Here is a 144,179-nt window from a genome sequence, read left to right on the forward strand (position 1 = left end):
CATGTCTACATAGATCCTCACCTCACCGGGTTGTCTGACCTCATGAATTACAGTAATGACTGAGACCCAGGAGGTGTGTGTTTCCACTTTTGCAATGATGCCTTCTTCCTCTGACTTCACAAGTTCAGTTTTCACTTTCAACACAGGGGTAAAAGTGTCTCCATGAGGTTGGGAGCAACTGGCTATACTGATTGATCAATATGTAATTTGGTGATTTATTGTTTCGGGCACTCTTCTCCTTCTTCTAGAATATTTTGAGCTTATGGGCATGCACACTGTTGTCAAAATGTATTGGTTGCAGTGGTTTGGCAATGGGGCAGCTGAGTAATGTTCCTCCACCCTTGTTGGTGACATGCAGCTTTGTAAGGGTAGACTGGTCCTCATGAGCAAGGTGTCTTTGAAATCCTCAAAGAGCAAAAGAGTCTTGTTGGGGTTAAAAACTATGAGTTGAAATACACCCCAGAATGGCTGCCCATTGATGTTTTTAAAGCATTCCACCCATCAACTTTGAGATTTCCTCAGAGTGAAGCTCAACATCCAATGGGTATGCCAAGATGTGTGTGCCTGACTCTCTATCATAGGGCCACAAACTTCTTGCCACCAACAATTTGAGTTGTCTCTTTTACAGCTGATTTTTCATTGAACAAAAAAGGGAGTCTCATTTATCTGTAGCAGTTTTATTTACATTATTTCCACATTTTTTAAACTTTGAAGTTCATCTAAAAGTTGATATTAATGAGCGCAATTATTAGGCTCAAACTATGAGTAAGCACAATTTTTGCTCAGCACTGAATATGTGAGAATTCTAGAAAGAGTAGACAATATGATTTTATATCCATTTTAGCAGTGCTACCAGGATCTAATAAATGCTTAACTTAAATTAATTTAGTTCGAAGGATTAACCCAATAGGGAAGCAAATAATTGAACATACAGAATAGACATAAGGACACATAAAATGTTAAGGTCAAAACATAATTGGTCCTATTTGCAAGGGAAATTTCTGTCACAAAAATATTTCTTTGATTGGGTTTACCAATTACAGGCGAAAGCCCATTTATGTGTCTGGAGATTTCTGTCATGAGTGTGGATTTCCAAGGGTCTGTAAATCCCACTCAAAATCAGGAAGAGTTGATGTTTAAAGGCAGGTTTAGCTTTGGAAATTTGTTAATGCCTGCAGACTCCTCTAATTCCCTTTTATACACTCAAAATTATCAGGTCTTTTTCTTTTTTACTCCAGGCTGGTGTAAATCCCCTATCAAAGGTGGGAAGGAGAATGTATTACTCCAGAAATGGTGGGGAAAGGCTTTCTCCAGAGGCCAAACAAATTCTATGTGTCTTCTGCTTTGCTTCAAACTAAGATGAAAATGATGCCAAGGAATGCAGCACTCCTAGTTTGAGTAAGGAATGTATTAAGGCACTTCCCAGATATCAAAATGAAGTACACAAAATATGAACCTGAGCATTTAACTTGAATGCAGTAAAACACGTGGACATGCTAAATTACTCACAGCAGTTAAACAATCACATGCATAAAAAGGTGCAATACATCAGCAAGGAATACATATGCAGTCAGTGAATATATATATATATATATATATATATATATATATATATATATATATATATATACATATATATATATATTTATATGTGTGCACAACGAAGCTAGATAATTAAGAATAAAAATGCATAACCGTGGGGATCACATCCTACAACCTCATCCTGGTGCCAACGTCAAGCAGTGGAACCACAGACAGCCGAGGCAGGAGAAACCTTCCCCGATGGGATTTTGTTCTGGGCAGTGCATCCAACCCCAAAGTCAGTTCCTTGTACCTCAGCGCCAAGCTTCCCCACCTTATATACCTTAAACAAACCCAAGAGGAAAGTTCTGGCAGCCTCCCCCTCCCTTCACACAAATTATAAAATCCAAGCACTGGCTGTACTCAGTCAGTGTCGAAAACACGCAACGGAACGGGCCCTGCCCCAATGCACATTCCAGAGGCAGAGGAGCAGTACCTTTCCATAAGGAAAACATTGAAACCATTCTCAGGCTGAGACTCTCTTATCATGCCTACCATCCACATCGCCCATGTTATGTTCCTGCATGGTGCAACCCGGTGCTGGTGAGAAGAAGCAAAAACACGTTCAGTGTAGAAAACAAGCTTTGTGGAAAAATACCTTCACCACCGATGTGACAGCATCTGAAGCTAAGCCAAGCTCAAAATGGAGTCAGTGGCCAAGATGGACTCAGTGGTTAAATACAGATAGCATTACACTCCACCCTTTGACCAGTGACTCTCAGAACACACTGGTCTAAAAGTAATCCTTTATGGTCTTAACATTTCAAGCTGGTTAGGTATGCATTGTATACAGCAACACAGCATTAGTATAATACAAATCACTTTGAGTACTCCACCAAAAGTAGTGCGTAATTGCACAAAATCAGGCAACCAGCTAAATAACCGGTACCACCACCCTTTATCTATATCTTGTTTGCTCCCTTCACCAACTAATGTAATGCGTCAATGTGGGACTGAATAGAGGTGGAGTGGGCTGACAAATTAAAGCAACACATATCCTCAAATTCTGAGCAGCCGTGATCATGCTTCAAGAGCAAATAGTCATTGGCAGCCCTGTTTTGCAATGCAGCTTTTCTAGTGCCTCGTATGTCTAGTAGTAACTCAGCCAAGGTGATGGATAAGTTATTATTATTCTTGATCATCAAACATAATGACGTGCTAATAACTTCAGTAGTATAAACAGCTAATCCTGGACCTCCTACTATAGAGATACTTAAGCTTACATACTCTGACTTAGATAATAACTGAATTTCAGAGTCACAGACTTCACTTAATTGAATTGCTTCTCTTGTGAGTTGGTGATGTGACACAGAGTGAAATGGAAACATCATAAGTCCTAACCACGTAAAAGCACGCTGTTCTCTGGTTATATTGACAGGAATGTATGTATAAGTGGTATTTCCACAAGAGAACAACCACCCCAACGTCAGTTTAACGTGCTTGGTGCGACTAGCTGCAGTCACAATGTGTTGACAAGCCATACTATTATTCATGTTTTTTCATGTTGTATCATTTCTATGCTGACTCAGTACTCGTTGTTACCATGGGATCTCTTGAGGCGATCCTGTTGTTGCTTCAAGGCACATTTGAGCATATTTTCCGATTTTGTAAGTGTCACAAGTGAAGTTGTAGGAAACTGGTAGTAATGTTATAAGTAATCACATGGGTTATGTTATCCAATTTTTCATCCGTTACCTCTTGGCAAAACCTGCAATACTCGTAGGGAGTAAAGTGAGTTAATACATCACTTTCTTCCACGGTTTCATCTTTATTGGAAGTATTAAAGATTTGCAGCAAAACGCTGGCAGGAGTTGGTATGGTGACCAAACATGTTGAAATAACGTTAACAGTACTTTTCATATTCGTCATGCAGAATTCCGACATGTTAAGCACGGTACGTGCCAGATGGGTCCAGATGTTGTGGTTCTAAAAATTCTGGACCCATGTAATTTACTTTGCCACAGCAGTACGATTTTAGTATCAAAAGACCGATAATGACTAGTACACTAAGCATGAGCATTTTCGCTCAATTCCAGCAGCGTTTTCACCTCGAAATCGCCATTTTCGTCCTGCACTCGTGGCTCCCATTTTATACACAGCAGCCATTTTTAAAAGTTGCCCTCACATAGGCTTATAATACAGTCAGATTTAATTCCAAGGACACGTACACCTTGATTGACTTTTCTCTGACCTGGGCAAGCTGGAACCATTGCCTCAGGCCAAACCTGTTTGGTCAGTCCCTCTCCCAGTGGCCGAATCAGATAGCATCAAGGCACACCAGGCCATAAAACCCTTATTATCGCTCACACACCCTGCCTAACTTGCTCACACCTGCACCTGCTCTTTTCTTCTTCTTACTTTACGAGGGGGAGGTGCCCGTTTTTATTGGGGGTCCACACTTATCTGATGTGAAATTCTACGCCTTGCCGGGTAATTTATTATGGGCTGGATGACATGAAATACGAGGTTTCATCATGTTACTGGTTTTTCCTTTGTAGTGAAAACATGTGAATGACCAACCAAAATGTCAAGAATGTTTGCCTGAAGCTTAAAAAACTGTATATAAGGAAACCTGATTTTGCATTGACACACAGTCTCCTGAGAACATACAAATCGTGCTGTTGTACTTCTAGGACACTTGTCAATTGGTTGCAGCCAATAAATTCGATCTTTGACTTCACCTAGAAGACTCTGAGTTTCTGTAGTCTGAATCAGGAAAGTACCCGAGGTCTTTGGGTGTACCCTGGCACCGCTGGGTTACCGGATCAGTACCGGTTCTGAAAAACCCAGTACCTCAGTTGGCGCCCAAACGTGGGGCGATACCAGCGGTACCGGTCCAAGCCTGAGGTCCGTGGGGAGCTTCGTGTGAAAATTCTGGAGGAAGGCCGCCACTTCATCGACCCCTGCATGTCGACGTGGTCCGAAAGTCTTTGTTGCGAGGTTCCCCGCTTCCCGAAGTCTATGAAGGACTGCTGCCCTGGCTATCGCCCTGATTTGGACCCTTGATTTTTGGTAGAGCGAAACGATAAGACGAGTCTTCTGGTGACGTCATTGATATTTTCAGTTAAGTATAAGTGGAGCGTCTCCCAGTCCTTAGTTGGACACTTGGTTTGGTCCTTAGTTGGACACTTGGTTTGGTCCTTAGTTGGACACTTGGTTTGGTCCTTAGTTGGACATTTGGTTTGGTATCCCTTTGGGATCACTTTGATTTGGAACTTGCAAGTACCAAAGCCGAAGGACTCGTGTATTCACGAGACTATCGTGAACGATAATCCTTTGAAGTTTGAAGCTAGACTAGTGAGCGAAGATGCCTGGTCTTAGCAGACTTGGAAATTTGTTTTGTCTTGGTTGTAAAAGGGACTCCCGGTTGGAGGACTCATGTCCGGTTCCTCCGATTGGAACTCCAACCTATGAACTATATGTGAAGCACAGAGTGGGCCCCATCACGTTTAATAAAGTATGGGTCCGCTATTCTTGGAAATAATTGAGAAAAGTTTTCTTTTTTTTCTTGTAAATATGACTTACAACTAGGATCTGCAAACGGTTCTGTAAGTAAATTGCGACGGCGCTATTTATGAAAAATGGCTAAAGCGCGCTGTATTATGTGTACTAAGTGTTTTCTGTTTATATCTGAAATGAGCTCAATGTGTGTTTGTGGGTCTTCTTGATGTTTACAGTTTGTTAAGTAAAATGTTGGTTAGTTAATATTAAGTAGAAACTTAGAAAAATCCAGAAATGAACCATGTGATGTGCTAACATAGCTATATGTTGCTCTTTAATTTATAGAATGAGCAATTGTGCACATATACAAAACTGCCGTTAAATGCTTAATAAATTAGAAAACACATTCAATAGATATAAATAGGGCCCCCCCCCAAAAAAAAAACGAAATTATCTATTTTCAATTCAGCCAGCACTTTCCCAGTTAAACATGGGTGGAATTTTGCATAACCTTCCTTTTAAATGAAAGTGGCGCGAAAATGTGACGCATTTCAAGTTAGGCTTATGCGCTTAGGCTTGTGAGTTAATGTATCCCAAATAATAGGCAAGGGATGCAGCTTGCTTTTATATGTGGAATTATCACAAAAAAAGAATAATTGGGTTTTTATTTTTTTAAAAAGAAAATTATTAATTATGGAAAAATTATTTTAAAAAAATAAGTGCCTTTCAAAATCGTTTTTTAATATTTATAAAGCTTAATACCTATACTATGACCTCCTAACATTAAAATTTAATTCAAGTTATGTTGCACCACTAAAATGACATTTGTATGTGCAATTTTCCCTTGGCGCAGGAGCAAACAAGCTCATTTCTATAAAGTATAAGTTAATATTTTCAATGGCTGACTCATGGATTGTGTAATAGACATTCTGGTAATGCATATTATGCAAGAAAATTGTAGGATATTGATTTTTTAATGCCTAAAATATCAAAGTCGATTTTGGGCAAAAGCACTGTTTAAACTGCATTTTCTTTCATTCAGAGTACTTTTTAAAGTGTCTCAGGCTTCAGTAAATGCATACATTTAGGTTTGATATATATTTGCAGGTTGTGCCTTCTTATGATTCAATGAGTCAATGTGCCAGTACAAAGGCTTGTTTTAATATCAAGGTTGAAGGTTCTAACTTCAGCTGGGCCTACTGAGACGTTCATTCATTCGAGGTTGATGAAATATGTACCATTGCATGGGATTGCAACAAGCATTTATTCTAACAACTGGTATGTGTGTTATTAAGGTTTGTGAATTATTCACATTAAATGTAGTTTAATAATCTGGAAATAGAGATAGTTTTTTTTAGCGCCTAAAAAGGAAAAAATATTTTTTTTAAATAGAGTGAATTATTGCAGGTTAGAAGGAAAATAGAAAGGCCTACTGTCTTTGACAGATTCAGAGTGGCAGAAGCTAGGAGAGCTACAGAATAAAAAAAAGGGGTTTCTTCGAAAGTCCCAACATCATGTTAAATGCTCTGCAGAACTGATACATTTGTGTCTCCGCTCTAAAAAATAAAATGATGCCTGCTAGTTGCTTTTATTTGACAGAAAACGAAGTGTTGCATTAAGTCTTAGACAGAAAATAAGATGCAGCCCTTTTCTCAAATTTTGAAGGCTACATGCCTTAATGAGAACAATTTGCTAATTAAGACTTATTTTTCACAGTGGAAATTGTAGGTGCCAAATTAATATGGAGTGTCAGTGTAACAATTTTTACTTTTAGAAAGGTAAAACTAAGGTGGCTTGATGTTGCGAAGTAACTGACAAGAGGGTAACAGTTAAGTAATGGAAATTTATTTTCATGTATTTGGTCCTATCATGAATTGTTCTTGCTGGTCCTGTATGTTAGAAGAGAAACAGTAAAGTTATATTTGACAGCAGATTTCCATTGCCTGGTGATCTACTGTCAAAAGGAGGGTAAGGATTTTAAACCTGACAAATTAAACAGGCCCAAATATTGGGTTTTGGGCTGCAGGTTTACAGTGCATAAAGTACATGACATGGTGTTGTGTGTCACCGCTTATTCACACATGCTATTGTTTTGTCTATGCTTTTTGTGCTTGATACACAGCAAGTATATCTGATGGCTTGACGTTTTGTGCGTTTTTATTATTTTTTATTTGTTTTTTGCATGTTTGTTGCTGCTTTTGATACTATTACAAGCTCCCCTGTGTTGTGAGGGGATGGTCATGACGATGCCCATCGCTACGCAACAGTTGGTTGAACTTGTTCTGGTTACTAAATTCCACAGATAATGATATTTCATGCTGTGAACATAAAAGACAACACTTCACCAGTGAATGTCTATTTGGCTATAATGGTATTGAAGGAAAATAAAAAGAGATATACAGGATCAAAGTGTGTCACCTGCAGTTAGTCACGTTACTGCCCCTTCCCTTAAAGGAACAGGCAGCCCTACATTTATGTATCCTTGATTGGACCTAAGGATGAAATTATAGATCTGTGACTCAAGGTGGCCTAATTTCTATATTACATTAGTTAATGATGTTGTGTTTCCTAAGTAGCATATGGCTTTCGTTCCTTAAAAGAAAACCAGGTTTTCATTTTTTCCTGAAGAAGGAACTGAAACATTAGCTAGGAGTACCGTATATGTTGTAGTCGCCAACGGTAGAGTTAAAATTTGTGTAACTTTGGCCTTTGTGTATCACCCGTACTCTCGGTGTTGTGTCACATGCCTGACTATCACCCAAATAATTTTTTTTTGTTCTTCCTATAGATTTTTTCTTTTGTTACTTCCCCTGACCAATGTCGCATCATGCTTAGTTATTGAGATTTTAGCTATGTCCTAGTCCCATTTCTCTTTTTCAAATTCCTTTCACCAGTCAGCCCTTTTATTATTATTGATGTATTGTTCAGGTTCACATTTCCAGACTGCAGTGATATACCAGGGACCCCCATGTTATGTATAATTCCCTTTATTATGACCAGACTGGTTTTCAAGAATTTGCCTTAGGCCTGCTTCAATGTTTTCCAGCCTGACTGTCAGGGTAGCGATAGACTGGTTAACTGACTCAATATTATAGTAAGACAAGTTTTCCATCTCAATAGGAGATATCTTATGTTTACCTTTTTGAACATGACGAATTTTCAATGTCTATTTTAATTTGGTTTTCGGTTCCCTTCTGTTCCTGCTACTTTAATTTTTGGTGGGATCAGATGTGTCCTAATCATGCAAATATCAGGACCCTCTAGTTCTTGTCTTTTTGTTTGCACATTTGACTATTAGCCTGTGTATTGCATAGTGCACCTGATGCACAGTTTTTAAAGGAAGGTTTCTACATGTCCCTGATAATCGGTATCATGTGATTTCTCTATTGAGATGTTCTAAGGTAAGGAGGAACACCTAGACTTAATCATTGAGGCAAATATGTGTTTACCCCATTAGACAATGCCACTGTGTGAGGAAATCCATTCAGATAGAATTCTCATGTAGCTATAGATGGCAGAGAATAATGGAGAGAACTGAATTAAAGATGCTAAAGACCCTGTTTTGCCCTTCTGCCTTTGTCTTTGTATTTTATGCCCATGGTGTATGGCTACTCCTTTGAAGATTGCAGACCACCTGCTTGCAGTCCCCTTGTTAAAAACCATGAACTGTTTTTTTTTACTAAATTGAAGGAAACTAACAACTGTGGCACATTTCCTACGTCACTAGATTCTGCGGGTATCAAGTCATAATAACCTGCAGGACATTGACTTAAGCCTAATTCCCATCAGTGACAGCTACAGATGAAAGATGGACGTCTTGGCCCTACAGTCTCAGCACCCAGGAAGTAGCAAAGCTGGACAGCGATCGCCAGCGCATGGTATCGTACTTGCTCCATCAGACGGCGTTGGACATCACAAAACCAAAGTTTCAGTGTAAAAGAGCTAAAGAGAAGGATTCCTGTTGTTGATGGCAGAGCTGTTTTGAGGTTTCATTTCTCTACCTGTCATGTGCTGGTAACCTCTGACAGTGTGCAATCCCTTGAGCCCCTTGGCCTGAGTTTTGGCCACACACCCCCTTTTCTTTGCTCCAACGGAAGAAGGGCAGTGCACCGGAGATTTCAAGTTTGGAAAAGGGCACTATATTGTGGTGCCCATGAAAGAGCAGCTTGAGCGTCCTCTGACACTAAATAATGAGTGTTGGAGTCTGAAAGTGCTGCTGAGCTTGAGCTATTTCCCAATTAATGGTGCTTGCCTCTGCACGAGATGATTTGTGCCCTTGATCAATGAAGAGCACATTGTTTATAGTGTCTGCCACAGAGGAGAGACACTGGTGCATTGCTTTAAGACATTGAGACTTTCGAGTGAGCTGTGGGTGTTTGCCAGGAGGGCACTCCAACTAAGCAGTATTTTCTCACGAAGAGGCCTGAATTGAGAGGCCCATGCGAAAGAAAACAACAAAAGAAAATTTGATGGACAATAGAAGCCTGCCAGAGAGGCTTTTTGAACGGACTCTGGGCATAGTTGGTTTCACAAGAGGTTTCCGTGTGATTGTATAGACTAGGTGTTAGGAGACTGATTGTTTTGCTGGCATTGTTTTAAAGTACTATTCTGTTTAGTAAAAGCAGAATAAAGTCCATTTTCTGTGGAAAGAGTACCCCCTTTTCACCCTAGAGCATTGATGAGAGTCACCACTGTTCCACCTGAACATACAAAAATTACTGAAATGCAGAGGAGCCCTAAAAATGTTACTAGATAATTTTAGGATTTGCTTTTTGGTTAGGGTTGTGAAAAATTATTATTTCATAGTGGTCACTACTTTCTCCCGTTGTCTATATGTTCTTAATAACGTGTTTTCTAGTGTCTTTTAAACATGACGTTGTCATTTATGGGTAGGATTGTTTTTCTCTACTCAATTGACTTCTGAACCCACTTCCCAACCTATGTCTTTTCCTACTATTGTTTCTTTGCACTCTTTTCACCCTTTTCCTGAACATGAGCAGGTTAGAAGATCAGAATTCGTAAGCAATTCTTTTGTACAGCTTCTGCATCAACACTAGTTAGTAGTGAACATCACTAATTGTTGGGTGTGTGATCTTATGCCACCTACTGCAGATAGAGGTATTCCTTATTTTGTCCTGCCATAAGTGGCCTTTTTTGTGCTACTTCATGTTCGAGGAGACCTGTCCAGAGAGAGTTACCAAGTACTAGAATTTTGCTCCAGCAACATCTCCATGACCTTATAAATATAGACCTGGACTCAGATTAGCATGAGAATAGGTTTATTGCCTATGTAAGGGCAAAAGGAGGGTTTGTGGTTCTAAAAAGTCTGGACCCATGTAATTTACTTTGCCACAGCAGTACGATTTTAGTATCAAAAGACCGATAATGACTAGTACACTAAGCATGAGCATTTTCGCTCAATTCCAGCAGCGTTTTCACCTCGAAATCGCCATTTTCGTCCTGCACTCGTGGCTCCCATTTTATACACAGCAGCCATTTTTAAAAGTTGCCCTCACATAGGCTTATAATACAGTCAGATTTGATTCCAAGGACACGTACACCTTGATTGACTTTTCTCTGACCTGGGCAAGCTGGAACCATTGCCTCAGGCCAAACCTGTTTGGTCAGTCCCTCTCCCAGTGGCCGAATCAGATAGCATCAAGGCACACCAGGCCATAAAACCCTTATTATCGCTCACACACCCTGCCTAACTTGCTCACACCTGCACCTGCTCTTTTCTTCTTCTTACTTTACGAGGGGGAGGTGCCCGTTTTTATTGGGGTTCCACACTTATCTGATGTGAAATTCTACGCCTTGCCGGGTAATTTATTATGGGCTGGATGACATGAAATACGAGGTTTCATCATGTTACTGGTTTTTCCTTTGTAGTGAAAACATGTGAATGACCAACCAAAATGTCAAGAATGTTTGCCTGAAGCTTAAAAAACTGTATATAAGGAAACCTGATTTTGCATTGACACACAGTCTCCTGAGAACATACAAATCGCGCTGTTGTACTTCTAGGACACTTGTCAATTGGTTGCAGCCAATAAATTCGATCTTTGACTTCACCTAGAAGACTCTGAGTTTCTGTAGTCTGAATCAGGAAAGTACCCGAGGTCTTTGGGTGTACCCTGGCACCGCTGGGTTACCGGATCAGTACCGGTTCTGAAAAACCCAGTACCTCAATGTTCTCATTTAAATGCAGTAAAGGTGTTGATCAGCGTGGTCGAACAATCACTTCGGAGCTGAGGGCTTTCGGTCCTTCCCAACCCTACTCGCACACGCCCGAAGGGGGACCAAGTAGAACAGTAAGCACAAAGATACCTCATATTATGATCTGTAAAAAGAGACAAGTATGATCATTCTCGCAAATAACATTTCTCAGCTGGTACCTGTTCCCACTTTTCTTGTCTTGGTTTCATGACTAATAAAATGTTATCCTTGCCCTTTGGTATAACGTCTGCTGGTTCGGGAGGACAATTTGGGGAGTCTACCCACACATTTGCACCAGGATATTTGTCTTTTGAGCCAAAAGCTCCCTCCCAATGCACTGTAGGAGAGGCTGGGTCGGTCTCCTTATTAATCCATACACTGAAAAAACGACAATCTGAGCAATTCTATCTCCAGGTTGTATCATCAAGTCGGTGTCTTCACTGTTCAACAGGATAACCTTAAGTTCTCCTTGGTAGTCAGCATCAATCACTTCCCAAGGCACAGAATACCTTTAAGTGCCAACTCAGATCTAGGAGTAATCAATCCGAAGTGCTCCGGGGGAATCTATATTCCCACACCTGTTTCAAAGAGTGCCATGCCTCTTGGTTTCAATCTGTACATATTCATAGCATGTAAATCAAGACCTGCAGATTCTGGTGTGGCTCAGTAAGGATCTAAGACTCCTGCTTTTATTTCCCAATACATGATGGTATTTGTTGCTACATGGGGTTGTATGTGTAACGTAGGGATTAACATTCGCATTAAAGGGGTCTCTGCATTTGTCAAAGGTCTGTTATTCAAAATTTGAAGGGCTTCATTTAAATGCTCTTTCCAGTTTCTCAAAGTTCCATCAGATAATTTTCGTAATTTGGCTTTCAGTATGCTGTTCATTATATCAATCAGTCCTGCAGCTTGTGGGTAATATTGAATATGATAAATCCACTCAATATTGTTATGTGAACAATAATCTTGCACTAATTTACATCTAAAATGTGACCCATTGTCATTCTGGAGTTGGAGTGGGATTTCGTAATACAACATTAACAAATCCAGTGTTTTGAGAGTGTGAAACTAATTGGCACATTTGCAAGGGACGGCAATCAGGTAAACAGAATAAGTGTCCACTACTGTGCAGGCCTATTGACACCTGGGACTATTCGGTAGTGGCCCAATGTAATCAATCTGCCATAACTGCCCCGCAACCTCCTTCTTCCCATCTGACCTCTGAGAGTTTGCGGGACAGATCTCCGTTGTGTGTATTGACAAATCGGACATTGAGGAATGATAGTTTGATCAAATCTAGGTGAATGTGCATTCCTCTAATCTCTGCCCACCTGTTAGTGGTCTTCTCTCCCAGGTGTCCACATTTTTAGTGCACCCACTTAACCATCCCTACCAAGTCAGAATCCTGTGTTGCCACTTCTGCCTCTGAGATTTTGGCTTTATCGCCTGCAAGGAAATTGAACCATCATTCTAGTGAGTTGGTGGCATCTACATGAAACACAGTAACAGTACTTTGCTCTAGCATTTCCCAATTTTCTTTCCACATTTCTTTGCCTCACACCTCCTTGAAGTGTATTTGCCAGTTATGTGCATGCCATGTGGGAAGCTAGGTGGCTAACCCATTGGCGGTAGACCAAGGGTCACTATAGTCACTATAAATGTACCAAGCAATTCTTGTTTCAGTGCCTGATATATAGCATACAGTTCTGCATATTGACTACTCTTCACTTCTCCTGTAGTGGATAGCAACTTCTTGGTGACTGGGTTGTATGACACTGCCTTCCAATGTCTTTTGGCCTCCACATACTTGGCTGAAACATTGGTAAACCATAGATGCTTTCTTTCCTCGGGGGATAAGGAATAAAATGGCTCACCCCACCTCACTGCTTGTGTAATATTATTTCCTAGACTTGTATATATTTTATTTATTATGTTATAGATGGTATGCTCCTCTCTCCCCTTTCCTGAGGGACACTGTGTTGTGCCAAGTTGAGATTCTAGAATGGAGATGGCAAGAAGGGAGCTGGAGTTGATGGAGAGGCTGTAGTTGAAGGTGGTCAGAGTTTCTTTAATGGAATATTCAAATAAATACATTTAACTGTTTCTAAGGATTACAGCATTTGCTCCTTTCTACATTTTGAACAAGAGATACTACAGTTCGGCAATTATCTGGCTGAACTCATGGAAGATTTATTTTCAAAAGGAAACTTCAGCACTTATTATTACAGGAAAAGGTACTGTGAATTCATTTTAACGATTATAGCTCTTCTGCTTTATGTTCCTATTCATCAGTGCTTCAATCTTTTATTTTCCCATTCAACAATTGCTATTTAATTGTTAAAATTGCATCATGCTTCCCTCGGCGTTTGCTGGTTTCCTTAGTAACGCTTATCATAGACTGAACGCCTTAGGCACTCAAACATAAACACACCACGCCCTGAATTAAAGTAAAAGTTACTCGCACTCATGCTGCTTTTCGCATGCTGCGGCTGATTTTGACATTTCTACAAGAATAATTGTACATCTTTCTTTCCCAGATGTTGTAAAACAAATTATCAACTATTTGTGGATCGTTAAACTCGCTTAGAGTTTCATTCACAATTTACTTCATTCCTAGGTAACGCGTATTACTGAAGAGCACGGAAAAAACTATCAAGGATAAACAGACTTCGTGCTAAGTGAAATCCATCATTACTCATGCTGTGCTGCTCGTCTTCATGCTGCTGATTTTAACATTTCCACAGTCTTTGTGCAACAAAGAATTTATTGGTTTTAATCGACAAAAGAGTCTTTTTCTGCATGCTTTTTAATTACATAAACATCACAAGAAGAATTATACGACACAAACAAACCAAGATTTTACTTTTTCATCATTGCGTTGCATTTTACCACAAACATCGCTTTTGAACAATTTCATGCCACTTCGGTGGAATGTTTTGGAGGAAAAGAAGTTTTCATTGTTTAAAAACCTGATCATCATATTAGATTTGTTAAAAAATAAGCAGTTTAATTGTTTTATTGTAATTTAAGTGGTTTATGTGTAGATGTTAGTTTATCTTATTATATATATAGGTATATATATATATGTATATATATATAATAAGATAAACAAACATCTACACATAAACCACCTAAATTAGAATATAATTAATATATATATATATCAAAATATATATATCAAAACAAATCCCTTTCAGGATTAGAGTGACGCATAAAATATGCAAAAAAGAATAGAGAACTCTGGGTAGTTCCCAAGTTTAGGTGGAGAGCAGCTCTAGTAAGGAGCACTCTGCAACACCACAGTATTCCAGCTTTGGATTGGTAAAATGGCTTTTGTCATTTTACAGCTCGGCAAGGTTGACACTGTGTCAAACCTATGCCTAAAGACTTTGCTGTATAAATGGCAAAAGACTTTGTCACTATCTAGCTCGGCGTGGATAGCACTGTGCTGATCCAATGCTTAAAAACTTTGCTAGATAAACAGACATTTGAGGTGAGCAAATCTAGAGTGTCTCTGGTGTTGCAGAGTGCTCCTTACTAGAGCTGCTCTCCACCTAAACTTGGGAACTACCCAGAGTTCTCTTTTCTTTTTTGCATATATATCTATATATATATATATATCTATATCTATATATATATATATATATATATATATATATAGATATATATATATATATATATTATTTTTTGGGGGTACTGAAATACATGTATTACAGAATATAAAATGCAACACATTACTCCACCCCCTTTTTTCTATCTGTTGCGGGTGATCCACCCATTCCATGGCCTAAATGGTAAAAAGTTTTTTTGACGTACATACGTGTTTGTGTTTGCAACTTGTCTTCTATAAGGAAAACTCCTGTTTTACAAAAATGTCTTGGAGCTGAGGGACAAGAAGTTTTAGAAACTTTACCATCTATTTCTTCCTTGGAAGGAGGGAAAGGTGATTTAAGTGAATTTGAAATTACTTTACTGAAATTAGATAAGCATCATGTGCCTAAAATTTTTATTATACTATATTATTTTGGTAAACATAAACAAAATGAAGATGAATCAGTTGAGGATTTTCTAACAGCATTACGTAAACTGGCTTCATTGTGCAATTTTGGAGAAAATGTTGCTGAGTGAATTTGTGATCAATTCATGCTTGAGTGCAAGAGTGATAAAGTCAGAGAAGTGCTTTAAGCTAAGAGTGACCCGACGTTAGATGAGGTATTGATGATAGCTAAACAAATGGAGCACTCGATGACTTGTATTGACGAATTGAAAAAATCAAAGAGGTAAATTAGTTTATGTGTAGGCATTTGATGTGAAATAAAAAAGTAAGAGTCAGGTAACTCCTAAGCTAAAATTGTCATGTGTTAGATGTGGCTCTTTTACTCATCTGGCCAATAACTGGGATTGTCCTGCTTTGAACATTATTTACAACAAATGTGGGATGAAGGGATATTTTGCTAAATGGTTTAAGTCTTCTGTGAAATGTAAAATAAAAATCAATGAGATTGAATGTGAAGGGGAATGTGATTTAATTCTTCAAGTAGTAAATGATGTCAACTCTGTATCCAGCATTCAATGTGAGTATCCATCTGACTTTGTGGAAGTGAATGGTGTTAATGTTTCTATGATGATTGATTCTGGTGCAAAATTGTCTCTAATTTCTGAGTTTGATTATATTAAACACTTCCAGGGAAAAGTAGTATTACATGATCCAGCTGTTACTTCTTACAGCTATGATGGAAAACCAATTGATTGAAGCGGTATTTTGAGGTTACTATTGTATTCAAAGGAAACAAGATGTTGGGTGATACTATTTTGAGTTGGCCTCATCGAAAGGTGTTGGGAAAACTTTTAAATCCTAATTCTGTACCACAAGTATATGTTAAAAAAGTTAACAGCATTGGTGATGATCTGATGAGTGAGTTTTCTGATGTTTTTAACTCAAAAGTAGGATGCATTAAGGGGTACAAGCATCATATTTGTTTAAAAGAGGGGACAAAACACAATGCTTGCAAAGTCAGAAGTATCCATTTTAGTCCACAAGGAAAAGTTAAATTAATGCTCAAAAGATTGCAATCGGAAGGTATCATTGAGGAGGTAGAAGCAGCCCAATGGATTGCTCCGATTGTAGTAGCTATGAAACGTTCTGGCGAAATTAGGCTTTGTGTTGATCTCAGGAAACTTAATAAAGCAGTAATTGAGGATACATTTCTGCTACCCAATATTACAGAAATGGTCAGCTCCTTGGGAAATGAAAAGTATTTTAGTACTTTGGATCTGAGCTCTGCATACCATCAAGTGCAAAAGTGTGATGAATCTAAGCTGTTGACTTCTATTGTAACTCCATTTGGTGTTTACAAATTCAACAGGATGCAATTTGGCATTTGTTCTGCTGCCAAGTTTTCCAAAGATTAAGGAATGAGATGCTTGGAGAAATTGAAGGGGTCAAGTTTTTTCAGGATGATGTGCTTATTTTCACAGATTCGTTAGAGAGTCATTCTTGAAAAGTTAAAGAAGTTCTCAAAATCTTTCAGTTGAGAAGTATTACACTAAAGGGGGAAAAGTGCAAATTTACAAGGTCAGAAATTACTTATTTGGACCATGTCATATCGGCTGAGGGGGTAAGACCTAGAGATGACTGAGTGAAATCCATAGTAAATCTTATCAATCCTGGGAAAAAGGAGGCGGTCCAAGCTTTTTTAAGGATGGCAGAGTTTTATGTAAGGTACGTGCCCAATTTTGCTAAGAGGTCTTCTTCGATCAGAGAGTTACTGAAAAAACAAATGGAATTTCATTGGTCAAAAGAGTGGCAGGAGGAGTTTGAGGTTATAAAGCATGCTCTGTCTTCAGCACAATTGCTCAAGAGTTTCCAACCAGGACTGCCTTGTTGTATCATAACTGGTGCTTGTGGCAAGGGTTTGGGCTGTGTTCTCAAGCAAGTGAATAATAATAGGCAAGAGATCACCATTGCTTTTGCTTCTAGGACACTGAGAGTAGCAGAAATCCAATATTCTATTGAAAAAGAAGCGTTAGCTGTTTATTGGGCCAGCAAGAAGTTCAAACAGTTTCTGTGGGGTGTACACTTTGTAGTGCAGTCTGATCACAAACCACATCAAGATGTTTTTGAGAAAAAGGATTGGATTGGATTTCATCATGAATATGCAAGTGGATAGTAGGATTGCAAGATTTTAAGTTTTTGGTGAAGTACATTCCTGGGTGTGAGAATATAACTGCAGATTGTTTATTCCGAATGCGGTGTGAATGTGGGGATGTTGGAGATGATGAGACATCATGGTGGATTGAAGATGAGGTAAAAGTATATGGTATAACAGATGGGTGTATTTCTGAAAAAGAATGGCTTGAGGAATTAAAGAATGATGGAGGTTTGGTAAAAATTTGAGATTTGGTTGTTTTTCGTAACATGACATCAGATCTGGATGGGACTATGTTATTATTCAAGAAAGTTTGGAATTAGCTTTCATTTGAGAATGGTTTAATATTGAGGGGAAGTCAATTAATTCCTCCTATGAATCTACAAGAACTTCTAATTTTTCTTGCACATTCAGGTCATCAAGGCATATGTAAAACTAGAGAAAGACTAAGGAGCACTTATTGGTGGCCTGGTATGTATTTAGTTGTGGAAAGAAAGGTCACAGACTGTGTGGAATGTAGAGTGTCTGACAAAACTTTGAAGACAAGGACCCATCCATGGTCATAAGAGATATAGCAAAATAAGTGTGGGAAGAAGTATCTTTGGATATTATGGGTCCATTAAATTGTGGCTCTGTTGTGAAGTATGTGGCAGTTTTGATGGAATCTGTGTCTCTTTGGCCAGAAGTATGTGTATCATCTAAATGTGACATCCATGACAATTGTGAATTTCTTAACTGAAGTGTTTGCGAGGGAAGGAAACCAAAAGGTTATATTGACTGACAATGGAGCTCAGCTCACATCAAAGTTAATGTGTAATTATCTCGAATCAAGGGGTATTGCACATAAAAAATGTGCTTTATATCATACTGAGATGAATTATATGGTTGAACGGTTCAACAGAACTCTAAAGGAGACAATACAATTGGCTAAACAAATGGAAGTTAGTTGATTAGAATTGGTTAAATTGAAAGTGGAAGAATACAGATATACCCCTCACACTAGCGCAGGTCAACCACCTTTTGTTGTATTTAGAAAATGGGTACCACACACAAAAGAAAGCCCACCTTGGGTTAAATTGTATGTCAAAGAGTCATATGATTGTGAGGAAAAGAAAAAAAGTGCTTTGAGGAAAGAAAAACATGTTCAAGAAAGAAGAACACATACTTATGACATTCGTAAGTCAGCCTTGAGAGTTGAGATGAAAGTGGGGGACTTGGTAAAAATACAATTACCAGGAAAGTCAATTAATGAGCATTCTCACTTTAGTAAAGTATTCAAGGTGATTAAAGTACTTAAAGGGGCTGTCAAAGTGGATGATGGCAATATCTGGAATATGAACAGAATAGTCAAACTGAATTGAGATAGTTTTTTTCCTTTTGTTATTATTGTGTTTTATTTTTTTGTTTTTTATATTTAAGGGGGGTAGAGTAGTACTGTTTAATATTATTTCCTACGATTGTATATATTTTCTTTATTATGTTATAGATGGTATGCTCCTCGCTCCCCTTTCTTGGGGGACATAGTGTTGTGCCATGTTGAGATTCTAGAATGGAGATGGGGAGAAGGGCCCTGGAGTTGATGGAGAGGCTGTACGTTGAAGGTAGTTGGAGTTTCTTTAATGTAATATCCAAATAAATACATTTAACTGTTTCTAAGGATTACCATTGTTTGATCCTTTTTACATTTTGAACAAGAGATACTAATCTTATCTCTGGTACCTCCTGCACCCTATTATCATCGTGCATGGTGGCTTCTGGCACCTGTTCATGCAAGACTGCTGACCCTGCTGTTCCCACTCGGGCCTTGTATTGTATGTAACACTTTCATTTTATTATACTGGCTTCTTATGCATGTCCTATCAGGTAAGTTTCAGGTGAACTCATCACCCACTGCATTATTGGAATCTCAGTTCTCAGAATCACATTACAACCTAGGGTCATTTGCTCAGTTTCCACTAGAGCCCAGTAACACACTAGTAACTGTTTCTCAAAGGGAGTATATCACTTTGGAGCATCTGGTAGCTTTTTGGTCCAGAAACCCGGGGCACCCTCTTTCTTCTCTGTTTTTGCCACATGCTCCAATTCGCATATTGTCTCTGAACGGTTTCATGTAACTCAACGTCTCCTTCCTCTACTGGCCATAAGTCTAAAGCCTGTTGAATTACCTCCTTTGCCAATTCAAATGCACGCTGCTGATGTTCTCCCCATTACCCATGCTTCTTTCTTGTCACTTTGTACAAAGGGGCCAAAATCTGACTCACGTGAGGGATATGGGTCTCCAAAAATCAAACAGTCCAATGAATCGCTGAGTCTTCTGCTTATTATGGGGTACGGCAAATTCTAATATTTTTTATTTTGCCTGCAGCAACATCTCCCTGTGTTCCCTGGTTCCACTTAATTCCTAGAAAGTTCACATTTTGAGAGGGTCCTTCTGTCTTATCTGGATTGATCACACACCCTTTGCTCTGCAAGAGTTCCACAACCCTGTCCAACTAAGTCTGCACCTGTTCTTGTATCTCTCCTTGTATCATCACATCATCAATATAATGAGACAATTGCACCCCTGAAATGACAGATTCTTCATCTAGGTGTTCTGCCGCCAGCTGGTGAGGGATGGTGGGGCTATGTACATACCCTTGGGGAGCCTTAACATCTTGAATTGTCTGTCACTGTGGGAGAAGCTATATTGCTCCTGGATCTCAGGGGGCAATGGTATGGAAAATAAAGCATTAGCAATTTCAATAGTTGCATACCAGGTCCCTTTATGTTTTTGTATCGTTTCAATCAAAGTGATGGTGTCGGGGACTGCAGCAGTCAGAAGGGGATCGTCATTCTATAGCACCCATCTGCTCTGCACACAGGCCACAAAGGATTTTTCCACCCAGTGGTGACTGGAGCCACCACACCTTCACTGGGGGTATCTCTAGACGACCCACTCTCGCGGCTGCCACTGAAATGTATCACTTTGATCCAAATTGATAACAACCATTATCCAAGTATAGAGTCATCCCCTTCAGAATATAAATTCCCAGTATATTCTCTAGGAGGTGCACAATCAAAACAATGTATTCTCTTTTAGGCATCCTCCCTATTTTCTTTGAACAGTAGTCTGCACTGTGGGGGTTTGCTTGCCACCCAAACCTGTGATGGTGTAGCACTGACTTGTAAACATTTTTGGATTTCAATAAATTAGAGAGGCCTCTACTCTGGTGTCCACCAAGGCCCTCACCTTTTGAACATTTCTATGTTTCCAATGAATTTAAGCATTGGGTCTCTTAGCTTTACAAGCCCATCCATGTACCAGAGCTTGGCCTGTTTCCTAATCTGATTTAAACCTGTCAACTTTTGCCCACTTCAGGTTTGGATATATTCTCTCATATCTGCGAGGAGATTCCGCTCCTTCCCTGTTTTCAGCAGTTAACCAATCGGTATCCAAATCTTCTTCCTCCTTCTCCTGTGAAGAAACATTTTTCTCCTTCTCTGTTCCTTCCTCCTGCATCTGTGACTGGCCCTGATTCACTTGGTTGTTATCCTGCTTATTTACTTTTCTGCTGCCCTCCTTTCTGTCGAGCCCTCGCTTACGGTACACCTCTCACAGTCTTTTAGAATCCATCCCATCTATCTGCTCTTTACTGACAGCATCCTTCAACAACGCCATACACATATCTCTCCTAGATACTCTGTTATTGTCTGTGGGACCCTCAGACCTTGAGGCTCTCTCAGGTTTCGTCCAGTCTCTAAGCTCTTCTAACTAGCGAACTGCCTCCAGTACATCTTTTAATGCCTGCCCTGTCTGATTAATGAGGAGAGTCATTATTACCTGTGTGTAAGCTAGGGGAGCTAACTGAATGATTTTGTTTCGTACTGAAACTATCACTGGAGCATCTAACAAATTGTGAGCCTCATCTAAAAGAATAGCAGTTTTCATACTTTCTTCTTTAATTCTTTGCATACCATCTCTCAATGTGTAACAAGGCTTATAATTTGGCGGTCAGTCTGATTCAGTACGATTACACACCACAACTGACAATTGCAACAAGTTAGTCGCTCCTTGATTCCCATAACCTCTAAACTGCTCTTGTATTATGGGGTAAGTGCTAAGAGTATAAAACTTCCTTGCATCTCCCTCATCCAGTGCCACCCCAACAGCACCATCCACGTAAGCAGTGCGTCCCCAGTTTTTTGACATAACCTGTTTGTTATGTTCTTTATCTCTTGCTGAGAATGATCTTCAAAGGAGTGCCTCTCACCCCCCCCCCCACGGGTTGTGTGTAATGCCCTGAATTTTCCATCAAAATATAGGCTGTACATGAATCACTTTCAGTTGGTCTGGCTCAAGCTGGGCCCCACCTTTTTTAACTGACTCATCACTGAAATCGGAAAAATTGGTGGCATCCCAAATATTGCCATCCCAAACTTTAGGGCCCCAATCTAGCCCTGCTTTAGCAATGGCTAAATTAACTTTCTTTTGATTGACTCTACCCCTATATTCATGGTATCTACATTGTACAATGTGAATGGCTGCTTTCTCGGCAACAGACTGATAAGTATAAACTTTATCCTGCAGTAACCTAATCTGCCAAGACAGCATGGTTACGTTATTTTTGGCTTCAACTAGCTGCCTCTCCAATTGCTGATTTTCTTATTCTAACTGAGCACATTTCTAATGCATTTTTCTGTAAGCAGATAACAGGATCCAGTCCCATCTGCCTAAAATAGATAAATCTCATCCCTGTTCTACTGCCACTTTTTGCAAGCAAAATAATGCTGTTTTTCTGTTCAGCATCAACTCCAATTCTCACTTAACCCAGCTCCACAAGACCGTTCATTCGCATGAACATCATAGGGTGATTTTTCCCACCCTGATATGTCATTTGGCACCTGGGAAACTGCCTTTGACTTTTTGGCAAACATTTTCACTTTTAAATCCTTCACTTCATATCCTGCAACTGACTATGCCAAATTGTTCTGCTTTGCTTCAAACTAAGGGGCAAGCGATGCCAAGGAATGCAGCACTCCTAGTTTGAGTAATGAATTTATTAAGGCACTTACCAGATATCAAAATAAAGTACACAAAAATATGAACAGGAACATTTATCTTGAATATAGTAAAACACACGTAAATGCTAAAGTACTCACAGCAGTTAAGCAATGACAGGCATTAAAAGATGCAATAAATCAACAATGAGTATATGCAGTGAATATATATATATGCACAGTGAAGCTAGATCACCATGGGGATCGCATTCAACAACATCATCCTTGTGCTAAAGTCAAGCTGTGGTACCCTGGATAGCTGAGTCAGGAGAAACATTCCCGTTGGGTCTTTGTTCTTGGCAGTGCGTCCACCTCTACCTCAGCGCCAAGCTTCCCCACCTTATTAACTTTAAACAAACCCAAGAGGGAGGTTCTGGCAACCTACCGCTCCCTTCGTGCAAGTTATGAAATTCAAGCACTGGCTGTATTTGATCTTCGTGGAAAACACGCAAAGGAATGGGCCCTGCCCTGATGCGCATTCCAGAGGCAGAGGAGAAGTACTTTTCCGTAATGAAAACATTGAAACCATTCCAAGGCTGAGACCATCTTATCATGTCTACCATCCACATTCCTCATGTTATGTTCCTGCACAGTGCAACCCGGTGCTGGTGAGAAGAAGCGAAAACATGTTCGGTGTAGAAAACAAGCTTTGTGGAAAAATACCTGCACCACCGATGAGACTGCATCTAAAGCTAAGCTAAGCACAAAATGGAGTCACCAGTCAAGATGGAGTAGGTGGTTAAATACAGATAGCATTACAATGTGGAGATAAAATATGCATTTACACATGAGATTGGCAAACTTTGTTGATTTTACTATTGACGGCATTGGGTCTCTTTACAACGAATTTTACACACTTTACAGCTGGAAATTCTGAACACGGATTCATGGAATCAGTTTCTATAGAATGCACATATTTTCATGTGCAAATTGTATTGCCAAATACACCCCACCTAATCAGTAATGATGGCTGATTTTGGGGGGGGTGGTGTCTTAGTGAGTTCACCCTTGAAAGTTATTATACATTTGAAAGTGTGTAAGCGTATAAGCTTGTGGATAATGAACAACAATCTGTTGGGTAATTGCCACCCTGGAAAGGCATTCAAATTTGCTCTTGTCAAGAGGGCAGCGATCATAATTTTACAAGTGACAAAGTGCATGACAAAAATATCACACTTGCTATGTCGAGTAACACTATATTGTCAAGGTAAGTATATGTGAAATTAGAAAAGTAAAATCGATACTTACTTGATGCACTGCACTGAATGCAATACTTTCTAGTCTCATATTGTTGATGTTGGAAATGTATCCTTTCTGCGGGGTCACCCTGAATTTTCTGAATGCTATTTTTGATATCTGTAGAACTCCTCCGCGAAGGGAAGAGAGCCAGACGTATCGCCCGCAGTTCCAACAGATTGATATGAAACATCTGTTCCACCGGAGACCAATGACCCTTGATCTCCAGATCCCCCAGATGAGCACCCCACCCTGGAGTGGAGGCATCCATAACAACTGTGGCCACTGGAGCCCACCATTGGAGATCCACTGCAGTGTCCCTGGAGATCCTTATTGAATCCTTGAGATCTCCTTTGTGCTAAACCACTGCCTGCGGAGGCACCACTGAAGAGCCCTCAAATGCCAGCGCACATGAGTGACCAACTGAATGCAAGAAGCAAACAGACCAAGCAGGCGTAAGACCTTGAGGACTGGAATAACCACTCCATTTCGAAACATTGGACTCAGCGCCTGAATGTCCCGAATCCGCTGAGACGGGGGGTAGGCCCGATACAAGGTTGTGTTTAGTACTGCCCATATGAACAGGAGGAGTTGAGAGGGCTCCAGGTGAGACTTCGGCACGTTTACCGAAAACCCCAGATCGAACAACAACTGGGTTGTCACCTGCAGGTGATGCAGCACCAGCTCTGGAGACTTGGCTTTAATCAACCAATCGTGCAGGTAGGGGAATACCGCTATTCTCTTCCACCTGAGATGTGCTGCAACCACCGCCCTCACCTTTGTGAAGGCTCGAGGTGCTGAAGTAAGCCCAAACGGATGGACCGCAAACTGGTAGTGTTGCTACCCCACCGCAAACCGGAGATACTTCCTGTGCGACATGAGTATAGGGATATGAAAATACGCATCCTGTAAGTCGACAGACACCATCTAATCCTCTTTGTTCAACGCCATAAGCACCTGTACTAGAGTCAGCATTTTGAATTTCTCCTGCTTGAGGAGCCAATTCAAACTCCTCAGGTCTAGGATGGGTCTCAGGTGACCGTCCTTCTTGGGGATCAGGAAATATCTTAAATAACAACCCTGACCCCTTTCCTGCTCTTGAACCAACTCTACCGCACCCCTTGATAACATGGCCAGAACCTCCTGTTGCAACAACAGGCGATGTCTTCTGAACAAAACGAGAGACTGGGGGGAAGGGAGGTGGGAACTCCTGAAAGGGGAGAGCATATCCTTTTTCCACAATATTCAACACCCAGGAGTCTGTTGTTATCAACTCCCACTCGCGGAGATAAAGATGAAGCCTTCCCCCTACAGGAGAGGCATGTTCGATAAAGTGGGGAAAACTAGGGCTGCTTCCCCTGCTGTTGTCCACCAGAGGAAGAGGATGATGATGAAGGGTGCTGCTGGGCTGCCCTTCTAGCTCTAGCCCTCCTTCGTCATCTAAGGGATCGATAGGATGAATTGGCAGGTTGTTGGGCCGAGTACTGGGGCCTCCAAAAAACTGCCCCACGACCAAACCCTCTGAACCTGCGAAAAGGCCTATAAGGGGCAGCAGGGGTAGCCTGTAAGCCTAAGGACTTTGCTGTAGCCCGGCTCTCCTTAAATCGTTCAAGGGCAGAGTCTGCTTTCTCCCCAAACAGCCTTTCACCATCAAAGGGCAATTCTAGTAAGGTGGTCTGTACATCCGAGAAGAATCCGGAGGACCTCAGCCAAGCGTGCCTCCCTGTAGCAACAGATGTCCCCATTGCCCTGGCAACTGAGCCTGTTGTATCAAGGCCAGATTGTATAATTTGCTGCGCCACAGCCTGTGCGTCCAAAAAGAGTGTTCCAAAAGGCCTCTGTGCATCCTGTGGCAGATCCCCGACCATAGCCTTGGCCGAGTCCATAAGGGCATGAACATACCTGCCCAGCACACAGGTAGCGTTTGCAGCCTTGAGCGCCATGCTGAAAGACGAAAAGATCTTTTTCGAAGACTGTTCCATTTGTTTGGACTCTCTATCAGACGGGACTACAGGGAACGAACCAGGAGCAGACTTTGAGGAGCAAGACGCTTGAAACTCTAAACTCTCCGGGGTTGGATGACATGAAAGGAACCCAGGATCCCCGGGTGCTCCCCTATGCCTCCTTGCTACAGCTCTATTCACAGCTGGAGACGAAACTGGTTTCCTCCACAAATCCATAATAGACTCCAACAATGCCTTGTTGAAGGGCAGCAAAGGATCAGCCGAGGACATAGAGGGATGCAGCACCTCAGTTAGCAGATTTGTCATCACCTCTGCTGCAGATAAAGGCATGTCTAAATAGTCTGCTGCCTTTCTAATGACTGAATGAAATGTAATTGCCTCCTCTGTAAACTCCCCTGGAGATGAAATGTCCCATTCCGGGGAAGTATCCAGCCCACTGGCTGACACCAATCCTTGGTATTCATCCAAAGGCTCTACAAGCTCGCCCTCTTCAAACTGCTGGTATTCTTCCTCTTCAAGGAGACGCAAGGCCTTCCTTCGAGATCTCAAGCGTGATTCTAGCCTCGGCATCGACATCGAATCCACTGACGCCGAAGTCATCGCTTCTGAATCCCGACCAGGCACAGAAGTGCTGCTGAAGACTTTGTCCATCTTGAAAATGCCCAAAGCTGGTTATGTTAGCCCTCAGAACCTTTACTTCATTGGCTAGGGCCTCCTCAAGGTGCAATTCACCCACATCTTTGTGCCAGGCATAAAAGCTCTACAAAACTAGATCTCCTCGCTCTTGGGCCCAGGACAAGCAGTAGACTCCAAAGGTCAGAAGGCTGACCTCCTGTACAAACTACAGGAATACAACAAGCTACCTCAGATCAACTGATCAAAGGCAACTGGACCAAAACTGGATTCTCTCTGCCGACTTCTGAGTCTTTAAGTGCCTCCCCTGAGGTTCCAGGGGTGGAGTACTCCGGTCATAGATAGCCACTTAAAGGTCTAAAGTCAGAAGGTTTGACCAGGACACATCTTGTTAGTGTATTTGAACCACGATCTATCAAGGTCAGCGTCAAATTGCACCTAGTTCCACTTATACTGCAACCATTGGGTGTTATTGGCACTTTGTACTTATTGGGCCTATTGCGTCTTAAAACTTCCATTCACATCTCTCTGTTTCCCCTTACTGGATTTTTTTCATTTTGTTTAATAAATGTTACTCTAGTTGTCTAATTTGTTTTGGGATTTTTATTGTTTTGTATCCCAACTTTATTACTGTTTTAGTAATGTATAAATACTTTATACTTTGCTTCTAAGAAAGTCTGCTCTGTGCCACAGCTACTAAGGGGTTTAGTTCAGGTTTATTTAATCACTTTAGTGGTTCACTCTAACAAGGAGAGTGATTATTACATGAGGTAGGTACTTACTTGCCTCAACTAATAACCCAATTTCTTACAGTTGCACTCAGTATCGCAATATTTACCTGTCAAGGGCAAGAGTGAGATTCAAATGCGGGAAAGATCGGAATATCCCATTCCTCACAAGTAAATGGCAGGCTAAGGAAATGGGTTTCTTTTGAGAAATGTTGCATGCATTAATGTACATTTGTATTAAATATTTGTATGGTAAAGGGAATTCCCTATATATTTACTGCGGTGCTCAAACACTGCACCAACGTTCAGACGCTAAGACGGTTGACCTCACGGTATTCTGCATCATTCAGCGTACAGTAGCAGCAAGCGCAGTACAGCAGCTCAACTGATCCTTCAACCCAGTAGGAGTGGATTTGATGAATCATGTTGCTATGCCCTTTTGTGTTTTTGCAGCGGGAGCCCTGCGGAAATGGCATTTACTTTGTGGTTCTGTTGCCTTTAACACCGCGACTAGGGAATCTTAGGAGGGAGCACAAGGGGAGGTGGCTGCAACTGCATCGGCTCGCCCCAGGGAGCTGAAGCAGAGCACGGCATACGGTGGTGCAGCCAATTCCAGTTCCTCTGCTATAGTGCTGTTATTGCCTGTGGTGCAAATCACCCTTGCTCCAGTTACCCCGCTCCTGCAAGTTGAGGGAGTAACTGGGAAGTTCCCCAGTTCATAACTTGTTGGACATCTACAGGAAAAGCTGCATTGGACTGGAAAGTACCGTATTTATCGGCGTATAACACGCACCGGTGTATAACACGCACCTCATTTTAAGAGGACATTTCAGGAAAAAAAAACATTACATTTTATCGGCGTATAACACGCACACATCATTTGCTCCCTATTTTCAGGGAGAAAAAGTGCGTGTTATACGCCGATAAATACGGTATATAAAAGCTCAATTGGTGCACAAAGCTGTCAAGTTGGTGTGATAATGAGTTTACGGACTGTCAAAAGCACTGAAGTATAAAAGTTGTTACTGTGGCATTTCTGAGGTGGTGGTGGTGGGCAGGTAAGGGATACAATTTTATTTTGTTCATTGGGAACTGTTGAGTTTAGGTAACATCTACATCAAATGGCCCCCAGTAGTGCTTTAAGGGCCTGTGTAGTAAGGAAGGGGTTGAAAGTAAGTGTGCAGTCAACTTTCTCCAGTGCTGCAATTAAAAATGCTGAGCCAGGATGTGCTTTGGATTGTTGCTCAGGGCTGGGAAAGACATCCGTGGTGGATTGTGACAGGCCCCAAGGAGTGTCCCCCCTGGTGAAATATAATAAGGAGTTTGTAGGGAAGAGCTATAGAGGTGCCTCCACTCTCTTGTTAAATACAAAGAAGAAAGAGTTACATTGTTCAGATCCTATACGAGGCAAGGCATAGGTCAGCCAGAGCCACAACCGTCTTCATCACCATGCTTGCAAATGGGGTTTGGTATGTAAGTTTCCAAGAAGGAGTTTCAAGGTTGTGGATTCAAGAAATTCTGCACTTGGGGGGAAACTGTTATCAGCAGAGTGCTACCAAAGGCCCAAACAATTACAAGTGCAGGCATTGGTGGTGAGCAGGGGGTGTCTCCACTAACTCATATGAATTTGGGGATTGAAGATCTTACTCCCATGCTATCATCTGACTTTGGTGTTGGCCCATGCTGCTTGTCACCGATGTTGGACGTTATGGTGCTATGCAAAAACCCTGTGGGCATCCTTAAGCCAGTGGTTGTGAATTCTGAAACACTGAAGTTTGTTTGCAGTCTATTGACTCGGAGTTAAAGCAGATAAATGGTTGCTTGCCCAAGCTGGTGAGACTTATCAAGGAGTGAGAGGCAGGTCAGGTTGGGGAGGTAGGTGCAGGGGATGAGGAGTGTGGGGGTACTCAATCTAAGAAAAGGCCCGATGGTAGAAGGGCAGCCTTTGGTGTATATTTCCAATGTTAATACAAAAAAAGGTGCAGCCGACATGGCTATGGCTATCGCACCTACTTTGGTTCCCCATTGATGAAGAATTGTCCAGGAAAAGGAGAGCCGGGGGTGATTGGCTGAGGTGGGGAAAAGAAAAACCATGGTGTTAGGTGACAGTCTTCCTCTGTGGTTAAAGGTTTAGGAACTAGTAAAGCTGAGGGTTTAGGTAGTACCCTAGCCAAAAGTAGACAATCCATCCGGCACCAGGCCATTCCCATGAAAATCATTTGTAAACAAAAGGCAAAACATTCTCCCTTTTGGACCTGGCATGAAGATCAGGCTGGTAGAAGTCAGGAGAGGAAAAAAGAGAATAAAGAGGGTCCATGGGACCGGAAGGTGTTCAATAATGAGAGTAAAACATGGGAGGGTACCACGGGGTAGAAAGGTACATACCACCAAGGTTAGATTTGCCCCCGTAGCGGAACAAGCTCCAGTAAAACTTTGGGGGCCTGTGGTCCCCCTCTCCGGAAAAAAGAGAAAGGGAAAGAGGATCACTCGTTGTGGGTTTATTTAGAGCCAGCTCAAGAAGGTCAAGGAGGGAAAAGATTAAAGAAGTTTAACCCCTTAAATAGATGTGGGCTTCTCAAAATATTCTCCAACTGTCTGAGTTTATATTCAGTTTCATCTACCAACCTGGGACAAGTGGGTTTCTTGCAAAATAGTGAGGACAAGAATGTTACAAAAATTGTGCTGTATTAAGGACTGGTGAGAGACACACTTCTTGAAGCAGAAAGTGAACTGAAGCTCCAGGGTGTGACAATTTGGGGGGAAATAGTGTGGGAACAGGTTAAAAACCAAGGGTCGGGTGTCCTGAATTGCCATGGAGGACTAGAGGCCAACCAAGTCAAATAGGGTCTGCAGGAGGATTATGTTAGCTACAGACACATCTAGAAAAGTAGTGAAGGCAGAATTCAAGTCACTTTGCCCCAAGAGGAAGGATGTAGGCTTGGGGAAGATCCCTCCAATCAGAACAAGTATGACTGCCTGTATTAGGAAGAGACAGAGTAAATGTGGAAATCTAAGTTATGTGGATTAGGGTCGGGTGTCTCTGCACGGCATTAAATTGTTCTCCTGGAACACCCACGGATTAAACAATGTAATGAAGTTATTGGGGTTTAAAGAAATCATAAAGCAGTATTCTATTCTATGTTTCCAGGAGGCTTGGCTGTGCAGAGACACCCCACAAATATATAGCTTCTGGAGAATTTATCTTAAGGTAGTAGGTAATGTTTCAGGATTGCCCTTTGGAGGATTGTCAACGTTAGTAGCCTCCAAAATCGTCTCTAGTGTCTGGCAGATTTAAACACTGTGCAAATCTATTTTGGCCAGTGGTGTACAATTGGTGAATGGAGACAGGGGGAGCAATGTATCTAAATGTATATATGTACACACAAAGTATCTGTGACTACAAGGAGAATATTGGACTGTTTAATTAAGATGTGCTTAATATAGTTGCTCTGTACCCCAATAATCTGATGATCCTGATGGGACATTTTGTTCATAAACTGCTTTCTGAGACAGTAGATAGGAAATATGAGAACTGCTTAGCCGCCTTCGATATACAACATGTTTGCACACCATCAAATGAGACTTTGCTCTGTTACAGTTTCTCTTAACAAATGACTTGGTGAGTCTAAATGGACGAATGCCTGAAGATTCCTCTGCTAGAAAATATTTTCTGTATTGTAATTAGAATTATCCAATTGATTACATCTTCATTCCACTATTGGATTTTGCCCTAATTGAAAAATGTGAGGTCCTTCAGTTGGAGGGAGTAATCACTACCCTTTATGCACAAACCTTGAAATGGGTATGGTACCTAGGCATATGAGGGACTTATAACCTTTAAAGGTTGGTTCCTCTAAACGTCTAAGAACGAGGCCTTAAGAGAAACATCTAGACTTACTGAAGGCTTTCCAATATAACATTAGAGGAATGGGCCCTGGGAAGGCAACCATAGATCCCTTAGCATGGTATGAAGAAATAATAAAAAATATGGTCAAGTGTCTCAAAATAGAAGTCATGGTGTTCAATTCCACTCAAAATAAAAATGAATCTATGAAGTAAGCCAGGAATAAATGGTACGATAAAGAATGTAGACTATTAAAAAGAAATATCCAGAATCTTGAAAGACTCCTAAGATGCTCAAAAAATAAAATTGGGGGGTTGCGCCCCCTGAGCTTAAAGAAAGAATTTAAATATTTGGTGGCAAAGAAGAAACGGAAACTAAATACAAAGTGCTGGGAAGCCATGATGGAGGCCATAGAGACTAATAATTTAAAGAAGTTTTGGAATTTGGTGTAGAGTGGGACAGGAAACCCCCAGAGACAATCACCAGACCATGTGGGCGAGAATGTGTGGGTTAAAGTTTTCGAGGAGATCTATAATAGTAATGCCACTGGCGCTCATTATCCAACTAGATTATTTGATAAAAGGGAGATGAAGGAGAGGTTCTCTGTGTTAACAATTAGTAAAACAATTGAGATGTTAAAGCTCATAAGGGCTACCGGCCCTGATAATGTACCAGCGGAATTAAAAAAAACAAATACTTCATGGTGCTCTAGTATGTTTTATAGCCTTTTTCAGGGAATACTTTCAATTGTAAGATTCCCTGATAGTTGGAAGGAACTAGTGATTAAACCTATCTACAAAAAAGGGAAGTATGGCCTTCCTGAGAACTACCGGCAAATCAATCTGCTGGATGTAAGTAGTAAGGTCTTCTAAAAAATCTTGTTGGGGATGTTAAAAGAGTGGGCTGAAGTAAATGCTATTACACCTCAGGAACAGGGTGGTTTTAAGAAGAACCACTTGATAATTGACCACTGCTTCAGCCTGTGGGCCATTGCAAAGAAATCCATTGAGCTGAGCGAATTGTTTTATTGTTGCGTTGTTGATTTTAGCTCTGCCTTTGACTCAGTCGATCGAGTATTGCTGCAGGATGTGTTAATGGAATATGGGATCTCTCAAGATTTGCTTTTAATTTTGCAGGAACTCCAGAGTGATAATTGTACCCAAGTTGAATTGGACAGTGTGGGATCCCTTTCAAAGTAAATAAAAATAAGAAATGGCCTGAGGCATGGGTTTTTTGTTGGCTCCAACACTGTATTTCCTGTTTCAGAACAGTGATGTATTAGAATATATAGATTTCATATTTAAACATTCCAGATTTAACTGGTTTCAATTAGTGTTCTTTTTAATTATTAATATTGGATCTATGTGCAAACTTGTTTTTAGAAATTGTTTTAAAGAGTATGGTCTAAATAAACATATGCTTTGACTGACTGACTCCCTATGCATTTGATGAAAGTGGGTGCAGTCAATCCCTTCATGTTCTGTTCTCAACCCTAATTATATTAAAAAATGGACATCCCAACATGCGACACATTCCTTAAGCAACCACCACTTACATAAGTGACGTTGTCATTAAAGGTTCTGACCACATGACACCAGCAAGTGTAGGAAGCAACAATAGTAGCGGTAGTACACCTCAGCAGACACCAACTGCTGAGTAACTGGCCCATCTCACACTATAAGATTGTTAAGTCAATTATTCCACATAGGGAACTCATTACATCAAACAAGGAAGAATTGAGATCACAGTTAAAAATACCACAATAAGGGATGACTACAATGCAGACCATCCCGGTGGATATCTGTTCCCTCCTCCCACTCACCACTTAGGCCCACATGTTTTTGCGTAATGGATGTCCTAACTATTGCATTCAACACATGAGCTGGGTGTAACATTTTGGGTAATCATCACACACTCATAATGGAACCTGCAGGGTAACCTACTGCATCCAGCCAAATTTCTCCAAGTGCACCCTATTCCCACTTATAGTTCCTCCACCACTTCGTTATGAGCAAAGATAAGTGGATTGCTCTGCTCATTCATACATATAACACCAATAGGCTTCCCACATAGACATGTATCAGGTACAACACCCTTTCAACTAAGCACCACTAATAGGATTCCTACATAGACATATATCGGCTACAACACCCATCAAATAAGCAATCCCCGCCAAGATGTAGCATGCTACCCACCTGATAATGTGCTTTAGTGCCCCATAATAGGGTGTAAAGTCCTATACAAAAGTAAATACAACCAGTACTCTTGGAAAACTATGACTTTCACTTTATTAATTATTTCTAAACTCTTTAGAAATAAGAAACTTGCTCCGAACCTCCCATCCAAGCAAATGTTATAATTATTAACGTGAATCTTGAATAAGTAATTTTTTCTCCTTTTGCTTTAGAAGAATGACACAGAACGCACAATAAAATAAAGGACTATATGAAAAACAGCAATAGGTTCAGAGAACTGAGCCTTAAGAGTCTAGTCATAACTGTTCAAATATGGAGTATCAGCTGTGCCAACAAACACTCTTGCCAAAGTGTTCTCATTCCATATTTGCAAACTGCTACCATGTGGCCTCAGCGAACACTGAAAATACAGAAAATAGAGTTAGCATGTGCAGCCCGCATGCGCTGTCTGTGGAGAGTACCAACATACCGTGAGCAATGGCTAGCTTATGTGGCCAGCAGTGCTAGCATATACATTTGTCTCAAAGTGCTTGGACACGTGTAATAGCAAAGTGTCGTAGATGAAAATACAACGGCCCAGATTTAAGAAAAGTATCTCTTCACATCTTGAAGCACCACTTTCTTGCACCCCCCACCCCCCAAACGCCACCATGTGTGTGCCGTATTTAAGATGTAACGCACCATGATGGTATTAGGAACAATAGCGTCAACATCTTTGATGCTATTGTGACGCTTTGCTCAACTCGCATCAAAAATTCTGACGCTAGTCGGGCAAAGAAAAAGGAGGCCCATTGATTCCAATGGGTGCATCCATTCGGTGCCTGATTTCAGCAGACGTTAAAAGTGACACAAAAAATGTCCCAATGAAATTTTGTAGATTTCATTGTGCCATTTTTGTGGGCCTTCTTGCACGGGAAAGCCCCCTTTGCATACATTGTGCATGACGCATGCATAATGTGGTGAAAAGGGTCGCAAAGTGGCTCAATGCATGCATCGCGTCACTTTGTAGATATGGTGCCGCATTTTTGGCAATCTAACGCCACAGCGTCAAAAAAATTACGCTAAAGTGGCATTAAATGGTGCAAGGACACAATAAAACACATCAGTTAAAATTCACAGGGCTCATGATAACTAAAGGGCTTATTTAGGAGCCCCTAGCGCCATTCCAATGCTACAGTAGCATTGTTTTTTACACTAATGTGGCGCTAGAAGGCCAAAGATGCAGCACCATATTTACAAAGTACAATTTACTTTGTAACCCTTTGCGCTACATTATGCTTGCACCAGTACTCTAGCAGCCTGCTCAGAGCAGGCGTTAAAAGGAGGATTATATATTGCTTACAATTGGCCTCTGGGTGCTTTGCCGGATTAGCAGCAGATTTTTTTACGAAGCTCCTGCAAAGCGCCGGACTAGCGTAAAAAAATACAGACCCTAGTCCCCTAACTACCACCACTGTGCACCGTATTTTAAATACGGTGCACACGTGGTGGCATTAGGGGGCGCAAAGGGGGTGCAAGAAAAGTGGTGCTGCACTGTGTGCAACTCCACTTTTCTTAAATATGCTCCTTATTCCTTCGTAAAGCACACTGGGTGTGTCCCAGAGGTGTCTGGGGTAGCCTTCTGGGAAATGTAGATTTGAAAGACTGCAGTTTTGAGGTCTTGAAAAAGGATTGTAGGGTGGTCTTGCTAAGTCTGAGCAATCAATAATCAGGCTCCACCAAACAGGGAGGAAAGAGTGGAGCTTGCTTGTTGCAGTAAGGTGCAAAATGATGGCAAGAACGGCTTCTTTGATAGTCTGTGAGCTCTTGTGAATCTTTTAACCAGATAAAAAGACTGGCAGTGACTTGTTGAAGGTTTTTTAATGAGCTTGTCTTAGTTCCCTTTAGTACTTTTGCATCCCATTTTCAGGATCGATGTACGGGATTTGTGTGAGATTTTTTGATTTGTAGGGCCAGTTGCAATATTTTGGTGTGCAGCCTACAAGAAACATGGTTAGGCATTACAAGTCTGTCTTCACATTTCGTTTTTCAAAAGGTATAGAAGATAAAGTGAAGTAGTGAAGCTCATCACTGGGGTAACTTGAATGTGGGTTGTTGGCCCGACCTACAGCTCTATTTAGCCTCTTATATTATTAGGTGTGCTGCTTTTGCTGGGAATGAAACGCTGAAACTGTGGGCCTCATTTATAAGGCCCTAGCGGCACACTGCACCAATGGAGCATAATTGTTTTTACGCTCTTGTGGCGCAGTGTGCCATCCTATATTTACAAGCCATGCAAAGCCACCTAAATATGGACCCCTTTCACGCTTAACACTGGGTGAAAGGGGCATTTCATGGGTGTTCCCACGCAACACCCATAGAACCGTAAGGAATCTGACGCATTCCCATATTTACAAGTATGGGAGCGTCAGATTTTTATGCCACCTCAGGGGTGGCATAAGAATGACGTAACAGGATGAAAACCTTTATTTCTCCCCATTTTTCCTCTTTCTATGTGTGCTGCATTCTGCGTCCCCTTACCTTGCTTCGCAGTGGGGCCCCGGGATGGGGTCTGGACCCCTCTCAGCATCTTCACGGGGGCGTGATGGTATCCTCCAACTATTGTTCTTTGTGGGGCCCAGGTATGGGGTCTGGGCCCCTCACTTCACCTTTAATGGAGCCTGACAGCGCTCCCCCATTACCACCTTTTCACGAGGGATGGCGCTCCCTGGCACCACTATTCTTTAGGGGCAGCCCCTGGACTCTGGTCCACCCCCAGGGACAACATTTGAATAGATGGCAGAGCCTCATGCACTTCGCTGCCGGTCCTCCCTGGGGGTCAAAGGAACATACCTTCCCTCAGGGATATCTCAGGCCCTTGGGCTAATCTTTGGCTCATTTTGCACCTGGTGGTGAGCCCTGTACACCTGGAGCATTTTCTGTAGGCCTCCTAGCCTAGAAGTTTCCTGACTCAGTAGGGAGCTAGTCCCAGTGACTCCCTGCATCAGCCTTTTATCTGGGAGCCTTCCTTTCTTGTGGGCAGCATGCTCTCCCTGCCCAAAAGCCCAGTTTTCCCCAATAAGGTCATCTTGGGTAGCAAGGGAACAAGCTTAACTGGTCCTGGGGTGTGCCTCACTGGGTCTGGAGTCACTCAGGGGCAGAGTCCTTGCCCCAGTGGGCAGTCAGGGGGTTCTTCTTTCCAGTTGTCCAAGACACCCATCTTCAGTCCCAGTGTTGTGCAGAGAAGTACAGCCAAGAGAGAGAGCCCTCCACTGTGCAAGACCTTTTATGTAGGGGTAAAAATGTCCATCAGGGCTGCGCCTCTGGCATATCCTGATATGCCACATCACTTCTCCATGCCTGTCCCAAACTTCCTGCACAGCCTTTTGGTATAGCTCAAAATACCATTGTCCAGGAGTCAGTTGACACTTGTGCTCTGAGAGTCTCAGCCCCTCCTCCCTGACATTCCTACCAGGGCCTCTCCCATCAATTCCTCCAAGAAGCCCCTCTTCACTGAGGGGCCTGGGGCATGCCTGATTCCTTGCACAGTATGACTGCTGGCTGATTGATGCAAGGCCCAGCTCCTGCAGCTGGACAGAACAGTATTTGGCCCTAATCCTGAGCTGAGGCAGAGAAGAACAAGTTACTTACCTTCGGTAATGCTTTTTCTGGTGGATACACTGACTACCTGTGGATTCCTCACCTTATGAATTCGATCCTTGCGCCAGCATCCGACGGAAAGTCTTCTTCCTAGCTATCTACGTCGATGAGGACGTCATAATGGCACGGCTCCGCTTGACTCCGTCTGACGTCAACGTGCCAATAAGAGGTCCCCGTCGGCGTACTAACGTCAGTTTCACCTCACTTTTTTCGTGCCCTTAAAGCAAATAGGAGTAAACCGACCATGAAAATTGATAAATAATATGGAAAGATACACACACACAAGCCTTGATCATTTAAACAATCCAATCTTATTGAGAGCTGAAATACATAAATATACAAAATAAATAGAGAAATATCACTATATACATATAAATATACATATATTTGCGCTTTCATATATATAAATATAAAAATATAAAAATAAATATTAATCTAACTACTGCAAGATAAGAGTGTAACCAGGCAGGCAACGGGGAGGCGGGAGGGACCGTGAGGAATCCACAGGTAGTCAGTGTATCCACCAGAAAAAGCGTTACCGAAGGTAAGTAACTTGTTCTTCTGATGGATACAACTAACTGTGGATTCCTCACCTTATGAATAGAGTCCCAAGCAGTAGCACACTCGGTGGTGGGTGGCCACCTCATTACACTAAGAATTCTTGCAATACCAAGCGAGCAAAGTGACCGTCCCTCCTCATCTCAGAGTCTAAACAGTAATGTTTCACGAAAGTATGGAGGGACGCCCAAGTTGCCGCTTTACATATATCTATCAATGGAACTCCCCTCGCCAAAGCCGAGGATGCGGATTTAGCCCTAGTAGAGTGGACCCTGATACCTTCAGGAGGGACCTTTTTTGCCAAAGAGTAACAGATCTTGATACACAAGATGACCCACCTGGAGAGTGTCCTTTTCTGTACAGCTCTGCCCTTTTGCTGACCAGCATAACCAACAAACAGTTGCTCATCCAAACGAAAGTCTTTAGCTCTTTCGAGATAAAAACTCAGGGCCCTCCTAGGGTCCAACCTATGGAGTCTCTCTTCTTCTTTAGACGGGTGGGGAGGAGGGTTAAAAAGCAGGAAGAGTGATATTCTGCCCCAAATGAAAAGGGGTGACAACTTTCGGCAGAAAAGCAGCACTGGTTTTTAGAACCACTTTATCAGGGAAAAACATAGTGAAAGGGGGCTTAACAGAGAGTGCCTGAAGCTCTCCAATCCTCCTAGCAGAAGTAATTGCGATCAAGAAAACAGTCTTGACGGCTAAATATCTTAATGGACATGAATGCATGGGCTCGAAAGGCGAACCCATTAAGAATGTTAAAACAATATTTAAGTCCCACTGAGGCATGTGAAAAGGAGTAGGAGGAAAGCTATTCACCAAACCCTTAAGGAACCTATGTACAATGGGAGACTTGAATAAAGACGGCTGATCCGGAAGGCAAAGAAATGTCGACAGAGCTGCCAAATAACCCTTAACTGTAGCTATAGCACAGCCTTTCTTCGCCAAACTAAGAGCAAACAAAAGTACATCTGAAAGGTGGGCTTTTAAGGGATCTTTTTGGTTCTCTCCACACCACAACACAAATTTTGCCCACCTTCCGGCATAAATAGACTTAGTGGAGTGTCGCCTGGACGATAGAATAACATCCACTACATCCGGTGGGAGAGAAAAAGAACTCAGGTTGCCCCGTTCAATCTCCAGGCATGAAGGTGCAGGCTCTGGAGGTGGGGGTGTAGAACCTGCCCCTGCGATTGAGAGAGGAGATCTGCCCTGAGCGGGAGACGGAGCGGAGGGCACTGAGAGAGTTGAAGTAGGTCTGTATACCATACCCTTCTCGGCCAGTCCGGTGCTACCAATATGACTTGGGCCCGGTCTTGACGAATCTTCCTCAAAACCTGAGGAATCAAAGGTATGGGGGGAAACGCGTAAAGCAACTGGCCGTTCCAGGACATCTGAAACGCGTCCCCCAACGCCCCTTGCATCGGATACTGGAGGCTGCCGAACAAAGGGCAATGCGCGTTCTCCCGAGTGGCAAATAAATCCACCTGAGGAGTACCCCACATCTCGAAGATGTGGAGGACTAGATCCGGATGGACACGCCACTCGTGATCTAATGAGAAGTGACGACTGAGAACGTCCGCACGTACATTCAACACTCCGGCCAAATGGTTTGCCATCAAGCAAATCTGATGGTCCTGAGCCCAGGACCAGAGTCGTAGGGCTTCTCGGCAAAGAAGATACGACCCCACTCCTCCCTGCTTGTTTATATACCACATCACAGTAGTGTTGTCCGTCAGGATCTAAACTGACTGACCGCGAAGGGAAGGGAGGAAGGCCTTGAGCGCCAAACGTACAGCCCGCAATTCCAACAGATTGATATGCAACATCTGTTCCGCTGGAGACCAACGACCCTTGATCTCCAGGACCCCCAGATGAGCTCCCCACCCTAGAGTGGAAGCATCCGATATCACTGTGGCCACCGGAGGTGGTAGTGAAAACGGTTTTCCTTGGGAAAGGTTGCCGTCCACTGTCCACCAATGAAGATCCGCTACAGCATCCCTGGAGATCTTTATTGAATCCCTGAGACCCCCCTTGTGCTGGAACCACTGTCTGCGGAGACACCACTGAAGAGCCCTCATATGCCAGCGAGCATGAGTGACCAACAGAATGCAAGAAGCAAACAGACCTAGCAGGCGTAAGACTTTGAGGACTGGAACTGCCGCTCCTCTTTGAAACAAAGGAATCAGCACCTGAATGTCCCGTACCCGCTGAGGCGGGGGGTAGGCCCGAAACCTTGTCATGTCCAATACTGCCCCTATGAACAGGAGGCGTTGAGAGGGCTCCAGGTGAGATTTGGGTACGTTCACCGAAAAACCCAGATCGAACAACAACTGCGTTGTCATTCGCAGATGAGACAACACAATCTCTGGAGACTTGGCTTTGATCAACCAATCGTCCAGGTAGGGAAAAACCTCTACCTCCCTCTTTCTGAGATGTGCTGCAACAACTGCCATCACCTTTGTGAAGACCCGGGGTGCTGAAGTAAGACCAAACGGGAGAACCGCAAACTGGTAATGTTGCGATCCGACCACAAAACTGAGATACTTCCTGTGCGACTTGATTATGGGAACATGAAAGTACGCGTCCTGCAAGTCGACAGACACCATCCAGTCTCCTTCGTTCAACGCCAATAGCACCTGGGCTAGGGTCAGCATTTTGAATTTTTCCTGCTTGAGGAACAAATTCAAAATCCTCAAGTCTAGGATTGGCCTTAGACGACCGTCCACTTTGGGAATCAGGAAATATCTTGAATAACACCCCTGACCCCTTTCCTGCAATGGTACCAACTCTATAGCGCCCTTTGCCAACATGACTACAACCTCCTGTTGCAACAACGGAAGATGTTCTTCTGAACAAAAGGAGGGACGGGGAGGGAAGGAAGGAGGAAACTCCTGAAAGGGGAGAGCATAGCCCTTTTCCACAATTCCTAGCACCCACGAGTCTGTTGTAATTGACCTCCATTGCTGCAGGAAAAGACTCAATCTTCCCCCTACAGGAGAAGTGTGATGATAAAGTGGGGAAAACTAGGGCTGCTTCTGCTGTTGTCCACCAGAGGAGGATGAAGAAGAAGAGAGCTGCTGGGCTGGACCTCTAGCCCTACCCCTACCTCGCCCTCTGAAGGCACGATAGGGCGGGTTGGCAGGTTGTTGGGCATAAGATTGAGACCTACGAAAGGCAGAACCTCTAGCAAACCCTCGAAACCTACGAAAAGGCCTGTACAATGTAGCAGAAGGGGTCTGCAAACCCAGGGACTTAGCTGTAGCCCGACAGTCCTTAAACCGTTCAAGGGCAGAGTCTGCCTTGTCCCCAAACAGCTTTTCCCCATCAAATGGAAGGTCCATTAAAGTGGATTGTACATCTGATGAGAAGCCCGAAGACCTTATCCAGGCATGCCTTCTCGTAGCCACCGATGTTCCCATGGCCCTGGCAATAAAATCCGTAGTATCCAAGCCAGATTGAATAATCTGCTGTGCAGCAGCTTGCGCATCCAAGAAAAGGGCCCCAAAAGATTTTTGCACTTCCTGTGGCAGATCTTTTGCCATCTCCTTAGCAGAGTCCATTAGGGCATGAATGTATCTGCCTAGCACACAGGTGGAATTGGTAGCTTTCAGGGCCATGCTGCAGGAGGAGAAAATTTTCTTCGAGGATTGCTCCATCCTCTTGGATGCTCTGTCTGTCGGAACACCAGGGAATGTACCGGGGGCAGACTTTGCAGAACATGATGCCTGAACCACCAAACTCTCCGGAGTCGGGTGACGAAATAGAAAAACTGGATCTCCTGGGGCACTTCTATGCCTTCTCGCCACTGTCCTGTTCACCGCAGGAGATGTCACCGGCTTTTTCCATAGGTCCATAATAGGCTCAGTCAAAGCCTCATTAAAAGGCAACAAAGGGTCAGCACTGGAGGAAGATGGATGAAGAACCTCTGTGAGCAGGTTAGTCTTAACTTCTGCCGTGGACAAAGGCAAATCTAGGTAATCAGCTGCCTTCCTCATCATCACAGCATGGAAGGAGGCGGCCTCCTCAGTAAACTCCCCCGGAGAAGCAATGTCCCACTCCGGGGAAGTATCCAAACCACTTGCAGTGGCAAGTCCCTGGAAATCATCAGAAGGCTCTATCTCACCTTCCTCAAGCCTTCTGTATTCCTCTTCCTCCAGAAGCCTCAACGCCTTCCTTCGAGATCTTAAATGCGTCTCCAGAGCCGGCGTCGACAAGGACTGCATCGACGTCGACGATCTCAGACCTTGAACTGGTTCCAGAAGGCTCCCGGATTCAACCGGCGCCGGAGCCGGCGCCGGCCCGAAGTCGGCAGATGACCTCCTCGACGCCGAATGTACAGAAGGAGATGGAGCCGGTCTGGATGAGGCCCTCAATGACGCCGGATGGCGTGGAGAAGGAGTCGAATGAGAAGCCGACGGATCCACGGTCCCGGGCGAAGGACTCCTGCCAGGGGAAACCCCCGGCGCCGGACCACCAGGCTCCGTAGGGCAGAAGGGCATGAATGGAGCAGCCCTGTACGATGCCGGCGAGCCCAAATTGAATGCCAATGGCCCCTTGGGACCCGCCGGTGCACCAGCAGGGGCCATGGATTGAAAAACAGCATACATCGCATTCAAGAATGCGGCCGGATCCGTCCCTGGAGTCGGGAAAGCCGGGTACTGCTGTGTAGACGTCTGGGGAACATAAGGATCCCTCGGCGCCGGTGAGAAGCGAGGTCTGCCTTGAATGACCTCATAGACTGAAGGCGCTGGTGACAACCCCGGACTCTACGGCTGAGGCGTGACCGTAGGACTCATCTCCCACGTCTTCTGGCGCCGTGACGAAAGAGATCTCGACCTCGAACGGCTCCTTGATCGGCTCCGCTCCGAACGGCGCTAGAGTCATGACGGCGCCAAGAGTCATGATGACGCCGTTTCTTATGTTTTTTCGGAGAAGCATGGGAAGAAACCTTCTTGTGTTCCTTCTTCTTTGCCTTGGCCAAGAAGAGCTTCGCTTCGCGTTCCTTCAGAGCTTTTGGATTCATGCTCTGGCACGAAGAACAACCTTCCACATCATGTTCGGAGCTTAAACACCAAATACAATCCGAATGGGGGTCGGTCACTGACATCCGACCCCCGCATTCCCTACACGGCTTGAACCCGGACTTCTTCGGAGGCGACATTGTAACTTCAAGAGATCGCTACAGTTACCAACGGGCCAGGAAGAAAAAAAACGTTGGAGTCGAATGCACGGAAAAAGGAAAACTGGCGTTAGTACGCCGACGGGGACCTCTTATTGGCACGTTGACGTCAGACGGAGTCACGCGGAGCCGTGCCATTATGACGTCCTCGTCGACGTAGATAGCTAGGAAGAAGACTTTCCGTCGGATGCTGGCGTAAGGATCGAATTCATAAGGTGAGGAATCCACAGGTAGTTGTATCCATCAGAAAGATGACATTTATGTATGACTTATATTCTGTACAGATATGCTTTTGCATTCTTTTCATACAGGTTACAGTGTACATTGGTGCGACTCTGAAGTCTGTGAGCCCCAGGGAACTGGAGTTGCACCCTAGGCCAGGCTTTCCAATTGACATTTAATGGAACGTCACTACAAGGAAGACAGTAAGCATACTGACTATCCCTCACATATGTACACCCATATCATAAGGCCTAATCCAGGTCACAACCCACTCTGCATGATCCCTTCTGCGCCAGACTACTTAGACGCAGTTCTTGGGCTGCACATGACAGTTATCCTCCCTTTGCAGCCCTCACACCGATGCACACGCTTGTGCACACGTGATCAGTGTAACTAGTCCTGGTCCTCCTACCCATGCTGCATCACAGCAGCCTCTGCTTTGCTTAGCAAGGCGGCACCGGTGGTAAACACATGCAATCCATTTTACCATGAGTTTACTGTGGGTGAGTCCAAAACTATGACACTCCCTCAAAGTAAAAGGTCAGATTGTCAGAACCGTCCTCTCACAAGTTTTGATCATGTGAGCGATCAAATTGGAAAGTGGGGGGTTCTGATCACAGTCATTTGGTTAAAAATCCGATTGAAATTGTATAAATTCCAACTGCTGACTTCCTGCGAAAACCCGACTACATCAGCAGCAGAAGAACCGTGATATGTCAAAATTTTAAACGTGCATTTCTTGACCCGAGAGGACACATATTTGTCTTTAAATGAAAAAGTGTTTGCCATTCAAATTATTTGTATGAAGGAATTTAAGTTACTGCTGCAGATTTGCGTTCGCTTCTATCTTGTTAACACAATATGGATGACAGTTGAAAGATTAAGGGCCTCATTACGAGTCTGGTGGTCCAAGGACTGCCAGACTTGTGGTCAAAATGCTGCACTCCAGGTAGTCTGACTGCCAGATTGCGATCTGGACCACTGTGCCCTCCAGGAACATGGTTCCTGATGGGCAGATGGCTGTCCAAGTTGTGGTCAGCCAAAGCGGCACTGAGCTCAGCACCGCACACTGATCATGAGTCCAGTTTACGCCAGCCTTTTCATGGGCGGCATTGGCATGGCATTGGCAGTGAAGGAACCGCCCTGCCCAGCACCCTCAGAATGGGCACTTTCTGCTTAACAGACAGTGCACAATCTGATGGTGCTGTTGTGCTATGGTATTGGCCTCAGCTCCCTTAAGGGAGCCAAGACCAATATCGTAGCACTGTTCCTGATGGGCTTACCAGCGGGAATGTTGTAATATGATGTTCCCTCCGGTCAGCCTGGTGGGAACATCATAACACAGTAGGGGGTTGAGGCAGCCGGGTTGACGCCCGCCTCATCCCTGTGAGTTTAGCAGTCGGCTCGTCCCACCGCCAAACTTGTAATGAGCACGTTAGTCTTTTCTCTATGTTAATGATGACATAAAGGCCCTCATTCACAAGGCCTTAGCGGCTCACTGCGCCACCGGAGCGTCATTTTTTTTATGCTCTGGTGACACAGTGTGCTAGCCCATATTTACAAGGTCACGGAAAACCACCTTGCATGGCTTTTTATGGCCTTGTAAATATGGACCCCTTTCACACCTAACTCTGTATGAAAGTGGAGTTTCATGGGTGTTGTTTGGGGTGTTCCCACAAAACAAACATGGAACCAGAAGGAATTTGATGCATTCCTAGATATACAAGTCTGGTAATGCGTCAGATTCCTATGCCACCTTAGGAATGATGCAATGTGAAGAAATATCTTTATTTCTCCCTGCCTGTTCCTCTTTCTATTTGAAAGAGGAAACACCTCTTGCGACTGGGGTCCCTTCCTGCACAAAAACAATCATCCCTCTACGCAGGCATCCTTGCATCACGGTGCAAGGGTGCCTGCATTGGCACTAGGCACCAATTTGTGCACCAACACAGGGGGAGAGGAGCTAAACTCACTTGCGAGACTCTGTTGTGTACAGTAAAGGACTTGGACCTCTCTTGTCTCTCACCATTTTTTGGCTTGTGTGACACTCTTGTTTACAGCCTCATAGTTCATTACTGCAGGCCTGGCATAATTTGTGTTACTCTTTGTGGCGCAGGGACCATGCACTGATTTATTCAACTTAATCAGTGCCCGTCTGCAGCTCCTTAAGTGATTAAGCTACTATTTTGTTCTTTATATCTTCTAGTGCCCTGGAAACAGAAGGCTTGTGAGTGGCAAAAACATGTCCAGCAGGAAAAACAGAATGGCAAAGTTTCATTTTTTGTAGCTGAATTTCTTTTGTGTTGCCAAATTGTTTTTTTCTCACTTTTCACTCAGGTTTTCTTTTGTTTTTGCTCGTAGGCGCTCTTCTCAAAAGATGACAGTTATCTTGTTTGAAGTATTGCAAAGCAACATTGTTTCTTTATTATGTGTAATGTCTGAAATTATGCTTTAACTCATAATCATGCAGTATACCCCAGTCCACCCCACTACAATCCACCCACTATATCCAGACCACTTTACCCCCACCCCAATTCACCCCACTCCAATCCATACCACTCACCACAGTCCATCCCACCCGACTCTACTCCTCCCAACCCACTCGTCTAATGTGTCCCACTCTGATTAACCCCACTCTAATCCAAAACAATCTGCACCACTCCAAAACAATTGGCTCCACTCCTATCCAAAACATCTCACCCACTGCAATTCGAAACAATATGCCTAACTCCCATCTACCATTCTCCAATCTGCCGCACTCCAGTCCAAAACAATCTACCCTACTCCAATCCAAAACTAGCTGCCCCTCTACAATCTGCCCAAAGTCAAAACAATCTGCCACACTGCAATCTGCTATACTCCAATCTAAAACAATCAGCCCAACACCAATCAGCCCTACTTCAATACAAAACAATCTGCCACACTCCAGTTGCCCCCCTGCAATCCAAAACAATCTGCCCCACTCCAATCCATAACAATCTGCCCCACTCCAGTCCACCTCACTCCAATCCACCACACTTTAATTCAAAACAATCTGCCCCACTCAAATCTGCCCAACTCCCATCTGCCTCACTCCAATCCAAAACAATCTGTCCCACTTGAATCTGCCCCACTCTGATCTGCACTACTCCAATCTAAAACAATCTTCCCCACTTCAATCCACTCCACTACAGCCTGCACTACTCCAATTCAACAATCTGCCCCACTCCAATCTGCCCTACTCCAGTGTTCTCCACTATAATTCAAAACAAAGGGGGTCATTCTGACCCTGGCGGCCGGTGACCGCCAGGGTCACCGACCACGGGAGCACCGCCAACAGGCTGGCGGTGCTCCCGAGGGTATTCTGACCGCGGCGGTTCAGCCGCGGTCAGAAAGGGTAAACCGGCGGTCTCCCGCCGGTTTACCGCTGCCCCAATGAATCCTCCATGGCGGCGGAGCGCGCTCCGCCGCCATGGGGATTCAGACACCCCCTACCGCCATCCGGCAATCTCGTGTTTTGGGTGACTAGTCAATTTGTGTCCTTTGAATTGATATATAAATTGCAATTTATATAGGAAGGTAATGAGGAGAATTTTCTCCAATTTAATTTTGATTTGAACGGCACCTTAAGTGCTACTTTGATTATAATATTGCATAGTCTGCACTATTTTGGGCATGCCTGTTTTTAGCGCACTTCGTAGGATGTGTTGCTTTTGTAATGGTACCAATTTGAGACTGGAAGAATCGCAACCGGCACCCCTAGAGGGGACGTCGAACGAGTTACTTACCTTCGGTAACGACTTTTCTGGTGGATACATTAGCTACCTGTGGATTCCTCACCTGATGAATACTCCCATGGCGCCAGCATTCGACGGAAATCTTCTTACTAGTCTCTGCACGTCGACAAGGACGTCACTCCAGCCCACGCGACGCCGTCTGACGTCATACAGGCAATAAGAGGTCCTCGCCGACGTGCCGATGACAGTACCAACATTTTTTACGTGCATGAGAATAATAATAACCCAATGTAATGAAAGAGCAAAGCAACATCTCTTAATATTGTAAATCACTCAACATTGCAATAAAATAGCTGTAGATTTAATATAACCTTCTTTTTTTTTTTTTTTTTTTAAACAAATAAATATATTTATACATACGAATCATGTATATACACAATATATATAGATTTATATATAAATATATACATATATACAAATATCATATATGCAAAATGTATTGCAACTTTGAAGACCAAAAGGAGCACACTCAAGGATTGCTTGGAGAGACCAAAAAGGCAACGGGGAGGCTGGTGGGACCGTGAGGAATCCACAGGTAGCTAATGTATCCACCAGAAAAGTCGTTACCGAAGGTAAGTAACTCGTTCTTCTGATGGATACAACTACCTGTGGATTCCTCACCTGATGAATAGAGTCCCAAAGCAGTACCACGCCCGGCGGTGGGTGCCTAAATGGTCAAACCAAGAAATCCTGCAGCACTGACCGTGCAAAATGACCGTCCCTTCTGACCTCAGAGTCCAAACAGTAATGTTTCACAAAAGTGTGAAGGGACGACCAAGTTGCGGCCTTGCAGATGTCGACCACAGGAACACCCCTGGCCAAGGCCGAAGAGGCCGACTTAGCTCTGGTGGAGTGAGCTCTAATGCCCTCAGGCGGATCCTTCTTTGCCAAAGAGTAACAGATTTTAATGCAAAGAACAACCCACCTGGAGAGTGTTCTCTTGTGGACTGCCTTTCCTCTCCTCTTGCCCACGTATCCGACAAACAGCTGATCCTCCAGCCTGATATCCTTCATTCTGTCGATATAGAAGCTCAACGCCCTTTTTGGGTCCAGGCGATGTAGTCTTTCTTCCTCCTTTGAAGGATGAGGCGGAGGATAAAACGTGGACAAAGTGATTGTCTGAGCCAAATGGAAGGGTGAAACAACCTTCGGAAGGAAAGCAGCCTTGGTCCTCAACACCACCTTATCCCCATAAAACTTTATATAAGGGGGTTTAACCGATAAGGCCTGCAACTCACTCACTCTCCTTGCAGATGTTATAGCTACCAGGAATACTGTTTTAATAACCAAATACCTTAAGGGGCAAGAATGCATAGGCTCAAAAGGGGACCCCATAAGGAAAGTCAGGACCAAGGACAAATCCCATTGAGGCATAACGAATGGTTTTGGAGGATATTGATTCAGAAGACCTTTCAAGAATCTGAGAACAATAGGGGATTTAAATAACGATGGTTGGTCTGGAAGACAAATGAAGGCTGACAAGGCCGACAAATAACCCTTAATGGTAGCCACTGCACAACCTTTCTGCGCTAGAGACAGTGCAAAAGACAAAACATGTGACAGATGAGCATGTAAGGGATCAATCTGTCTCTCTCCACACCACATAACAAATTTAGACCACCTATTAGCGTAGATAGATTTAGTGGAGTGTCGCCTGGCCGCTAAGATAACATCCACTACATCAGGCGGGAGAGAGAAGGAACTCAGGTTGCCCCGTTCAATCTCCAAGCATGTAAGTGCAGACTCTGGAGGTTGGGGTGTAAAACCTGCCCCTGCGACTGCGAGAGGAGGTCTGCCCTGAGAGGGAGACGGAGCGGAGGGCACAGTGAGAGTTGGAGAAGGTCGGAGTACCATACCCTCCTTGGCCAATCCAGAGCTATTAAGATGACTTGGGCCCGGTCTTGGCGAATTTTCCTCAACACTCGAGGAATCAAGGGTATGGGGGGAAACGCGTAAAGCAACTGGTCGCACCAGGTTATCTGAAACGCGTCCCCCAACGCTCCCTGCATCGGATACTGGAGGCTGCAGAATAACGGGCAATGCGCGTTCTCCCGAGTGGCAAACAGATCTATCCGAGGAAACCCCCACATCTGGAAGATTAAACAGACGATCTGGATGGAGACGCCACTCGTGGTCTGCCGAGAATTGGCGACTGAGACTGTCCGCACGTACATTCAAGACCCCGGCCAGATGATTTGTCACCAAGCAAATCTGATGGTCCTTTGCCCAGGACCATAGCCGAAGAGCTTCTCTGCAGAGAAGGTACGACCCTACTCCTCCCTGTTTGTTTATGTACCACATCGTGGTAGTATTGTCCGTCAGGACCTGTACCGACTGACCACGAAGGGATGGGAGGAAGGCCTTGAGAGCCAGACGTACAGCCCGTAACTCCAACAGATTGATATGAAACACCTGTTCCTCTGGAGACCAAAGCCCTTTGATCTCCAGATCCCCCAGATGAGCTCCCCATCCTAGGGTGGAAGCATCCGTTATGACCGTGGCCACTGGTGGCGACTGCGCGAACGGCTTTCCCTGTGAAAGATTGTTGCCCGCAATCCACCACTTCAATTCCACAGCAGCATCTCTGGAGATCTTGACAGTACCTTCTAAATCTCCCTTGTGTTGAGACCACTGCCTTCGGAGGCACCACTGAAGAGCCCTCATGTGCCAGCGAGCATGCATGACCAACAGAATGCAGGAGGCGAACAGACCGAGCAGACGAAGGACCTTGAGGACTGGAACTACCGCTCCATTTCGAAACATTGGAACCAATTCCTGAATATCTTGAATCCGCTGAGGCGGAGGAAAGGCTCGACTCAATGTTGTATCCAGTACTGCCCCTATGAACAGGAGGCGCTGAGAGGGCTCCAGGTGAGATTTGGGCACGTTCACCGAAAAGCCTAGGTCGAACAACAACTGGGTTGTTGACTGCAGATGATGCGACACAAGCTCCGGGGACTTGGCTTTGATCAACCAGTCGTCCAAGTAAGGGAATACTGCTATCCCCTTTCTTCTGAGCTCCGCCACAACCACTGACATCACCTTTGTGAAGACTCGAGGTGCTGAAGTAAGACCAAACGGGAGGACCGCAAACTGATAGTGCTGCGACCCTACCACAAACCGGAGATACTTCCTGTGCGACTTGAGTATCGGGATATGAAAGTAAGCATCCTGCAAGTCGACCGACACCATCCAATCTTCCTTGTTCAACGCCAAAAGCACCTGTGCTAGGGTCAGCATCTTGAACTTTTCCTGTTTGAGGAACCAATTCAAGATCCTCAGATCCAGGATTGGTCTCAACTGACCATCCTTTTTGGGAATCAGGAAGTATCTTGAGTAACAACCTCGACCCTTTTCCTGCTCTGGGACCAACTCTACCGCGCCCTTTGAAAGGAGGACTTGAACCTCCTGTTCTAGCAACAGGAGGTGTTCTTCTGAACAATAAGATGGGCGGGGCGGGATGAGGGGCGGGAACTCCCGAAAGGTAAGGGCGTAGCCTTTCCCCACAATGCCGAGAACCCAAGTGTCCGTGGTGATAGACTTCCACTTGTGGAGAAAATGCTGTAATCTTCCCCCTACAGGAGAGGAGTGAGTGGGAAACGGTGGAAGCCTAAGGCTGCTTCCCCTGCTGCACCCCTCCAGAGGACGAGGAAGAGGCAGAGTGCTGTTGAGAGGCTCCTCTGGTACGGGCCCCACCCCTCCCCCTCCCTCTAAATGACCTATAGGGGAGGGAAGAGGCGGGTTGCTGGAACCTCCCCCGAAAGGAAGAGGAAGAAGAACCACGCCCAAATCCCCGAAACCTCCTGAAAAATCTAGAAGAGGCAGAGGAAGAAGGAGCTTGCAGTCCTAACGATTTGGCTGTGGCTCTGCTCTCCTTAAATCGTTCCAAGGCCGAATCTGCCTTGGCTCCAAACAGTCTGTCCCCATCAAACGGGAGGTCCAGCAGGGTCGACTGCACATCCGCCGAAAACCCTGAGTTTCGGAGCCAGGCCTGTCTTCTTGCCACCACAGCCGTGCCCATCGCCCTGGCCACCGAGTCGGTCGTGTCCAGCCCAGACTGGATAATCTGGGTCGCGGCAGCCTGGGCGTCCGAGACCACATCCAAGAGACCCTGGGGGAGCTCCGTAAATGAAGACGAAATATCATCCATCAGAGCATGGATGTACCTCCCCAGAATGCACGTTGCGTTGGTGGCCTTCAACGCCAAACTGCATGACGAAAATATTTTCTTGGACTGCGCATCCAGTTTCTTGGAGTCTCTGTCTCCAGGCACCGTCGGGAAGGAACCAGGCGCTGACTTTGAGGAACAGGAGGCTTGCACCACCAAGCTCTCCGGCGTAGGGTGTCTAGAGAGAAAGCCAGGGTCAGATGGTGCAGCTCGATACCTCCTGGCCACAGCCCTATGAACGGCCGAGGAAGACACCGGCTTCTTCAACACCTCCAACACCGGATCCAGCAAAGCCTCATTAAATGGCAAGAGAGGCTCAGCTGCAGCAGAGGCCGGATGCAATACCTCTGTCAGCAAATTCTGCTTCGCCTCTGCCACCGGCAAAGGCAGGTCCAAAAAGCTCGCTGCCTTCCTCACCACAGCATGAAAGGAAGCATCCTCCTCCGTATATTCCCCTGGAGATGAAAGGTCCCACTCAGGGGAAGTGTCCAGCCCACTGGCTGTATCCAGACCATGCAGTCCTTCTCCAGAGTCCTCAATCTCTCCCTCCTCTAGGACTCGCTGGTACTCCTGCTCTTCTAAAAGACGGAGAGCACGCCTCCTCGAATGAAGTCTCTCCTCGATACGCGGAGTCGACATGGCCTCCGCCGACGTCGAAGAACGGCGCCGATCGCCAGAAGCATCTGACGCCGCGTCCGGCGCCACAGGCAGCTTCGGCGCCGAGGCAGGAGCCGGAGGACGAGGACTTGGAGCCGATGGACCAACCGGAGTCACAGGGCAAAATCCTGACTTCGACGGAAGGGCAACCTCCGGGGCCGAAACATCCGAAGCCACCGGAGCGGCCACCGACGCCGGCACCGGCGCCGATCCCACATTCCCAAAAGGGAGAAAGGGCATAAAGGGTGCCGGCCGAAGAGGCGCAGGATCACCCAACGAAAAGGCCAAGGGCCCCTGAAGGACCAGCCGGAGCAGCTCCTGGAGCCATCTGCTGAAAGATGGTATACATCGCATTAAGAAACGCGGTACTATCGGCTCCAGGAGTGGGAAAAGCCTGGTTCGAGGGCGACCCCGACGCCGGCCTCGACGTCTGCGACGCCGGAGAAAACACAAGAGGCTGCACCACCTCAATCACTGACGCCTGACCAGGCGAAGTCGGTGACGCCGGAGAGGGCAACGGCATCGATGGATGCGGCGTGACCGTGGGGCTGACCTCCCAAGTCCTCCGACGCCGAGCCGAAGGTGACCTCGAACGAGACTCCTTGCTGGAATGACGTCGTGAGTCTCTACTGCGCCGGGAGTCTCGATGACGCCGGTGAGACCTTGGCGAAGAAGACTTCTTATAATGTTTCTCCTTCTTCTTTGACTTTGCCATAAATAACTTGGCTTCACGCTCTTTGAGGGCCTTCGGATTCATGTGTTGACATGAATCGCAAGTCAAGACGTCGTGGTCGGAGCTCAAACACCATAGACAGTCGGAGTGAGGATCTGTAACTGACATCTTGCCCCCACACTCTCGACAGGGCTTGAAACCCGACTTCCTCTGAGACATTATTACCGCAGAGAAGACTACGCAGCAGACAATACACTGTAACCACGAAGGTAACAGTAGCTCCCTCGAAGATAACCGTTTCGAATGCACGGAAAAAAGGGAACTGTCATCGGCACATCGGCGAGGACCTCTTATTGCCTGTATGACGTCAGACGGTGTCGCGTGAGCTGGAGTGACGTCCTCGTCGACGTGCAGAGACTAGTAAGAAGATTTCCATCGAATGCTGGCGCCATGGGAGTATTCATCAGGTGAGGAATCCACAGGTAGTTGTATCCATCAGAAAAATAGAGATATGTATGTTAAACATGGTCTTTCTTCTATAATGTACAGCACATTATGGAATAAATACACTTGTGCGGATCCTGAGTTACGTTGGCCTATGCATGGGTCATTTGATTTGCGAAAGATTGAGTATGTGGAACAATGTATGTGTAAGCGAAAGTCTAGGCAGGATATGTTTGACTGTGTACGAATGTGGGAGAAAGAAGTGTGTGGACGAGTGAAGCGTGAGCAAGCCTTGCTTGAGAAAGAGCAGCGGAAGAATGTATATGTGAAAGCATTGGAAATGAGAAAGAAAGAAATAAATGACTTAAAGGAGCTAAAAGAGAAAGAACGTAAATTACAGGTAACTGGCCAATACACCGTTAGGCAACCTCTCTATCCTATCCTTAATAAACCACATGATGATTTATTGTTACTAGTTCGCCCTCCACCTCCGTATGTCGTCCCTTCTGCCCCTCATGAGTTAGCTAAGGTCTCCAGTTCGGAGCAACAGAAGATGCGAGACAGTCGCTCTATGTTGCCTGCTGACCATGCGTCTGAGCTTAGATCTATTGTTCGTAAAACAATTCGTAGCGTTGTCTCTGCTTCTGAACTTTTAGACAACATGAAAGGGTGGACAGAAAAGGAGCAGCTATATTTTACTGAGGCATTTGGCTCAGAAGTTATTGAACTATATCGGAAATATTCTGATGAGTTAGAGCCCGATGATGTAGCAGCTGATCATAAGCAAATACGTGACGGTCTTTTTGTTTTCTCCCAGGTGGCTGATGCAATCAGGCATTTGGTGAAATTAAGTGTTACGGCAGTCCGCTTGCAAGAGGAGAAAAGGGCTGTGGACGTAGTTGCACGGACATCTCAGACCGGTGGGGTGCAAGCTTCCATCTTCGGAACAGATAAGACTATGATAGTTCACGCGAAACCAATGCGGGAGGCCGCGCCTTTGTATGTTCCTCCTAAAGGATTGGGTACAAGTGATGATAAAACTTCTGTTGATGCTAAGGGTTATTTTATTTCTAATTGGGTGTATACTCCTTGGAATAGGGCAGATGTAATGGTACTTAAAACAGCATTACCTGATGCGTGGGAAAATCCAGCAGCCTTTTATGAGGAAGTTGAGGGATCAATTAGTTCTTGTACTATGACTTTGGCTGATATGTGGAGAACTGTTCGTAAAATTGATGATCGTGCAGTTTTTGGGGCATCATGGAAAGAATTAGAGCAGATGGACGGGGATAGGGAACCTGCGAAAAAGCCATATCAGTTGATTCTAGATCTTCCTGCAGCCATATTAGTTAAGTTAAAAACGATTATTCCCCCTAAAAAGATAGATTGGACTGTTTTAGCGTCTAGTAAGAAAAAGGCGGATGAATCGGTCTCTGATTTCTTTACACGCTTTGAAGAAGCATTTCATGATTTTAGCGGTCAGTTATTGTCAGATGATACGGGCAGACATTTGTTTGTCGATAAATATGTCGCAAATCTGTTACCAGGAATAGCTAGTCGTCTAAAAGCTAGTGAAAGTTCATGGACTACCTCTACTCCGGTTTCTCTTTTGACTATGGCTCAGTATTATGAACATCAGGAATTAGAAGCAAAAGGTAGCGAGGATAAAAAGATTAAAGAATTAAAGACGAAGGTTATGTTGGCTCAAGCTTTTGGTCCGCCTTTTAGAGGTAGTGATAGAGGTGGACGTGGATCTTATGGTTCTTCTTACACTCGTTCGAATTTGTCTGTTGATTAGTGTGCATATTGTAAGAAATTTGGGCATTGGGCTGCCGATTGTCCAGCACTACGTGTTCAGCAGTGTTCACGTGGTCGGGGACAAATGAGAAATCTCTCAGGATATTCAGGACCTAGAAGAAGCACAAATGATCATGCTAGGGTTGTTGCTAATGTACGAGGGCAGGATGGGTTTAACACTTTTGATAGACAGAACCAATACCAGATGTCTAACCATGTGCAGCCTGATTTCCAAGATTCTGCTTATGCATACGATTGCCTAGGATGGGGTAAGGAATCAGTTGAAGTTCCAGTAGATCAGAGGGGTCCCTATGTTACAGCACATGTTTTGGGTTCTACTGATCAGTTTCTGGTTGATACAGGAGCTACTCATAGCGCCTTGTCTAAACAATTGATTCCAAGGGCTCCCCTGTCTGGCTTAACCATTACATCGATAGGTTTCGATGGAACACCTTCCCCTAGCCCATTGTCACAACCACTTGCATTCCATGTTGATAAATTTACTGCTCCATGTCCATTTTTGCTTTCTCCAAATACACCAGACAATATTGTAGGTCTTGATATGCTCAAGTATTTCAGGGCTACAATACGATGCTCTCTTGAAGGGGTGCGTGTTATTTTAAATGATAATCATCCTGTGATGGAAAGAGTTTGTCTTGTTAAAGAGGATATTGCATTAGCTTCACTCCCTAGAACTTTTTGGGCCACTTCAGATACTGATGTGGGACAAATGATTATTCCACCGGTACATATTAGTGTCAAGGAGGGAGCTGTATTGCCACGTTTGCCTCAATACAAAATTTCACAGGAGGGCGAAGAAGCACTCACACGAATTGTGCATGATCTTATTGCAGTTGGAGTTGTTGAGGAAGTTCTGTATAATGTTTGTAACAGTCCGATTCTTCCTATTCTGAAAAAGGATACTGATACTAGGATTTACTGATTCATTATTGATTTACGAGAAGTCAATAAGATTGTGATACCACAATATCCTGTGGTATCTGACATCACAACACTTCTTACTTTGGTTCCCCCGACAGCAACTACGTTCTCTGTGATAGACTTGAAGAATGTTTTCTTTTCGATCCCTATTCATCCTGACAGCCGAAATGTGTTTGGTTTTACTTTGAATAAACGATCATTTAGATTTTGCAGAGTTCCTCAAGGCTATACGGAGAGTCCAAGTATTTATAGTCAAGCGTTAAAATGACAACTTGATTCTTTTGTTTTGCCTGAAGGTGTGGCTCTCATACAATATGTCAATTATATTTTGTTGGCGGCTGATACCCCTGAGCAATGTGAAAAGTGCACTTTGTCCTTACTTTCTTTTCTTGCTTCACACCATCATAAAGTGTCACGAAAGAAATTGCTATATTGTAGACCAAAGGTAATCTATTTAGGTCACCTTTTATCTAAGGAGGGCCGTGCACTTACATCAGATCGTATTCAAGCAATTTTAGACACACCAGTACCCTCTACTCAGAAAGATGTTGAGGCATTCATTGGTCTTACTTCTTTTTGTAGGCAATGGATATTAGGGTTTTCTCACATTGTCAAACCTTTGCTAGCACTTTTGACTAAAGATACTCCAATGCCCCTCCCATGGACAGATGAATGTGAGACTGCTTTCAGGCAGCTGCGACAAGCCCTTTGTTCTGCACCAGTGTTAGGTACTCCAGATTACATGAAGCCTTTTGCACTTTACATACATGAGAAAGATGGATGTGCATTGCCAGTTTTAGTACAGACACATGGCGATAAGCAATGTCCCTGTGCATATTTTTCAGCAGTACTTGATCCTGTCGCTCGAGCGTTGCCTGGGTGTTTTCGTTCAGTTGGCGCAACAGCTGTGTCAATACGTCAGAGTGAAGGGATAGTTTTGTCACATAAGCTGTTGGTGTTAGTACCCCATGCGGTTGATGCTCTTTTAAATCAAACAAAGACACAACATTTAACTAGCTCCCGTATAACAGGATATGAGTTGACATTGCTGGCTCCTCACATTACACTGAAGAGATGTGCAACACTAAATTCAGCCACTTTGTTGCCATATCCGGTGACTCAGCCTCAGTCACAAGAAACACATGATTGTATATTCCTTACCGAAGAACAGACAAAGGGTCGTATTGATTTACAAGATATGCCCCTTCTAGATGTAGACGGGGAACTGTGGGTTGATGGGTCTTGTCTGAAGTTGCCAGATGGTACGACCTCAGCTGCATATGCAATCACCACAATGCACACGGTAGTGGAGACAGCTCGTATACCACAGAAGTCAGCTCAAGCAGCTGAACTAATAGCTTTGACACGAGCATGTGAGCTTAGTACTGACTTATGTGTGAACATTTATACAGACAGCCTCTATGCTTTTGGAGTGGCTCATGATTTTAGTTTGCTTTGGAAGGAGAGAGGCTTTCTCACATCCCACGGGATGCAGATAATGCACGGAGAATTAGTGCATAACCTCTTGACTGCATTGACATATCCAAAGAAACTAGCTATTGTGAAATGTAGTGCACACAAGAAAGTGACCGATAAGATAGGGCAAGGTGATGCTCTTGCAGACCGCGTAGCACGTGAGACTGCGATGCAGCGAAGTACTACTTCTATGTATGTAGTGAAGTCACAAGCTGAACGTTGGCATAATGCTAGAAAAGACATATTAGATATACAGAAATCTGCTTCTGTGAAAGAACGTGAGCAATGGTCTGAAGATGGAGAATTGGATGATGAGGGCTGTTGGCGGAATAAGCAGATGGATAAACGGAAATTGCCTATAGCTTTTGTACAACCTATGGTTCAGATGGCACACGGGCTGGCACATGTTGGGCTTCAACAATAACGAAGTTGCTTACGCAAGTTTGGGAGCATCCAGAAATTTCCAGTACAGCTAAGAGAGTAGTACAGTCTTGTTTGATCTGTTTACAATACAATCCTGGAAAAGGGACACGTACTCCTGCAGGAGGGTTTGCTACACCAACTGCACCTTTTGAAGTTCTACAAATGGATTATATTCAGCTTGAACGCTGCAACAATTTAAAGTATGTCTTGGTGGTGGTTTGTGCCTTCAGTAAATGGATAGAGGCGTACCCCACAAAGGATAATACTGCCATTACCACAGCGAAGGTGCTTTTGAAAGAATGTTTCCCTAGGTTTGGTGTTTGCAGACTTTTATGGAATGATAACGGACCTCATTTTGTTGGGGAAGTTATTAAGTATGTCCTGAAAGGATTAGGGATCAAACAGAAGTTCCATGCGGTTTTCCACCCACAATCAGCAGGGTTGGTGGAAAGGTATAATGCTACTTTGAAGCTGAAGTTACCGAAGATACTGGCTTCCACATCCTTAACTTGGCCGGATGCATTACCATTGGCATTATTGTCTATTAGGTCAGTGCCACACTCCCGACTCGGCCTTAGTCCTTATGAAGTGGTATTCGGGAGGCCAATTAATATTTGGGGAGTTCCTAAGCCAAAATCTGTATATGATGTACCTTGTGTCCTGATGAATGATTATTTGGCATAGTTAACCGTCAATTTGGTTTCTATTCATCAACAGGTTCGAGAAGCACTTCCTGACAGATCTACAGGTGAAGGCCATGAACTCCGACCTGGTGACCAGGTGATGATTAAGTCTTTTGAAAGATCAAGCAGCTTGGAACCAAGGTGGCGAGGCCCAGAACAGGTGCTCCTTGCGACAAGGACAGCAGTTCGAGTGACGAACAGAAAGAAGTGGGTCCATAGTACTCACTGCAAGAGAGTGCTACCTACCTTGGTGGAACCTGCTGTGCTGACCGATCATCGAGAGATTTTGACTACGGAGAAAGGCCGTGCTATATCACCTGACAAATCTGCAGAGGTCTTCCCGGACCATACGACTTCTGGAGTGCCGCGATATAATTTGAGACCGAGGAAATAATCTGAACATTTTTGAAAAAAAACTGGTTGAGCTACCGCCCTGGGTTAGTGAAACGGAGAGCCAATGTGGCAAGGGGGGGATCAGCCATGCATTAGAGTAGTGACACCCGTCTTGGCCCGTGGTGAAGAAATCAGCGGCTGCCCAGGGATAAGAGCTCCAACGATTGTTTTTAATTCATTTCTGAAAGGGTCGATTATCACTGTTGCTAAAATGAATAACAAACTGATCATTAGTACTATGGGGTTTGTTGTCATTTTGGTGGTTACAGCAACAATCACCTGGTTTGCTGAAAAGAAGGCTCCTGCTCGTGAGTTTTTTGTTGCCACTACTCCAGTACCAGAAGATCACTATTACTTTACGCTTCCCTAGCAGGAGCAGAAGCACCGTCAATCGTACTTCAATAATACTTTCATTCAGATGTTGAATCATACTCATAATGCTACAAATACTACTAACTGTTGGGTATGTGAAATGATACCTGCGCATCACAAGAAAGGAGGAACACCTTTCAATCCTCTTCCTTTTTTACACAATGGTTCTTGTCAAGCTTGGTACACGCTGTTGTTTGCATCTGGAAAAAGTACAGAGGGGGGACTTCTTTTTCGCCTTAATAAAGTATGCTACCAAGACAAATATGGGTATCCCCAAGCCAAAGGAACTAAATGGGAATGGGAAGAGTATCAACCGGACAATGTTTCAATACCATATGTCTTCACAAATATAAGAGACTCTGACAAGAAAGAACAATTTGTGATTTCTGTTACAAAAACTAAAGCAGATTTATGTATACGTAGCATTGGGCGAATTCCAGTAGGGATAAGCGATTGTACCTTGATTTTAACTATTGAGGGTGTAAATAATAGTAGTTTTACAGCTTCACATAATACATATTTTGTTTGTGGTAACTATGGATATTACCAACTACCTGTTGGGTGGTCAGGTGTGTGTTATGTATCTTTTCTATTACCCCCTGTGTTTTTGGCCCCTGCATCATATCACCGAGATTTAAAACTGGTCAATGACATCATTAACAATAGATATAAAAGGGCAATAAGTACAAATGAGGTAGACCAAACGGATACTAGCCTACAACAATATGTTGATTTTAATTTAGGGTTATTCCCCTTTGTGAGTGCTGCGTTAAACAGTAGGAAAGTGAAACGATTGACTAGGGTTGTGGAAGCTGTTACCAATCAGGCAGCTCTGGCACTTGGAATATTACAGAGGTGCTCCAAATTGCTAGGATTGTAGCGCTCCAAAATCGTATGGTACTAGATGTGATATTAGGTGATCGAGGTGGTGCATGTCGCATCATCGGTAGTAGTTGCTGTGTTTTCATTCCCGATCACTCACCTTCAGTATATGATGCAATATCTAAATTGCATAAAATTGCTGCAGAAATCCACACAGAGACTGGTACTTGGATTTTTTTTGGATAGTTTTGGGCTCTTGTTTCCGCCTGGGGCTGGAAACTACTGACTATCCTGTGTGTAATGATTGCAATATTTTTCACATGCTGTATCTGTATTCAGTGTGGTCCAATGTTCTGCTCCATGTGTATTACTGCTTGTATGCCTACTAAAAGAAATATTACAGAAATGAAAGCACAACATATGTTAGATAAGGAAATAGCTGAAATGATGAGCATAAATATACAAGATGAATATTTAGATTATCCCAGAAAGACGAATGTCTTCAGCTAATGCTGAAAGGGTCGCCTGTTGTAGTTTAGCAGCGATTAGATTAAGCATTAGGAGAAGACATCTTGTATTTAGTAACTATTGTGAACATTTCACGGAATCCATTTTGTATTCATGGCAGCCATTTTCTCTGCCACATGCTGCCATGTGCTCACCATGTGCTCTGTCCTACCTTTCTGTTAACTACTCTTGAAAATCTGCCTAGTGACAAGTTATATTTAGCATCTCCCACTTTCGCACATGCTCAGTAAGGTCTGCAGCTGTTAGTCCTTGAAAACTGTCAGGTCCTCCTACCTGTCGACTGTGCATTTTCCACGTGACCTTACATGTATGCAAGTCTTGCTTCTATAATTGTACCACCTCCTTTTAGCCCCTGCGTGGGTATAAAAGGACCATGCTCTCTCAGTTCAGTGTGCTACTTCAGACATTACCTAAGGGTGCTGTTTGAACTGTAGTACCACCTCATGAGGTTAATAAACTTTGTCTTTTATTTCAGTTCATGTGCCAACTTCTTCCTACATGGTCTGAGTACTTTGTGCAGAGAAAGGTGAACCCCTTGCACTAGTAGGCCTTGCTGAGGCTTACTTCAACATTACGGGGCCTCCAGATTCCCCCTGCAGTCCTGTCACTCTCTCTCTCTCTCCTCCATCCCATAATGGGATGGAAGATAGAGAAAGAGATATTGTTATTACAATGGTCTCTCCACACAATAACTTCAAAATGTCACACTAACAAGATGTTTAGTTCAAACTGTATAGTTACTTTTAGAAAATAAAGTGAAGCTACTGGACTGTCACTAAGTATGTTGAAGGTCCAATTCCTGATATCTCATGCAGTGTATCTGTTTATTTACTAGTGTTTTGACTGTTAAACATTCCCAGTGATGGAAAAGTTACGTCCTTTTACCATCAAAATCTTTGGGTTGAACGTCATACATACGTCGTGAAACTGCATGGTAAAGAGTCACTAGTGGCATAGAGGTTGCGCTCTCAGGTCCTTACCCAGAAGGTTGAGGGTTCCAATCTAGGTGTGTCAGTAGTCACATTCCTGTTTTAATTACTTTTCGAATTGAAAGGGCCCTGCAGCCATCCCCTGCTCCTCACGGGCCAAAGGCTGTGCGCAACTGTGGTTGGATTAACGTGTAGTAATTAAAAATACCTTCTGTTGAAAAAATATAGAAATCCATTGAAAAAAAAACAAAGGTTACAGCGAAATTATAATTATAGTTTTGTTGCACAAAACCATAGAAACGCATCAGTTTTAGTAAGAGTTTTAGTTAGTTATTTCAAGCAACTATAACTCACACCCTAAGGTAACTATAAATTGCACCCTCGCCATGCACTGTTAATTACCCCAGATATTACAGCACTCATGACAACTTATATAATGTCACTAAAATATAAATGAAACATTAGCAGTCAAATTACTGAATACAAAACTGTGCATGGCGAGAGTGCAAGGTATAGTACCTTAGGGCGGTATTTATAGTTGCTTGAAATAAGTCTAACTATGACTGCTTTCTGAATTCCTAGGTTTTTGTGCAGGTAAAATCAGAACCTAACTATAATGTCCTTGTAACCATTGTTTTTTTAAGTGAATATGTATATAATATATATATAAATAACCTAGTTGCGGTCACCACTAGGTAGTTATAGTTAGGATCTAGTTTCCATAAGAAGAGCATTTTTTGTTTTACCTATAACTTTGGCACTGCTTGATGTATCTTCCCAAAATGTTTCAAACTTATATTTGGCTAAGTTTAGCTTCTGTCCTGGAAGAGTGATCTGTCAAGCAGGCGCTGAGAAAAAAAAGGGGGGTCCCAAAACGCATTTTCCGTAGTCATTTTTCTTTAGGGTGCGAGTTATAGTTACTTTAAGGCACGAGTTATATTTACGTGAGATAACTATAACTGGAGAATTTCTAAGGTTTTATATGTTGAAAATGTAAGACTGGCTGTAACATCCCTGTAACCTTTGTTTTGTTCAGTGAGTATATATATATATACCTGCCTAGTAAAGGAGCTTCTTGACGCTGTCTACTTACCCATTATTTAGGAGGAGTAGGCATCGTGTGTTTGTTGGAGATATTGGGGGGCTCGCCACCCCTGCAGGAGCCAACCGCAACATTGGGCGTCGGTACGGCGAGTTGAAATTGTGTGGTTTTCATATGTAGTACTGATGGCCCACCCCCCTACATTTGAGGAGTAAATGAATGATTCCCCATGGAATTAATGTTGATTTACGGAACTGCGGCTTTGAAAAAATTGAGAAGGCAGACTGGCGTGCTTGTCTTCATTGAGACGTAACGGGTAATTGACTTCATTTCCTGTTCAGCGAGAGAACCTAAGAGGAGCAACGAGGACTGCACCGCTAGTCAGAGGAGCAGTCCGACAGAAAACATTGAAGCGTTTCGGTGAGGCCGAGAATGAAGAGACACAACAGGCCGGCACAAGCTGCGGAAGCGGCGTGAATCAGAGGTAAGCGCGAGCCCTTTTGTGTTAATGTGGATGGGCTAAACGCTACACTGAGATGCCGCTAACCTTAATTATAACGCGCCGAACCGGCTGGTAATTTGGTCGGTATGAGAGGGTAACGCCAACAAGTCCTTTTGTCTGGAGTATTACAGAGAAAGGACTTTCAGTGTCTCCGCCGATTGAAATAACTCAGATATTGTTTTAAGCATACGGTTATTCACTAAGGCATTTTTGCAAGATAAGGTTCTCGCTTGGAATGTTTAAAGTCTTCTTATAATTCTTTATGACTCTTTGACGACGCCGTAATTGGATTCTTAAATAAGAAATAAGAAAGAATAAAGGAAGAAGGAGGAGGTGTGCAGGAGAGGATTTCTTTGAATAGAAATCCCATGGACAGGCAAGTGGAATCTAAATTGATTGGATTTAGAAACATTTGAAAAGATACTACAAGAGTGAAAGTAGAGTGGTTCCAAAATGGCAGCTAGCAGAGAGAATAGAAGGATGGAAGCAGCACAAAAACTTTTTGTCGGCCTGGGTCACAAACAGACACTGGGAAATTCCAATGGGAACAATGAGGAGTTAGCAACAAAACAATTATGGGATAATCTATGGAAAATCTCGAAAAAGGAAGCAAAGTGGTGGGAAGCCATTACACTTTAGAAATATGTAGAATGTAATTGGATCCCTGGAGGGTTGAGAATTTTTACTGTTCCCAGTACAACAAGCCCTGATCCTGAGATGATTGAGGAGTGGATGATTAATAATCATAATTGTTCTTTGGGAATGTTGAAAATATTGATCAAATACGCCTGCAAAGAAGTAGAGACATTGGCAACACAGATTGATACTAATATGCAGACATTGAAGGAGAAATGCACACCTGACGTGTATGAGCAAGAAACATCAAGATTAAATGAGCGCCTCACTAAATTGGAAGAGGAAATAATGGCCAAGAAACAACGGAACTTTCAAAGAGATGAGGCTGATTATGAACAGGGTCGGATTCTAACGTTTGGACGCAGATTCGACCACTTGAGAGGTACCAGTCTGTCACAGGGTGTGAGACAGCAACTGGAAAGACCACGAAGCAGTACCACAGGTAGTGCACAGGCACCCATGGTTGGAAGTGAAATGCAAAGTAGTGGGATTGACACAGGGGAAAGTGATGTGTCAAATCAACCTGAAATTCAATCTGTAAAATCCAGCATTTTAAAGGAGTTCGACCTCATGGCACAAGGAAGATTGAACATTCAGAGAGGTCGTTGGTGCACAAGGGCACAGAGGCCGAGGAAGAGGAGCAAGAGGAGGAAACAAAAGTCAAAGAGACGGTACAAAACAAGGAGAGATCACAAAATTTATGGGAATACGCACGAGAGGCCAGCAAGCATCCAATCAAGGAACAAATTGACAGTTGTCAATTTATCAGATATAACTCTTACAAAAATCCAAGAAAAAGTATTAGCACTGGGGTTATCATTTTGCCCGACGGCTAATTTTGATTAGGTTCAAAGTAGGATTGATTTATTTCAGTTTATAAGAAAGTTGAAACTTAGATATTGGTATGCCACCAAGCCACCCAGAGAATTAGAACAGGAGAATGAAGAACCTTCCAACTTACGTATAAGTGATTTGGAAGTTTTACAATCAATAGGAGAACTTGAGGGGGACTTGGGGTGGACCAATGATCCTGAGAAAAATCTGTATAAAGAAGGAGTGAGAACAGATTTGAGGTGTGATACTATTGTTGAATTTCAACCCAAATCCAAATTTTGTCCACAGGTGTCACAAGGAACGATAGAATCATTGGAGAAATGCATGGCATTGGAGCTTGAGAGAATTGGCAAAAAGAGGAACGAGGGTCACAGAAATCTTAGCAATGAACAATTAAAAGCTGTAAAGGAATTGAGTGACATGAAAGAAATTGTTATTCAACAATCTGATAAAGGAGGCAACGTGGTAATCTGGCCTTTAGACAAATACTTAGAGGAAGGTTTAAGACAATTGAAAAGAAGAGACCAGTATGAAGTGACCACTAGGCACTGTTATATTCAAACCTGTAATAGATATCGAGAAAGATTGGGTGAATGGAAAAATAAGTTACTTATTACCAAGGAAGAATATTATTTTTTGAAATGTGATTTTCCGAAATTACCAGTGTTGTATTTACTACCTAAGTTACACAAGGATTCCAAGAACCCTCCAGGAAGACCCATAGTGTCCTCAAGAGGTAGTGCCCTTGAAAATACTTCTAGATATGTAGACTACTTTTTACCACCATTTGTGCAGTCACTGTCTTCATATATCAGGGATACCAGTGATTTCTTGACTAGAATTGAAGGCATAACATGGGAGAAACAATATTTATTAGTTAGTTTAGATGTTGAAAGTGTATACACCTCTATTCCACATGAGTTAGGAATTCAAGCTAGTCAATATTTTTGAGAGCTAGATCATTGTCATATTTGCAGCACACTGAAATGTTACTCAATATGATGAGGGAGTGTTTGACGAATAATTTTTTCAACTTTGATAATCAGATATATAGACAGACCCAAGGGACAGCAATGGGTACCTGTTTCGCTCCCAGCTATGCAGGTTTATACCTGGGCTGGTGGGAGGAACAAGTGATATACAACAGTCAGCAGTTTGAGGAACATGTAGTCATGTGGGTACGTTTCATTGACAACATATTTTGCATCTGGAAGGGAAGCAAAGCGCAGGCTATGACATTTGTAGAGGGTCTGAATCAAAAACATTTGAAGCTATGGTTTACAGCACAAATTCATGCTACTCAAATTGAATTTTTGGATCTTAAATTAGATGTGAGAGGATCTAAGTTGGTTACTTTACTGTTTCGTAAGAAGACAGCAGGCAACAGCTTATTGCATGCAAAAAGTTGTCACCCCAAGAAGTTAATAGAGAGCATACCTTATGGTGAGCTACTAAGAGCAAGGAGGATTTGCAGTGAAAAGGAAGATTTTTTGGAGGAAATGCAGGTTATGAGGAGTAGATTTTTAGGAAGGGGTTACTCCAACAAATCTATTAAGAGTGCGTGTGATAAGGTTTTGTCAACTGATCGAGAGGAACCATTAATTCCACACACCAAGAAAGTCTTGGATCCCCAACAGTCAGTGAGATTTATCACGGACTTCCATAATCAATAATGGGAATTGAGGAACAGTTTGATTAAATGTTGGAATATATTAAGGGCTGATGAAGTAGTTAGGAAATTTGTGGACAATAAAGCTCAAATTACTTTTAGAAGAAGTCCGTGACTAAAAGATCAGTTGTGCAGAAATGTAGTTCAATCCCGAAAGGAGAGCCAAAGACCTATACAGGGCTTCTTCACGTGTGGAATGTGCAAAGCCTGTAGATTCAGTCCGAATTGTCAAGAAATAGTATTAAATAAAGAGATGAAACCTTTTAGAATTAGGAAACATTTAACTTGCAATACTGAATTTTCAATGCATGCATTGCACTGCCCATGTGACCTTGTGTACATAGGCAGCACAATTCATAAAGTTAAGAAACATTTCAGGGCGGCTAAGAATGATGATAAACAATACCCAGTGGCTCGACATTGTGCCAGATATCAAGATAAGAATGCAAATTTGTTGAAATTTTGTGTTTTGGACAGTATCCCTGTGAACAGTAGAGAGTGTAATAGAGAACAAGAATTACGCAGATTGGAATCAAAACTGATTATAAAGTACAGGACATTACAACCGAAAGGATTGAACATGGATGAGGAATTGGCAGCCCATTTAGGTTAAGAATTTTGGGAAGTATTGGTATGATTTGAACAAGTTTAAAGTTTAAGGGTAATTTAGAGAGTTGTCCATGGTATAGATATGGTGAGATGGACTTTATTATATATATACTTATTGAATTTCTTAATTTTTTCATTTACAGAGCGATTGGAGATGTCAATCGTGTAAAATGGAAGCAGGAGAGCTATTATATATATATCTTTCAGTTTCCAGCACTTCTATAAGGGTGTAGCAAAAAATTATGATAATAATCTTTTCATTAGAATTTTTACATATTTCATATATTGTTTATGAAGTAGTTGGAGTTTAGTTAGAACTATATATATATATATATATATATATATATATATATATATAATTTTTGTGGAAAGTTTACTGAGTTGTTAATTTGAATATTCATCTCCTCATTTCTCACCATGGTTTCCTCAAGAGTTGATAATTTCAGAGCAATTTCATTGAGTGATTAGTTTCCAGCGCAATGTTCTAAGATGGCCGACAAATTTCATGGGAGATTGTATTGGGTGTAAGAATGTAGTCCTTTCACTATTACTATAGAGTGGTTTATTAGTAAAGAAGTGGAAATAGGACTACTGCAAGGAACATAGTTTGTTACAACTCATGAACAAGGAGCAGGAGCTCCGAAACGCGTTGAGTTTTGAGTTTGTCTGCCATTTTATTCACTAATAAAACAATATACCTGCCTAGTAAAGGAGCTTCTGGATGCTGTCTACTTACCCATTATTTAGGAGGAGTAGGCGTTGTGTGTTTGTTGGAGATATTGGGGGGCTCGCCGCCCCTCCAGGAGCCAACCGCAACATTGGGCGTCGGTACGGCGAGTTGAAATTGTGTGGTTTTCATATATATATATATATATACATATATATATCTATGTTATAAAAACAAAGTTTACAGGGATGTTATATTTAGGTTCACATTTTACTCGCACAAAACCATGCAAATTCAGCAGTTATGATTACGGTTATCTCAAGTGACTATAACTCGTGGCCTAACGTAACTACAGCTTGCACCCCTGCACTGCACAGCTTTTTCATGAATATGTTTACTGCAAATGTTACATTGATATTATCAATGATGTTGTCAAAGATGTCATTAGTAAATATGTGGGGTAATTAGTAGTGCATGGCGAGGGCGCAAGTTATAGTTACCTTAGGGCGCAAGTTATATTTACTTGGGATAACCATAACTGTTTGAAATTGGGTCTCTAGTTGGCAGTGGTTTGCACTCTGTCCAAGTAGGGACCACAATCCTAGTCAGGGCAAGATATACACTAAAAGTTTACCTGTGCTCACCCTGTGGTACCTTGTCACACAACAGTCAGGCTAAACTAAAGAGGAGATGTCTAAAGTATTTATGCATACTTACAGTAACAGAGTGAAAACTCAGGACTCCACACCAGTTGAGAAAACTAGCCAATAGTTATCTGACTCAAACAAGTCCAAAACAACAGAAATCCAACATACACAAGCCAAGTTATGAATTGTGAAAGATTAAATCAAAATGCAGTGCTTGGAAGACAATAGCTCCCACATGGGGTTATTTGGTCACACTGAGCGGGGTAAATTCAAAAGTTCAGTCCAACCGCAAAGGAGCGCGGACCTGGTACAGAAGTCACGCAGGCGCTCTCACAGTATCTTGATTGCATTGAGGCTCAGTGACAATGCGTTGATCCATGGAAGGAATGTGTTGTGCTTGCAGGTGATGCGTTGTTTCCTGATCAGGCAACGTCTGCAATGTGTCAAGATCAAGAAGCGATGAGTACTGGTTCAGATGCATTGGTGCTGCATCAGCCAAGCTGAGGCTGCGTTGTAATTCAGGGCAGTTGCGTTGCACAGTCAGTGAGTGATGTCCACAGCCTCAGTGCAGGCAGTGGCAAAAGAAGAGTTTCTGCAGCAGGATGCAATGGTTCCAAGTGATTCACTGGTGTTGTTGCGTCAGTTCTTGTGTTGGAGCACCACACTCATCTCCAAGGGCCCAGGACTGGAGTTGGCACTGCTTGACAGAGCAGGACTCACAACAGAGAGGCCCAGGTGCTGGCAGCAAGATGCAGGAGAAGTCTTTGATATCCCTGAGACTTCAAAAACAGGAGGTAAGCTTAGTCAAGCCCTTGGAGAAACTTTAGAATAAAGTATGTAGAGAGTTAGATTCAGTCCTCTCACTCCTGAGCAAGAAGTAGCAGACAGTAGGCCAACACAGCAGAGCAAACAGCAAAATAGCAGTCCCTGCTGACAGCCTTGTGTTCCTTCTTCCTGGTAGAATGTCCTCAGTCCAGAAGTATTCCAAGTGTACAGTGCCAGAGGCCCAGTACTTATACCTAAATGCGCCTTTGAAGTGGGGGGCTTGAAAGAGTGGTTTTGAAGTGTCTCAGTTCCCTTTCAGCCCAGTACTGTCTGCCAGGTGGTCTGGGGAGAGGGGGCTATCAGTCCTTTGTGCAAGGTCAGGTCACTACCCTTTGAAATGTGAGACAGCCCCTCAATCCTTCCTGCCCAGGAAGACCCACCAGTATGCAAATGGAATGCAGGGGCAGTGGAGTGTCTTGTGTTTTATGGCTGTCTGGATGGATTGCACAGATGAAGCTGTCACCTAAACCTTACATAGACCAAACAAGGATTGGAGTCAGGCTAAGGTACAGAATGGTAAATGTAAGAAAATGCAAACTTTATAAAAGTGTCCCTTTCAAACAGGGTATTTAAAACCCATCTTTACCAAAGGGTATGTTTTTAAATTGTGAGTCCAGAGACACCAAACTCAATTTGTCTATCTTTTCCAATTGGAAATTACACTTGAAAAATGTTTTAAGGCAATCCCCATACTAGTCTATCTGAAATATAGTCCTTGCAACAGTGAAAAACTAATTTAAGAGTTTTTCACTACATGGACATGTTAAACTCAAAGGTACATGTTCAGCCAGCTTTTTAAATTCACTGCACCCTGCCCTTAGGGCTAACCAGGGCCTACATTAGGGGTATCTTACATTTAATGAAAAGGAAGGTTTGGGCCTGGCAAGTGAGTACACTTTCTAAGTCAAATTGGCAGTTTAAACTGCACACACAGGCTCTGCAATGGTAGGCCTGGGACATGTTTGAAAGGCTAATGTAGTGGGTGGCACAACCAGTGCTGCATGCCCACTGGTAGCATTTGACTTACAGGCCCTGGATACACAAAGTGCACTTTTCTAGGGACTTACTAGTAAACAAAAGTGTGCAGAGTCATAAAGCCAACAGAAATAGTGTCAGAAAAAGAGGAGGGAATACACAAAAAGTGTGGGGATGACTCTGCAGAAAGTGCCATTTCTAACAACAACTATAATAGTTGAATTTCTATAGTTTTGTTGAGTAAAATGTGAACCCAGCTATAACATCCCTGTAAGCTTTGGTTATTTAATTGAATTTCTATTATTTTTAATTCTATTTCCTAACTATAACGTCCCTGTAACCCTTGTTTTTTTTCAGAAATTTTCTATGGTTTTTTAACGTTAATTAATTTGAATTACTTTACATTAATCCAACCACCGCTGTGCGCGGCCAGGCCCTGCAGCCACCCCCCCTATAAGCACTAAGCTCCACACAGCCCCCCTCCCATTATAAATAATGTAACTGGCAGTGGAGGGCCTCAGGGCCCGGGGCTCGCCGTTGTCCCCTGCATCAATGTTTAATTAGCACCTTGGAGGTGGTGGTCCCCAGAGCATTTTTAAGCCCCAGGAGGGGTGTATAGGCACCCCCCTCATTTTATTAATTAACGCTTTTGGGAGGTAGTGGTCTCTGAGGCCAAAGGGCCCAAAGGAGTAGGGTCTGCATGGTCCCCCTCCTTAATAAGAATCAACCCCAGGGAGGTGGTGGAGGCCCTTGCACTCCCTCCTTTATTATGTTATATACGGTCATGCACCTGGCCCACCTGTGGGCTTTGTTGGGAACAAGTACTAGAGCCCATGCTTGTTTATTTTCTAAATTATTCACAACATATTTGCAAATCCACTGAGATTTTTCAGCAAATATTTAAAAAACGCTTTTTTGCCTGGCTGGGTCCCAGGGGGACCCCAGCACCTCGGCAGTCAGGGTATTCCTACACTGCCCCCTTTTCTTTATTTTTTATCTTTTTTTTTTGGAATGGAGGTCATAAGCAGTGCATTGCAGGGGTATAAGTTATAGTTAGCTTAGATAACTATAACCTCTGAATTTGTATGGTTTTCTGTGTGTAAAATCTAAGCCTAGCTATAATATCCCAGTAACCTTTGTTTTTTTCAATAGCTTCCTAAGGTTTTTTTAAATTCTATCTTTTAACTATAACATCCCTGTAACCATGTTTTTTCAGTGAATTTCTAAGGTTGCTTACATTTTATTTCCTACCTATAATGTCCCTGTAACCTTTTTTTTCAGTGGCTTTCTCTGGCTTTTTTAATACAAATTGTACTTCAATTTCACTCATATATTCAATTCAGTAGTATACTTTTTCAAAAGTTATTGAATACATTTTATTAACACACTTATTATACATTTTAAAAGTAACAATTAACAAAACAACATAAGGTAACTTATGTAATCTTTATATAAATGGAATAAAGAAAGTCTGTCTCTTTTTGATATTCAGTTTATGAATCCACAGATCTGCTGCGATGTCCCCATGAATCTGCCGCAATTCCAAGAACACACTCAAACATCAATTCCTCAGTGGATACAATAAACCTTCTCCCATTCACATTGTAAGCCATAACCTAAATCAATTATTTGGCTTTCACATCTCTCTTGAGACACTCTCAAAACCAAACCTGCATATTTGTTCTGACTCTCCTTCAAAAAATGAGAATTTCAAGGGTAATATGTCTTTTGCTGAACAGAGATGAGAACGGGAAGAGCATGACAAAGAAGATGAAGCCTTACCACCTCCCAAGAATTCCTCCAACATTTGAAAATGTTTCTCCATCCCCTCAGGATAAAAGAAAGTTCTTCCTAAAATTTGTTCAATGTAATATAAGTAGCAAAAAACTGTCAAACGGTATTGTGAAGAAGTATTCACACTGCGCATCCTCTATTTGGAAATACCTGAAAACCATATATATTTGGACATATCACAGCAATACAAGAGAGAGAGAAGGTGGTACATGATCAGCATCTGGAACATCTGTGGGGACCCTGCCTCTTGACCATATGGTTACCATTCCCGTTATCACAAAACTTGAAGACATGGTCATTCATTGTAGCAAATGCCATAAGCCAATTACGCAAAAATGTCATTGTTGGCCAGTTCATCAATGCTGTCAACAGGTATAATTCTCATTTTTTAACACCTCACTGTTCAATCTTTCATTCCTCTTTAAACAGAAGTAGATATCTGAAAAGAAAATACAGAATGCATTTACCTTTACATTACAAACTATTTCATTACACACGATAAGCAAGTGAGTAGTGAATAACTATATAAATATTTATGTCAGTGTGTAACAGGCCTCTGTCTCTGTCTGACTGGGTGTGTGAGTGAAACTATGCATTTGTAAACAGATATGTGAGTAACTGTACAATGGTTGACCGTGTGTATAACCTGGTGTATGGGTGTGTGAGTGCATGTCTAACCGACAATATGAGTGCTTGTTACATGAATAGGTGTCTTAGTGGGTATGACTGTGCCTGCATGGGTGTGTGAATGACTATGTAAGAGGATGTATAGGTGAGTAAATTAATGTGTTAATTGTTTTATGGATATGTGACTGAGTGCATCAGCGACTATCTATGTATATGACTAGTGGGTACATAAGTGCTTTTATGGGCGTGTAACTAGGTACGTAAGTGACTGTCTGAGTGTGTGAGTGGGTGCATATTACATACTATTAAATTACATACTATAAGAAAGCATCCACATCTAATTTCAAACCCATTCATTCATACAGGATTATTATTAAAACAACTATATTTTCTGTATAACTATTCCTCTTCCTCCTTTGCTGCTCAATGTTTTGTACTTAATGTTGTCATCTAGCCTCCCTTCTATTTTGCCTTCTACTGTAGTCTCTAGAAGTGTCAAATTTTCTTTCAACTCAAATACAGTAATAGTTTGTTTTAAATATACATTTTTATAGCACAACCTAATTCAGACCCATGTAGTTCTCTTTTCTGTTGTGCCACTTCTATGTTAATATCTGGTAATATATGTTTTCCAGTGCAAATCTCAAGTCAGAAGTATGCCAGTTCTTTACCACTCTCAGAAAAGTACCATTAATGGCTACCCATTCCACTGCACTCTCACTCATACTGCTGTACTTAGCAAATCACAGACTTCCTTTAATCTTTCATTTTTGTTATACCACTTCTAAATGGTCACTATTTGGTAACTCTTCACATGTTTCCCCTAAAAAAGGCTAATTCAGTTTGTTTTTATGGATCTTCAGATCCAAAGTGGGGCTCAGCACACCTACCCACCATGTGGTCATGGTGGATCTGCAGATCCACAGAGCAGCCCATGAAAGTAGACAACAATCTGCTGTCAATGTGCTTCATTCATACTTTAGTTTGTAAAATATTGTCAATTACAAGACGTACACTCCCTACCGAGCAATTTATGTACACCAGCCTGCTTTTCAGTTTCATACTGCACTCTCTTTTGTTCCCTTTCCCTCTTACTCTTTCTAACTCAGTTTCCATAGTAACCATGTTTGCAATAGTCTCTGCCTACCAGTAGGTCAAAAATACACAAGACTTTCTCTCAACAGCATACTAGTTTCACATTAACTGTAGCAGGCGCTGTTGACAATTTTCAGTTCCAAGCATATGCCAAACAACATAACTTTTTCTGTTTTACTTGATGTCCTCCATTTTAACTACCTTTCATCTTCAAAATTGCCTCATTCTGCTGCAGCCTTTTCAGTGTGCTACTCCTGCTTGTTTCGAAAGTGGTCAGAGTCTGGATTGTGGTCCATAGCTTTGTGTTTGGGCCGGAGAGAGTGCTGGAAAGAGTGGATTTGACAGGGACCTAGGTTTACCTAATGTAGACATTACTTGGGTTGGATAAAGAGGATTAAAGTGGCATCACCTGATGCACTTGGTTGACTGCATTGCAGATTGCCAGCATCCAGCCAGACCTTATGATTGTGCATTGTTTTGATAATGACCTAGGCACAATTACTTTGTAGGACTGGAAATCCTAATGAAGGACACCTTTGGTAAATTAATGACACTTTTCCCACATACTGCCTTGGTGTTCTCCAACATTTGCCAAAGACAGATGTGGCAATGGTCAACCAAATTTTGTTTGCAGATAGAGTAATCCAGGGAACGTGTTAATAAAATTGTTTCTGCGTTCCTTCGAGACCACAACAGGGGCTCAATGTACCATAACAAATACGCTTTGATATGGACGGAATACACTGAAAAAACTGAGTCCATTCCACAAATGTAGACAACAGGGTTTTCCTCAACAACTTAAAATACTGCATCCTGAACTACACGCAATCATCTACTCATCATATTCACAAAGGCTCTTTTTGGATCCAACCCTTTTCCCAAACACTGGCTTTTTTTTGTTTTCAAATCATTTTTATTATTTCTTACTCAGATCTGCAGATCAAATAAGGTGCGTTCCTGTTATATTGTGGAAGGATCTACAATGGATCCCCAGATTGTGAGCAGTTCTCTGGCTCTCTGAGTTGTTGTATCAGTGGCTGTATGGGTGGTTGTGTAACTGTCTGTATGGGTTTGTGAGGTGGGGTGGTAGTGGATATGTGGGTCTGTGAGTGGTTGACTGAATGCGTGTGAGAGTGGGTGTGTGAGTGTGTGAATGGGGGTGGGAGTGTGAGTGGCTATGTGGGTCTTTCAGTAGGTTTGGAAGAGGGTTTTAAGGTCTTTGAGTGGGTGTGGTTTGTGGGTGTGTGAGTGTGTGAATGGGTGTGTAAGTGGATGTTTGAGTTGCTGTATGGATCTGTGAGTGGTTGTGGTAGTGGTTTTGTGACTGAGTGTGTGAGTGTGTGAATGGGTATGTAAGTGTGTGTGTGTGTGAGTGGATCTGTGGGTCTGAGAGTGGGTGTAGCAATGGCTTAGGTCTGTGAGTTGGTGTGTGAGGGTGTGAATGGGTATGTATGAGGGTGTGTGAGTGGCTGTGTGGATCTGTGAGTGGATGTGGTAGTGGTTTTGTGGACCTGTGAGTGGTTGTGTGAGTGTGTGAATTGGTGTGTAAGTGGGTGCATGAGTGGCTCTGTGGTCTGTGAGTGAGTATGGTAGTGGTGTTGTGGGTCTGTGAATAGCTGTGTGAGTGTGTGAACGGGTGTGTAAGTGGGTCTGAGAATGGTTCTGTGGGTCTGTGAGTGGGTGTGCTAGTGGTTTGGTGGTTATGGTAGTCGGAGTGTGAGTGTGTGAATGTGTGTGTGAGTGTGTGAATGGGTTTGTGAATGGATGTGTGAGTGGCTGTGTGGGTCTGTGAGTAAGTGTGGTAGTGGTTTTGTGGGTGTGTGAGTATGTGAATGAGTTTGTGAGTGTGAATGAGTTTGTGAGTGTGTGTGGTAGGGTTTTTTGGGTGTGTGAGTGAGTGTGTGCATTTTTTATTTTTTAATTGGGCTCTGGATCTGTAGCCAATTCACATTGGGGGTGTACTGAGCACTGCAGTGGATCCTCAGATCCCACACACCCCAAAGAAAATATTTTTGGGCAATTTCTTGCCCATGAGGGGTCCCTAACAGACCCCTCCTTCTGTCCCATGGGGTCAGGATATCCTATTTCATCTTAATTCCTTCAGACCAAGTACCAATAGACAAAATGGCAGCAGTAAATTTTCTCTATGTTTGCTGCCAGCCAATCACGCAATTTATTTTGGTACTTGTATCCGCAAATGTGGATCAACATCTTTAGATACACATAAATCTTTTTTTCTTTTATAACTCTAAAACTACTGAATAGATTAACACCAAATTACAAAACGAGATATTTTTGGACCAAGAACTAGCTTTCTGTTAAATTCAGTGTAATTCCGCCCACGATTTGGGCTGTATTCGTGTCTAAAATCCCTACGTGAAATTACATGTGAAAGACACATTTTGGGACCCCTACTTATTTTGATCCTGCTTGATGAATCATCTAAAACTTTCCAGACAGCAGCTGAAGTACTGGTGCCAAAGTTGTTAACAAAACAAAAAACTCTTTTCCTATAGAAAATATCTTAGTATAGATGTAGATAGATATAGGTACATGGGCTTGAAATTAGGATGTGAATGTCTTCTCTAAGAACAGTGTCAGGAAGGGGGCTCCTAGTACAGGTAGACATTTGAGTGACTTGGTATGCAGGGAGCTTTAATAACAAAGGGTCTTCAGAGGGATGTAAAGCAAGTGGTGTCACACTAGTGAACACTTAACGTTGCCAAGCTTCCAGCAATAATGATACATTTCAGGTATGCCTTAGGAGTAAGAAGATCCAACAAGCAGTGGTAAAGCACAGTATCCTTTCGTCCTCATAACAATATCATAAAGGGCTGTTAGGCAAACTTTGTTTAGGCAGTGTGTCTTTCCTCCTATGTAGCTTCTTCATCTGTTAATGATAAATGTATGTAGCACAGGTTGCTTTAAAAGATGGATTGTTCTGTGTGTACTCAAGTGCCTTCTTGTTGTCTAGTCTTTTTAGGGTCGAGCACAAAGCGCTCTGTCCCTCGTGTAATCTCTCTGTGGGCTTTTAACCACACCCGTGTCAAGCCCATTAGTTTGGTTGGTTCGTGGGCTTGCATTTTATAATTAGCTTGATTTAATTAGTGAAAGACATGCATATGTCATGTCTTTTCAGGTGTTTATCCTGCATTGAGCGCACCTGGCAACTACTGAAAACATTTGAGGCTCCATGTTTTCAGCATGATTTCTGGAATACTTCTTCTCTTTATTTCGTAGGCAGCACAATCTCGCTGGGCAGTTGTAGAACGATTTGCATGACATGGATAATTGCACTTTTGCCGATTTGTTTCACTGCGAGCGAACATCTGTTTCCTTTTGTGTGTTTGCTTTGCACTCATGGCGGCCATCGGCTTGCTTATGTGAAACTGTTTTTCATTTTATGTGGTAAGAAAAGTCCGGTTAGGAGTTTACAACGCTAATAGCTTTAACTCGAGCAAACATGAGACCCCCTGCATTGCAAATACTTGTTGTTATTCTGTTTCATATGTCTGCCTGAGCATGTAGTGTCCATAAACTTGTATTGCCACTTGTCTGTGCTCTCCAGATCATGACCAACAGCTGCAAGTGTTTTCAAAGCATTCCCACTCTTAAATTTAGCTCAGAGATTACGATGTGATACACTTTCAGGAGTGTTTCTTTAACCAATAGGAGACTCTCTTTTCCTTGCCGGACTGCTGGTAGTGTGAATGGCCATGCATGTTTATTTGTGTTACTATTTTTTTTGGGGCGGTTAATTCCTAGGAATTGTGTACTTTCTGTCTGTACTTTTTCATCCCATTGCACATGCAAGGCCTCTCATTCGCCAACAGAAGGGTTCTATGTTGATTTTTGCATCCTTTTGCGGACACTGTGTAAGTGAAGTGGCAGTCTACAAACTGTTTTGTGGTGTTTATCACAAATGTTCCGTACTGACTGTGGGGGATCTTTGTATAGAGGTCTGTCGTGGAAGTGTGCTTGCAAGCTGTCCTAGTATGATCAAGCGTGAGGACCCCTATCACTGTGTGCTACAAGGTAAATTACTTGCATTTCAACCCTTCCAAGTTTGGCTCAGAACCAATAACTTCCCAGGTCCACGCACTGTAGTCCAAAACTAGGAAGCAAGTCTGTGTGTTCGGACATTTAGTTCAAACAGGCAGGCACCTAGATCAGTTCTTAGTGATCTCCCTGCAACCGCTAATATGCTGACTGTTTGAAAACCATCAAGCAATATGGGTTCAGGGAATTAGAATAATGGGTCCTTTTGTTTGCTGATATGAAAAAGGCAGAGATTATTGTGTGAAAATGGTAGCAGTTGGTGGGCACAGGCACCTATTTTTGTGAATCTGAACTTTTTCTAGTCTTCAGTATAGTACTTAATTTGAGATGGTGATTGCAGGTAGGGCCCGCAACACTCATTTTTGCAAGACTTGGACTTATTTTTCCTCAAAAAACTTTGATCCAGACCAAGAGAGAGAAAAACACAAAGGAGAGAAAGAAGGATGAAGAGGAAGACAGCAACAAACTGAGAAAGCAGAGATTTAAAAGAACCTGGAAGATTGAGATAAAGAGTCAATGAGTGTTCAGGGGTGGATTAAAGAGGTGGAATCAAGACTAAACCTTCAGCTTTCAATGGTAGCAGTTGCAGGCTTGTGAATAAACCTTTGTTTCACGGCACATATTTGGTTACAAATTTAGCACTGCATTAGAAGTACACCCAAAGTGAAGCCAGTAAAAGAGAGTCAGCAAAGCAGCAAAGGAAGAAAGGAGGAAAAGAAAGATAGGAAAACAGTGACAGAAGAATCAGGTCGGGATAAAAGAGTGAGATAAAAATGAAGTGGCAAGATGTATTGGGTGGTGGAAGAAACAAATATTCTGGTGTAATATATAATCTACCGGCGGTCACCTGTAGGTAGCTATAGGTGGGATCTAGTTTCCTTAGAAAGAGTGTTTTTAAGTTTTGCCAATATCTTTAGCACCCCATGACCAATCTTCATAACATTTTCAAAACTTATACTTCAGTTGGTTCAGCTGCTGTTTTGGGGGGGATTCGTCAAGGGGGGCTAAGAAAAAAGGGAGGTCCCAAAACGTGTTTCCCCCATGCATTTTCCCATAGGGATTTTTAATATGACTACAGCCCTAACCACTGGACAGAATTACACCAATTTTGGCAGAAAGCTAGCTCTTGGTCCAGAAAGCACACTTTTTGTGATTTGGTGTAAATCCTTTCAGTAGTTTTTGAGATATTTGTCAAGCTTTGGCTTAGGCTTACCATCCAGACCAGAGGGAGATGGAGTGCGACCTCGGTACTTGCAGGTCTGGCTCTGGCTGAGATAGGGGCAACTCTTTTGGGTAGCCACGGTGCTGTTGACAGTATATGCCATTACAGTGTGTGCCTTCCAGAAGGAGTCCCTGAAGAAAAACCCCAAGGGGAAAAAACTCCAGACGGGGACTCCCTGGAATAAGGATGACACAAGAAAAATCAAAGTCTTGAACCAGGACAAATGCTGGAAAAAACAGGGAAAAAACAAGAGAAGAAAAACTGGATGTCAGAAGGAAAACTGGCAGGAGCGTAATCACCACAGACCATTGTTGCAATGCAAGGAGAAAAGAAATCAAGGCCCTTATCTACCCCTAAACATGAAGTAAGAAACAGGAAATGGAAAGACCGCCATCTTAGATTGGGAAAAGAGTAATAGAACAGATAGGAAAAATGCCACAGGAAGAAAGGAGCAGATGCATGCAGGGAACCAGAGAAGAGAAAAGTATGATGGGATAGCCAAAGATGGCTTCCCCCAGAAAGAGAAGGAATAAGGAAGATAGAAGAGCCACGTAAAGTGCCAGATAAGAAAGAGGCGGGAGGGGGCGCCCAAGGACCTAACCAATATCTGTACGTTGAGCAAAATGCACGGCGAGGACAGAAGCCCATTCTGGGCTCTCGTCCCCATCGCAGCGGCAAGGACAACATGCGGACGAAAAAAGGGAGTGCGGCGGGCCCCGCGGCACGTAAATTGGACTGCAACCCCCGCCGCGACCTGATCCCACCGCGCCGCCGGAACGCGCAGCATGACAATATCATAGTTTCAAAAACATAGCCATCTAGGGATTCAGATCCTCCACAGATCCAGCAGTCCAGCAGTCCAGCAGTCCCTGTGCTGATATCAGACTGGCTACCAACACGTCAGTAAGGAAGCCTTGGCAACCATTTTGGGACTTGGCTTCAGAAGAGTCCCAAAATAAAGTGGCCAGTGAAGGGTCACCATAAGCCCCTAGCCTTGGTCTAGGTGTCCCTAACCGACCCTGACAGGGCCAAAACGCATTTTTTTAAAAAAGATTAGAGTTTTCCAAGTTTTGTTTTTAAAAAGGTGGGTCTCCTGCTTTTCTTTACTTTTGCCCCTGAACGGGGCAGGTCTAGAGGTCATTGTGGGCTTCAAAAAGGAGGACGGGTGCATGGGGCTCCCCTCCTAGGGCTTGTGTTAGCCTGGGGGACCACCACCTCCCCAGGGTGATAATTTGTTTTTACAGAGTTTTTCTTCATCTGGTCATTTGTTATTGAATGCTAATCTTTAAGAATAAAGTCAGTACAGTACATATATTGTACTATTTATTTTTATTACAAACTTGCGGCTCTCGTGAGACAATTGCAGGAGTCGAACACACAATTCCTTGCATATACTAAAAGGGGGCTGTACTTCCTGTCTGGCTCTCATAATCCACTTACAATATTGTACATTTGGAATTGAGTTCATAACACTTTATTTTTGTAGTTCTGAGAAAGTAATACATGAGAAGTGTTGTTTAAAGTAGAAACACAGTTGATGTATTGTTGCATTTGAGATTTTAAGAAAGTTCTCTTTTTTTCTGATCTCACAGGCCTCTCGTGAGATACCTGTGAGACCCTCAGGAGATTAAAGACATCTCAATGAAGGATTGTGATTGGTTCATATGAATGTCTTTATTTACCAAATAAATATTCTTTCCATGTTGCATCATTTGCCTATTGTGTTTTCCTGTGACTACAATTTTCTGCTACGTCTCTGACTTAGGGCTTCTGTGTTCAGAATGTCATCTTCTGACTCATATAAAAAACCCTACTCCTGTTCCTGCATGTCAGCCAACTCAGCTACCCAAGGAGTCCTTATTTTGGCAATTTTTGAGATGATGCCTGGTGGGAAGAACTTCCTGCCAAATATGCGATTTGTAAGATATGAAAAAAGATTTTGGTAGGGGCAGCCAGAACAAGCAGTTGTCCATGAGTACCATTGGGATGCAGTGACATTTGAGAGCTATGCACCCTTATCGCTTTGCTCGGGCTGAGTTAGCCCATGCTACAGAGCGTGATAACTCATCTGGGGCTTCCACATCTTTTCAACCTGGTGACACTGTGCCTGCCCAGGTACTCACTACTCAAGCAGATTAAAACCATGTATATCTGAACCAAGCCCATTTCTACTGCTTCCACAAGCAGATTCTTTTTTTGTTCTGACACAAACAGAGCTGCTCAGGGCTGGCTTTTCAAGGCTCATGAATGCCTACCTAGACAGTATTTTTTTTCTTTTTTTAAATATTTTTTCCACATTATTCTCCTCTTTGTTTTGAAGGAGATGCCTGTTTTTACTCCCAGTTTCTTGTTTTTGCTCTATCTGTTTAAAAAAAATCAAAAAACTTAAAAATTTTAAAAATCACAGAAAATACAGTTGCTCAAAATGTTAGTTGAAAAAGCTCTTGTCAGAGTTATCCTATACTTTCATTATGTATGTTGTTTGTACTATGTTCCCATTTTTTCCCTTCTTGATCAATCTTGCGAGACACTCGTGCGACACATAATGCTCTCATACATAGCATGGATGACTCTTGCAAGTCTCTTGCGAGAGCTAGGCGCACAGTCCTCCGCGTCCACTGCAAGGGGCAGTGTTAGCTGGTTTGCACTCATGAGTGTCTTGCGTGACCATACTTTTATCATGGAATTTGCATTTTCACTAAAATACATTGTTGTAATAGGTATAAGGTAAATGCACCAGATTTTCAGTACTTTTTCTTTCTTAATACAATCCTGCAAGATAATTGCAAAATCGTAAAAATACTTTAAAGGAAAAATTTACATATTCCTTCATTATATATATATATATATATATATATATATATATATATATATATATATATATATATATATATATATATATCTGTCTCTACTGAGATCTTGCACTAAGATACCTACTGTGTAGAGTAGTGTAGAGACACTGCCTTTCCCCTTTCCATTCACACCTTTCCCTGGCTCAGTAGTCTGCATAGTAGGATGGACAAGGTACTCACCTCACATGTAACACCTCACTATTTAATACAAAGTATAAAAAGTACAAGCTTCCCCCCCCAACACCTCTCCCCAGGGAAATAACCATATTCGTTAGTGTGTAGGAATGGATTTCCCCATCCACTCACAGCTCTCCCAAGCATACCATTTATATACATTAGTATGTAGGGAAACTTTGGGCCTGATTTAGATCTCGGCAGAGGGGTTACTCAATTCACAAATGTGAGAGATATCCCGTCCGCCGCATTACAATCTCCATAAGCTATAATGGGAACCTAATAGGGTGGATGGGATATCCACCATGTTTGTGACAGAGTATGTGTAGGAGGCTGGACTGGCTTGTAGTGAGTACCAAGGGGTACTTGCACCTTGCACCAGGCCCAGTTATCCCTTATTAGTGTATAGGGTGTCTAGCAGCTTAGGCTGATAGATAATGGTAGCTTAGCAGAGCAGCTTAGGCTGAACTAGGAGACGTGTGAAGCTACTACAGTACCACTAGTGTCATATGCACAATATCATAAGAAAACACAATACACAGATATACTAAAAATAAAGGTACTTTATTTTTATGACAATATGCCAAAGTATCTTAGAGTGTACCCTCAGTGAGAGGATAGGAAATATACACAAGATATATATACACAATAGCAAAAATATGCAGTATAGTCTTAGAAAACAGTGCAAACAATGTATAGTTACAATAGGATGCAATGGGGAAACATAGGGATAGGGGCAACACAAACCATATACTCCAGAAGTGGAATGCGAACCACAAATGGACCCCAAACCTATGTGACCTTGTAGAGGGTCGCTGGGACTATTAGAAAATAGTGAGAGTTAGCAAAATAACCCTCCCCAAGACCCTGAAAAGTGAGTGCAAAGTGCACCAAAGTTCCCCTAAGGACAAAATAGTCGTGTTAGAGGGAGAATGCAAGGAAAACACAAATCAGCAATGCAACAACGATGGATTCCTGTCTGAAGGTACCTGTGGAGCAAGGGGACCAAGTCCAAAAGTCACAAGCAGCTCGGAGATGGGCAGATGCCCAAGAAATGCCAGCGGTTGGTGCAAAGAAGCTCTTACTAGGCTGAAGAACTGTGAATACTGCAGGAACGACAAGGGCTAGAGACTTCCCCTTTGGAGGATGGATCCCCCACGCCTTGGAGAGTCGTGCAGAAGTGTTTTCCCGCCGGATAGACGCCAACAAGCCTTGCTACACGCAAATCGTGCGTTTGGCGTTTTTGGACGCTGCTGGGGCCCAGGAGGGACCAGGAGGTCGCAAATTGGACCTGCAGAGAGAGGGGACGTCGAGCAAGACAAAGAGCCCTCACTGAAGCAGGTAGCACCCGGAGAAGTGCCAGAAACAGGCACTACGAGGATGCGTGAAACGGTGCTCGCCGAAGTTGCACAAAGGAGTCCCACGTCGCCGGAGACCAACTTAGAAAGTCGTGCAATGCAGGTTAGAGTGCCGTGGACCCAGGCTTGGCTGTGCACGAAGGATTTCCGCCGGAAGTGCACAGGGGCCGGAGAAGCTTGCAAAGTCGCGGTTCCCAGCAATGCAGCCCAGCGAGGTGAGGCAAGGACTTACCTCCACCAAACTTGGGCTGAAGAGTCACTGGACTGTGGGGGTCACTTGGACGGTGTCGCTGGATTCGAGGGACCTCGCTCGTCGTGCTGAGAGGAGACCCAAGGGACCGGTAATGCAGCTTTTCGGTGCCTGCGGTTGCAGGGGGAAGATTCCGTCGACCCACGGGAGATTTCTTCGGAGCTTCTGGTGCAGCGAGAAGGCAGACTACCCCCACAGCATGCACAAGCAGGAAAACAGTCGAGAAGGCGGCAGGATCAGCGTTACAGAGTTGCAGTAGTCGTCTTTGCTACTATGTTGCAGGTTTGCAGGCTTCCAGCGCGGTCAGCGGTCGATTCCTTATCAGAAGGTGAAGAGGGAGATGCAGAGGAACTCGGCTGAGCTCGTGCATTCATTATCTAAAGTTTCCCCAGAGACAGAGACCCTAAATAGCCTGAAAAGAGGGTTTGGCTACCTAGGAGAGAGGAAAGGCTACTAACACCTGAAGGAGCCTATCACAAGGAGTCTCTGACGTCACCTGGTGGCACTGGCCACTCAGAGCAGTCCAGTGTGCCAGCAGCACCTCTGTTTCCAAGATGGCAGAGGTCTGGAGCACACTGGAGGAGCTCTGGACACCTCCCAGGGGAGGTGCAGGTCAGGGGAGTGGTCACTCCCCTTTCCTTTGTCCAGTTTCGCGCCAGAGCAGGGGCTAAGGGGTCCCTGAACCAGTGTAGACTGGCTTATGCAGAATTGGGCACATCTGTGCCCAACAAAGCATTTCCAGAGGCTGGGGGAGGCTACTCCTCCCCTGCCTTCACACCATTTTCCAAAGGGAGAGGGTGTCACACCCTCTCTCAGAGGAAGTTCTTTGTTCTGCCATCCTGGGCCAGGCCTGGCTGGACCCCAGGAGGGCAGCTGCCTGTCTGAGGGGTTGGCAGCAGCAGCTGCAGAGAAACCCCAGGAAGGGCAGTCTGGCAGTACCAGGGTCTGTGCTACAGACCACTGGGATCATGGAATTGTACCAACAATGCCAGGATGGCATAGAGGGGGCAATTCCATGATCCTAGACATGTTACATGGCCATATTCGGAGTTACCATGGTGAAGCTACATATAGGTAGTGACCTATATGTAGTGCACGCGTGTAATGGTGTCCCCGCACTCACAAAGTCCAGTGAATTGGCTCTGAACAATGTGGGGGCACCTTGGCTAGTGCCAGGGTGCTCTCACACTAAGTAACTTTGCCCCTAACCTTTACCAGGTAAAGGTTAGACATATAGGTGACTTATAAGTTACTTAAGTGCAGTGTAAAATGGCTGTGAAATAACGTGGACGTTATTTCACTCAGGCTGCAGTGGCAGGCCTGTGTAAGAATTGTCAGAGCTCCCTATGGGTGGCAAAAGAAATGCTGCAGCCCATAGGGATCTCCTGGAACCCCAATACCCTGGGTACCTCAGTACCATATACTAGGGAATTATAAGGGTGTTCCAGTAAGCCAATGTAAATTGGTAAAAATGGTCACTAGCCTGTCAGTGACAATTTGGAAAGGAATGAGAGAGCATAACCACTGAGGTTCTGATTAGCAGAGCCTCAGTGAGACAGTTAGTCACTACACAGGTAACACATTCAGGCACACTTATGAGCACTGGGGCCCTGGGTTACCAGGGTCCCAGTGACACATACAACTAAAACAACATATATACAGTGAAAAATGGGGGTAACATGCCAGGCAAGATGGTACTTTCCTACAGTATGCACCTCTGCCAAGCTCTAAATTAGTCCCATAGACTTCTGCACTAACTCTTATCTCCAGGACAACTTGGATATAAAGTATGGTGAATTGAACCAGTGGCATCTGTCCTCATAACTCTCCTTAGAACAAAGTGCTGTCTGGAAAGGGAGTCATCTCTCTTCTAACACTTCTTTCCAGGGTAGGCAGTGCCCCTAGTAGAGTTTATGAAAACTGTGTCTCTCTTTTCATACCTCTTTTCATGCTGACAAGTATGCATAGTAGGCTGTGAGGAGAAATTGTCCTGTTTCCTGACACAAGTCTCTTGCATGATAACTCTGCATAATATAGTGTGTAGAGAGACTAGCCTCTCTCTTGCAATGTGCCTCTTGGATAATGGTGTGCAAATTGGGGTGTGAAAAATTGCATACCTTTGTGGTAACACCTCTTTCCATTATGAAAGAAGTACACATAAAGTATGAAATTGAAATTACTTTTATGTTCATAAGTATATCTTCCCTAACAACTATAGAGACTATGGCCCTCATTCTGACCCTGGCGGTCGGTGATAATGCGGCGGCGAACCCGCCAACAGGCCGGCGGTCCAAAATATGCAATTCTGACCCTGGCGGGAACCGCCAACACAGCCCGCCGCATTAACACTCCGCCCGCCACGGCGGAACAAACAAACAGCGCGGCGGTCCCCGCCAACAGCCAGGCGGCAGACAATGTACCGCCCACCCTATCACGACCCACCAATCCGCCACCTTTTCCGGGGCGGGAGCACCGCCGATAAAAACACGGCGGAAACAGACTACGGACGGGAAAACGCTCACCTCTACGCACTCCACGCGAGATTCCGGCAGTATGGAACCCGAGTTGCAGGTCATCCCCGCACTCCTATACCTGCTCCTGTACCAGGAGCACGCCCGGCGGCGCGGAAGACATCGGTGAGTACTGCACCTACGACACAGGGGAGGGAAAAGAGTACCGGCACACACCCACCCACCCACACCCACTACAACACACACATCAATGCATTCCCACAGATCACTGTCACAACCCACAAACCCCCCCCTCCGAAATAATGCAAAGACCAAAAGAAGAGATCATAAACGGGCAGATATATTGAAATATGGACACCAGTAATCCCAATAAATAAATAAACTATGTACAAAATATATACAGCTACTAAATGTAGTCCAACCACTGTCCGTGGACCACAGGGGTCCTGTGCAAAGGGGCAAGGCCCAGTCCCACGACAAGAACTCCACGGAGAGAACACTGCAGGGGCATCAGAAAGAAAATAGGACAGGCACCTCAGGGGGAAGGGAAGGGGGGGCACCTCAGCCACTTGAGTACACGACGCCAGATCCACGAGGGGACTCCATGACCACTGGGCCATCCTGGGGAGAGCAAAGCCACAGTCCATACATTCCATACAGTGGGTGGCCTGCCCACTGGGCCATCCTGGGGAGAGCAAAGCCACAGTCCATACAGTCCATACAGTGGGTGGCCTGCCCACTGGGCCATCATGGGGAGAGCAAAGCCACAGTCCATACAGTCCATACAGTGGGTGGCCTGCCCACTGGGCCATCCTGGGGAGAGCAAAGCCACAGTCCATACAGTCCATACAGTGGGTGGCCTGCCCACTGGGCCATCCTGGGGAGAGCAAAGCCACAGTCCATACAGTCCATACAGTGGGTGGCCTGCCCACTGGGCCATCCTGGGGAGAGCAAAGCCACAGTCCATACAGTCCATACAGTGGGTGGCCTGCCCACTGGGCCATCCTGGGGAGAGCAAAGCCACAGTCCATACAGTCCATACAGTGGGTGGCCTGCCCACTGGGCCATCCTGGGGAGAGCAAAGCCACAGTCCATACATTCCATACAGTGGGTGGCCTGCCCACTGGGCCATCCTGGGGAGAGCAAAGCCACAGTCCATACAGTCCATACAGTGGGTGGCCTGCCCACTGGGCCATCCTGGGGAGAGCAAAGCCACAGTCCAAACAGTCCATAACAGACTCCACTGCCACTGGAGGAGGCATGTTGGCCAGAGGACATCCTGCAGTCCTGCCCGAGACAGATTCTGCCCTGCCACGTCTGCCAAAGAGCCAGCGGTTCTTGCCTTGAAGGGCCCATTTCAGCGATTCTTGCCTTGAAGGGCCCAGTTCAGCGCTTCTTGCCTTGAAGGGCCCAGTTCAGCGGTTCTTGCCTTGAAGGGCCCAGTTCAGCGGGTCTTGCCTTGAAGGGCCCAGTTCAGCGGTTCTTGAGACGGCGGTCCCCAGCGGAGCGGTTCTTGAGACGGCGGGGCCCAGTTCAGCGGTTCTTGAGACGGCGGGGCCCAGTTCAGCGGTGCTTGAGACGGCGGGGCCCAGTTCAGCGGTTCTTGAGACGGCGGGGCCCAGTTCAGCGGTGCTTGAGACGGCGGGGCCCAGTTCAGCGGTTCTTGAGACGGCGGTCCCCAGTTCAGCGGTGCTTGAGACGGCGGGCCCAGTTCAGCGGTTCTTGAGACGGCGGGGCCCAGTTCAGCGGTGCTTGAGACGGCGGGCCCAGTTCAGCGGTTCTTGAGACGGCGGGGCCCAGTTCAGCGGAGCTGTGCTGGAGACGGCGGGGCCCAGTTCAGCGGTTCTTGAGACGGCGGGGCCCAGTTCAGCGGTTCTTGAGACGGCGGGGCCCAGTTCAGCGGTTCTTGAGACGGCGGTCCCCAGTTCAGCGGTGCTTGAGACGGCGGGGCCCAGTTCAGCGGTTCTTGAGACGGCGGGGCCCAGTTCAGCGGTGCTTGAGACGGCGGGCCCAGTTCAGCGGTTCTTGAGACGGCGGGGCCCAGTTCAGCGGTTCTTGAGACGGCGGGGCCCAGTTCAGCGGTGCTTGAGACGGCGGGGCCCAGTTCAGCGGTTCTTGAGACGGCGGGGCCCAGTTAAGCGGTTCTTGAGACGGCGGGGCCCAGTTCAGCGGTTCTTGAGACGGCGGGGCCCAGTTCAGCGGAGCTGTGCTGGAGACGGCGGGGCCCAGTTCAGCGGTTCTTGAGACGGCGGGGCCCAGTTCAGCGGTTCTTGAGACGGCGGGGCCCAGTTCAGCGGTTCTTGAGACGGCGGTCCCCAGCGGAGCTCTGCTGGAGACGGCGGGGCCCAGTTCAGCGGTTCTTGAGACGGCGGGGCCCAGTTCAGCGGAGCTGTGCTGGAGACGGCGGGGCCCAGTTCAGCGGTTCTTGAGACCGCGGGGCCCAGTTCAGCGGTTCTTGAGACGGCGGGGCCCAGTTCAGCGGTTCTTGAGACGGCGGTCCCCAGCGGAGCTGTGCTGGAGACGGCGGGGCCCAGTTCAGCGGTTCTTGAGACGGCGGGGCCCAGTTCAGCGGTGCTTGAGACGGCGGGCCCAGTTCAGCGGTTCTTGAGACGGCGGCCGGTCTATGGCCAACTGTTCATTGCCTGGTGGTGCCCTCCTGGGCAGCGGGGATGGTGCTCCTTCAATGCCCACCTGGGCTGTGGGTGGTGGGGCCCTCCTGGCCAGCTGGGCTGGGTCCTCCCTGGCCAGCGGCTATGAGGGTGGTGTGCTCCTCCTGGGCAGCAGGCCTGCAGCCTGACCTCTCCGACTTGCTGCCCTTGCCCTCCTTAGTCGGGAGTCTGTGGCCCTTTCCTCCCTTTGGAGCTGTGGCTGGTGACTGTGTCTGGGTGGTGTCCGGGTGGGATGTAGAAGCCGGGCTCCTGCGGCGCCCCTTCCGCCTTCTGCTCCTCTTCCCAGGGGGTGGGCTGGCTGTCCCCTTGCTGCTGGGCGAAGATCCAGACATGCGGGCTGGTGGGCTCCAATACCCCTGCACCCTTGTCAAGGGGGCTGCAGGGCTGGTGGTGGCTGAGGTGCTCTTCTTACCCCGACGAGAAGGAGGGGGGGGCTCAGGGTCAGGAAAGAAGTTAGCAGTGGCGAGGAAGAGTTTCTTGGGACAATGCAGAGTGGTAGGTACAGTGGGAATGGGAGTGGAGGGAGAGGATGTGGTTGTAGGTGAGTCACGTTTGCTGTCTTTGGGTGCAGGTGCAGGAGGGATAGGCTGTCGTGAGGTGGATGGCTTTTGGGTGGGTGGGTGGCTGCGTTTGTGTGGTGTGGAAGAGGGGGTGACAGACACAGTGGTAGAGGACACAGGGGACGTGTAAATGGCAGTGGGGGTGGTGACTGCACGTGTGCGGACTGGACTGGAGGGTGTGCTGGTGATGGAAACACTGGCTGATGGTGAGGTGAATGGAGGTGTGAGTGTAGACGTCACAGGGAGGGAGGAGGGATACGAGGAGGTGGGGGTCACAGAGGTGGTAGTGACTGTTGGCATGTCTGCATCGGAATGTTGCGTGTGTGAATGTCTGCGTGATCTGTGGTGCTTATGTTTGGATGAGCTTCTCTTGGGTGTTGAGGTGTGTGCAGGCTGGTCTGATGGTGTGGGTGGGACAGGCAGAGGAACAGGAGACTGGGAGGAGGGAGTTAGTAGAGGGAGGCAGGAGACAGGGACAATGGCTGCCGTCAGTGCTGAGGCCAGAGCCTGGAACGATCGCTGATGGGCAGCCTGACCCGAATGAATGCTCTCCAGGTACGCATTGCTGCGATGAACCTCCCTCTCCACCCCCTGGATGGCATTCAAAAGGGTAGTCTGCCCAACAATGAGCGTCCTCACGAGGTCAATGAGCTCCGCACTGAGGGCAGCGGGGGTAACAGGGGCAGGGCCTGAGGTGCCTGGGGCGAAGGAGATGCCCGGCTTCCTGGCAGAGCGGGCACGGGGCGAACGCTGAGGGGCTGCTGGGAGGGCGGAGATGGTGCGCTGGGTGGCGGCTGTACCTGTAATGGCGGGGGGCACGGATGGTGCCACCCCCGCAAGGGAGCTCCCTTCCGAGGACGTGTCCGTGTCGCTGCAGGGTCCAGTCGTCCCCGTTGTGGAGCTCCCCTCGCCCTCCGTCTCACTGGTCCAGTCAGACTCTGTGGCATGGCCCTCCTGGGCCATGTGAGATGCAGCTCCCTCCTGCCCCGATGCCACTTCTCCTCCGCCTGATGATGCTGATGCACACAAGCACAGAAAGACAAACAAAAAGGGGGGGGGAGAGAGAAATAAAGGGATATTGAGTACATGGATCTCCGGTACAGTTAGCGGACATGACAGACACAGATGCCCCATGCACTAAGTTGCGCACTTGGGGTCCGCTACGCATTCCGTGGAACATGCCCTACACGCCTAGAGTTGACAACTGCACCCATGGATGACACGGCCCAGGGATGGCTGTACTGACACACTACTGAGGGTGGTGGCTGGGGACACAGGGGCTTACGGGGGTGCCCAGCCTACAGATATCGCCCTGGCCTAGGGGGACCCACAGCCCTCCTCCCCCACCCAGACACCTCCACTGCGCGACAACAGAGTAGATAATGCTTGGCCTCACCCCCTTGTGTCTGCTGTGCTGCCCTCACGCGCCCATCCAAATCAGGGTAGGCCACCGCCAGGATCCGGAACATCAGGGGGGTCAGTTGACGGCAGGCACCCCGCCTACGTTGGGAGGCCATCCCCAGCAGAGACTCAGCGGTCTTCTTGGTCCCGCGGCGGATGTCCTCCCACCTCTTGCGGCAGTGGGTGCCCCGTCGATGGTGGACCCCCAGGGTCCGGACTTCCTTGGCGATGGCACGCCAAATCCCGATCTTCTCATGGGCGCGGACCTATGTGACACGTAGAGGGAGGGAGAAATACCACGTTCAAGTTTGTCTGCATTTTCGTTGCCAGTGGCCCAACGCCCCCCATCCCCGCCAGGCCCCCCGCCATGCCCCCCGCCATGCCCCCCGCCAGCCCCAACATGCCCCCCATCCCCGCCAGGCCCCCCGCCAGCCCCAACATGCCCCCATCCCCGCCAGGCCCCCCGCCATGCCCCCCGCCATGCCCCCCGCCAGCCCCAACATGCCCCCCATCCCCGCCAGGCCCCCCGCCAGGCCCAACATGCCCCCCCATCCCCGCCAGGCCCCCCGTCATGCCCCCCGCCAGCCCCAACATGCCCCCCATCCCCGCCAGGCCCCCCGCCAGGCCCAACATGCCCCCCATCCCCGCCAGGCCCCCCGCCAGGCCCAACATGCCCCCCCATCCCCGCCAGGCCCCCCGCCATGCCCCCCGCCAGGCCCAACATGCCCCCCCATCCCCGCCAGGCCCCCCGCCATGCCCCCCGCCAGCCCCAACATGCCCCCCATCCCCGCCAGGCCCCCCGCCAGGCCCAACATGCCCCCCATCCCCGCCAGGCCCCCCGCCAGGCCCAACATGCCCCCCCATCCCCGCCAGGCCCCCCGCCATGCCCCCCGCCAGCCCCAACATGCCCCCCATCCCCGCCAGGCCCCCCGCCAGGCCCCCCGCCAGCCCCAACATGCCCCCCATCCCCGCCAGGCCCCCCGCCATGCCCCCCACCAGGCCCAACATGCCCCCCCCATCCCCGCCAGGCCCCCCGCCATGCCCCCCGCCAGCCCCAACATGCCCCCCATCCCCGCCAGGCCCCCCGCCAGGCCCAACATGCCCCCCATCCCCGCCAGGCCCCCCGCCAGGCCCAACATGCCCCCCCATCCCCGCCAGGCCCCCCGCCATGCCCCCCGCCAGCCCCAACATGCCCCCCATCCCCGCCAGGCCCCCCGCCAGCCCCAACATGCCCCCCATCCCCGCCAGGCCCCCCGCCATGCCCCCCGCCAGGCCCAACATGCCCCCCCATCCCCGCCAGCCCCCCGCCAGGCCCCCAAGCCAGCCAGTGGCCCCAAATCCATATTGAATTAAACTCACTTGTTGGTCTGGAGGACCGTAGAGTAGCGCATACTGGGGGAGGACCCCATCCACAAGTTTCTCCAACTCCTCTCCAGTGAAGGCAGGGGCCCTTTCCCCAGTCGCAGCAGCCATTGTCCCTTCCAGACCGAGGTCACAGCAACACTTGCAGTATAGGTCCTCTCCTGTGAAAGTTCAAGTCGCAAGTGGATAAGTAGATAGAAAATGGCGGTCACGTCCGCGGCGGCGCGTACCGCGGCGGTGCGTACCGCCACCGCCGGCGCCCTTCGCCATTAGCTCCTGAAACCCATAGGCTTCAATGTTAACCAATGCGGCTTCGCGCCGCGGTCTTCGACCGCTGACCGCCGCGGTGTGCCATGCCAGCGCATTGACCTCACATCCCATTGTCACACTTCACAGGTCAGGCAGCCGCCATTTCGAGGGTCCACATGGCTCAATTTCAACTGCGTCACACAGGCCTAGGCCTTGCATAGCCACTCAGACACGCCATTCACTGCATAGAGAATCGTTTACTGTGCTAGCTGTGAGTACGTACCTGTGGGTTGCTTGACTGTGTGCTCCATGTTGTCCTTCCTAGGCACCGTCCGCTGGGTTTGGCGAGGAGACGGATGAATCCTCCCGTGTACCGACCGCTGGTGGACCTGTCGACAATGGAAGAACGCCACATTATCCTGACCTACCGTCTTGACCGTGCCACTATCCATGAACTGTGTGCCCAGCTGGAGCCCGACCTGATGTCCCCCATCCGCCAACGCACAGGGATTCCCCCTCTGGTGCAGGTCCTGTCAGTACTCCATTTCTTGGCAAGTGGGTCATTTCAGACAACAGTGGGAATTGCTTCTGGGATGTCTCAGCCCATGTTTTCGAAGGTGTTATCCAGAGTGTTGTCTGCCCTGATGAAATACGTGAGGAGTTACATCATTTTCCCTGAGGTGGGCGAATTGGCTACAGTGAAGGGTGATTTCTACACCCTTGGACATATTCCCAACGTCATTGGTGCCATTGATGGGACCCATGTGGCTTTGGTTCCCCCAAGAGACAGGGAGCAGGTGTACAGGAACAGAAAAAATTACCATTCCATGAACATCCAGGTGGTGTGTTTGGCTGACCAGTACATCTCGCATGTAAATGCCAAATTCCCAGGGTCAGTGCATGACGCCTACATCCTGAGGAATAGCAGCATCCCTTACGTGATGGAACAGCTAGAGAGACACCGTGTATGGCTATTGGGGGACTCTGGGTACCCCAACCTGTCGTGGCTACTGACCCCAGTAAGGAATCCCCGGACCAGGGCAGAGGAACGGTACAATGAGGCCCATGGGCGTACTAGGAGGGTGATCGAACGCACCTTTGGCCTCCTAAAGGCCAGGTTTAGGTGCCTGCATATGACCGGTGGATCCCTAATGTACTCACCTAAGAAGGTGTGTCACATCATCGTGGCCTGCTGCATGCTTAACAACCTGGCTTTGCGCCGACAGGTGCCTTTCCTGCAGGAGGATGGTCGAGACGGTGGTGTTGTGGCAGCGGTGGAACCTGTGGAGAGTGACAAGGAGGAAGACGACGGGGCTGAAACAGACAACAGGGACAGAATCATTGAACAGTACTTCCAATAGGACACAGGTAACAATTCAAACATAATTTAGTAAATGTGAACTACTCTCCTGCATCTCTGCTGCCTGTCTATTTGCCCCAGTGTATGATGACTGAGTTGTGGCTTTTCCCTCCCTATTTCAGATCTGGGGTCCCCACTACGAGTCCTGTGCTTCGTTTCCCCATGGACTACAGCTTTGTGGCAGCTGTTTGTTGACTTCACTATGTACAAGGACATATTTGCACTGTCATGTCAATTACAAAATTTTGAAATCACAGCCAGACTCCAGATAGTTTTGTGCAAAATAGGTGTTTATTTCAGTGCTCAAAATGGGATGGGTGGTTTCAAGTGGGTGGGGGCTATGGTGAAGGAATGTCCATGGCAGAGTCCAGAGTAACAGTCACACAGGTGCATTGTCCAGAGGCCTGTGGAGAGATGGAGCATGGGCAGTTCAAGGATGGACAGGGTGACAATGTGGGACAGTGGGATGACATCAGGTGGTATCCTTTGCTGGCGGGGGTCTTGACATCCTACTCTGTCTTCTTGCGAGATCTCAGGGCCCTCTTGCGGGGTGGTTCTTCTCCTGCAGGAGGTGGGGGTCTGGTGGGCTGCTGTTGTGCGGGGGCCTCCTGTCCACTAGCGCCGGCGGAGGTGGTTGGCTGTTCTTGGTCCAGGCTAGTGGCAGGGGCCCTTTGTTGCTGTTGAGTGTCCGTCCTGGTGTTGATGAGGTCCTGCAGCAGCCCTACCATGGTAACCAGGGTGGAGGTGAGGGCTCTGATGTCCTCCCTGTACCCCCGATAGTGTTCCTCCTGCAGTACCTGGATCTCCTGGAACCGGGCCAGTACCGTCGCCATCGTCTCCTGGGAGCGGTTGTATGCTCCCATGATGGTGGTGAGGGCCTCGTGGAGAGTGGGTTCCCTGGGCCCGTCCCCCCCCTGTCGCACAGCTGCCCTCCGAGTTGCCCTGTTTCCCTGGGCCTCTGCCCCCTGGCCGGTGTGCCCAGTACCACTGCCCCCAGGTCCCTGTTGTTGTTGGGGTGGTGGGTTATCCTGGGTGCTCTGTAGTGGTAGACACACCGCAGATTGACGCGCCCTGGAGACAGAGGCATGGGCCCGCTGGGTGGGAGCTGTGCTGGTGTTCCCAGAGGGGTTTGGGTCTGTAGTGGCCTGTGCCTGTGTGAGGGGAACCGACTGTCCAGAGGTCCCCGATGGTCCGGGCTGGTCATCGGTGTCCAGGTCGACAGAGCTGCTGTCATCGCTGACGGCCTCTTGGGTGGGGGGTGTGGAGAATTCTGGGCCCTCCGTGGCGGTGTGTTGACGGTCGGGTCCTGCAGGGGTATAGAGGTATGGTTATAGTTTCAATGTGTGCCATATGGGTGTATCTGTGGGTTCCCGTGTCCCCAAGTGCTGGCATTCGTGTGTGGGGGCTTTGGTGAGGGTGGCTTGTGGGGGGGGATGTGTATATGCATTGGGCATGCTTTGGTGATGGGTGTCCATGCTTAGTGGACGCATGCAGGCCTAGGTTTTGGGATGTGTGGGTTGTGATGGTGAGACATTGGCAGGGAATAGGTGTGCTGGGGGTGGGGGTGAGGATGGTGGTGGGGGTGAGGATGGTGGTGGGGGTGAGGGTGGTGGTGAGGATGGGGGTGGGGGTGGGGTTCGAGGATGGGGGTGAGGGTTGGGGTATGATTTGGCATGCAGGTGGGGGGGTAGCAGTATTGAAGCTTCAACTTACCAGTATCCATTCCTCCGCCGACTCCTGCGAGGCCGTCAGGATGCAGGATGTTCAAGACTTCCTCCTCCCATGTTGTAAATTGTGGGGGTTGAGGTGGGGGTCCTCCGCCAGTCTTCTGCACGGCGATGTTGTGCCTGGATACCATGGAACGCACCTTCCCCCGTAGGTCGTTCCATCGCTTCCTGATGTCTTCCCGATTTCTGGGGTGCTGTCCCACAGCGTTGACCCTGTCGACAATCCTCTGCCATAGCTCCGTCCTCCGGGCAATGCTGGTGTATTGGATCTGTGTGCCGAACAGCTGGGGCTCTACCCGAACGATTTCCTCCACCATGACCCTGAGTTCTTCGTCTGAGAAGCGGGGGTGTCTTTGGGGTGCCATGGGGTGGTGTGTATGATGTGTGGGGTGGAGTATGTGTAGTTAAGTGTGTTGAGTGTGGTGGTGTGTGTTGTTTTGTGTGTGGATATTGTGTGGGTGATGGTGTTGAGTGGCTGTGGCTGCTAGTTTGTGGATGGTGGTGTCTCGCTCTGGCCTTCTTTCTGAATTTTTGGTCGTAGGGGTTTGTGGGTGATGTGGGTGTGTGTTTTATATTGTATTGTGTGTGTGGGAGTGGTGTGTGTATGTGTATCAGGTGTGTGGAATTCAAATCGGCCAATGTGGCTGAGTTTTGTTCGTTTGTGTGTATTCTGACTGCGGCGGTGTGTCCCGCCAATGGAAAACCGCGTTTGAAAGACCGCCGCGTGGATTCGTGGGTCGTAATGGCATGGGCGTATTTCTGTTGGCGTGACGGTGGAGGTTTTGTCACCTCCACTTTTCTGCCGACCGCTGGTCTGGCGGTCTGTTGTGGCTGTCGGATTTTCGGAGGTTTGGCTGCTGCGGGTCAGAATGACCGTGGCGGGTTTCCGCGACCGCGGCGGGATTATGGAGGATTTCTGACCGGCGGTAGGCGCCTTTTACCGCCGAGGTCAGAATGACCACCTATGATATGAAAACACACTGCCCTCTCAGCTGAAACATCTCCCCTGAGCAACACAAGTGCAAAATACGCTCTCTTTACTGATACCTCTCTTCATGATAATGAATGTCATTAGTAGAGTATAAAAGGGAGAATACTCTTGGTTGACACCTGTGTCTTGGACAAGCAGTGTGCACATTTGAATGTAAGGACACACTCACCTCTCTCTCTGACATCTGCTTGATGTCATGTGTAGTACAATGTACACAAAGCCAGACCTCTTCACTGAAACATCTCTCCAAAGTGACAAGCATATATGCAAAGATATGCAAAAGAACTGTCCTCTCCAACAGCAAACAGCAGCGCATAGTATACTATGGGAATCCATACACCTCCATGCTGAAACCTGTCTCTTGTATAATTTTTTTTATTCTACAGTGGGAAGAAGCACTGATCTCTCTATAGTACCTTAAACATGCATATACATGCAGCTACACAGTTACAGTTCTTGAAGAATGAACTGCCACAAAGTCAACATTAGAAGAATTTAAAAGCTATTAAGGAAAGACATCAGTAGTAACTTAATACATTTTATTTAAAAATAAATTACCAACATAACAGACAATAACAACATTAGTAAAATACAACCACAACAGTAAAAAGAAGCTTTACAAACTATTCATTTTTTTTCTTTCCTCTCATTACTAGGCAAAAATACCTCCTCCAATTTTGCTCCATTTGCCTACTGGATTTCCATTTACAGTATATATACTTTTCCTTTGTTTCAGCCATCTTACCCACAAAACAATATCTCATTTAATAGTCTTTTTAAGTCAGGCTGGGTGGCAAACGCGTCTGTTAAAAAAAGACTAGCAAAAAGGAGTTCAGCCGGGAAATTTAAAACAAGTCTGTTACATCCTTTAAAGGAATGTAAAAATAGGATAGCTAAGACAAACTTAGCTTGTGCATCCAAACCACACCATTTCTCAGCTGCCCAAACATTTACTCAACTGCCATATACAACCTCTCCTCACTGCTCAAACACATAACAACCCTCCTTATGTAAATAAAGTACTTTTTTGCTGCCTAAGTAAGCATATATTTTTATCATCAAAACCCAGCAGAGCTACACACAACAAGATTCTCCAAGGGTATAAATGTCACTGAAGGCAGTAATAACAACATAATTTGTTTAATTGCATTTTTTACCTGACTTCATACACAGTTACTGTTTCATCTTTCTTACCAAATAAACTTTTTTTTGTTTTCATCACCAAGTATAATGTGACATAGTACTTCTTTTTTTCAGAGCTTCCGTTTTCCCCCTAAATAAAGATAAAATAATCAAAAAATATAAAGTTACAAACTGATCAATAATTGCTAACAATGATACGTCACTACATTCTCTGAAGGTTTCTACATTTTTCACCCACAATCAAATATTTATATCTGCTGCTCCCCAAACACTGCATTTTTATCCACAATTAAATTATAACATGCCTTCAAACATGGTTCTATAACAATTTGTAAAATAGCACTTTCCTCTTTGCACACCTTTCCTAACGATTAGCACAGTGTTTAACTTGTGTGAATATATATATATAGCAGTCACCAGTAGGTAGTTATGGTTTGGACCTAGTTTTCCAAAGAAAAAATATTTTTTGTTTTGCTAGTATCTTTGATGCTGTTTGAAGAATCTTCACAACATTTTCAAAACTAGTTTGCCACTCACTTCAGTTGCTGTCTGGAAAGTTTTGGGAGGATTCCTCAAAGGGGGCCAAGAAGAAGGGGGGGGGGGGGGTTTCTAATAATATATTTTCCACATGGAATTTCCTTTAGGGATTTTAGACATGACTACAGCCAAAACCGCTGAATGGAATAACACCAAATTTGCCAGAACACTAGATCTTGTTCCGGAAAGATCTCTTTTTGTGATGTGGTGTAATTCCATTCAGTTGTTTTGGAGTTATTAAAGAAAATATATTTATGCATATCCAGAGATGCAGAGGATTCGGGAATCCGACAGATTTCTAAAGGAGATCTGATTTCCTGCCACCACTTCAGGTAGGAAGGGATGGCACCCATCTTGGGACTCAGACTCAGCTATGTCTCAAGAAAAAACATAAGAAAAGACAACAGGACTGTGTAAGAATACCCTGACCTACTATGCCTGATAGTGGGGCCGCAGGGACCTTGCCGAGGGCCAAATATGTTTTACTTTTTTACTTTATTTTTAATTATCCCACTAATCTGCGGAGGATCCACAGGAAAATGTTTAAAAAAACACAAGCATGGTTTACTGCCCTTGTTTTTACTCACTCACCAGGTGGACCAAATCCTGGGGGAAATTAATTGATGTATATTTGGGGAGAGAAGCACACTTGGCCCCCTTCCTGGGCCAATGTTGGCCTCAAGGACCCCATCGCCCAGGGCCAACCTGAAGTAGAAAATGAAGAGGGGAACCTGGCATCCCCCCTCCCAGGCCAATTTTGGCCCCATGGACCCCATCCCTCAGTGTATGGCCATAGTAGAAAAATATGGAGGGGGCTCATGCGGCCCCCCTCCTGGACCTATTTCAGCCCAGGGACCCCATCCTCTTGGGCCAGGCTGCTTTTAAAAATGGGTAGAGGGCCCCAAGGCACCTCCTCGTAGGCTGATTTTGCCCCCAGGGACCCCAGCCCCTAGGGCCCAGCTGTGCTTTAAAGCATGAGTGAAACCCCCTCCCGGAGGCATTTATGGCCCAGAGAGTCCCATCTCCAAGGTCTGGCCTTGTCCTGCCGTGCCCACCCCTGGAACACAGTGATTTTCCCACCTGCACTGTTGCGTGCAGGGAAATTCTATAACTTGGCTGGACCAATTTCAATGTTCCCGCCAAGTAAGTGCAAACACTAAGGGCATGATTTACAACTCAGTAGACAGTGATGGTGGTGATATCCTGCCCACCGAACTTTAAATCCGATTATATCTAATGGAATTTGGATTTCGATGGATGTGAAATTTGTCACTGTTGTGACAGAGTATCCCATCCGCCGAGTTCTAAATCAGGCCCTAAGTCCAACCCCAGTGGGTGGGAACATGAAAAATGCTTCTGCCTGCTGGATCGGACTTTTCATCTTTTTCCCGTTGGAAGTGGAGAGCCAGCTGGGGCAGTTTGGCATTGGGGCTCCCCCTGCAGCCCCCAATAAAGATGTAGTAGGTGCCCTGGGTGGGCTCCAGGACATCGACCCATTATTGGCTGCGCCCTGGGGATGGGGTTCCAGGGCCAAATTGGCCTGGGGAGGGGGCTGTGTGCCCCTCTCACCTGTTATATTATGGCCAGGCCCTGGGAGATGGGGTCCCAGGGCTATAAATTGGCTCCGGGGAGGGGGGCTGCATTCCCCCTTTCCCATTTACACCATGGCCAAACTCCAAGAGATGGGATCCCCAGGGCCATAGTAGGTCAGGGAGGGGGGCTGTAAGCTCCCTTCCCCCCATAAATCCAGAAGCAGGCCCTGGAGGCTGTGGTCCCCGGGCTGGGTTGGGTGCCTTTGGGAGGTTGGCCGAAGGGTCTGGATGCAGGTGACATCCTGCGGCCAAACCTCTGCTGCGCACGGCCAAAGGCCATGCGGGGTGTGTGGTTGGTTGCATGTGGGTGGTTAGTCACAGGCCCTGCGGCCAACCCTCCACCACACAAGATTGAAGGCTGTGCGTGGTGGCAGCTGAATTCACATACAGTAATTAAATATTTCTTTACACTGAAAAACTGTAGAAATTCATTTAAAAAATCAAAGGTTACAGGGATGTCATAGTTAAGAAATAGAATTAAAACATCTTAGAAATTCACAAAAAAAACACAGGTTACAGAGACATTATAGTTAGGTTCAGATTTTACACACACAAAACCTTAGTAATTCAGCTTAGTTATATTTATCTCAAGAAATTATAATTTATGTCCTCACCATGCACTGCTAATTATCCCACGTCATTCATGACATCTCCTATGACATCACTGATAATTTCACTGCAACATTTCTATTAAATTGTTGATGAGATAACTGTGGAGGGCGGGGGCGCAAGTTAAAGTTACCATAAGGCATCCATTATAGGTTCTTGAGATAAGTATAACTATAACTGCTGAATTTCTATAGTTTTGTGTGTAGATAATCTGAATCTAAACATAAAGTCCCTGTAACTTTAGTCTTTATAGTGAATATGTGTGTGTGTGTGTGCGCGCGCGTGGGAGTATGTGTGTGTTTTTTATTTACAAATTAAGCACTGGTGTGAAGGACTTTAAACATCAATGACATCGAATAACTTCACTCACAACTGTGTTATGTCAGCCAGGTGAACAAGCACAATACATGAACGGTCACATCTGTAACTCGCACATGCCTCAATGAGGGTAGGCTGTTCTGCTAAAATGATAAAAGCGGACCCCCTGAGAGTTTAGCACAACGCCAGGATGCACCGAGAGAGTAAACAGTGGGAACGTGCGGTGCCAAGTAACAGGCTATCAAATAACACGCCGATTTACGCTTTCAGAAAACAGTGCCAGCAAGTGCTGCTTGCGAAGAATGGAGGCGTGCTCCCCCTAGGAAATCTTGTGATTACAAAGAATGCAGTATGAATGTTAGCAAAACCAATTGCATTGACTTCCATTCTGCAATGTTTGCCACTGTTCATCGCAAGCAAGCAGTGCCTGCTTACAGAATTAGAATATCACACCAATAAACACTGCCAAGCTTTCCACAACAGTAGCAGCATATCATGTCAGAAACATTGCCAGAAACCTCTGACAAATCCTTGCACACCTTCACAAAGAGCCCCTGGAAAGAGCATGGTTCACAAGGAGCCATTAAGAAGGTTGAATATATTTTAGATACAAATGGCTGCTTGAGATCTTTGCTTTAAAATACTTTTACAGAAAGAATATAACTATATGTCTGGTCGGGATGTCCACTTCACGTATTAGGGAAACTAATAAAAATCTAAAATCAACACAGTCAATCAATTTTAAACATTAATCAAAATAGGCACCGCTTTCGAAAAAGAGCCTGGCCTTACCAACACCAAATGATAATTGCAGGAGTTACACGGCTATCTACATTGCCCCTATGTGCTTAACTAATAAGGGTTTCTGCCATACTCAATGGAACTCACGTTTTTCACTTGGAAAGGAGTAGAGACATTCAACCAGGCAGAGAGTTGAACACTGGAAAACTAGCATAGACCTTGAGAGATTCTTAGAAAAATTTGATATTTTTTTTCCTTTAAGAGATTAGAATATTTTCGTAGTTAGTAAAGTTGTCTTCAAATCACCGCAAAACACTTATTTACTTAGAAAAATATCGACGGTGTACTGGGATACCTGTAGTCAGAGGGTCGTAAAGGTGGGGACATGTAATAAGAAATGGATTTGCTTCTGTGATTTCAGAACCAGAAATAACATTTTTCGGGAATAGAGAAAGTCTGCCTCCTACAATCCCTTCACACAGAAATGAAAACATATTATTCAACACATCAACTACTCTTGTATAATGGATACATTTTTGTTTCAAACTGTGTTAACACGAAAGCTTCTTTTAATACTCATCTCCACACCTTTTGGTACTTAATGTACATGTGGGACTAAAAACCATTCTGAGCCAAAAACGACTACAAATGGAAGCCATTCTATGTCATGGGTGAATTTTTAATGAAGCCTTAATTACATCCAGAAGTTCCTCTGCTTTATGATGTATGCAGCCCTGCATATTTAAAATGACTGTTAAAGGCATAACCATTCCAAGGCAAAGGTGTGTTGCCTGAAACCGTGAATATATATAAACGCACCACAAAACTTTGATCTCATCCACTTATATTTTTTTTGTCCAGCTCACACAACAAACTCGACCAGCACCGATAACTGGTGTAACACAGGTACTGCGTTTTTCAAAAGTTGCTATGCACAGCCAAGTGTTTGGGTTGTCTGTCTTTGGGCCAAAGAGAAAACCTTAATCTCAGACCGTCATTTATTCTCCTGTATCTTCTAAGTGGCGGTGCACATTTTGCAGTTAATGAAAAAAGAGAACCTTGAGCAACTCCCATCTCTATGGGCTCAACAGATAAAGCTGCAGAGGGGAACATACCTACTAGAGTGCTGAGGGTAATACTAATGGGTTTTTCTCAATTAAAGGACAAAGGATATCTGAGTTGTGTCCCACAATAGGACTTCATTATACTGGCCAATAAGACAGTGCTTTTAGAGCAGGTTCGGGTGACGAATCCCATCTTCTGCTATGGTCTAGAGATGGAAAAGGAGAAGCACCAGAGCCAAAAGAAAGAATATATGCTCCCTTTGGTAAACTGGCTAAGCTGCCATTGTGCTGCCATCATAGATGTACCAGGGGTCATCAACGAGTAGCTCGTGAACTACTATTAGCTCTCGTGCTACCCATAAGTAGCTCTCCTGTGTGTAGTCCAGCCTACAAAAACAGAAAAGTTTATATTAAAAACAAACATTTAAACGTGGTCAGTATTAAAATTCTAATAATATGTGTAGCGCCTGGATGATTTTCATCAACATAAGTAGCTTTTACTGCAAAAAAGGTTGGAGACCTCTGACTGCCTAGGATCATGAGCATGCCAGAGACAACTACAGTACAGTAAGCAGGTACCACGCAGAAAACTAATTACAATCATAGCCAGAACCCACACAAGACTACCCGAAACATCACTTTCCCAGAAAGCCTTGCACTTGTTACCGAACCATCCCCAAAAAATGGAGGAGGCTCTGTCACCTGGTGAAGGGACATACTTCCAAATAACCTACCACCTAAAAAAGGCCAGACAGCAGGTTGGGGCATGGAGACAAGGGCTAGCATTGGAGACCTCAGATATAGGTGGTTGGATTGCCTATAGTGATAGGACTGCAAACTTTAGAGAAGCAGGATCTGGAAATGTGGACACACGATGACTCAGATGGACAAGAACAGGACACAGATGCACCAAAAACAGGGCTCAGATGCATCAGAGATAATTTGACATTAGCTTTCTGATTCAGTTTGAATGGAATGTACAGTAATTATTCACTAAAGGCTGTTCATAGCTAAGGGAATAACTATGTTTTATCAAGTGTGACTTTCAATACTTAGCATTCCATCTATTGGAGTTCAAGAATTTGCCCAAAGGAAAAGCGTTTTCAGCAGACAATATACCAATGACGTTTCACATACTGCCAAGGTATGCTAACAGTTTAGAATGCACTTTGTTGGATGTTTCTATTGTGTAGTGCCTTTAGTGTATTGGGCCTTAACATTTGCATACTAATTTCAAGCAGTATGGGTCCTTTAAACAATACAGTATGCACTAATAAGGAGTTTTACATTGTGTACTTTGAACTTGTAAGACATATTCAGATTGATTATGAATGATCGCATAGTTTACATGTGAAAGCTGTGAATCGAATGAATAGAATAAGTCTATCAAATCATGTTTTTCAAGCTTCTTAACCATCTCAACCAGGCACTTACTACTCTGCTGAAACGCCTGGCACTTAAAGCTTTCTCACTCCTCCCACCATCTGCTTCTAAAATACCTAACAAAAAACTCTTTCAAAGACTGACCTCTTCTCAGTCGCCCCAGCGTACAGATGGGTGTTCATTGACTTGCTATTTGTTTTCCTTCAGTTGAACTCAGAAATCTCAACATAAAAAAACAAGCCTGATAATTAATTATTAACTGTGAATAGAAATAGTAAGGAAGAAGAATGTGAAAAAAAGGACTGAAGGAAATTAAGAGTGGGGAGTGGAAATTAATGGGATGAGCAGGGTAAACATATTCAATAGAAAGTATTTGACACAATGGAGATATTTTCAGGTGGGTAGTATAGGGCAGTTGAAAGTATAGAGCCTTCTCCATTGACAGTTCTCCAATACGTCTGTAATGAATGACATCTGGCATTTATGGTGGTATGTTGGTGACGTTCAGGTGTCTGTGACAAGATCACATTAAACTAGAGGAGTAAATATGGTAATGGCATCACATTTCTGTAATGTATTAAAATGGAAGAACCCTTTAAAATTTTCATAGCATTTTGAAGATTGGTTGGTGCTTTTCTCTGATCTGACAAATTAAAGAGGCTTCCATGTGCCTACCAATGTTAGGGTTTTGGAACCTAAGTGTTGTATTGTTGTAAGTAAATGTATACAAAAGAGGTGGGTCTGAGGAAGCATAGGGATCCCAATTCTATGGTGTTCCTAAAATGGTGAGTACAAGGGGTGGCACAAAGGGGGATTCCGATTGTAAAGGACCCACCCTTTTCAATAGTAATACCAGTTCTACAGTAGCATAGTCTTTCTTCCTGTCTTCTCTGTCTGCAGACTGATGCATCATAATTTGCTGACTGGCTGGTGCCGCCACTGATAAACTTGTCCATCATTGACTGCTTTTGCTGGTTTGACTCCAGGTGGCATGTTTGGTCACTAGCACCCACAGGCCTGCATAGCTGTTATTACAGTCAGTGAGGATAGTAAAGTCACTGGCTTGGAGGCATATTCAACAGCAACATCGCCATTTTAACATCGCCCACGAAACTGTTGATACTTTGGAAGCAGTTAGGACAACACGCTGTTGTACTGTACTGTTGTTCATGTTGTTCCCATGCCTGGCTGCTGCAATCATCTCCAATGCATCTATTCTCTAGTCGACTCAGAAACCTCCTCTGCCCTCTGCATCCTTCCTTCCCGAAGATGTATTCATCCTGGAAGCACCCTCGCTGATAACGTCACTCATTGTCAGATGCAGGGAGGTCACACTGGGACTCAACTGGGGGCTGCAAAATCAGACATGGCAATGTATTTTTAAATGTTGGTACGAACTACATTTCGAGTTGAATTAAGCTTCTAATTACTACTAAAAGTGCATTACTTATCAGAACCTTATAGCCACCGAAGCCCAAGTCCAATGAATAGCGTGGCTTCAGACAATAATTCACCTACATGGGTTGGAAAGAAAGCAGCTATGTAGGCTCATGTCACTTGTGGCCCTTTCAGCTCGTACTGGATTTTTAACAAACAACACTTTCCCGGATTAGGGGTTTAAGCTAATGCCCCCATTGATTAAACACAAGTATCAGTCAATATACCATGAAAAGTGTTTGGCTATAGGTGTCCTGCAGGGACTCAGGAAATCCTTTTCCATTATGGACAAGCAAGTCCCATTATGAGTTGCACTTTTGGCTGAAAAGCACTACTGAATCGAAGCTACCCTGATGAAGTGGGACCATTTGACATGATGAAAACTTAATGACAAGGATGACGGGTCACATGTGACAGCGGGAGACAGGTTGTAGGTAATTGACTACGTGGTAAGGAAAGGAGTACAACAAAGAGATGGGGAAGAAGGGCAGAGACGAGGAAGGATAATGGTCCAGTGGTCACATAGAGACAGGCAATTCTCAAGGGAAAAATGGAACAGGTACTATGATTGTGAGCCAGATAGGCTGAAATGCAATGCTGACAAAAGGAGATTGGCTGAAACTGAGACAAAGTGAGTATCACAAAGGTCAGAGAGGGTGATTGTGATGGAAGAGGATGGCTGGTTAAAATGTGCTAAAATTAAAACAGGTGTCCAAGGGGTGGAGAATGTGCTTGAGAAAGCTAAATGGACACGAGGACCACCCTTAATCTGCTGATCACATACACATTGTATGTCCTAGAGTCAGACTGCAGAACGTATTTTAGACAGTTTTCATGCCGAGTACAGCCCCTGTAAAATCACAGTATGTTTCCCACACATTTCTATGCACATCGCCCAGACCACACCTAGAAAAGTAGAGTAGGTGTCTAAGGACGCAAGAGTTCTAACAAGGCACCTTTTTCAGTACTGTCTTCATAAGCAGCACAATGAGCTAAACAGTACTCATTATTAAGAAATCCTGAAGGTAATCTCTTGTAACTTGCCTTAGTTATAATGCATCCTCTCCATGGTTTCTCTTCCCTGCTTCTCAGCCTGTGTGTGTGTGTGATGTAATGGAATGTTGATGAGTGCCTGAGCTGGAAGAGTGTCAGTTGGAGAGAGTGGGCTGAGCTGTAAGGATGCTGCTCCTGGTGGGGTATTTACCTATTTAAATATTTACTTGTAACTTAGGAGACTTTGGGCCTCATTAAGAATGTCAAACAGCCATCAGGCCACACGGGCGGCCTGAACCCAGTCGGCCCCATTTTGACTTTCCCACTGGTCCGGCTGCAATGTGACGGTGCAGCGGGTGCAGCAGCACCTGTCACGTATTCCACTGACCGTAACTCGGGCAGTGGAATGTGCGATGGGGCTGTGCATGGTGGCCCCTGCACTGCCCATTCCAGGTGCAGGGGCAGTGCAGGGGTCCTCAGCGGCTCCTCGATTCTCCCATTCCGCCAGCCTTTCGACAGGCTGGTGGATGGGGACTCGTAATCCCCAAGGGTTGAAAGACATCCACTGTCACTTTCACAAGATGCCCTTGTTAGAGTGCAAACATTATTAATAAAATATGAGTAACCAAAATGTAACACATAACATGTACTAAAAGAGTATAATTAGAAAACGTATTTTAGAAAATAAAACATGCATGTTTCAAATGTGGTCGACATGGTGTCCATCACCTAGATTTCTATGTGAAATAATAAATGACTATGAAAAAGTATTTTGAGGAATTATAACTACATGTACTGTACACCATCTACCCGGCACCAGCAAAAGACTCCCTGTCCCAGTAGTACTGTGCAGCAAGGAGGGGGCAGAGACTGAAACTCGAGCGCTCTATAGCACATAGCATTGCCCCGCACCGCAGCACCATCTACCCCGCACCAACAAGGGACTCCCTGTCCCAGGAGTACTGTGCACCAAGGAGGGGGCGGAGCCTGAAACGCGAGCAATCTATAGCGCGTCACATTGCTCCGCACCGCGGGATGCGCGCAGGCCGGGGCAAGGGCAGGCCCGTCCACGCCCATCTGAGACCGTCAGAGGCCGGACTGGGCCACCCCCCTTGGATTTGAGGTAGGAACGCTGGAAGGTCTCTGCTTGGCATTTTGAATTTGTGCGTAGGCCATACTGCGTTTGAAATGGGGAAGCGTAAGGTGAAAGGAAATCCTGTAGTGGGCTTAGTGCAAACCAAAGTTCCGAAGCTCCACCAGACTCTATACACCCTCTCAAACTGTGTATCTAATGAAATAGATACCCTGATTGAAGAGGTTGAATCCATACTGAACAAAAAGGAGAAGATCCCTCAGAAGGGTTTGAAATCTGGTACTCTTGCTCCCTTCTGACTGCTAGACTCCCTAGCAGAGGAAATGTCCCTCTAAATGGAGACCCCTTGCCTGTACTTACATCTCAGGCTGAATGTGCAAATGCCAAAACTTTGGGAAATAGCACGGCACATCCCAATTCAGAAGATCCCACGCCAGGCAGTGTGATTGAACATAACATTCCATGTTCTAATCGCTTCTTGCCATTGGACCTACAGGACCAAACTTGCGATCAAGGAGTACACTTTCTAAGTTCTTGATCCCCAAACCACCTACCCCCTATGGTTCCCCCTCAGGTGGATGTGGTCTCTCTTATAATGTGTCTACAAGAAGAGGTGAGGGGACTAAAGTTAGTATTGACAAAAGTATTAAACACTCTGCGCTCCACTAGCCCGACGGGGGCCACTGCATCTGCGCAAAAGGAAGAGCCTCCCACCACTAACATCTCCACCTCCTTGCAACAAGGAATCAGTGTGAATACAACTGGCTCTAGTGCCTCCGCTTGGCCAGCTTATGATATAAGAGACCCTCCGTTCAAGTCCTATGGTCCATTGTGTCCTAAGGATTATGTTACAGCTTTACCTGGGTCACGATCGTGTGCAAAAATGGTGTGGGACTCTACAGTCATTCAACCATCTCGCAATCGTCTCAGTGACAATCACTCACTTTATATGTGTAATGTACCTCCCTTACTTCCAAAGTCACAAGAAGATACCTCATAATTGATAAACAAGGCTGTCCATTGGATAAGACATACCAGACAATGTGGCTCTATCATCTATTCAGACATAATATCGTCCAAACCCTTCACTGAAAAGGCAGGCAGATGGGATTATATAAAGCTAACTTTAGCCAGCTCTAGCTTGGTAAAGGGATTGCTATCTATGGATGCTTGCCACCCCATGCAAAACAGGTCAAATATTTGTCTCAAAAGTACTCGACCTGAGAATAGTCCCTCACTGAAGTCAATGCCTTCTCTTGTAAATACCAGGACTTCCAAGGTGGGAGGTGGCTCACCAGAAAAGTCCCAAAACCAGAAACATGATTGCACGGGAGGTGGCTCACCAGATGAGTCTCAAAATAAGAAACATGATTGCATGGAAGAGAGGTCAAATCCATGTGTAACAGATCTAGCAGGTGCTGTTTCGGACATAGATTGACTGCCACCTCTGGTAACCTCCCAGAACAGTAACTCAACCCCTTCCAAGACCAAACCAAATTCAGCTAGAGCCTTGGATTTAGATCCCCCTTCCAGAAGAGTTTGGCTTCATGGTTTAAAGCCAATACACCAAAACTACAATCTATAGAGAGTCATGTTGGAACAGGTTCTCTCGAGTTCTTTCAAAAGGGCCCCAGGGACCATGTGACTTTAACATCAGAATGTATGACATGGAATGTGGCGGGAATTCTAAACAAACTAGATGATGTCGACTGGGGACGTATTTAGACAAATTTAATATTTGTTTGTTCCAGGAAACTTGAGCCACTGTAAATGTTTATAGACAGGGGTATAGGTACTTCTGTAAGGAAGCTAGGCGGTCCCCTGCTGGTTGAGCAGCTGGGGGCCTTATTACCAGGATAAGAATTTCTGAGGTGGCAAAGCTAAGGAAGTCCAAGTGGAGTCACCTCATATATTGGCTTTGTAGATTCAGACAAAGCAAGGCTTACCACTGCTTTGTGTTAATGTCTATAATAGACCAGACCAGTTAAACCAAATGTCTAAAACTATTCAGATTTTGAATGCTCTTATGCTGAACCATCACTCGTCACATCTTATTATCATAGCTGGCGATTTCAATGTGTCCCTGGAACTTAACTCTCTTTTTCTGAGATCACTCAGATAGAAGACGCGATATGTAACATTCCTCCCTATTCATCTCAGAGAAAGCAGTCAAAATGTAATGCCAGGGCCCTTCAAGTTATAGACCTAATACTAACCCATGGCCTTCGCCCAGGGAAAGGTTGTTTCCCATCGGATACCCCTGCAAAACCCACGTATTTCACAGGGTCTTACAGTAATATTCCTGATCTTGTACTCATTGATGTGAGATTATGGCACATTATTACTGATATTAAGGTAGGTGACCAATATAATAGCGATCATGCTCCCCTCTTAGTAACATACGAAAGGCATCTTTTCATTAAAAAGGTGCGCAATCACACCACGAAGCCCCTCTTCCTTTAGAGGTATCTTCTAATAAGCGTGCCCTGAAATGGGACTCTCTTAGAAATTCACACAAACTATGGGATAAACTTTGTAACTTAGTTCTAACCTATTGATTATCCAATGGTTTTTCCTCATGTACCCCGAATGAGGTTATGGCCCTGCATGAGGGTCTTTTTTCTGCCCTGAGAGAGTTATTTATTAGAACTACTGGAGGGAACAAATGCCCGGGAGTAAGCCCGCACCATAGGTGGTTTGGCAAGACATGCAGAGATGCTCTTAAGAGCAATAAAACTAAAAGATAGAGCTGAGATAATCCACGCGAGGCGTGAATATGCATCTGCACTTAAGACTAGCAAAAACCAATGGGAAGAGACATCTTGGCAGGATTTATTGCTGGTGGCCAGGGACAAAGACTCTCATCGCTTTTGGTACCTTGGTACCTGGTCGCCAGAAATGGTCATAACGAAAATTCCAGACCTGACTGTCACATCTCCGCTGAAGATTGGACTATCCATTTCAATGAGTTGTATAGCTGCGAGCCTGCCTCCCCCTTTGTTATTGAGAATGAACCCACAGATGCACTGCCTTTTATACCTAGTCTTACTCCCTTCTCTCTTAACCCCTTCGCTGCCAGGCCTTTTCCCTCTCCTGTGCCGAGCATTTTCTTTGGCTATTTGGGGCAGTTTGCGCATAGGCCCTCATAACTTTTTGTTCACATAAGCTACCCACGCCAAATTTGCGTCCTTTTTTTCCAACATCCTAGGGATTCTAGAGGTACCCAGACTTTGTGGGTTGCCCTGAAGGAGACCAAGAAATTAGCCAAAATACAGTGAAAACTTTTTTTTTTTAAATGGGAAAAAAGGGCTGCAGAAGGCAGCTCGTGGTTTTTTCCCTGAAAATGGCACCAACAAAGGGTTTGCAGTGGCAAGATAACCATCTTCCAAGCTTTCAGGAACAGGCAGACTTGAATTGGAAAACCCAATTTTTCAATACAATTTTGACATTTTACTGGGACATACCCCATTTTTACTATTTTTTGTGCTTTCAGCCTCCTTCCAGTTAGTTACCAAAATGGGTGAGAAACCAATGCTGGATCCCAGACAGCTAAACATTTCTGAAAAGTAGACAGAATTCTGACTTCAGCAAGGGGTCATTTGTGTAGATCCTACATGTGTTTCCTACAGAAAATAACAGCTGAAATAAAAAATTATGTAATTGAGGTGAAAAAAACAGCAATTTTTCTCTACGTTTTACTCTGTAACTTTTTCCTGCGATGTCAGATTTTTTAAAGCAATATACCGTTACGTCGGCTGGACTCTTCTGGTTGAGCTGCACCTTGCAATGGGTTTTTATTCTATACCGGGTATACAGCAATTCATTTGCTGAAATATAAAAAGTGAAAAATAGATATCAAGAAAACCCTTGTATTTCCAAAATGGCCACAAGATAAGGTGTTGAGAAGCAGTGGTTATTTGCACATCTCTGAATTCCGGAGTGCCCATACTATCATGTGAATTACAGGGCATTTCTTAAATAGACGTCTTTTTTACACACTGCCTTACATTTGGAAGGAAAAAATGAAGAGAAAGACAAGGGGCAATAACACTTGTTTTGCTATTCTGTATTCCCCCAAGTCTCCCAATAAAAATGGAACCTCACTTGTGTGGGTAGGCCTTGCGCCCATGAAAGGAAATGGCTCTAAACACAACGTGGACACATCACATTTTATCACAGAAAACAGTGGTGTTTTTTGCAAAGTGCCTACCTGTGGATTTTGGCCTCTAGCTCAGTCGGCACCTAGGGAACCCTAGCAAACCAGCTCATTTTTAAAAACTAGACACCTAGGGGAATCCAAGATGGGGTGACTTGTGGGGATCTGACCAGGTTCTGTTACCCAGAATCCTTTGCAAACCTCAAAATTTGACCCAAAAAACACTTTTTCCTCTCATTTCGGTGACAGAAAGTTCTGGAATCTGAGAGGAGCCACAAATTCCCTTCCACCCAGTGTTCCCCCAAGTCTCCCGATAAAAATGGTACCTCACTTGTGTGGGTAGGTCTAGCGCCCATGAAAGGAAATGGCCCAAAACACAACGTGGACACATCAAATTTTTTCATAGAAAACAGAGGTGTTTTTTACAAAGTGCCTACCTGTGGATTTTGGCCTCTAGATCAGCCGGCCCCAGGGGGGACAGAAATGGCCTAAAATAAATTTGCCCCCAAACCCCCCCCGGGGAGCGACCCTTGCCCCCTGCGTGACATTGGCGCAAAAAAAAAGATCCCCGGTGCCTAGTTGTTTCTGCCCCCCTTGGGGCCAATCTGCCCCAATGGCCTAAAATGAATTTGCCACCACCCCCTCACCCCCCCAGATCCCCCCCGGGGAGCGACCCTTGCCTACAGGGTCGCTCCCATTGCGTGACATTGGCGCAAAAAAAAAATCCCCGTTGCCTAGTTGTTTCTGCCCCCCTTGGGGCATATTGACTTAAAATCGGCCGATCTGCAAAGGGGGCAGTAATGGCCTAAATACAATTTGCCCCTCCAGGGGAGCGACCCTTGCCTAAGGGGTCGCTCCCCATCTGTAAAACAACAAAAAAAAAAAAATCACCGGTGCCTAGTGGTTTCTGCCCCCCTTGGGGGCAGATCTGCCTAATTAAAATAGGCTGATCTGCCCCCCAGGGGGGCAGAAAAGGCCTAAAATAAATTTGCCCCCCTGGGGAACGACCCTTGCCTAAGGGGTCGCTCCCCTTGCGTGAAATTCGCGGAAAAAAAACAAAGTCCCTGGTGTCTAGTGGTTTCTGTCAACCTTGGGGGCAGATTGGCCTCCTAAAAATAGGCCTAAATATAATTTGTCCCTAAGGGGAGCGACCCTTGCCTAAGGGGTCGCTCCCCACCTCAAAAATACAAAACAAAACAAAAACAAAAAAAACAAAAAAATGATCCCTGGTGCCTAGAGGTTTCTGCCCCCCTAATTATAGGCCGATTTGCACCCAGTGGGGCAGAAAAGGCCTTTTAAAAAATGGCCCCCCTGGGAGCGACCCTTACCCAAGGGGTCGCTCCCCTTGCGTGAAATTCGCGAAAAAAATAAAAAAACTCCCTGGTGTCTAGTGGTTTCTGTCCCCCTTGGGGGCAGATTGGCCTCATAAAAATAGGCCAATCTGCCCCCAAGGGGGGCAGAAACGGCCTAAGTATAATTTGCCCCTTTTGGGAGCGACCCTTGCCTAAGGGGACGCCCCCCACTTCAAAAATATCAAACAAAAGAAAAAAAAAACAAAAAAAAAAAAAAAAACTCCCTGGTGGGGGGGTAGAAAAGGCCTTTAAAAAAAATGCCCCCCAGGGAGCGACCCTTGCCCAAGGGATCGCTCCCTAATGCCAGTTTCATTTACAAAAAAACATCCCTGGTGTCTAGTGGGCGTTTTGACCTGTTTATTAATGTCTGTATTCCCTATTTAATGGATTGTGTCAGTGATGCACCTAAAATAGAGGGGGTGAGGATTCCTTGCCTTCTGTTTGCAGATGATACTTTGTTACTATCTCAAACTGCTTCTGGTCTCACCAATCTGCTTGAGAAGTTCACAGGTTTTTGCAGAGATCATGGCTTGGAATATTAACACCTCCAAAACCAAGTACATGGTGTTTGGTGACACAAAACAAAAAGTGAGGAAGAAGATATGCTTGGAGGGAGAAGTTCTAGAAAGAGTAACCGACTTCGATTACCTGGGAATAAGATTGGAGGATTCCCATATAAGGCAGGCCCACATATCGAAGTCAGTTATGAGCTTAAAATAAAAATCTGGGTGTATTTTGAGATATGCTGTCAAATCCCCCAGGTTTGCAATTGCTCCTGCAATGGAGATATACAAAGCTCAAACAAGTGGGGGAGTATTATATGGTGCGGAGTTATGGGGTCATTGTAATTTGAACGATCTGGAGAAAGCCGAAAACCTCTTCATGAAAGTGCTATTAAAAATACCGGAAAGTTCCCCGACCATGCCTATTAGGATGGATCCGAATCTTCGCTCTATATCGCACATTGCTGCCTTAAGGCTATTGATGCACTGGATCAGGATCTGGTCCCTGGACATTTTTGGCCCATATAGAGCTGGGCTTAGTGCCCTGATGAGCATGCAAGCCTTAAAGAAAGTCATGTGGTGTAATTACGTTAAAAAAATCTTCTTTAACCTCGGGCTGGGAGTTTATTGGACAGATCCTTCGTATCTCCCAAAAAACGCCATGCAGGTCGTGAAAGATGCATACTGGTTGAGTGCACAAATGGAAAAATTAGCAGAGGTGCCCTCGCTTAGTCTCACAGACAGTTTTTTATCACTGAAATGCCACTATGAATTTGAGCATTTTATGGATTTGATTGTATCTCCCTTAGCACGTGCACTTTACATTAGATTTAGGCTAGGAACGTTACCACTTCGCACTTTTACTTGTAAATGGACTAAATCTGTCAGCGACAACGATTTATGCCCCATGGGATACGGAGTTGCTGAACAAATAGCCCATGTTTTATTTCACTGCCCGCTTATTCTAAGCAGAGGGCACATTGGCTTATACCACTCTGCAGATCCATGGGTTTTAGGAGTAGGATACTAGCCCTCAGGATTTTTGGAGGCAATTTGGCACATTAGACGTAAATCTCTGGAGTGTAAATCATAATATATAGTACAGTAACTGCCACGAGTTAGCAACTGTAAATTGAAAGCTAATATTTTAGCGACAACCTACAAGAATTAGTTTTCAATTGAGAACATGAGATGTGCTGTATCCTTGTAGTCATGATCTTAATATTGTTTTTAACTTGCAAACGTACTATATTATAATGCATTCTATTCTTACACTAGATTTTGTATGTGGTAAATTCGTTACACTCATGCACGCCACTATTAGCTAGAGGTTTTATAACATCTTTTATCTTTTGATGTTTTTATATGTTTTGTATATGTGCTTTTATGGTATTTTCTTTTACCAACATAAAGCTAACTAACTAACTAACTACATGTACTGAAAAAGATGATTATTAATAAAGAGGAAACCTAATGTTGTAAAATTATTATTAGAATTGTTATATTCTTCATGTGTTAGCATTATTGAAAAAGGTCTATATTTCAGTATCTTTTCAGAAGCACAGCGTTGAAATGTTATGCTGACTTTACTGAAATGCTTTTGAAAACATTGTTTATTAGCTGTTTGTTCTGTACTTTCTTGTGATAAAATTTGTGAGTTTTAACAATGGGCCTTAGTTTCTGCTAGGAAGTAATGCCAGCTCAATGTCCTTTTATGGGTTGTTTTTAACAAAGTTATTATAATGTGAAACTGCCGTCCGGAGAGGAGAGAGAACATGAGCTTATCTTGAAGAAGATATGAGGTCAGATATAAATGGAAAAGGAACAGAGTCCAATTGGCAGCTCACTAGCACACCTCATAGTGTTGTCTATCAGAAGCCAGTTAGTGATTTTGGGACTTTAATTTAGCACAGTTTTAGGTGACATAAGTCATATGCAATTTAGTTTCTTTTCAGTTCAGTTCGGCTATTCAGTTCTGGTCTAGCTACTTATGATTCTAAGAGTTCAGAAACCTTAGGTCCAAAATTACTGAGCTGTTACCACTTTTCATGTGTCTGATGCTGACCGCTGTAGACCTGCTGTTCCTGTGCTCTACTGATGAAGATTCTGATAGCTGCTGTCTCATTTAGAAGAGGTATACCAAAGTGCATATATTTTTCCTTTGCAGGTTTCCCTTTAGAAATTCAAAAGCAATTTGTTAGTGCCATAGTTAGATGTTTTTCCAAATACATTTTTGCCTTATTTTCAATTATTTCATGTGACAAACCCCAGCCCAACACATGCTTTTCGAATTTATAAGTTGGTAGCTAGGATGTCCAATCTACTAATTAAATTGAATGTATATTAATTGATTATGATCAATTCAACTCTCCAACTAATGAAATCTGTTACTGTTGCTCAAATAATTCTGTTGTTATTCTGTATAATTCTTTTGGAGTGTTTAATGGTGAATGCTCTTATAAGATTGATATTCTTCGGACACTTTGGACAGCCTGTATTGTTTCTGTATTGCTTTCATGTGGTATTGCACATAATTTATGTTACCTTAGCATTGTTAATATAAGGGCAATAAAGGGCATATTTATACTCCGTTTGCGCCGATTGTGCGTCAAAATTTTTGACACACAATTGCCGCAAACACTGCCCCATATTTATACTTTGACGTCCGACCCCGCGGGCGTCAAAGTTCCACCATGTGCGTCATTTTTTAGAAGGGGGAACCAGCCTTGCGTTAATTATATGCAAGGTAGGCATTCCCTTCCAAAAAATGACTTTAAGGCCTGTGCGCCTTATTTATACTGTGACGTCATTTTGACGCACAGGAGGGGGCAGGCCTTAAAAAACGGCACCCAGCCTGATGGGTGCCGTTTTTTAACGCCTGGGTCAGGGCAGGCGTTAAGGGACCTGGGGGCTCAGAAGGAGCCCAGAGGCGCCCTCCCATGCCCCCAGGGACACCCCCTGCCACCCTTGCCCACCCCAGGAGGACACCCAAGGATGGAAGGACCATCCCAGGGAAGGAATGGTAAGTTCAGGTAAGTATTTTTTTCGTAATTTTTTTGTGGCATAGGGGGGCCTGATTTGTGCCCCCCTACATGCCACTATGCCCAATGACCATGCCCAGGGGACATAAGTCCCCTGGGCATGGCCATTGGGCAAGGGGGCATGACTCCTGTCTTTGCTAAGACAGGAGTCATTTCAATAGGGGTTGGGCGTCAAAAAAAATGGTGCAAATCGGGTTGAGGCCAAAATTTTGCCTCAGACCTGACTTGCCCCATTTTTTGACGCCCAAGCTCCATTTTCCCCTACGCAGGCGCTGCCTGGTGTGAGTCATTTTTTTTGACGCACACCAGTCAGCTGCACCGGCTAACGTCATTCAATAAATAAGGCGCCCGCATGGCACTTTTGAATGGCGTTAGCCGGGGTTAAAATTTTTGACGCACAACTGCGTTGCCACAGTTGTGCATCAAAAAGTATAAATATGGGCCTAAATGGTTAAACTTTACTAAATAGGTGTGGTGATTCATGGCCACATAGGTCATGTTGTGTAAAAATTATTGACTCCTCGTTGCTTATTTTTATATTTATGGCTATTAATTGGCATTGATTAGATAATCTTATTATTCCTGTCTGAGTCAAAAGATTTGAGTCAACGTCTGAGAGTAGTAGCTATCCTATTACGTCCTATTACGTCCTATTACGTCGTATTACGTGTCATCTTAGCCTAATATTAGGAGGTCACACGCCTGCACCATGTGTGTTTGGATGAGTGCACAATGAAGTGGTTTTGTACCCATAAGCAGAAGAATGGATTGGGTGTTCCAATTGGAATTAAATTAAATGATTGATAGAACACTTAAATTAGATAGATTGAATTCTTACAATGAGAATGAATTGTGCTTTATGTGCAAAGCTGTTAGTCTTCATGCAGGACATGCTTATGACAAATTAGCAAATTAGAAATATGTAGTTGAAATAGATAAATCCAAACAGTTGAAGAAGAGTTACAGATTAGAGCTTCATTCGAAAGATCACCTGAAATGAAAAATCACATTAAGGAATTGATTCAAAACATTCAAACATGGGGAGCATTAGATAAATGGGAATGCAGGTGGGCAAAGGAAAGAGATCAGAAGAAGAAGAAAACTGCATCTTCAAATGATGTGCAGCGGGCCGAAGGAGCTGTAAAAATGATGACAATGAGAAAAATCCAGGGGGAATTTTTTTCATGTTCATTGGAGCAGAATTGACATACTGTCATTTATAAATTATTACCCAAAGTTGAGGAAGAAACCAGTGGAGTGTTACCTGCAAATAGGTTTGTCAAGCTTGCAAAGTGTTTGTGAGAAGATTTGAATAATTTATTTGAGATTGTGGTTCCAGCAGATTTCTGGGTTGAGAGTAAGAGGAGTATTGATTTGCCAGCATGTGAACTGCCGAGAGATCCAGTAACAGATGACCATCTGAAGCGGTGATGAAAAACTACTACAAAGTGATTGAGTTTCCCCCTAAAGACATTTATTGGCAAAGAATTGACAGGACATCTCAGGAACCAAAAGAGTCTGATCATGCATATAATAAGAACCTTCTGAAAGCATTCAGACAATACAGTCGCACGGAAATTATTGAGCCGAGAAACATGATTCATTTTGTGTTCAGGGATTGAAGCCTGAAATTAGCAATATGATTAAGAGTCATTTGATTTGCTGGCAAGAAAAGCCAATTGATGAATTGCTGTAATGAGATGAACAAGAAAAAGTTGGAAGACAAAGTAATTGTGAGGCAGAATAAGGCAGCCCAAGTAGCAGGTATGCAGAGAACACATGGTATGGTGAACACAGGAGGAATGCAAGGGATGCAACAGCAGGGCTATATAGTGCCACAGTTTAGAGGTAGAGGTCGTGGAGTTTGAGTGGCTGATGTTCAGAACATGAAGAAGATGCAGCCTTGTCATGCATATGGTGGCAATGGACACTGGAAGTAGGAGTGTCCCTATAGTAAAGTAAATAATTTGGTGCAAGGTGGTGGTGTTGTACAGATAGTTGACAACAGTCAATTTCAAAATCTGAGAGCTTCAAAGCCCCGATTTCCAAATATGAATGTTCCTACTGGAGCAGTCCAAATCCATGTTCCCCAGCAACAAGTACAGATTCCTCAACAGCAAATTCATGTCCCACAGCAGATTCCACAAGCTCCTATGGCATAGCAACTGGTGATGGTTCCTCAGCAGAACGTGAACCAAAGAGGAAATCAAAATGGAAATAAGTTAATAACACAGTACCCATTGATTGATTTCAGCAATGAGAAGCAAGAGAAGAATGCATGAGTGAGAGTTCAGAAGAGGAGGAATGTGTGTTGGCTACCTCATTGGAGATAGATCAGCGTGGTCCTTATGTGAATGCAAATGTGATGGATCATAATGTTTCATTCCTGGTTGACACAGGAACAACTCGTTCCACTGTCAGATCTGCAGAAGTCTTGAATGTGCCCCTTTCAGGAAGAACAGTTCAGGTGGTAGGAGTAGCAACAAGCACTTGATAAATCCCATTACAGAGACCATTCCAGTTAAGATAGGAGCCTTTGAAGGGGTTGGGGCGCGGTCACTCACCTGAAAACTAGGCTATGTACAGGAGCGACGACTGCTCTCCCGACCTCCTGAGGCATCCCTTGTTGCTGTTGATTGCACCAGAATCCCCGACAGGTGCTCCAAAAGGGAAGGGGATTTGAAAAAAGAGAGAAAGAAACATGGCATTCCTTTTCACCAGGTCCAGCCAGGATTGGTTCTTTGGGTTATGGAGACTGTCAGTGAAGACCCTGGAAGTTGCCTTTCTGTGATGAATTACGGTATTGTTGAAGCTATGTGCTATTAAGGGACTGTTTCACAACATTCAATAAAGCATGCACTGGTCTCATTAAATAGTATTCAAAAAGGCATGCACTGATCTCATTACGTTAGTCTAATTTGGTTATCACAGCACATTCACCTGGTAATATCAGCACCTTGGCCTCGCTATATACAAAAGTTGATGAAATCTGAATGTCTCTAAACAAATTACGAAGTTCTGCAAGTCTCTTTCATGAATCTGCACTTTCACATTAGGTTTTCTATGGTAATACTACAACATAAAATGAGTTGCAATACCAAAAGCAAAAAAACTCACATATAGAGTATTCCTAGCACTGAATTGCATAATCACTATTAACATAAAATAAATTGCAATACCAAACGCAAGTAAATTCCCACATAAAGTAATCCTGCCATTGAATTGCGTAACCACTATTAGTACAAAAATAAAAAAGTGGAGGACAGTGAAGTTCTGCCACAGTTCTCAGTTACAAAACAAAGGTTGTCAAGGCCCCCACGCTAAATCTGTTATTCAACCCTCATCAAGGCCCCACTCATAAACCATATCTATGTCTGTAGAAAAGGCCTTTCAAAGTTTCAAGAAGGCTAGAGAGCAATAAGTCTCAGATTTCAGCTTTCACCAAAAAACAAAGCAACCATAATTAAATTATACAGAAACAGATTCCAGACAGCATGCTCTCCTTAGCTGACAGAAGTGTGTTCTTACCAGAAGATCTCTGCTGAGGCTCTTTGCTGCCAGCCAAGTCAACAGGGCCGAGGGTGGGGCCTGGAGGAAATTCCAGAGTGTAGAAGGCTTTCCTTGCCAGACAGGAGGAAAGCCAAGCAGAGTCATGTGCACAGCAAGAGTATTTATAGCCAGCATGACTCGTCTTTGAAAACACAAGGCAGCCGCTCCCTGGAGACCTTGGGGGGGCATGGTGGTTGCCTGGCAACCAATAAGCAAGTGAACCTGACACATTTAGAAGCACAAGGACTTGTCACAGTCACGTGTGTTCAACAAGCATTGGTGAAAACTAGATAGTGGAGCAAGTATTGGTAACTTTAAGTACATATCAAACATTGGCAATATCTATCCTGAAATGCAGACACTACAATGACATTACAAGCAACCCAGTGGTGCTACACGCACCTGATTAAAACAACACCCCCAAGGATGTTGACAAATTAGGCAGAGTTGTTGGGTTCTGACAGAAGGTCTACACCTATATGTAGTTTGCAATTCCAGTCCTGTGAGTCTGTTAGAAAGAGACTTTCTTAGGAAATTAAAATGTTCCTTTCCTTGTACACAATAAGGAATAGTAATTCAGACCAACAGCGATGATGAGACTTCCAATGAAACTGATGATATATATCCTCTCATTACTTTGTTTCCTGCCATGACAGTTAAAGATGTGCCTGATGAATTACAAGACACAGTAACACTGAGAGTTTGAGATCGCTCTGGAAAATATATTGGACTTATTCGAGGTGTTGAACCAGTCAAAGTAACTGTTAAGTCAAATGCAGTTTTCCCCAGAACACCACAGATTCACATGACCCCAGAAGTGATTGAAGGAATTATCCCAGTAATTGCAGATTTTGCTGAGCAGGAAGTTCTAAAAGAAGTGATGAGTAGCCCATGTAATTCTTCTGTTATGGGTTTGTGAAAACCAAGTGGGAAATATTGCACAGTTCAGGAGTTGAGAAAGGTGAATGTAATTGTAGTATCCTGTTGTCTGGTAGTACCAAATCCACCAGTTACTTTATTCCAGATTCCATGTGAAGCAGAATAGTTTTCAGTTATCGATTTGTCGCAAGCATCTTTCTCACTGCCATTGCACGAGGATAGTCAGTTCCTCTTTTGGCTCAGATTAAGCAACCATGTATGTACATGGTGCAGTACTCCATGGGGGTTTTTGGAATCAACGTCCATTTTTAATCAGATCCTGAAGAAGAATTTAGAGTCTTTGAACATTCCATTTAAGTCTGCTTTAGTGCAGTACATTGATGACCTGATGGTTGCATCCGATACACAGGAGGCTTGCAGACAAAATACCATAGTGTTATTGAATCATTTTGGTGAGAACGGATGCAAGGTTTCCCTTGCAAAATAACAGTACTCTCAGAAAGACATGTAATATTTGGGTCACCAAATTGAGAAAGGTGCGAGGGAAGCATCCAGAGAGAGGGTTGCAGCAATCATTAAAATTAATTGCCCAGTTACACAGAGAGATGTCAGATGTTTCTGGGCATGGTGAGCTATTACTGCCAATGGATCCTGAATTTTTCAGTAATTTACAAGCCGTTGCAAAGGTTGGCACACAAAGAAATCACAGAACCAGTCTCCTTCGATGAAGAGTGCATGAAAGCATTTACTGAGTTCAGAAAGATTTTTGGTGCATCGCTCCAGCTTTGGGATGCCTGATTATACGAAAGGTTTTGTACTGTTTTGTTATGAATGTGATGGTTGTGCTCTTTCTGTTTTGACACATTTACATGGAGGGACGAACAGGCCAGTGGCATATTTTTCTGATACATTGGTTCCTGTAGCTGTTGCTTTGCCCAGCTGTCTGAAAGCTGTGGCCTCCGCTGGTGTAAGCATCAGTCAATGCAAAGGCATTGTGAAGGAGAATCCTTTAACTGTATTCCTCCCTCACTAAGTTGTGATTCTCTTAACCAGATACCAAACCCAATATTTGACCAATGTCCGACTTACTATATATGAACTATTGATTCTTGGTTCCCCTTACATTGTGGTCAAGAGGTGTTTGAGTTTAAATCCTGCTACATTAATGCCTGTAAATGTTGATGATGCATTTGATGTTAATGAAATGGAACATGACTGCCTCGATGTTACTGAAATGTGCACCAAACCCAAACCTGATATTTAGGATACTCCCCTAGAAGGGTAAAACCAAGTTGTCTTTGTCGATGACTCCTGTTTAAGAGACAGTGAAGAAACTCTGAGAGTAGCTTATGCAATTTGCACACTTTCAGGAGTAGTCAAAGCTTCATGGCTTCAAGAAGTCATTTATGCCCAAGTAGCCGAATTGGTTGTTCCTACCAGAGAATGCTGCATGTCTGAGCAGCTCAAAGTGACAATATCTACAGATAGTCAATATGGATATGATGTTGTGCACGACTTCGGGCAGTTATGGCACCAGCGAGGTTTTATGGCCTCTTCTGAATCCCATATTCAAAATGCAGAAAGTATTCATGATTTGTTTAATGCATTATAGTTACCTGAGAAGATTGTGGTTGTTAAAATGTACTGCTCATGTAAAAGCAAATGACTATGGCCCTCATTATGACCCTGGCAGTCTTCTGACCACCAGAGCCTACCAGTGACAGTTTCACCGCAGATGAGCTGGCGGTGAAGGGCGCCACATTATGAGTGTGGCGGGTTGGCCTCTGCCAACCCACCACATCCCCGTCTGTACCAGCAGGGCGGTTGGACCTGCCGGACCAGAGATTAGCATCTCCGACCCCACAGTCCAATTAAAGACCACCACCAGGGTTTCTGTGGAGCTAGCACTGCCATGAAAATCCTGGTGGAGAGGCTACTGGTGACAGGAAATTTCTTTCCTGTCACCGGAAGACGAGTGACCCACCCCCCCAAGCCCAATACCCCCCTCCATACCAGAACCCCCACCCCCTACCAGAACCCTCACCCCCCTACCCCTCACCCTTCTAGTACAGCACCCGCCTCCCCCACCCCCCGCATACACGCACACGCATACAGACACCCCCATGCACCCTGGATACACACCTTCACCCACCTCGCATACACTCACTCATGCACCTCGCATACACTCATTCATGCACCTCTAATACACTCATACACCAACACTGACATACACGCATTCACTCACAAGCATCCATACATGCATACACTCACAAGCATCCATACACGTATACACTTCAACATTCATACACACACTCACTTCAACATTCATACACACACTCACTTCAACATTCGTACATGCACTCACTTCAGCACTCATACACGCACTCACTTCAACATTTATACACACATTCAACCACGCATACACACATATATTTACACACGCATGCACACACCCAAGCATAAACCCATACAAACACCCAAACACAAGGGCATACACACATACATGCACACACACAGACAACACTCACTCACCCACACGCACACACAACACCCCCCACCCTCCCAATCCCCTCCCCTGTCGGACACCCAACTTACCTTGTCTGGTGAGGAGGTCGTCCGGCACGGAACGGGAGCTTCCACTGCTGGCAGCGCCTCGCATCAGGGCATTGCCAGGCCGTAATAGAGGTCGTAATACCGCTTGTGGAGTCCTTTTGGTGGGGCGGGCCTGTGGTGGAACCACCCATTTGCCTCCGACCGCCAGCACGACTACTGCAGGATTTCTGCCCAAAATGTGATGGAAATCTGCAGTACTAGTAATATGTCAGTCTTCTGGCGCCCGCGGCTTTGGGGGTCTTGGTAAAAGACCGCCAAAGTCGTAATGAGGGCCTATGTATCATTGGGTAATGCCTATGCTGACCAAATTGCCAGATAATGTGCACTCCATTGTGTCACCTTCTATGAAGAGTGGAGTAATGAAAGTGACACCAATGAGACAAATCAAAATTTCTTGTTGTCAGTGGTTGATACTTGGGATGAGAATAAGAGGTTGCAGGGAGAAGCATCAGAGGTTGGATAAAAGCAGGTTGTGCGCAAAGAGAGGGAGATGATATCTGTGTTTGAAATGAAGGGAAAGTCATTTTATCAGACTGTTTGGTGAACTCGATGGCTAAATATTATCATGCTCAGGTTCATACTGGCAGAGATGCAATGATTTGCACATTCAAACAAACATGGTACAACCCCAGATTTAGAATTGATTGCAGAAGTGGCTTGGCACAGACGTGTTACATGCCAACAAATGAATGTAGGCAAACACACAGTGGTTAATCTGAGCTACATAGGAAGATGGGGAAGTCCATTTAACAGAATGTAACTTGACTTCATTGAGATGTCTGCTTCCAATGGACTGAAAAATGTGTCCGGTTATTGTGTGTTTTTTCCAAATGGATCAAGGCTTACCCAGTACGTAAGAATAAGATTCTCACTGTAGCTAAACTGCTGGTCCGGGAACTAATAGCAAGGTATGGATTTGCAACTTCTTTGGAATCAGATCGAGGAACTCATTTTAATAATGAGATCATAAAGTTGTTGTGTGCAGCACTGAACATTGAGCAAAATTTATATTGTAGTTATAGGCCAGAGGCATCTGAATTGGTGGAGCAAATGAATGGAACACTGAAAGTTTGATTTTCAAAGATTTCTGCCTCAACAGCATTGAAATGGCCTGATGCATTGCCACTTGTCCTGATGAGCATGCGTCGCACCCCCACAGAAAGACAGGTCTGTCCCACCATGAGATATTGATGGATTGTGCAATGAGACTGAAAGCAGTACCTGCTAATGCACTTGTGAATTGCCTGAGTCAAGTTGGGAAGGTCCATATCAAGTCATCCTGGTGATAACAACAAGTGTGAAGTGTGCTGGTCTTCTGAACTGGATTCATGCAAGCCACGTGTGCAAAGTTTGTGTCCTCTTGAAAACACAGAGTCTGATCCTGTTAGAGCGAATGCTGATGAAGAAGGTGTTTGACTTGACCAAGCTGTGAGGACGGAACCAGTGGCTGAAGCAGAAAACGTGCAAGGTGGTAAATGCACAAGCGGTCTGCATGCAAATAAAGGCACAGATAAAGGCATAGAAGAAGGCCCAGCCAAAAGTGGAGGAACCTGCAAACAGACAAAACTGCAAGACAACAGAGTCAAAGTCAAATTCAAAATCAAATGATTTCCTGCCAGTGCAGCAAACATGGTGAAAGCAGGTACACCCGGAAATGAACTGTGAAAGGAGACAAATGGTCTGCAGCTGAACATGAACAGATTGCTGATTAACTCCCATCAATAACTGAAGCAGTTGAAGAGTCAAATCAGAGTCAAGCTGAAGATGGTGCTGTAAGGAGAATGAAAAGGAAACAAGTGCCAAGTTGCAGATGTTCTTCACATGAATGGATCTATCTTGTCACAAATGAATGGGAAAATTAGTTTATAGCCTTTTGTTTTGAAAGAGAGAATTCAGCTGAATATTCTGAAAACTTGAAATCGCATTTGAACTGAGTTTTAAAATGACCTTGCCAATTGACCATCAGAGACATTTACACTCTGGAAGTACTGATTAATGATCAACAGACTGCGTTCTATTGAAACAAACATTTGAACTGATTTTTGACATCTTTTTTTTTGCTGAGCTCAAGATCTTACTTGAAGATCAAGAACTGCTGTAAATATTGCAAAGAGACATTGAAAGAAAAAGTTTTATTTTTGCTTGCTTTTTGCCTTTTTGTATATTTTTCCTTTTTCTTTCCTTCTCTGGTTTTACAGAAGCCATGAATCCTAGACATGGTAAACGCAGTAGGTGTAAATATGTGTGTGTTGGGTTGTATGTAGTGTGTATGATTGCATGCATTTTACTGATTGCAGTAATGAGTGTTTCATTGAAAGGAGAGGATCAAAGCAAAGCAACTCCAGTGCTGAGAATGACGTCTAAGCAGGATAAGTGTTATAAAAGTGAGGGTTTGCTTCATTTAGATGACACAAAGGGAGATTTATTTTCCAATGTGTATTATAGTTTGCTGTATGAGTACATGGACACGATGAATGGCCGAGATTGTTATGTGTGTACACAAATTCTTTCATGAGCGCAGGAAGGTATCATTTATCCCAGTTTACCACTAATTTATGGGATTAGTTGCAGTCTATTATTAACACATCACATTGTACAATCAGGAGTACATTCAGTATTTTTACTTAAACTTTGATGTGGTTTTCTCTTTTGTTACCATTAATCAGCATTTGAGCAGAATTGCAAAAGCTAGAAACCTAGACATAGTAGGAGATTTATTTGAGCCTACACTTACTTTTGGCACAGCTTATGCACACCGAAATAATTTGACATGTATTCTCACACAGGTAGAAATGGAGTTCATTAATCAAGTAGATGACAGAGAAAAAGCATGATAGATAAGGGAATAGTTAAACTGAAAAAAAACATTTCACAACACCCCTGTTGTGCAAGGATACTTAACTTTAGATTACCGAGATGTAGGGAAGCTTTTTACATGTAGGCTGCAATCAAAGGCTGACAATATGTTTATAAGTACGAGTGAACGTAGGCCAATCTTTTTGTTTAAGAGTGTATGGGATTTTAAGCTAAATGGATAAGACCCCACTGTACCTGGTGTTTATTACATCTGTGGTAATAATGCCTTTTGCAAGTTACCGAAAGGCTGGTATGGTACATGCTATTCGGGAGTGGTTTTCCCGAAGTTTTACCAGGTGGACAACATTGACAATCCAGAGACACCTTTAATGAGATTTTAGAGAGGACCAAGTGGTTCGAAGACTACAGGAGATATTTTTGGAGCTATTATTCCATCAGAGGGCGTGATCGTTAATGACATTACGATAAGGAATGAGCTCACATCCCTAACAACAGCAAGGAGATACAGAGATGCTTATCAAATCTGACAAGTCCAAAAAATGACTTAAGTGACCTAAAAGAGACACATCTTTGGGAACCAGTAGGTGAAGTATTCTCTAAGGTAGGATCTTGGTTCAGAAACTTGGGCAATGGTTTTGTGAAAATGATCTTAAAAACCTATATTGATTGTGACAATGTGCATAATTTGTGCATTTGGATTTTACAAAGCTTACAATTCCTGGAAAGGACAAAAGACAAAGAATAAACAGAGGAGGTATGAAATGAGAAAGGAGAATAGATATTATCAGTCAATGAAAAGATTTAACAATTATCGCAAGCCTACACCAATATCCTGTCAAACTACAAGGTTTTGACTTGTCGCATTGTAAATAAGAAATGCTCCTTTGTGAAGGCATAGATTGCCATCAGAGGAGGGATTGAAAGAGATCATGTTTTACTAATACATCAGTGGCATAGACGTAGCGTATGGCAGCTAATAAATCTGCAGTTTAAAGGTCTAACTGAGAAAATAACTTAGAAATGAAAGAGTGCAAGTTTAAAATGTGGTGGACATTTGTGCCTACTAGTCATATTTTGCTATCATGTGTAACATAAAAATATTTTGCATTCATAAATGTGTGAATTATTAATAAATATTAACCTGAAAGTATCATTTCCAAGTAGAAACAGTAGAAATAGAATGTATTTTGAGTAATAAATGCACTTAAGATGCTTAGAAAACAAATATGCATTTGAAACTGCTTTCACATAAGAAGAATAATGTTTAATAAAATAGTTTGTTTGCATATTTGATTTCAAATGTAAGGTGTGCAAAAGAAGTTTATTATTTTATTAAATGTATTAACGTGCATTAGGCTTTTTTAACATGACTAGGCCTGGGAGGTTCATTTTGCAAGCAGTCATGGAAAACTTTCTTCGTTTTCATCTTTCCCGCTGACCTGAAGTCTTTTCTCTACGCAGCAAATGTACTGTTGAATGTTCCATTGTATTCCAGGAGAGGAGCATGTTTCAAGTTTAGCTCATGTAACAATATTTCCTCTAACTGCTGAGTTGCACAGGAAGATTCATGAATATTATTGAAAGAATATTAGCTTAGTTTATTGTGTGTCCTGGGAAACGATGTTAGTTGCAAAGTATTAGAAAATGTAATATTTTGACGTGACCCTGTGACGGAGGAACAAGATAACATACTTTTTCCTGAAAAGATTTCAAAGAGTATCAAAACTTGGTTGTGCAATCTACGGAGATTGGATGCTGAAATCAACACCCAGGGAGTGCCCAGAGGAAGGTCTAATGAATGGATTTTGGTTATTTTAATTAGGGAAGAACTTTGGAATCGTGGCCAGTCCCTCTCAAAACCTGTTTGATGTGTCTCTCCTAAACTTCTTGCAGTCAGTCCATCGCCAGATATTTTGCTTGCTTAGTCTGCTCACTCACATTTCTTCTCTCAGGGCCAGCTGTCTCATTTTTCCAAATACCGATTACCTAATTGCGATTATCTGTGAATCGCAATTACGTAATTGCTATTTGAATGTATGAAACTCCAGGAGTTTCATTTAGCGATTGCCAATGGCTCACAAATCGACCCACCTCATTAATATTCATGATGTAGATCGAAATTTGCGACCCATTGTGAACGGCTATAATAGCGCAGATGGTGGCCTGCTGGGCTCAGCAGACCACCATGTCTGTGATTGCTTTTAAATAAAGCAATCTTTTTATTTTTAAATGCAGCCTGTTTTCCTTAAAGGAAAACAGGATGCGTTTAAAAAAGAAAAATGCAAAGTTTTCTTTTCATTTTTTAAGAGTAGGCAGCTGTCCGTGGGACCCCTGCCTGCTCTTAAAACTTTTTATTGCATGCATTCACATAGGAGAAGGGGTCCCTTGGGGACCTCTTTCCATTTGGGAATCGGTTACCACCTACTTAAAGTAGGTAGTAAAATGCAAATGTTTTGCAAACGCTTTTGGGTCACGAAACCGTCCTACATACTGCTGCGATTGGGTCACAAAACATTCCTACATACCGCTGCGATTTGGTAGTAGGAAGGGATGCCCTTGACATGCCCTTCCTAATACGGAATCGGTATGTAGACGCAATTCCAATTTGCGGTTCAGTTACACGTTATCGAATCGCAAATTGGAATTCATACATACCAAAATGCATTTTTGCGATCGCAAACATCCCGACTGGGCCATTTGCAATCGCAAAAATACATAATACACTTAACCCTGAGTCCCCTGATGAGTTTTCTCAGCATAGCCTTTACTGTCCTATTCTATTATGTGGTTCAGTACTAATAAGGCCTGCTAATTCTGAACTGCTGATTTGTCCTAAGTGCAGCTGGTGTTCTGCACTGTCCTGATGCTGCTGTCAACTGATACTGGAAGAAGGTGATCATTCCTGTGGAATCATTCTGTCTGCGGTCCCATGAGGAGATGTGTAACTAAATGTGGTTTCTTGCTTTCCTTTTCTAGATTAGTTAGTTGTCTTGGATGTAGGTCAAACGGAACCTGCCTCACCTAGTGATGAAGATTGTGTGGCGGTATATGTCCCTGGGCTGAGTGCTTTGATGTGAAAAAGGTGGGACAGGCAGCCCCAGCCATCCCATCTCTAGTTCAACTCTCTTACCTACAAGAAAGCCATGTAAAGTCCAGAAGTTTAGACATACAACAGCATACACTTAATCAACTTGGCAGACCCCTTTTTACGTGGGAAAGAAGTTGTGCTTTGGCTGGAGCTATGCAGTTGTGGCAGTAAAAACTCAGTAAGTAGGGTTCCTTCCTCCACAGAAGTGGCAGAGAAGACGCAGAAGGAAATCACGATTCAGGAGCCTGCAATGTGACACGGACTGGCAGGGTGACAGTATACTCCCTCCACCCAAGCTAAGGCCACTCTTAATGAAAGGTGCAAACCTCTTTAAATATCGTAGAGATGACAGAGGTTGTAGATTGTGACTTGAACCTAAATATCTTTCTTGTGACATAGCATGGACTATTTCTGTAAAATAACATTGCACTGTAACATGAAGATTTCAGCTCTGTTGCTATTTAGGCTTAGGACAGGAATATTGGAAACTCACTGCCATAGTCACAAAATCCAAATTGAGATAAAAAGAAAGGGGGCCATATTTATACTTTTTGACGCAAAACTGTGGGCACTGTATTTATTCAATGACGTTAGCCGGCGTTAGCCGCCGGCGCTGCCTGGTGTGCGTGAAAAAAAACGACGTACACCAGGCAGCGCCGGCGTAGGGGGATATGGAGCTTGGGCGCCAAAAAATGGGGCAAGTCAGGCTGAGGCAAATTTTTTACCTCAACCCGATTTGCGCCATTTTTTTCGACTCCCAACCCCCATAGAAATGACTCCTGTCTTAGCAAAGACAGGAGTCATGCCCCCTTGCCCAATGGCCATGCCCAGGGGACTTCTGTCCCCTGGGCATGGTCATTGGGCATAGTGGCATGTAGGGGGGCACAAATCAGGCCCCCCTATGCCACAAAAAAATAAAAATAAAAACACTTACCTGAACTTACCTTAATGTCCCTGGGATGGGTCCCTCCAGCCTTGGGTGTCCTCCTGGGGTGGGCAAGGGTGGCAGGGAGTGTCCCTGGGGGCTTGGGAGGGCACCTCTGGGCTCCTTCCGAGCCCACAGGTCCCTTAACGCCTGCCCTGACCAGGCGCAAAAAAACGGCGCAAAAGCGCCGTACGTCATTTTTTTTGACCCGCCCACTCCCGGCGCACATGCCTCGGAGTCAATTTTTTAGACGGGAACGCCTACCTTGCATATCATTAACGCAAAGTAGGTGTCCACACTAAAAAATGACGCAAACTCCATGGACTTTGGCGCTAGACGCGTCTAACGCCAAAGTATAAATATGGAGTTAGTTTTGCGTCGGAATTGCGTAAAAAAAAAACACGCAATTCCGGCGCAAACAGAGTATAAATATGCCCCAGGATGTCTTTAAATGCACCTCTTGGTTGTTGGCCAAGGTCAGTGGCAAGGAGGTGAAGGAAAGAGCTATACCCCCCAACTTTCCTGTGAAGCACAGGCAAAACATTGCCTCTAATCACCAGTGCTAAACAGAAAACCTATACAGGTGGTGCTTAGGATCACACCCATTTGGATTTGATGGTTTTTAATGGTGTCTAACCCATAGTTCCCCAAAATACTCAAAAACATATTCCTCTATTACTGGGTACGGACATTAGTGGTACTTTATCAGGGAGTGTACTGTGAATACTTAATTAAATATACTGAACCTGGGTGAAAAACAGCTCCCCTGGCAGAGTTTGAGGAATTCGGCAACTCCGCGTTCCGTGGAGAACATGGAACTACTGATAGACTTGGCACGCCACAACGGAGCAGAGTTTTTTTCTTTTTGCCCCTGTTGGCACCCGCTTACTGTCATTTCGCTCATGTAAGAAGAGAGACGAGAGACTTCCGATCCCTCACGAGCACAAACAAGATTTTTTACCTGCTCATGAGGTTTAGCGCCACGCCAGCGACTTCTAGAGCGTCTTTTGTGATGTAGGCGAGCAAAAGTGAGCGCGATCGACTGCTGCTGCAACCTGGCGAAGCTTAAGTAGCTAAAATTTATAACTTCAAGTTAAAAATCTTCTCTAATGAACTGTTCAAGTTGATATTTTTATGTGAGAAGTACTTTCTTATTTTTTTTTTCAACAACAGGAAGTGCCCCAGAGACTCCAACTTCCTGTTTCTGTCCAGCAGGCTCTTTCTAGTGCTTTGTCCATCTCCTGGTCACTTTTCACTTGGATTTCAAGCTGGAAGGATCACTTTCTTTGTCTCCTGGCTGTATCATTGGAATTAAGGATTTTGTTGCATTTGAGATTTCACAATTAAGTTTAAAAAATACTTGTATAAGGGTGTTGTACAACTTGTTTGTTTGATAGAGGGCATGCACCAGGATTTATTTCTACTTTTATTCAAGTTTTTAGAATTTGTTGTGGTGGGTGGCCTGGATCTGGGACCTAGTTGTAGTTTTACTTTAATTTTTGTTGTTGTAACATTTTTAGCCCCTTAATTTTTCATTTTTGGAATTACTAATTTAATACTTATTTTCCTCCTGCATCAATGCCTTCTTTGTCTGGTCAGTGCCTGAGACTTTTTGTCATAGGCCACCATTTGTCTTTGCTCCCCATGCCATTTGGCCAGGGGTCCTTTTGTACAGTCAATAATAAACCAATGCCTATAAGTATTGTTTGTTTTCTATTTATCCTGCTTGTTGTTTCACCATGTGGCTGGTGGCCATTTTGTGTAGTCAGCCAGTAGTCCGGGATGTGTTCTTCTTTGTTGTGGTGGCAATGCCTCCTTGCTAGTTGTTGTGTGACCATGTGGCTGGCGCTCATTTTGTGTAGGCAGCGAGTATGCTTTTACGCCACCATGTGTTTTTTTGTTGTGGTGGCCATGCCTCCTTGCTGGTTGTTGTTTGACCACGTGTCTGGCGCCCATTTTGTGTAGGCAGCCAGTATGTTTTTAGGCCTGCATGTGTTCTTCTTTGTTATGATGGCCGTGCCTCCATGCTGGTTGTTGTTTAAACATGTGGCTGGTGGCCATTTTGTGTAGGCAGCCTGTGTGCTTTTAGGCATGCATGTGTTCTTCTTTGTTGTGGTGGCTAACTATCCTTGCTGGTTGTTGTTTGACCATGTGGCTGCTGGCCATTTTGTGTGTTATTCAGGCCTAGTAGTTCAATGCTTATTTCTAAATGTACTGTATGAGAAGTGTTTTATATTTTATTATATACATTTTTTCATTTTTCACCTTCACCACTCTTTGACTTCGAAATCCCTGTGGTTTTTCATCGTAGTTCCCTTCCCCTAGTACATCAGCAATTGAATTCTAGTTTTTAAAGCTGTATTATGTTGATGCGTTTCACAAACTTTATTGGGTTTAGATTTTTTTTAAAATAAATTATATATTTTTTTCTTTATATATATTCTTTTTTTTCTACTCTCCCTATTAGCCCCATGTCTGCCATAGGTGTACAGTTGCACTACATTACATTTTGTTACACACATCAGCCCTGTTCCCAGCAGTGCAGTATTATCATCGCCCAAACAAGTAACATTGCAATGGCACAGGAAGACTCAGAGTCAGTTTGAAACACCAAGGCAAGAACGTGCAGTGCTTGCCCCCATGAGGCTCACATTGTTCTCAGGCCAGGTCCGCTCCCCCCACTGCGCTAGCGTTCCCTGCTAGTGCCCTGCCTGCTCGCCGCTGTTGCTGATCGAAGTTCGAGGCCCTCCTCCACCCGCAGGCTCCCGCCTGCGCCTCATCCCTGGTGGCCCAGTGGTGGGCGGTAAGTATCAAATCTGACCTCTTCCTCTGTCCGTCTTTCTCTCTCCCAATTTCCCTCCTCCTGCTTGTCTGCTGCCCTTAATTGTACTTTGCCTTTAGCCTCTGCTCGTTTCTCTCTCTGCCCTTAGCCTGCCTGTTTTGCTCTTATTGTATTCATTGTTTCTTGCCTTTAGCCTCGGCTCGTTTTAATCTCTCTCTGCCTTTAGCTTTCTGCCTCTAGCTTGCCCGTTTTGCTCTCGCTGTTGGTTTCTTTCAGTGCCCTTCTACCCCCGCCCGCCCCCGCTCTCCTTTCCTGCCGCTGCCTCCCCTGTGGCCCGCCCCCATCCTCTCCCATTCGCCACCCGCCTCCCAGCTGCTGCTCCTCCCTCCCTCCACCCTTCTTAATGCAGGCCGCTGCGCCCGTCGGTGCCTGGACCGCGCCCAGCGCCAGGACCCTTGGCCCCCGACGTTGCCGGCCCACACGACGGACTTACGGCGCCGCCACCCTCAACGCACTCAAACCCGACGTGAACCCCGCCTGCTACCGAGCCACCCCGAGGCGCACCCACGGACCCTTCACCTGCCAAGCCTGCAATTTCACCTGCCTCCGGACCTGCACCGCACCTGAAAGGCCAAGCACCAGCAACAACCACCTCAAGTGCATCCTGCTCAACACCCGCTCCGTCCACAGATATGCCGTTGAACTCTGGAATTTGCTCGACACAACATCACCAGACGTCGCCTTCCTCACGGAAACCTTGATGAACGCCTCCTCAGCCCCCGACATCGCCATAGCCATCCCGGACGGATACAAGATCACCCGGAGGGACCACGTCAACAAGACCGGAGGAAGCATCGCCATCGTCCACAGGAACACCATCCACATCACAACCAACTCCGACGACACCCTCACCGCCGCCGAGCACCTTCACTTCCAGATACACACCGACCCCAAGACCACCCTCAGAGGCACCCTCATCTACAGACCCCCGGGACCACGCACACAATTCAGCGAAGCCATCGCAGACTTCATCAGCCCGCACGCCCTCACCTCCTCTGACTACATCCTCCTAGGGGACCTCAACTTCCACCTGGAGAACAACACTGACAGCAACACCACCACCCTGCTGGACAACCTCACCAACCTCGGACTCAAGCAACTGTGAACACCCCCACCCACTACGCCGGCCATAAGCTTGACCTCGTCTTCTCCTCCAGCAAGCACATCTCCTTCAGCCACTCCACCGGACTTCATTGGACTGATCACAGCTGCGTCCACTTCAACTTCAGGAGAACCACGACCCACCACCACCCGCAACAGGCTCTCCGCAGGAGCTGGAGCAAGATCACTGCCGACCAGCTCACCACCTGCCTTAGCCAAAACCCTCCCGCCACCGCAACGGACCCCAACGAAGCAGCCCGCAACTTCACAAAGTGGCTCACCAACTGCGCCGATGATCTCGCACCTCTGAAGAACCCACCCAGCAGACCCGGCAGCAAGAAAGCCTCGTGGTTCACCAACGAACTCAAAACATCCAAGAAAAACTGCTGCACCCTCGAGAAAGCCTGGTGCCACGACCAGACTACAGAAAACATGACAGCCCTCAAGAACGCCACCCGCATACACCACCAGCTGATCCACACCACCAAAAGAGCAACATTCAAAGAACGACTGGACAACAACACCCACAACAGCAAGGAACTCTTCAGCATCGTCAAAGAGCTCTCCAACCCCAGCGCCGGAAACAACGACATCACACCCTCGCAAGACCTTTGCGATTCACTCGCCTCATTCTTCCACCGCAAGATCGCTGACATACACAACAGCTTCGGCGCACAGACCGCGCACCCAACCACCGAACCAACGCCCCCCACCACCACCCTCTGCAACTGGACCCCGGTCAGCACCGAAGACACCACCCACACGATGAACACCATCCACTCCGGATCCCCTGCCGACCCCTGCCCCCACCACGTCTTCAACAAAGCCGACTCCATCATCGCACCCCAACTCCGAGACATCATCAACATCTCCTTCACCACCGCCACCTTCCCGGAGAGCTGGAACTCGCCGAGCTCAACGCCCTCCTGAAGAAACCGACAGCGGACCCCACCGACCTCAAGAACTTCCGCCCCATCTCGCTCCTCCCTTTTCCTGCCAAATTCCTCGAGTAGACCGTCAACAAACAGCTCGCCGCCTTCCTCGAGACCAACGGATCCCTCGACCCCTCACAGTCCGGTTTCCGAGCCAACCACAGCACCGAGACCGCCCTCATCGCAGCCACCGACGACATCAGATCCCTGCTCGACAACGGGGAAACAGCTGCCCTCATCCTCCTGGACCTCTCTGCAGCGTTCAACACAGTCTGCCACCGCACACTGATACAGCGCCTCAGCAACACCGGAATCCAAGAAAAGGCATTGGAATGGATCATCTCGTTCCTCGACGGAAGAACCCAGAGAGTCCGCCTCCCCCCGTTCCGGTCCGCAGCCACCGAAGTCATCTGCGGCGTACCTCAAGGATCCTCGCTCAGCCCCACCCTCTTCAACGTCTACATGAGCCCCCTCGCGGCCATCGCACGCCAACACAACCTCAACATAATTTCCTACGCCGACGACACCCAGCTGATTCTCTCCCTCACCTAAGACCCCGCCACCGCCAGAGCCAGCCTACACGAAGGAATGAAAGACGTCGCCGAGTGGATGAAGAGCAGCCGTCTGAAGCTGAACTCAGACAAGACGGAAGTCCTCATCCTGGGATCATCTCCCTCCGCCTGGGACGACTCCTGGTGGCCCCCTGCCCTGGGCACCACCCCCAAGCCAACGGACCACGCACGAAACCTGGGCTTCATCCTGGACTCCTCCCTCTCGATGACCAAACAAGTCAACGCCGTCTCGTCATCCTGTTTCAACACCCTGCGCATGCTCCGAAAGATCTTTCGTTGGATCCCCACCGAAACCAGGAAAACGGTCACCCAGGCGCTCGTCACCAGCCGACTGGACTACGGGAACGCCCTCTACGCAGGAACCACAGCCAAGCTTCAGAAAGGACTCCAGCGCATACAGAACGCCTCCGCACGACTCATCTTGGACATCCCCCGCCACACCCACATCTCCGCCCACCTGAGAGACCTGCACTGGCTCCCCGTCAACAAGAGAATCACGTTCAGACTCCTCACCCACGCACACAAGGCTCTCCACGACCTGGGCCCCAAGTACCTCAACAACCGCCTCACCTTCTACACGCCCACCCGCCAGCTGCGATCGACCAGCCTCGCCCTCACCGCCGTACCACGCATTCGCAGAACCACCGCCGGAGGAAGAACCTTCTCCTACCTGGCGGCTAAGACATGGAACTCCCTCCCCATCCACCTACAGCAGACCCAGGACCATCTCTCCTTCAGGAAGCAACTCAAGACCTGGCTTTTCGAGCAGTAATGGACCCCCACACCCCTCTACATAGCGCCTTGAGACCCTTGCGGGTGAGTAGCGCGCTATATAAATTGTTGATTGATTGATTGACCACCACCTTCTGCTTTGAAGTCACTTGCATCAGTGGCACCAGCAAAGAAAAAATTCCAGGCTACTTCTACTGCCATGTTTATGCAAGAGGAGCAGTACCAACACAACCACCCAACTGCACGTTTGTACTATGGGAAGCTTGCTGAAATGATAGTTGTTGACCTCCTCTGTTTTTCTTTTGGGGAAAGAGTGGGTTTTCTAGAATTTGTGGCAGCTATTTGCTTCAAATGGAAGATTCCCAGCCAGACCTATTTCTCCAGAGTTGCTGTTCCAGCGCTACATCACGATGTGCTGGAATTGGTTGGACAAGCTTTGCAGCAGAGTGCTGTCCACACAATCCACCTGACAACAGACATGTGAATCAGTTGCCAAGCCACTGATTACATGTGCATCACAGCACCTTGGATCTTTTTTGTGGGGGTTAGAGAAATTATATCTGCAGGTGTTGACACAGCTGCAATTTTTAATGGTGCTCGGAAGCATGCAACAGTAGCTATGTTCGCCATGGAGAAATCCCATACAGCTGTAAATATCTTGGATGACTTTAACAACAAGGTCTTTGAATGGCTCTGCCCCAGAGGGCTTTACACTGGGTTTGTTGTCACAGACAATAGCAGGAATATAGTTAAGGCTATGTGGGATGGTGGCTACTTCAGGATCCTGTGTTTGGCGCACAGCATAAACATCATTGTACAGGACTTTCTAAAAAAGAACCTTGAGTCAGAAACTTACTGTCCACATGCAGAAGCATCTGCACTCATTTTAGCCATTCTTTTAAAGCCTGCAAGCTGTTGTGGATTACCCAGCATGATAACAGAATGCCAGTTAAAGCCCTCATACAGGAGGTACCAACACATTTAAATTCTATCTATTACATGTTTAAACGTCTGTTTGGGCAGTACAGACCTATCAATTAATATGTTGTACAAAGAGGGGCTGCAACTGTGAAAGGCAGGATCATTGAGATGTAGCAATGGGGCCTGGTCAAATGCCTGACAGAGATGCTGCTTTCTTTTGAAATTTTCACACGGGAAGTCAGCAAGGAGGACTGAACCATGGGCCAAGCTATCCCATTGGTACATATGCTGCAGAAACAGCTAAAGGAGGTGTTTGAAACGTGCGCAGGTGTGGATGAAAAAATAGATGCGCAGGAGTTGTTGGAGAGCTTAATCCTTCACTTATGTTAATACAAGGCTGCAAAGAGACCTCGTGTCATCCAAACATTACATCTATGACACAATCCTTGACCCACGGTACAAATAGTTACTGACCACTTTCATTCCTTTTTCAGATGGGGATGTTTTAACCTACAAGACATGGATTGCTGAGCAAGCCAGAGACCTAGAAAAAAGAACGGCTGGAAAATAGAGGCTCACTCAGGGCAGATGTTCTCGGGTGCAGCCTAAACTTCCATAGAGCTTGCGCACAGTGCTGTTGGTTCACAGCAGCCAAAATCGACACCACAACAACAAAAGGAGCAGCAGCCCCCAAATCTGCATTTGATAGGTTTCTAAAGGCAGGGCTTAAGTCCACTGCAGAGGCAAAGGCAAAAGAAGTCAAACAAGGTGGAGTGCCAATGAATATTGAGACGAAGGTCCAGACATACCTGGATGACCCAAAAGAGGTCTTTCTCGATTAAAACCCATCGGTTTATTGGTATGGGAAGAGGTGCCAATGGCCAGTGCTCAGAAGGCTGGCAATAAAGTATCTGGCCTGGCCTGCTCTGTAGCCAGTGTGTCTGCAGAGCATGTGTTCAATGCAGCTACTGAGGTTGTCAGAGTGAGAAGGACCAGTCTTTTACCCCAAAATGTCAAGAGATTGACCATGATCAAAATGAATCAGCACTTTATACCACTAAATTACACCATACCTAAAGTTCAACAGGAGGGGGATGAGGGTGGTTGCTCAGGTTATGGTAGTATGTTAGATGACCATCTTCTGGGTGAACCACCTGAGTTTGAGGTCAAACTCTACTTCCTTGACTATACCTGGGGCACCATAGAACTTTATACTCTCTATATTGATGAACTGCTTTGAGAAAATAAATAAATAAATAAATAATATAGCTAGCTGGGGGAACTGTATTATTTTATATTGTATGTTTCTGTCTAAATGACTGATGAACCACAACTGTTTCAGGCACATATGTGGCTGGATTGCAATTGGACCAGTGTGCATTGAAGAAGCTCCCAAACCCCCCAGAATAACTGAGATTGAGAGACAATGCCATCCTCCATTCTGTGCCTATCCTTCCTTTTTGTCCCCTAGAAGGACTGCCCCAGATATCTGATTTACAACTTACTGGCCAATGTGTGTTTTTTTCCCTGAATCGAAGAGGATTTACAATGTGCCACTATGCTTAATTGGAACGGGTAAATTCTGCTATATGCCTCAACAAGTGATATAGGTAATACTTGTTTCAATGTCTAGTGGTACAAGATGTCTTGTGGTAGCAGATAGTGAGAGTGGGTTTTATTGTTTAACTATATTATTACGTTTGCTTGTGTTTGAGTTGTGATTGATTTACAGTGATGGTGGCATAATCATAATGGGTGATCATTTTTTCCTGAAAGTGATTTTTTTAACCTTCCCCTTTGACACTGAGCAACATTTGCTTTCTGGTGTTTTCACACTGCTATGTTTTCTGGTTCACATTTGTCAAAGAAGACTCGACCAGTTTATTAAGCTAACAAACAAAATTCTAGTCCAGAAAAAAACTATTCACTGTCTCTCTTGCTGTTAAACACAGCTATGCGCTACAGGTCGCTCTATCTCAACTGGGACGGGAAACAGTTGGTATTGAGTTAGGCATAATAATCTAAACAGAATCTGAAGGATGATGGAAGGAATCAGAGTGTGAATTGACACTTAACCAACTGCCAGAAGAAGGAAGCTATAAACTTCATGGAAATCAACATGAATGATGAGGAGTCTAAGAGGCCTACTCCAATCTGTGGACTGGTGGTGAGAGGTGCGTTGATCACTTGATTTTGGAAATGCAATGCTTTTGTGTGTGTCTGCTGGCTGGCTCAAACCTGAAACTATTTGGTTGGTTGGGGGGCCTGTTGTTGTAGGAAACTGGAGGACACAGACATGTGGTGGATGATGATGTCACATTATGCTCATGCTCTAGGCTAAATGTTATGATGATCATGACAGTTGTGAGTTGGATCATCCGATACATGTTGCCAGTGCCACTTGTGATTGTTGGTTGTTGTAAATGCTCTCACTTAATTGATGGCACATCAGTCGTAAAATGAATGATCGCAAAGGTCTTTTCTCTTGCTCTGCCACCTGTGACTCTTCTTTGTACACTACTCCTCATGAAGTTTAACTTCCATTCAGTCCTTCTTGAATCTACAATATCATGATCATCATTTCTGTTTTACAATCCACAGGCCTTCTCGTCTCCTGCACCATAACACTCTTGCTTACCTTATCAGACCGCTTCAGGCAGGCACCCAAGAAGATTGATGGGGCAATCCAAGAAGAATGCAGAAGCACAACCCAATTTGGCAATACAGACTAGTATATTTTTTCTTTCTATAATATTTCTTTAGAACTGTGTGTGTGTTAGCTTCCCTCCAAGAAAAACGTAGGTGGCCAACCATTTTTAGATATATTATGACAACTTGGGTCTCACTGGGGCTTACGGAATGTAAAGTTATTTGTGTCACACATATTCATTTTTTCTGTTCCCACCACATCAGGGTGCTGATCATTACCCAGATTAATATTGTGTTTGTGTAGTCTTTGTATTTTTGTGACACCTTTTCCCAAATATCTTTCCCATCCATTCATCAACTCCCTGAGCCTCCTCCCCAGGCTGTATAATTTAATAAAGTGCACATTTTTAAACAAGCTGCTCTAAAAGGAATATACTACCAGCAAATTTGAAAAACACACCCCAAAAACATTTTTTAAGCATAAACAATTGTACATAAATATTTATTTTCCCTGTCCCTAACAAATTAATAAATAACCACCCCTTCCACCCACAACTGGCCCACCCCTATCGCCAAACAAATGTCCCAAGAAAAATTGTTGAATTGTCCATGATATAACACAAAACAAAGTAGAAACGTCCAGTAAAAACTCATTCCCACCCTCTCACCCACAACAATTCTCACTCACCAAAATAAAAGGTTAAAAAACAGCAGAAGAGGGCACTAAAGTGGGGCCAGGATTTGTCTGAGGAGCCCGTCCATGTGTGCCTGCCGGACTTCAAAAAGCATCAGCCTCCAAAGTATGCAGCATTGGAAAACGCTGTCCAACGGGGGTGGGGGGATAGCAGGGATGTTATGGCTGTGGGCGGCTGCCCTGGTACTGCGGTGTTGGTTTTGTAGGGTTTTGTATGGATGGAGGCGCTGAGGCCCTGAGAACTGACAGCTACTGCTGCTGCTGCCTCCTCCTCCTCCTAGAGGATCAACAGCCGCTGGTACTTGGCCCAAATGCCTCCAGCTCCTGCCACCGCTGATGAGCTACTATTTCCTTCTGTGATGGTGGGCCAGCAGGAATAGCTATATCAAGAAAGAAAAAAGAGAAATTGTAAACAATGCTCTGAGCAAAACATTTGTTTAAAATCATGTAGTGTAGTGGCCCAGTAGCCGTAAATTTAGTGGTCACCTCAGGCCATTCAATTTTAAGGTGATTAGAGTTACAGCCATTATGAACTCTTGTATTCTTCTCTCTCCTATTGTGCTACATTAATGGTGGCATTGCTAGCTCAGCTGGTGCCCTAGTCATAATTATTACAATCTGCAGCTGGGGCAGCTGTACTACAAACTTATCTTATTCCAATGGCCCTGTTCTTCTTTGTACCTGGACTACAAGGCCAATGAATACTAAGAATAAACACAACACCTAGTATAATAAAATCAATCATGCAGATATCCTGTCTGCCATAAGTAGGCGTTGGGAAAAGCGCTGCTCTGGAGTACAGGAGAAGGATTGAGAAATAGGATATATATATATATATAGATTGTATTTGGTGCATTCTTCACAGACTACCCCATTCAGGACAATCAAGGCACTTACTTAGTACCACTTTCACCACTGCCCTCATGACCCCCTACACCACACTTTGTAATAACTACTTTTTTCCAAACACATTACATTTTCTTTGCAGTAAGGAAAGGAGTCTTCTTGACCTACTCAAATGCAGGGTAAGGTAGAGGGGATTAGGAAGGGTAGGCAGCGTACACAATTTAGTGATCAATCAATCCCTCATCCTTATCATGTGCCTAAGGTTTGGCTAGTAGTGTGACTCCCTGAGGTTGGCAAATGTTGAAAGGGAAAAATTAGAACAGAAATGAATCCATTATGGAAGCCGTAATGAATTATATTTATATCACTTGGCTACAAAAATGTGAAGCAAGCAACAATTGGATTTTTCAAACTATCCAGAAGTCTGGGACAGAACTTAAGAAAGATTAAAGACGTGAAGTACTAGAAGTACTAGAAAGCAACTGACCCAGTGGATACTGGGAGGAAAAGGAAACACACCTTGTTTTTAGCCATGCATTGAAAAGTGCACATTAACAACCATTCCACGCAAGTAAAGTAGGTGGGAAGAATGCCCCTATCCAGAAGAGCTGTCTTTTTTCTTCATTCAAAGCATTTATCTATTCATGATTGCAAATGTGTTCTTCTAGTACTCTTATTCTTCACCCTTGGCTTTGATACACACCATTTAAGCTTTACATTCTCTCATCCAGACCTTCGCCATTTAAAACCATCCAAATTCCAAACATGGCTCTCTACTAGCCTTTCACCAACATCCATTTACCCAATAACCACCCATGCGTCCTTTCACCCATTCACCCATCCAAGAGATCTAACCCACCCGAGGAGTCTGTCCACCCAGCCAGGCATGAAATCCTTTCACCCATACCCTTTCACCCACCTGGACTGGCATCCTTTCACCCGTTTACCCTTTCATCCATCCTTCACCCACCGATGCATCCTATCATCCTCATCACCCACCTATATGATTATTATGCTCTCTTTCATCCACACATCCTTACTACTTCCATCCTTCTTTCAGTTTTCCAAAACACATCATAGGTCATGTTCATTTTATGAACCTTAGTCTGCTGAGTTGCAGATAGAAGAGGTTATTAATACTTAACTCCCCCTGCATCTGCTAAAGCAGGGTGCTGACAAATGAGTCAACAACACTAGTACAAACTTTTAGTGACTATATTACTGTCAATAAGCAAGCAATAGGACTTACCACCGCCTGCCACTGCCGCCGTCGAGACCCCCCCTCAATCTGCTCCCGGAGCCTCGTCTGTGCTAGTGCTGTCGCTGCTGGCCCTAGTACTGGTGGACAGTGTAGCTAGTAAAAAACATTACACAGTTTAGACGCCAGATCAGCATCCCTGTATTTTTTTTTGTAATAGCAAAATATAATCGCAATACATCAATATATTTCAATTACAGACCTCTCTTCTATGAAAATATCATGTGTGCATTTTGTTGGTTAGCAATTTTTTAAAAGCCTGGTAGTTGAGTGAAAAAAACACTTTTGGTAATAGAGGGGCAGAACTAGCTATTGATGAATCAGAGTTTTTCAAGAGAAATAAAAGTGCAAAAAATTTGGTCAATGAAGGACATATGGTCTTGGTTGGCCAATGCAAAAGGACCATCCTCCTCATACTTCCAACCATGGTACGCAGTCATCAACTGCTAGTATACTAATAATACATACACAACATTGGAGGGTACAAACAATTACATGACTAGATTCAAGAACACCTTTTTGTGCTTTTTTTAATGATTGAGCTGGAGCAAGAAAAAGTAAGCCTTCTCACAAAACATGTGTAGAATACCTTACATGGCCATGCGATCTTCAGTACATGGGTTCTCCGAGCCTTACCACCACTTCGCAAGATAAGATATATAAGGGGAGAGGGAAAGCTCACTGACAAAGCAGAAGAAAGTAAGCTACAGACAGACAAGTACAGCCAGACAGTTTGAAGTAAAGAAACTTGAAATACAGAAAATAAGTAAATAGAATAAAGCATGCATAATTTACAAAACAGATAAATCAAAGTGGATTTGGAAAAAATTAGGAAACAGGCACAGTAAAAAGGTAGAAAATAATTTGAAATGTGGAGCGGTAAAAGTTTGGGAAATAAATATTAATATTAACAACAACAGGAGTTTGTTTCAGAGCACCTGTATAGTAATCATACTAATATAATGCACCATCCTATTCCAAATTCCCTAAACCTATTCCAAATTTCCTAAACCATATTTTCGAAATGCTAATTAATTGCAATGATTGATGACGATCACATAATATTAAATTTGAAACATAATGTACAGTACACTCTACCAGTGGAGAACACAAGGCTCTAACACAAATGCGCACAACAATTCAGTTTAAGACTAATATTAAGTGAAATGTTTATCTTAATTAGCAGGGTAACAAATCCTTTGTAATTTAGAAAACCTGCAGCATTGTTATTATTTGGAAATAAACCATTAGCATAGAACACATCTAAGAATTAATTATTACTCATCATGCCCCGCAACCTCTACACCTAGCAGATCGAGCAGGTCCATTTCACAGTCCAGGATATTAGCCCACCGGTGTGTAAGCTGTTGCTGGGTGTGCCAGACCCCAGAGCTGCAGCACAGAGTCTGGCTCACCATCTCACAGCGTTGCTGGTGCTCCCGGAGGCCATACCTAGACCGGGCCTGATGCCTGCTACCAGGTGGAGGGTAAGTGGCACTGCACATAAAACACCAGGGCACCCACCTCCACCTAGCAAAAAATGCAAAGGACTGCAACCCTTCACGTCGCCCACAAGTAAGGCGGATGATGAGGGTGGTTGGGGGCTGGCACTGCCATTCCCCTGCTTTCCCATGGCATTGTGGACTTGGGGGGGGGGGAGATAAGGAAGAAGGAAGGTAAAAAAGAAAATAAAGCAAAACAATTCAAAAGTAAAAAAGTTGCAAAAAAACACAAAAAAAGGAGAAAAGTTAAAATATAACAACACAAAGAGAAAAGGTAATATAACAAACAGAAATTAGGGGAAAATAGGCCTTAAAGTCATTGTGGGATGGGACAGATATAGAGGTATATAAAAGTAGGCCCCAGCACCATAACAAGAAAAAAAAAACAAGATGGCCGGGCCCATGCGAACTGCGTGGTGCCATTTGTGCAAGAATTCCAATGCAAGGACACACCTTCCACTGCCAGTAATGTTAAACGTCACGCAAACGGATGCAGAAAGAAACTCTACCTGCTAGAAGAACTCTGCGTAGCGCAATTGAGATTTGTTGTGACTTTGAACAGTTCCACGTAGTGCTGCTATGCGAACTCTGCCCCGGCCTTAATTATATGACTATTTGTGACAAGAATGTAATTTTGTTTCTTGCTCTTTCTGTGCAGCTTTTTATCTTTGATGGCCAAAATCTAAATCCAATAGCTATGCCATCATGGATATTCGTTCTGCCACTAAATTGTGCTTGGGTACCAGCTGGACAGCGGTACAGTACACTCTACCAGTGAAGAACACAAGGCTCTGACACAAATGCGCACAACAATTCAGTTTAAGACTAATATTAGGTGAAATGTTTATCTCAATAATTAGCAGGGTAACAAATCCTTTGTAATTTAGAAAACTAACAGTTTCAAAGATGAGGTAGCTATTTTAAACTTAGGAAAGCATTTCTGTATTTAAATGTGGACCT

This window comes from Pleurodeles waltl, chromosome 6 (genome assembly GCF_031143425.1).
Source record: "Pleurodeles waltl isolate 20211129_DDA chromosome 6, aPleWal1.hap1.20221129, whole genome shotgun sequence".
In the NCBI taxonomy this organism is placed as follows: Eukaryota; Metazoa; Chordata; class Amphibia; order Caudata; family Salamandridae; genus Pleurodeles; species Pleurodeles waltl.